The sequence below is a fragment of the Jatropha curcas genome, chromosome 3, assembly GCF_041381405.1.
Source record: "Jatropha curcas cultivar XTBG-Jc1 chromosome 3, XTBG_Jcur_1.0, whole genome shotgun sequence".
NCBI classification, from domain to species: Eukaryota; Viridiplantae; Streptophyta; class Magnoliopsida; order Malpighiales; family Euphorbiaceae; genus Jatropha; species Jatropha curcas.
This window is the reverse complement of record NC_143153.1, coordinates 5,470,766-5,582,676: the sequence shown is the minus strand read 5'-3', so window position 1 is coordinate 5,582,676 and position 111,911 is coordinate 5,470,766. Positions and strand designations below refer to the sequence as shown.

At 31.7% G+C, this 111,911-nt stretch overlaps 6 protein-coding genes, 1 long non-coding RNA gene and 1 pseudogene across 15 annotated transcripts; 2 read left to right on the top strand and 6 right to left on the bottom strand.

Moving 5' to 3' along the window:
* Nucleotides 1–8,491: 8,491 nt before the first annotated feature.
* LOC105641559 (thiohydroximate-O-sulfate sulfur/sulfate-lyase (nitrile-forming) NSP5) lies at nucleotides 8,492–10,079 on the bottom strand. The gene is made up of 2 exons (XM_012226142.4): nucleotides 9,862–10,079; nucleotides 8,492–9,679 (listed from the first exon to the last, which is right to left on the bottom strand). The coding sequence occupies exons 1-2, from the start codon at nucleotides 9,889–9,891 to the stop codon at nucleotides 8,732–8,734; spliced, it is 978 nt and encodes a 325-aa protein (XP_012081532.3). The 5' UTR covers nucleotides 9,892–10,079; the 3' UTR covers nucleotides 8,492–8,731.
* A 4,713-nt stretch (nucleotides 10,080–14,792) lies between these two features.
* LOC119370252 (nudix hydrolase 7-like) lies at nucleotides 14,793–24,039 on the bottom strand. Of its 2 annotated transcripts, XM_089719664.1 has the most exons (10): nucleotides 20,741–20,849; nucleotides 20,266–20,503; nucleotides 19,828–20,035; nucleotides 19,418–19,483; nucleotides 16,634–16,771; nucleotides 16,355–16,432; nucleotides 16,218–16,268; nucleotides 16,024–16,058; nucleotides 15,729–15,837; nucleotides 14,793–15,225 (listed from the first exon to the last, which is right to left on the bottom strand). In XM_089719664.1, exons 3-10 carry the CDS (start codon nucleotides 19,993–19,995, stop codon nucleotides 15,037–15,039), a joined length of 834 nt encoding a protein of 277 aa, XP_089575790.1. In that variant the 5' UTR covers nucleotides 19,996–20,035; nucleotides 20,266–20,503; nucleotides 20,741–20,849; the 3' UTR covers nucleotides 14,793–15,036. The 2 variants fall into 2 exon arrangements, with proteins under 2 accessions (XP_089575790.1, XP_089575791.1); XM_089719665.1 differs by lacking the exons at nucleotides 20,266–20,503; nucleotides 20,741–20,849 and adding an exon at nucleotides 23,970–24,039.
* Nucleotides 24,040–27,038: 2,999 nt separating this feature from the next.
* Nucleotides 27,039–27,989, top strand: LOC105641560 (heavy metal-associated isoprenylated plant protein 47). The gene is made up of 3 exons (XM_012226143.4): nucleotides 27,039–27,226; nucleotides 27,333–27,411; nucleotides 27,612–27,989. The coding sequence occupies exons 1-3, from the start codon at nucleotides 27,164–27,166 to the stop codon at nucleotides 27,791–27,793; spliced, it is 324 nt and encodes a 107-aa protein (XP_012081533.3). The 5' UTR covers nucleotides 27,039–27,163; the 3' UTR covers nucleotides 27,794–27,989.
* A 7,172-nt stretch (nucleotides 27,990–35,161) lies between these two features.
* LOC105641562 (uncharacterized) lies at nucleotides 35,162–38,263 on the bottom strand. 7 transcript variants are annotated; one of them, XR_016320186.1, is made up of 5 exons: nucleotides 37,872–38,249; nucleotides 37,746–37,784; nucleotides 37,497–37,584; nucleotides 37,128–37,257; nucleotides 35,162–35,471 (listed from the first exon to the last, which is right to left on the bottom strand). XR_016320186.1 is itself a non-coding variant. In XM_089719667.1 (5 exons), the coding sequence occupies exons 2-5, from the start codon at nucleotides 37,950–37,952 to the stop codon at nucleotides 36,600–36,602; spliced, it is 339 nt and encodes a 112-aa protein (XP_089575793.1). In that variant the 5' UTR covers nucleotide 37,953; nucleotides 38,061–38,263; the 3' UTR covers nucleotides 35,480–36,599. The 7 variants fall into 7 exon arrangements, 2 of the variants coding, with proteins under 2 accessions (XP_089575794.1, XP_089575793.1); XR_016320183.1 differs by lacking the exon at nucleotides 37,497–37,584 and having other exon boundaries at nucleotides 35,172–35,471; nucleotides 37,128–37,219; nucleotides 37,872–37,953; nucleotides 38,061–38,216; XR_016320184.1 differs by lacking the exon at nucleotides 37,497–37,584 and having other exon boundaries at nucleotides 35,172–35,471; nucleotides 37,128–37,219; nucleotides 37,872–37,927; nucleotides 38,061–38,213.
* A 1,392-nt stretch (nucleotides 38,264–39,655) lies between these two features.
* LOC149497397 (thiohydroximate-O-sulfate sulfur/sulfate-lyase (nitrile-forming) NSP5 pseudogene) lies at nucleotides 39,656–49,936 on the bottom strand (annotated as a pseudogene).
* Nucleotides 49,937–60,566: 10,630 nt separating this feature from the next.
* On the bottom strand, nucleotides 60,567–69,729 carry LOC105641564 (nudix hydrolase 2). Its single transcript, XM_089719711.1, has 9 exons — nucleotides 69,703–69,729; nucleotides 65,534–65,741; nucleotides 65,114–65,179; nucleotides 62,372–62,509; nucleotides 62,096–62,173; nucleotides 61,959–62,009; nucleotides 61,765–61,799; nucleotides 61,469–61,577; nucleotides 60,567–60,961 (listed from the first exon to the last, which is right to left on the bottom strand). Exons 2-9 carry the CDS (start codon nucleotides 65,699–65,701, stop codon nucleotides 60,773–60,775), a joined length of 834 nt encoding a protein of 277 aa, XP_089575837.1. The 5' UTR covers nucleotides 65,702–65,741; nucleotides 69,703–69,729; the 3' UTR covers nucleotides 60,567–60,772.
* Nucleotides 69,730–88,248: 18,519 nt separating this feature from the next.
* Nucleotides 88,249–96,896, bottom strand: LOC149497396 (nudix hydrolase 2-like). 2 transcript variants are annotated; one of them, XM_089718954.1, is made up of 9 exons: nucleotides 96,839–96,896; nucleotides 92,638–92,821; nucleotides 92,234–92,299; nucleotides 90,050–90,187; nucleotides 89,782–89,859; nucleotides 89,645–89,695; nucleotides 89,451–89,485; nucleotides 89,156–89,264; nucleotides 88,249–88,652 (listed from the first exon to the last, which is right to left on the bottom strand). In XM_089718954.1, the coding sequence occupies exons 2-9, from the start codon at nucleotides 92,779–92,781 to the stop codon at nucleotides 88,464–88,466; spliced, it is 810 nt and encodes a 269-aa protein (XP_089575080.1). In that variant the 5' UTR covers nucleotides 92,782–92,821; nucleotides 96,839–96,896; the 3' UTR covers nucleotides 88,249–88,463. The 2 variants fall into 2 exon arrangements, with proteins under 2 accessions (XP_089575080.1, XP_089575081.1); XM_089718955.1 differs by lacking the exon at nucleotides 92,234–92,299 and having other exon boundaries at nucleotides 96,839–96,895.
* Nucleotides 96,897–106,315: 9,419 nt separating this feature from the next.
* On the top strand, nucleotides 106,316–108,175 carry LOC149497395 (uncharacterized). Its single transcript, XR_016319919.1, has 3 exons — nucleotides 106,316–106,377; nucleotides 107,126–107,208; nucleotides 108,027–108,175. It is a non-coding gene; the product is annotated as an uncharacterized LOC149497395 (long non-coding RNA).
* The last annotated feature ends 3,736 nt before the right edge of the window (nucleotides 108,176–111,911 follow it).

Below are 111,911 nucleotides of genomic sequence, written 5' to 3'. Positions count from 1 at the left end.
TGTTTGCATTAGTTTTGGGGTCAGAACAGGATTTAGTGCGATTTCAACTACTATAATTTTCCTTTCTTTTCCTAAAAGAAAAACACTTGACAAATGACAAAAGAACTTCTAAGTTTAACATAACATAACTCAAATTTTTTCAAGACACAAATTTGAATTATTTCACATTATTATAATAATAAAGAAATTAAAATAATAAAGAATGATAAAATATATAAAAATAGAAATATTATGAATGAAAAATAGAAATTCATGTATAGAAAGACGAAGATTTAATCGATCTAAAAAAATAACTGTCAGTTTTTAAGATTTTTTTTATTTCACATTAAGTGTCATTTTTTAAAATTCAATAAAGAATTTATTATATCTTTATTTTTTTTACCTTATTGAATCCCATTATGATTGTAGAGTATAGTGTTAAAAAATTAAGAAAAAGATAATGAGATAATTTGAAATGTAAAAGTTGTAGAATCAAGATAAATTAATTATTTTTTTAATTTGTATAAAAAGTTAAAAATTGACGGTTTGGATGGAACGGAAAATAATTAATATCTAAATGTACTTTTAATGAATTTTTACGAGTCGCACATCAAAACATAGCCTAATAGTAAATACATATATGATCTGACAGCAGATTCAAGTTCAAATTCTATTTTCCAGTACTAAAAAAAAAAAATTACTAGCCCATCCATTCCTACTTATAGGAGAAATCTGCTTGTCAACTTTTGTTTAATTGTTTAGTCATTAGTCACCTTGACTTTATAATTTAAGCCCACATAAATTATTAAAAATTTCATGTAATTTTTTTATTATTTTTCTTTTAGATAAATCATGCAACGTGGATATAACCTAATATGATGATGTCATGCGTTGATTAGGTCATCGCGATGGAAATTGCTTATCTAGACCGAGCCCATGACTCCATTTATGAACCAAGCAAATAAAATTAAAAATTCTTTAAAACATGGTTCGACTTTATCTTTTTTTTTAAGTATATGATTAGAAATATCTTTGTTTTAATAAAAATCTTTAATTTTATTAATTTGGTTCATAAGTGGAGCTATGAACTCGATCTAGGTAAAATTTTTTCCATGCAGATAAGCTACTCCTTACCAAGCTCAAGGGTTCAATTTTTTATTTATTGATAAAATTTTGAGTAAATTTGCTTTACCTATTATAATTAACAATTTTATTTTTTATATATAATTAAATGCCACACAAATCTTAATTATGTTTAACCTAAAAATAAAATTAACCAAAAATGTGGAAAAAAAATAATACAATGTCCCCCCTCCCAAAAAAAAAAGACCCAAAAATATTATTATATTATCTTATTGTATTAATTATTCTTTTGAGTTGAACATAAAAAGTCATACTCGAAAATCTATTAAATTCCAAATGCATTTTTCGTTTCCAAATAAATGAGTACTTGCTAAAATCCTTGATTTTTATGTATAACATCATATAGATGGTCAATAATTATTTTTCAGTTTAATGTCTTAAAACTAGGGCTATGCACGATTTTTGGAAAAAGAAAAGATTAATTAGACCAAACTGAGTCTGAAAAAGAACTATCACTACGAAAAAAAAAAAAAAGAACTTTAGCGACCGACCACGAAGGAAACTAAACGTGAAACTTGTGTACGTTTACCGACAAAATCAGCAACTATTAGCGACAGATATAGCGATGGACTTGACATCCGTTTCTCATTTTCGCGCAAAAAATTGACGCCAACCAGAGCTACAGATCAGCGATCCCCGTTGCGATGAAATAGCGATCGATGTGGATTTCGTCGCTATATTTGGTGCTACATATTTTGCAGGAATTAATAGCGACTATTGGTTGACAACTACGATGATCAAAATTTCAACTACGACTATTGGTCTCGCTGCCATCGAGCAGCACCGCAGGTATGTAAGTTAATTTTTGTTTTTTTTTTTTTTTTTTTTCATACTCAGTAGCGCAGCAACTGTCTTCAATTTCCTTTTTGCATTTTTATTCTTTTTTAAAATTGTCTATTTGCATTTTCTTTTATGTCGATTTTGTTTGTAGTTTTAGTTAGTTGTTTGTAGTTTTACGTCGATGGTTTGGTTTATTTGGGTTTTTTTGTCTGTTTTTGGTTTGTTTTCTGTTACGGGTTTATATTATTTTTGTGGTCGTGTTTCTTTTTTATAGTTAGAAATTCTGACTTTGAATTTGATTGTGTATTTTTTGGATAATATTTCATTGTTTGTTATCTTTTAGATATTAGGTTGTAAATTTGAGTTCTTTTTTCAGTTTTAATATAAAAATGTTGATGGGAATTTCTATTTTTGTTAAACTCCAGTTTGTTAATTTGAGTTTGATAATAAAATGGTTTGTTAATGAAGCTGTTAATAAAATGGTTTGTTAATGTATTTCTCAATGAAAATAGTTTTTGGATGTCTAGTTAATTTGTTAATATGTTTGTTAATAAAAATGGTTTCTAGGATACTTAGTTTGTTAATTAGTTTACTTTGTTAATTAGGTTAGTTTGTTAATTAGGTTACCATGTTAATTAGTTTAAGTTTTTTAATTAGGTTATTTTGTTAATTAATTTACTTTGTTAATTAGGTTAGTTTTTTTAATTAGGTTAGTTTGTTATTTACATTACCTTTATAATTGGTTTTTGAATTTTGGTTAATTAATATTCTACTTAATTTGCTAAAAAGATTCATTTAAAATTTGCAGATTTAAGTATCTCAGCACATTTGTGAAATCTCGCAAATCCGGTGCTCATTTTCTTTCTCTTTCTTCTTTATGTAGTAGGTTTTAATTAGGAAAATAATAAAAAATAAATTAGAGAAAGCATAAACTTAATAATTATAATCTAAAGAATAAAACTTAATTAGGAAATTGATAAAAAAAATTTATCATAAGCTATATTTTTATTATAATCTAAGTAGTATATTACTTATAGCTTTTTAATTAGAAAAGTATAAAACTTAGCATAATCATAACAAACATAGGAATTAAAAGCATAAACTTAAAGATTCATATGAATTAAAAGCATAAAACTTAAGGATTCATATGAATTAAAAGCATAAACTTAAAGAAAGTAAGAAGTAAAAGCATAAAACTTAAAAGCATAAATTAAAATTATAAAACTTAAAAATCCATATGAATTAAAAGCATAAAACTTAAACATTCATATGAATTGAAAGCCTAGTTAGCATTTATTATTATTATTATTATGCATTTGATTGCAATTTATTAGATTTTATGGATTTATCGACGACTTGTGTTGATTGGAAGCATAGTAGTAGCCATTGATGTGTGTTACTTTATAGAAATGTTTCATTTTATTTATGTATGGACTGTGATGATTGACGGTCTAGTAGTGGACATTGATGTGGCTGTTGCTTTATAGAAATGTTTCATTTTATTTGTGTATGGACTGTGATGATTGGAGACCTAGAGGTGGCCATTGATGTGGATGTTGCTTTGTAGAAATGTTTCATTTTATTTGTGTATGGAATGTGATGATTGGAGGCCTAGTAGTGGCCATTGATGTGGATATTGATTTATACAAGTGTATTTTTTTTTATGTGTTTGGAAATTTTGATTTATTAGTTTTTAAGGGAAATGCTGCCGGATTTTTTCCTTAAAAATATCATAATGATCCATAATCAAACTAATTAACATAATTACAAATACCTTAGTTGCACATTTGATGTCTTTCTCAATCCGGATGGAAGAGAAGACATTAAATTGTCCAAGTTGGACAGTTTAGAAATGGCTTTACTTGGACATGTTTAAGAAAGCTTGGGAGTCGGTGGAGCGTTACTCGAGCTTCCTATACAAGATGTGGAGTACAGGAAAGAAGCAGAGATGTGTTTTAGACAAGGTTTGGGCTAGTTGGCAACAGGCTTGGTCCGATCCGGAGCATGTGTGGAAATGAGAGATTATGTCTTGTAATAGGCTCAGTGAGATGGGTGGTGAGGGAGCTGGTCTGTCTCGACACACCGACAGCTCCATTTCAACGGCTGAGATTACTGAGAAATTGGTAAGGAAAATCTACTTAGAGAATTTTATGTAGCTTCATTTTTTAAGTTTGATTATTAAATGTATTTGAAAATGTTTCACATTTTATGAAATGTATTGCAGGCTAAGAAGTTGAACCGTCAGCCTACCCCCATGGAGGTCTTCACATTTACACATACGAAGAACCATGATGGTTTCACATTCATTGATAGGCGTGCCAAGCTTTTTAGAGTAAGCACAATTGAGTATTTTTTTTCTGTTTTCCCATCTAATTTTGAATATTTTTGCATTATTCTAATCCTGTTGTATTCTATTTGTACGGATAACTATACTACTAGAAAAGAGCGAGCTATTGCATCTCAGGCTCAGACTGGTAAGCACCCTACGATCGATCAATTGCAGCTTTATCTCAAGGCTGCAAGAGGTGTGAAGAAGAGAAAATGGTACAGGATTGGTTCACAGTTGGATATTTTATATCCACACGCATGGGGCTTTAGCGAGTAGAGCCACACCAGCTGAGCTGGAGGCACGTACCTAGGAGATTCAGGATTTACGGGCTCAGCTTCAGGCGCAATAGTAGCAAATATCACAGTTTATATTGCAGCAGCAGCTAATGGATATGTATGCTCGAGACCAACCTACTGTGATGCTAGCTTCCTCTGCACCAACAGATCACTCTGATCCCTTGGCTTCTTCGGCTCTACCTGCTTCTCAGAGTCCCATTTACAGATCTTGCATATTAGAACCCCCCTTAGACTTCTTTTTTATTATCATGTTTACTTTGTATATATTACAGTATAATTTGTACATTTTTATTCGCACATTAATAATAATTTTTTTTGATAATTTAGTTTTTTTTTTTCATTGTTGCGATTATTTATGTGAATTACTTGAATCAACATATATTGCCATTTTTTATAGGTGAAAATTTTTTGTGGTCAAAAAATCTTATTTTTTATTCCAGAAAAAAATAGGAACTGCTGAGCAACAAAATAGCGACGTATAACAATATTTTGAAAATTAATTGAGACAAATATAGTGACCGATTGGCGACAGCCTTAGTGACAGATTTGAAACTGCTTAGCGACAGAACGTGAAAGATTTAAAACAATATACAGCGATAGATTAGCTACCGATTTAGCGACCAAAGTAATTAGCTATCGAATAGCGACTACTTTATCTTTATTGGGAGTAAGTGATTCAGCAATCGCTTTGGCAATTTTAGCGACCGATTTTGCAATCGCTAATTAGCGACAGACTTCATATTCGATCGCTAAGAAATTAGCAACAAGAAATTGTGCGATCGATTACGGTGATCACTATATCTATTTTAGTGACAGAAAAAAAAAATTTAATGACTGATTTATCCATCGTTAAATAACATTTTTTTTAGTGTATCCTATAAGAATTAAAATCGAAATGATACAGAAAAGATCTGTGTTGGTTTTCAACCAAACATCTATGTGTTGGTTTGATTACATTTCTGATGTAAGAAAAAGACCTTTCTATGATTGACTCAAGTCAACGTTTTTTTTTTTTTTTTTTGTTATATTATTTTTCTACTGACCCTTTAAGGTCAAGGTCAGTCCACAAAGGGGTTGTTGCACTGTCCTACCAATATCGTCCATCCAAAAGCAAACAATAAGTGGAGGAAACTTTATCCTTAAGCATAATTTTCGGTAAAAAAAAAAAGTATTATCAAAGCTTTTTTCACGGGTCGTGGCTCAGTTGATAATACAGGCTGAACATATGAAAAGAGCTATCGGATTCGATCCCTACTAAATACACTTACATGGATACCGATGGTTTACAAAAAAAAAAAAATTCTCTTAGCTTTAGAATTTTTAGAAGAACCTTAGAAAGTTTTTATAAAATAATTTCTTGGCATGACAAAAAGATATTCCCTCGTCCTATTTTATTACTTGTTATTTCTTTTTTGGACGTCTCAAAATGTTTACAAGGTTTCTAAATTTAGATATGTAAATAATTATTTTTTCTATAATAATCTTTATGATTGTTCATTAAATGAAAAACTTTTATTAATATCTAAATGAGTGAAGGGTATAAAATGATAAAATAATTTTTATTAATTAAATTCTTAATATGTGTGTTTTGTCAATCATGCAAATAAAATAGGATAGAGAGATTATTATCATTATTATTATTATTATTATTATTATTATTATTATTATTATTATTGGTATGAGTAGGATAAATTTCCCGTGACGACGATTGCGCGCGCACGTATGCAAGGACTTGAGGATCAATAAAAAGAAATCAAGTTGCTTTTATTTTTTATTTTTTTGTGTATCATTCATAGTAGGTCAGCAGCTAAACCAGAAATTGCTTAAAAACACACCAAGACATAATCTAATAATAAGTATATATACTATCTAGCAATAGATTATATTCGAATCCCCTCCTCCCATACTCACAAAAAAATTGCTTAAAAAATAGAAACATTGAAAATTATTATTTTGTTGTTTTAAGCCATAAATTTGATCTTTTTAATCATTTAGTTCCGAGTTAGGGCGATAATTATAATAAAAAAAACATTTTAAAGTAAATTTTCAGAGGGCAAATTAAGTCTTGCTCCTGTTATTAATATGAGAAAAGTTCTTAAAACCAGGCCAAGAATAGTTATTAGAATCCAAAGTCTGCAGATTAAGTAAAAGATTCTTTGCTGCAAAGTTAAATAGTTGTGGATATGCTTGAAATAGATTCCAAGGGAAAATTTCTGCAAAAATTCATAGATATATATCCCGATGTTCTTCCATTTATTCTTGAGCAAAAGTCATCTATATTCCCTTTACTAATTTCCTATTCCAACACAACTAAAACTTGATCATCAAACTACATCTTCCTTTATTTGGTTTCTTACGAAGTAATTTTTTCCAGAGAGGAGAAAAAGGATTCTGCAACCAAAGGCACATGCATCGTCATCTGTCACTCAGGCAGAAAAGCTCTCTAGTTACTTGTAAGTTACCAGGAAGATGTGGGCATGTGGCTTCACAACCTGCACTACTTATTTCTATATTTACTTATTTATCGATCTGTTGGCTGATCTCTTCCATTTTTTAAAATATAAAAACAATATAATAGCAGTTAGTTTTTAGTTTTTACCCGTAACTATTTATATAACGGTTTAAATTAGAAATATTTAGTAAAATAACTATTTAATTAGTTGTTTAATTTAAAATATTAGTCGTTCAATTAACAAAATTCAAAGGAAAAAACAATGAATTTGATTGTACAGAAAAAATTAATTAATAGTTATTCGCTAAAAGTTAAAGGTTACAGTATTTAACGTTTTATAAAAATTCTCTGCCTGTAAAAATTTTTATAAAAGTGATATTACCAACGCTACAGTTAATTAAGTTAGAGTTTTGAATCGGTGAAAACCTTAAAACTAAGTAAAAACAAATAAGCTATTGTTTTCTTGAAATCCGAATAATGAGCGAAATGGATGAGTAGCTTATAATGGGGTTCTTGTTGGGGATGAAAATAATTTTTATCAGGCTGGGCTCCAAACAAGTTGGGTCTTATTGGCCCATCAAAGGTGGGCTTTGAAGCCTGAAACACAAGCCTATTTGATCTTCTTGGTCACATACCTTATTTTGGCACTTGAGCCTAATTTGCCACTATGGGTAGAAGTAGAAGGCTTTTTTGGGGAGCCCATGTTATAGAAATGTATTGGATCAAAGAATCAGTCACCACAAGCAACTGAAGAAATGAGCACTTTCTGTAAACCCCATATTATATATTTATTTAATCCTTCAATATTACATTAATTTTCATATTTTAATTCTTTAATAGGTAATTAATTAAACAATTTATTCATCTGGAATTCAAATGTTAATTTCTCTCTACATACAGTTTAAACCATGCTACAATTTGTATATTATACGTGCTATTGTATTTCCACAAACAACCTTTAACATTTAGACTTTCCATAAAATAATTATATATAGTTTACCTAATTAATGTAAAATTATGGTTAATTGCAACTGAATATACACAATCAAGATAAAGAAATTTTATAAACTGAACCAAATCACAAATTTTCAAAACCATGGTTTTGAATCGATTTGGATAGTTTTGTGACAGTTTATGAACACTCCTAAGGTGAAGTGACAGCATCAAGGCACTCAAATGCTAAGAACTTTCCCTGTGTGCTGACGAACTATATTATGATGGTCCTATTGGGATGCAGGAGATATCAATGGTTTACCTTAATCTTTTCCATCTTCCCTGAACTTATTATTAGTGTACATTAGTATACCTAATTTAATTTGTAACACAAAACACATTAAACATCTATTTATATAATAATAATAATAATAATAATAATAATAACAACAATAAGCTTAAAGGAAAAATATAATATTTGGTCAGAGAGAAAATGATTTGAATATTTTTACTATTTCTTTCCTTTTCTTCCAATGTCATTATCTGGGTCCATATCTACATACGTATCCACAACGGAAATTGATACTTTTTTACATTTTAATACATAAAGTTACCAAAATTTACATTCTCTACTAAATTTTTACATTTTCCCCCACTAAATTATTAACTTTATAAATCACCACCATTGACCAAATACAAGGTTAATCTTATCAATCAACTCTCATAATTTATTAACTCACCCTCCCTATCACAAATTCACAATCACACACTAATATTTTACTCTTAACAAAGCTCACACGCAAAGCAATCACCATTGTATCAATCTAAGCAAGGACTTAAAAAGAAAATGTCATCAAGCCGATCATTACTTGGAGAATTACCACCATACACCAACAGCCCATTTTCCCCATTCAACCGGCCCGACGAAAAAGCACACCACCCTCGCGGCCCAGGATGATTTTTCGAGCCCCGCCCATCATCCACCTTCTTCCACTCTAAAATCTCCGTGTCCAAAGCCCATGCTTCGCTAGTAAACTTTCCGGCACCCATGTGGCCCAAGTCACTCGGGTCCACTTCTCCACCGTAGATCACTATGTACTTTCCAATCCCAACCGTTGAAAATACACTTCGAGCCGATGGTTTTTCACCGCGTATCTGTACTTGCTCCCACTTTCCAAGGGTCGGGTCAAAGCTATGCACATCGTCCGTTTCCATACCCGCGAACCCATATACGACCCATATTTTCCCTCCGGCTACGGCCAGCCCAGGCCCGCCTCGGCCCTTACAATTTTCTCCTGGTGTTGGATACTTGATCCATTTTTGTTCGACCACATTATAGGCCCATAAATCATTAAGCCGGCCGGCGACACCACAGCCGCCGAAAATGTACACGTGCCGATCATCGGAGGTGGTTGAATGGTAACTCCGGTGAGGAGGCCCGGTATCGCCACTAGATAGTAGCGTCCACTTATTAGTATCAGTGTCAAAAGAGTAAAGCTCATTAAGCTCCTTGTGTTCACTGTCTCTGCCACCAAACACATTAATAGTTTTCCCAACTGCGGCCATTGTGACACCGACCCGCGGCGGCGGTATGTCTCCGGTGACTTGAAGGGTAGACCATGTTTGGTTGTCGAGATCAAAGACGTGAAGGTCGTTGTCGACAGGGACACGTGGCGCAAACTCGCCACCAAAAGCGTAGGCCTTGTGTCCTACTAAGGTAATGGCGTGTGAGCTTCTGGCTCCAGGACCAGTCCCTTTCTGATCAAGCTGATACAAGCAGATAACAAAAATTACTGAATTCAAATTTCTCGGAAATGAATTTCAGTCAAATCAAGAAAAGGAGATTTTGGATTCAATAAAAATAACAGGAATTGAATTCCTAATATAAACCATTTCCATGAAATTGATTGATCAAGAAGAAGAGAGAGAGAGAGAGAGAGAGAAGTTACCTCGATCCAATTGCCTCGAATGACGGCCATGGAAAAGATTTGTACCGAGTCTCGGAATTGGAATGCCTTTGCGTTTCGAAGAACAGATTATGATCATATAGAGAAGATGTTATCTTCCTATTTCCAACTGAAGCATATCGTACAACGGTTAGCTAATATAATTAAATTTTATTCGAATATTAAATTACAGGATTTTTCTTCAGTGATGGGCTGATGGCATGCAATGTGCCATGCTGACATGACAATCCTAATATGTCTATTTAATAGTTAATTAATTAAAAAATTAGTTCACCTTCTCTCTCACCAAAAAAAAAAAAAAAAAAGAAGTCCACCATCTGCAAACTCTGCAGGCTTCATTTTATATTATATATATAAATTATTTATTTTATTATTATATTTAATTATTTGTTTATTTTTAAGTTATTTCTTTTATTAAAATAAATTGTTCATCGTTAGAAATATATTTTCTCACTTAAAATAAAAATTAGTTTCCTTTAAAACGTTTTAGTTTTCTCCTTAACCATAAAAATATCTTTTGTTAATTGATTTTTCCAAATATTTCAAATATTACTAAACAATATTTTTCAATAAACTATTTTATGAAAATAAAAGAAGCCTTAAAATAATTTAAATAAAATACAACGTTAATAATAAAGTGGTGGTAACATTATCGCTAAAACAAAAAAATATTATTACCAGATCAAGATTTTTTACTTATATCAAAATTGATAAAATTTTCCCCTTTTCACTTGAATCAAATATATTTTTTAATTTTTTTTTTCAATTTCCATCAATATTTTGTTGCGTTCAAATCAAATTGGTACCTGATTGCAAGGTTTTCAATAATTTAAATATTTAATTATAATATTTTTTTCTATTCAAACAGTAAAATAGAAAAAAATTTAAAAATTGCGAAATTAAATGTATAATTAATCTTGGAGTATATTATTAAGGTAGAGTATCAATAATGAATCCTTAGAGATGCCGCTTTAAATAGTCATTAATAGTATAACACAATTTCCCTACCATATTTACACTTCATAAATCAGCCTTGTTATTTATTTTTTTTCTCTTTAATTAGTATTAAGAAAAAAAATACATCGGAAATCATATATTAACTACGTTCGGCAACATCTTTTCTGGTAGATTTTAATATAATTTTTTAATATTTTTTCTCTAGTATTAAGTTAAAACATTATCTCTATTACTTATCGTGTTTGATAGTGTACCGTTGATACATATTTATAATTTGAGAGAGCATATTACAAAACATTACTCCCTTTTAATTTTTGATGGAATTCTGGTTAAGTAGTTAACAACTACTAAAACAACTAACTTTTAGTTATACAAAAGCAAATTCGTTGGCACCTCTTTCATTTAATAATAATATTATTGTTAAATCATTTTCGAGAAGTGAGATGAGATGATAGAAATTTTTTCTCCCTTAACTAAAGGTCTCGAATTCGAGCCTTGAATATGAATTCTTTTTAAACACTCAGGAGGGACCTTCTTTGTGGGTCTGTCCATTGTGAATCCGAATTTAATTGGGCCAATGGGCTCAGACACCGAAGGATTAAAACTAATAATATTATTGTTATATCAAAATATATTAGTCCCATAAAATAACCCTCTTTTATTTTAAATCAAATATACTTTCTTTTTTTTTTTTTCTCTATTTGTATGAATACTTTGTTGCTTGTGAATTAATGTAACACCTAATTGCAACACTTTTAGTAGTTTTGAGATTTATTTATAACTTTTTGTGTTTTAGATATCAAATAAAAAAGTTTAAAAGCTCTCACACACACCACATATGTAATTAACCTTAAAATACACCATTAAAGTATAGCTTAAAATAATGAATCATTAATAATGTAACGCAACTATTCCCTAACCGCCATTAGACTTCATGAATCTAACTCATTATTTTTGTTTTATTATCTTTGGCATTGGCAAGAAAATAATACACTAGTATCATCGCAGTGTGTGTGTATATATATATATATATATATCGGTCAATCAAGTGTTATCTGATTAGTTTTCTTTTAATGTCGGAGTGAGAAGTTCAAATTCGATTCTCTAGACAAAAATTTTCATCAATTTAATAAATTAAGAGAGGACCATGTCTTATTATATAGCTCGTAATATTGTTAATCTTCTAATGAATTAAAGAGAGAGGAAAAAACCACACAAAAACAATGAACCAAACCAAACTGATGAAATTGAGGAAAAATTTGTCTAGATTCGTTCTATGTCTCCACCTATGAATCAAACCAATGAAATTAACCCTTTGTTTGGATGAAGGGCGAGAGGGATCGTTAAAATAAGTAAGGTATAGTAAAATATAGTACGGGAAAGTATGACAAATGTCTTTTTTGTGTTTGTGGAGAAGGTATGATAAATGAAGGTCTAATAACATTGTTTTGTTTGGTTTAATGGTGGAGAAATGTACTGTTAAATATAAATATTACGAAAATACCCTTGTCATGGAAGATTTATAAATATAATTATGAATAATTTTGAAAATTAAAATTTTTAACCATGTTTACACCCTAATTCAGGTTGTTGAAGATTGGAGTGTTTAGATGGATTTTCAATCCCTCAAATAACTTTCAAAAAATCATACTCTCACTCAAACTCTTTTCCCAAATGATTAGATAATACATTTTACTCTCCAAACCTATTAAATAACCTCTATAATCTGTAAGAATTTTTTAAAGAGTGTCAGCGATTTTATTTTATTTTATTTTTTTATTTTTGTGTATATTAATGGTAAGATATCAATTTTAACTTTTAGACAAGGCATAAGACAGGATAAGATATCAATTAGTAGATTAATGGTAAGCAAGGTGCACATCACAATGAATTATTCCATATTTAATGATTATTTTAATTTGCTTGACGTATGGAATGATTATTTTCATGGCTAATGAATGAATAAATTAAATAAAAGAGTGCTCTTACCACCAGTTGAAACCGGTGCTACTAATTTGTGTTCTTAAGAATATAAAACTTGCATTTGGTGGATTTTCCTCTTGTCGTTTCCTTAATTTTTTTGTTCTTGGAGTATTGAAGTAAATCCTTCTAAAATTCAACTGAAATATAATCCACTTTCTATTAAAATTATTATTTTAGACGTATAAATTTAATAAAACTGTTTTTTCTTAATGAAATATTAATTTATAAAATATTAAATTAGTTGTTCCTAAATTGAATTTTCCAAGACATTGAAATGAAAATTTTTATTTAAAAGAAATATAAAGAGCACAACTTGTGAATTTTAACTGTTTTTTAATTTAGCATGGTAATGGATAACTCACGATTTTCTAAGATTTCCCTTCATATCTTAGTTGAAATAGGTTAATTATCATTTAAGGTAACTTGTATCCTATTAAAACAAATAACTCATTAATTAATGTAAAGAGAGTTAAAGGAGTGATTTTTTTAGTTTGAATAAAATGTTCTTCTAGAAGATTTTGAATAACATTTTTTAATAGGAAACAATTTTTAAAATATCAAGGTATTTCAATAAATAAATAAAAATTTATTAGAAAATCATCTAAAAAGACTGTGTAAATTTCGTTATTTTAATAATATTTAACTGTGAATTGTTTAACAGGCATTTTATTAAATATTTAAAAAAATAATATTTCATTATTCCTTCTCTTAAAATCTAAACACTACTGTAAATGTTACAGTAGTATAGAGATTAACATGGAGAGTAGGCTAACGTTCCTTATGTATTTTATGGAAATAGAGGAAACTTAGGAAAGGACAAAGGAAAATAAGGTTTTCTATCATTGCTAATTGCAAGGAAGGAAGGGGCCACCTCATCTTGCTCCCCACAAGAGAGAACCTTTGTCGTTACCTTAGATAATTATCCTTTGAAAGTTGAAACTTCCTCGCGAAGTAGAAGATGAAGTTATCAAATGTGGACGACCTTAGCTAAAACCTTAACGACGTTTTTAATCATCCATCCTTCTCAACTCAACTCAAGCGCTTTTGCTTTGAGTGCTTAAGTGGCCAATCTCCGATTCCTACAAGGGAAGGAATAGGATGGCTGGTTTACTCATTTTATGTCTTTAATTTAAATAACACAAAGAAATTTTATTTACGAGATTTTTTATTAAGCAAGCGAAATTTATTAAAAGAAATTATTTGTAATTAATGTTACTTAGATTTATTTAGTTTTTTATAAATAAGGAAAATAAAAATATTAGTTTACTCTCTCAAGTGTCTGTGCTTATATTCCTGTTTAAACATAACTAGCAAAAAAAATATAGAATATAGTTACAAATTTAAATAACATATGTCAATCAATCCAAAATCCTTTCGTAATTTAATTATCAAATTGAAGCATTATCAAATTGAAGCATTACACAAAGTATTCAGCCCATGTCCGTTTTGACAACCCACAAATCTGACTAATTATCGTTTACTTTTGGAGGCAAAAGGATTGGCTCAGAAAAATTTGCTTGTAGTTGTATCGGATCTCACAATTACATGGTCTTAGATTTTAGAAACCACAAGGTAAAGTGTAAAATTGGAATAAATTATAGTTTGAGTTAATAATTTTAAGTTAGACGTAACTTTAATTATTTTGAGGGTGTAATAAAGATTTCATCAAACTTAGTGTGGTTATAATTAAAATACACTTTTGTATCTTGAAAAAGAACAATTGCTAATTTAGGAAATCTTCCCTTTTAAATCAGAAATTTCTATAAATTGAAATTAATTATCAAGCATAGATAGAGGAAGAGTGCTTAATTCCAAATTCAAGCGTAGATACAGGAACAGTTGCTATCTTTTTCCAATTGTTTATTAAAATATCAAATTTGAATTGCTTTACTTTATTACTTAATTTAGTTCATTTTATTTATTTATTTTAAGAATTTTATCCATCCATTTAAATAACATATAGTTGCTTAAAGTTCGGTACTCAAAACGACCCTCGAGGGAACAATAATATTTTATTGATTCCTGACATAATACAATTGCGGATTTTACACAATAATTTTTCTTTAACATGATCACTATTAACTATCAGCAACTACTAGCTAACTTTTAACATTTTAGTTATTTATGGATAGCAGGGAGATTTATTAGGGATTTAAGATATCTAGAGAATATATTTTAGTTATTATCAGTAAGTGATAGGATTCTACTGTAAAGGTCTTACAGTTTGCTGAAATCGCTCCCGTTGAAGTACAAATAGACCTTTTTACCAGAAGCTGTGACCATAGGCATTGCAGAAAACCCAACATAGTCCCTTTCTAACTTAGTTCTGCATATTTCAGCTACATACTTGAAGAGCTGGTGTTCTTGATTGTATGGTTGGTCCACATAGTCCTTAATTGGCATCCACTGAGGAAGAGAATATAAGAAAATTATCTTCTAACAAGATTAAAAGTTACAACTTCTCCATTGGTATTGCAAATAAAGTAGATTAAGATTCCAAACTTTCTTGGTTTGGATTGAGGCTTTAATCTTAAATTAAAAGGCATATTATTTCAAAGTTACAAGCAAGCAAATAGGATTTGGTTTCAAAGGGCATCTTTATATAATATTTTTCATGGGTGAAGGTAGGAGTGTCAATAAGCCAAGCCAACTCACGAGCAGTTTGAGCATTAAGCCTCGAGCCGAGCTTGAACTGAAATTTTTTTGAGTTAAACTCGAGCCTCAAGTCGAGTTCGAGTTTAAAATTTTCAGGCTCGTTGAGTTTCGAGCCAAACTTAAGCTGAACTAAATTCTATCGAGCCGAGCTTCGGGTTTGACAGGTTCAAGCTCGCTCGGCTCATTTACACTCATAGGTGAAGGAACTAATGAAATAATATATGATTAGTAGATTATTTATTAAGAAATGGTACCTGGGCTGCTGCAACCTCTGACTCTTGCTTCTGGATCGCAAAGGATATTGGTCGTAACAAGCAAACGAAAAATAAATCTGATTTGCTAAAGAATGATTGGTGACTTTGCCTGTGATCAATAAGCAATAAAAATGAGATCAAAGACAGATCAAAACTTAAGAAGCACCATAACAAGCTGCAATGGATTCTTGAATTAATAGACTTTCTTATGATGAAATTGCAACAAGACTTCTAAAATTTCTTTTATTGCATGAAAATTCACGAGGAAGAAGTTCATAGAGCATAAATAGCAAACCTGAATGCTAAAATTTCCACAAATTCAGCATCAATCTGGTAAGAAAACAAAAGATTGAAGATTTTAGGTTTATAATTGCCACAATAGTTTAATGCAAAACACTAAAAATATTATCGAAGTTAAAATGGATCAACTCTAGGGCATAACACTCATATTTGTCTTGTTTTAAGTCTACAAGAAATTATATTTCTTACTCCAGTTTCTTCTTTAACCTCCCGAACTGCAGCTTTACAGATATCCTCTCCCTGAAGAAGGAAAATTTCTGTTTATTGATGTAAAATATCATATAAAAAGATAAAAAAACAGAGTCAAACTGCACTCGTATTCTCACCTCATTGACAACCCCAGTTGGTAGCTTCCATAAACCTGTATCTTTAAATGCACCACCCTTCTCCTGAACTACAAGCACCTATAAAATGAAACAATTTGGCTTCAAAGTTAGAAGTTGTAGCTAATGGGCTGTAATAGCAAACACATAATATAGAGATTTAAATAAAATAAAAAAAAAAACCAATCCTAGTTCCGAAAATAGGAGATATTTCATTGCACCAAAAGCCATCTTCAACCAGCACTCAAAGCCAAAAGTTAAGTGACAAGAACCAGTAAATACCTCTCTGTTATCATTTACTACAAAAGCTCCAATACCCACTCGATGTGTAGCATTTACTGGAAGAGTATCGGCGGTATTAGGTAGCCATCGCACCAACATCAAGTAATCTGGTTCAGCATGATGATACCTAAATCCTTCCTGCAGAGTAAACAGAACATGATTGTAGGAAGATAGATACGCCAATAAAATATTTTCTATTACTTTTTTTTTTTACGTTCCCCTCCCAGCCTTTGATGGTCATTTTTAACTTTCCCTCAATTTCTATTTGTGTAACAGTAAAGGGGGCTAGCTATCATACGGCAAAAACTACATCGGAATGTTAACATGAACCATGAAAGAGTAATAAAAAATCAATTTTTATAGCCACATCATCATTTGACTCAGGTAAATTATTTTCTCTCTCCTCTTTATCTCTAATTTTCTACCCATTTGAGAAACCTCAATCACACATCCCTCCCTGCCACCACCATTAATCCAATACTCCATTGCCAATAGATAAACCCATCAGACTTCTCCTCCTTTCAATCTTCTAATCAGTACACATCTAATCTAAATAATTTCATCAAATATGTTAACTACAAATTAAAAAGAAAAATTAGGAGTCACAAATAATTAGAATGTCCCACTGTAGATTGAGAAGAACTCAAAATCTATTTCCAAATTTACATTCCTGGATGCAATGACTTGCAACTTCTTTATTTCTTTCTGACTGTGACAATGCCTCAAGCCCTTTATAACTTCGCCTCAAAAACTAACACCCACCAATTATTACCAAATAACCCCACACCCAAAATAGGAATAAGCAAAACTAAAAGTTTCATTATTTTGCGAGGTGAATCCTTTGAATTATTTTCCTTTGAAATATTTTCCACAATTTATTTTCCGTTGTTTGGTTGCTCAGCAAAATAAATCAACGGAAAATATTTTTATTTGGTTGTTCAGTAAATAAATCAATGGAAAATATTTTTATTGGTCAAAAGGAAAATTAAATCATTTTTAAGAAAAATAACTTTGTAGAATATGTTCCAACATTGACAAATTATTAATTATCAGTAACAACTACTACCAGTCACCATTTACCGCTAGCCACCAACGTCACCACCGACAACTTTCATAATTTACCTTTTCTTTTGCATTCTTCTTATATATAAAATAAAATTTGTAAAAATACAATATTTATATTATTATTAATATTTTTATAGTCTTATAGGTTAAAAATTTTAACATTTTTAACTAATTTTCAAATCCCAACAAAACAAACATTTTTCTTGAAAAATATCTAAGAAAATATTTTCGAAACGTAAGTTATTTCCGGAAACATAAGGAGCCTAAATCAAGGAAAAACACGCATTTAGCAGTACCTCTAATCACTCTTCTCAATCACTCCCGGAGACTTCTGATTCAAAGGATTCAAAAATTTAAATAATGAAAACAATAAGTCCAAAATTAATTGCATAAAATCTGATTGGAAATCTATAATTAGTGCGACTCCTATTTCGGGGTTGAGATTTCACCGGGGTTGAGCAATGATGTGGAGGTGGTTTCAAGTCCTAGGCGATCTTCGAAGCTTTCTTTGCTTGGAAACACTAATTTTATAATTATCAAGAAGAGTGCCCGTGAAGAGTCGAAGCAACATTTGGAAATTCTTTGAGGAAATCTTTGAGGTTTTCTTTGAATGATGATTTGCCTTTCTTATTTTGATGTTTGAGAATTCTTTTGCAGTGTTTTGTAGGGTTGAGTCAATATGATGGAGAAAGAATGCAGATAGGAAGGAACTTTGATTTTGGAGTCGTATGTACAAACAGTTTGCAGAGATAAAGAGAGAGAGACGGAAGAGTGGCGGGTTGGATAGGACTGTGGTATGGGTTAGGAAACATAGAGATGGAGAGCCGAGGCAACAAGGAAAAAGCGAGAGAGAGAGAGATTGAAAGAATGTATAGGAGAGAGAATTCTGCTACGCTTTATTTTTATTTTTTTCACGCACCCTAGTCGCCACGTCACTTGCATTTCACCGGGATAAGGTGCGGGTAGTTTTGTGTTATAAAAATGTAAGTTTAGACGCTTTAAGTGACAGATTTAAGATGAAATACCATAAACTGATACCCTCGTAAATTGAGAGATACTGAGTGAAAGATAGTCGTGCATAATATCAACAAAATTCTATTCAGTCGAAGTGTAATATATATGTCATTAAAATTTTGGATTTCACACCTAAGTCTAATCATTCATTAAATCAATTCAAGACTTTTAAATTCTAAATCCAGTCACTCATTAAATCAATTCAAGACTTTTAAATTCTAAATCGAGTCACTCAAAAAGTTCTGAGTTTCACATATAAGTCTAGTCATTCATTAAATCATTGGTTCAAAACCTTTTAGATTATTTATTTAAAGAGTTCGGACTTTATATGTAAGTCTGGCTAAACTAGTAGTTCAGGACCTTTTAGATTTTAATCCGAGACCTTATGTCTATAAAGTTTTGTGTTCCATGCTAGGTTTCAAACTTTTCCTTTTCTACTTTTTTTTTTTTTGTCAATTTGAAATTAACATTAGATTGAAACTGCCGTTCAAAACCTTTAAGGTTGATTATAAGTTGAACTAATATCTTCTGTTTTTGTCTAGTTTAAAATCGTAATTTTCGAACATATTCAGATTCAAATGTTTCTGAAATTGATTATCATCCAAATTAGAACCGTGAAAGGGTCTTTCTAAACTTGAAATATTAAATTTTAAGAGGGAACTTATACGTTTGACCTTCCAAGATATGCTAATATAATGTACATACCTGAACTACTGGATAGACGAGATTAGCAAGTTGGATTGACAGTTTTATCCAAACACCTCTCTTCCCCTAATAAAAACACAACAAAATAATAATGATTTAATGAGTACATGACAAACTATTACTCTATCTATCCATAAATATAAATCGTTTAGGAATTTTTTTTTTACTAAAATAAGAAAGGAATTAATTCCTTACATTATAACAAAAAAGTTCATTAATTTAATTAAATTACTCTTTACCTTCCATCATTAATAAGTTAATATGTTTAATACATATAAGGGTAAAATTAGAAAAAAATTCATTCATACTTCTTAATGTTCTCAACTTATATTTGTGGGGGCAAAAAAAAAAAAAAGTCTAAAATGACTTATATTTATGGACGAATCACAAACAGTGTCGATAATAATTACCTGTTGCTTCCATTGTGAAAGGGAGGCTCTAAGTAAAGGAACAAAAATGTCGGCGTCCATATGCTGCTTCATTTCTACAACAACTCCATCATATAAATCATCAACTGCATCAAGCAATCCAACCTGCTCAATTTCACTGTCAGGAACCATCTGATCCTTCAAAGGCATTCTACTTGTGATGGCTAGCACGTTAATATAATAATGCAACCTGGAGGAACGAGCGAAAAAAAGAAGATTCCTTTATTTTTTTTCTTTAAAGCATTTTCTGTAAGTAGAAAGCATCTTATCCTTATCTAAAAGGAAATTTCCGAGAACTTTGTCCCGAACTCCAAATTTGGAAAAGAGAATCTAATACATTGTAGGATAGTCTTGATTTTTCCTTGAGACATTTTATCAAATACATAAAGGGCAAGACTCAAGCTATACATATATACTTACCTTCCTTTTTAAATATCAGAAAAAAGAAAATGGTGCAGCTCCAGGAATAGGATTGTTGGATAGTGGTGAACTTGCATAAGAATATGAAAGAGTTTGTTGGTTCTCAATATGTGATTCTTTATTTAATAGAGAGATAATCTCTCTGCATATACATCTGAATTGTCCTTCGGATTAATAAAGAAGAGTTTGGTTTTGACAGTTTCAGTTGATATAATCAGCATATGTCTGTAAAATCAACCTAAATAAAAACAAAATGAAAAATCTGTCAACTTTGGAAGTACAAAATTGAATTGATCAATTCAATTCTTTGCAATACGGCGATGAAATCAATGACTCAAACACTGCTTTTTAGAATAAACAATTGATGAAAACTGCTAAGAGGGTGAAGATTAATTTGTTCAAATGGTTGGTAAACAAACATGTTTCTCTTGATTAATTTAGCACATAGAACGTGTGGTTGGCGGGAAAGAATTACCTCTAGAACGAGATTAGTTCATATATTTATCTCAAACCAATGGATAGGATATATTTTCTCCATTCAAAAAAGTTATCATCTCCTCTTTGCTCACGCAGTTGAATTGTTGAAGAAAATATAATAAATATGACGGCAACTTATATTTATACATTACTCCCAAATTAATTAATTAACCAAAAGTAGAATAAACATTTTTTTATTGAAAAATTATTTTTATTTAAATATTAAAATATCAATTAAGAAAATCAATCGATATATTTCTCTCAAGTCAGTCCTTTTACCTCCGAGGGCGAGTAGAAATTAGTCAAGTTTGTGAGCCGTTAAAACTGATATGTGTCTAGATACCTCGTGCAAGTATAAAAAAAAAAAATCAATATATGTATAGATTAATTAGTTCTAGAGGTTTGACCTTATTCATAAATTTAAGACTTTTATTTTAAAAATTGATTTAACGCATCTTATCATTTAATTTTTTGAACTATTTCTAGACTTAATTTAATACACTCAGTTTGATATAATTGAATTTAAAATGTAAAATTCATTTATATATAAGTTTTTCATGTTGGCAATAAATTTAAAATTGAAAATTCATTTACTTTTATTTTCTAAAATACCTTTAAAAGGCTAAAAAGATAAATAGTTGTCCTAAAAATTTGAATTATTTATCCATTTATTCCAAACATGGGTAAATGTTGAATTCGGTGAAAAAAAAAAATCGATTATAACCTATTTAATGTTATTTATCTTCGAAATCTTAAGCCTTTTATCTTATCCTTTTTTTTTTTGACTAAATAGAAAGTTGAACAAAAGACTAAATGGTTGACAAAAACAAATTGTAAAGACCTATTAATTTGAATTTAAAGTTAGGTGTTCTAATTAATTGTAAATTATGTTAAATTTCAAAGATTAATAGCAGTTAACACTAATTAAGTTTGATTTGAAGAATTCAAATAAGATATTTTCAGTTTGATGTTAATCTTTTCTTTAATTCAAAAAAATAACATGAAATCTACAGATGTATCAAAATTTATCCTCCACTGATTAAAATCTCTATATCCACATTCCCTTCTCTTGAATCTAGGTTTGACATTTTCCTGATTCAAAAATGTTATATTGCAAAACAAAATTTTGCATGTGAGATTGAATGTTCTAGTTTTGTCAATTGAAAAATAAAAATCTTTTGTTTAATTATGAGAAATTCAAGTAAGATATGGGTTTTTGTAAAATATTTATATATCATTTTATATTGTGAAAAATCCCTTCAATATATGAATTTAATTTTCATAAAAAACGAGAAAGATTGTGTAAATACCTGAAATCAAAGGTAAAATATAAAGAATTGCAAAAGTTCTTGAAAAATGAAATTCATATTAAAAAAAATAAAATGATGCTATATGAAGACTAACACAATCCAAAATGATATATACAAACTAGATTTCGACATTTGTTAGACATGTGTCTTTACTTTGTTCATCAACATCAATAAAATTCGCTGTGACTACGGCAGCACGTGGGTCGGATTGATTGATTTAAAGTACCTGACCTATATATGCAGATCAATGATTTTTTTTTGACCCAACTCAATTCATTAAATACGTGAACCCGCATATTATAAACGAATTGGATTGGGTTGAGTACGGATTCAGTATAAACCCGTGGATCAAATAAATGATAATAATAAAATTATTTTTTAATAAAATACAACTCTTTAAAAGGATTAATAAAAAAAATTAAATATACTTAAAATCTTAAGTATACAATAATTCTCACAAACTATAAATATATTTTAATGACAATATTAAAATTAAATTTCTTAACATGTTCATTATTATTATCATCATAATCATAATCATAATCAACAAGAAAAATTAAATTTCTTAATAAAAAAAACAATTAGTAAATTAAAAATACTCGTTAAAATAATTATATAATATGTTTAATTTAAACTACAATATACTCCAAGAACAAACGTGATCTCTACTAAATATGTAAATAATTTAGTATTTATATTCAAAATTGCAAATCAAATCAAATCAACTAAATAATTCATAATTTATTTATGGATTGGATCGGGTCTGCGGGTTCATCTAATGAACATGTGATCCATCCTAACTCAACCCATGAATTGTAAAGATAACCCGCCCAACCCAATCCATTGTATCTTCAATTCCGCCGGGTTGAGTTGGGCGGCTCGGATTGGATCGGTATAAGGGGTCATGTGCAGCCTTAACTGAGACCGACAAGAAGTTTCAACTTATTAATTATAGGTAATTTTTTTCACGTCATTATTGACTATTTTGGCGAATACATGATACTATTATTTCGGAAAAATCAGAAAAGAGCTTAAACCATCACCAAAAATTAAAAATTAAAAATATTAATATTCAAAATATAAATTACTCTTGCTGTTTACTTACAATTACAAACTTGAGTTTTTGATTGGCTTACATCAATTTGATTTTGTACTTTTGGCGATTATTTTTATGGTTTTCAAACTTTATGGGAATCTATCATAACCCTACACTTTCACATTTCAGTAATAACCACGTCTCTTACCAAAATGAAACATGAAAGTGCATAGTCATAATTGAACATCCATAAAGTTATTTTATTTTGCTGAGAGATGTAGTTATTACTGAGATGTGAAAGTATAAGATTATAATTAAATTTTCGTAAAATGCAAGGTCACATGGAGAATCAGCCAAATTTTAGGATTATTAACTTCTTGCGAGAAGTGCTACAATTATCAAATAACATTCTACTAGGATGGCCAAAATTCGATGTTCGAAACTAGAACTGCCACTTGGAACTAGTTGCAACTAGAATCGAAACCGTGCGAAAACGGAATCGAGAGTTCGGTTTGGTTCTGATTCTAAATTTTTTATTTTAAAATTATATGAACAGCCTGGAACCAGGGATTCCACATTTTTTTATTTATGTTATGATTCCACATTTTTTGAAACCGGAACTATGGCGAACCTACATTCCACAACCTAAAACATCCTGAAAAGGGTTTCTTCTTAAGAAAAAAAATGACAGGGTTCAGATATTTTCGAGAAAAAATAACATATGCACAAAAAGAAAAAAAAAGCAAATAATTCATTAATGTCGGAACATAACTGAAATGTTTAATGATGATACTGCAAAATGCATGTTTAGTTAAAATATAGTATTAATAGCAGAAAAGAACTCACAAAATATAAGTAAGAGAAGTATTTTGCATGCATACCTTTTAGCCTTTAGTCTTTTGAAACTCCAAACGAAAGAAAGACAGCCTTTTAACTCGATGAATATACGAAGTGGATCTGCCCTGTACGCACATATATGTATTCATATATATACACACATACGATCTTTCCTCGCATCATCGCATGTGTATTGCAGAACATGCGAGGACCCGGACAATACACGTTTCTACTATTCAAGTACTCCACTTTTCTTCGTTATTTCACATTGATTCAACTAAAACAATATTAGTCGTACTTGAACGCTTTACAAAAAGTAGGCAATTTACAAAATATTAGCAATAAATAGGGGTGGCCACGGTTCCGGAACCGCCAGTTTTGGTTCCGGAACCAACAGTTCTGATTTCAAAAAATTTAGAACCGGAACCGAACCGAAAAATTAATAGTTCCGATTATGGTTTGGAACCGAACGATTCCGGTTCTGGTTTCGATTCCTCAACAGTTCTAAAATCGACAGTTCATATCGGTTTAGGACGGTTCCGACCGGTTTCAGATCGGTTTAGGACGGTTCCGACCGGTTTCAGATGAAACTAGAACCGTCGGTTCCGACTGGAGCTGGAACCGCCAGTTCACGATTCCAAAACTAGTGGAACCGTAACCGAGCCGGTTTGGACCGGTTCCCTCCGATTCCGATTCCCACCGGTTCGGAACCGACAGTTCTGGTTCCGAAATCCGGATTTTGGCCACCCCTAGCAATAAACGAATTTTACAAAATGTTTGGAATAAACGATTACACCGGGTTATTTGGAATAAACGAATTTTACAAAATGTTATTGAAATAAAAATGTAAATAAAAATTAAAAGTTTAAGTTTTACAAAATTCAATTATATTTTTAAATATAACTAAATCAAATTCTAATAAAATATATAAATTTTTTAAAAAATTTTCATAAAATTAAACAAGTAAATATTTAATGAATTGTCCATTCTCTTAGACTATTAAAATTATTATATTAAAAATACATTAGAAAATAAAAGTAAATAAATTTTCAATTTAATCACAGGGTAAGGTGTTTGATGCATGTAAAATGAAAATTTCCTCAAATGTTAAGTGGCTGAAACATTTATTTTTTAATTGAAACATTTATTTACTAATCAAAAAACTATTTCTGTAAATTATTGTGTTCGGTAACTTGATATACAGAGTAACTTGATATACATAATAGCTTTTAGAGGTTCATGAAGTATTTTCTAAAACAGTATCCCATAAACGTTTAGCGTTTCACTTTTTTAACTAAATTTTTTTTACAACCTTATCCTTATCCTTAATTAATATAAAATCCTTATGTTATCACATTACATGTTTTATTATCTTTATATTTGACTTATTTATATTTGACAATAAAAAAAAACCGTTATTTTTATGCTTGTATTTAAACTCAAACAAATATTAAAAATTAAAAATGTTGATCACCTCAAATATTAAAAATTTTCCATTTTATTTATAAAATATTGAGCTTTTCAATTTTTGCTCCCTTAAATTTTGAAAATTTAGGTATAGTGAAATTATTTTTTTATAATGAATTTAATTGAAAATTCTAGATGAATATTTCAATGGCCTTTCTTGTCATTATAAATTTATTACCAATCAAATAGCTGTTTTTATTGAACATTTTCACTTTTAACCACTATTTAAACAGCTAACATCTAATAATTAATGGCTACTAAAATAATTAACAACTATTAAAATAGCTAATAACAGCTACTAGAATAGCTAATATTGCTGAACAGGCCCAAAAACTGTGTATTATTAAAAGTAGAAATTAGAAATAAAAATTTGAGAGCACAAGGTAAAGTAAAAATAAAATAGATCGAATACAATAAATTTAATAGTTTTAAGAAAATTGAAAAATATTTATATTATTAAAAATATACGTAATTTTAAATATCATATTTTATTTAACAATCATTTATTTTTCTTAATAAACTAAAGCGTTTATATACCTAATAATTTCCTAAAATATTACCTTAAACTCAACAACTCAAATAGCTTCTAAACAATTATTTATAGATTTTTTTAAAAAACTATTAATTTAATATAGTTTTACATATTATACTATCAATTCTATCATTTTTTAAACGAATATAATTTTTTCACTTTTTTTACTATATTTTCAACTTTTTAAGAAAAAAAATTTGGCGCACGGCAATTCTTGTTGTTTTCTGAAGATAGGTCACGTGATTAACATAATCACGTGTTGCTCAAGCGGGAAGGTTTTTAGGTGCAAGACCCATCAACAGTTGAATTGTCAATAAAGATTAAATTATTAACCTTTTTTTGGGAGTTTTTCTGTGGCGTAAATGACAGAACAGAGAGTGACATAAATTTTTTAAATTTATTTACTATTGTACTTATAATAAATTGAGCTTACTTTTTATTATATCTCATTTACATAGTTTGTATTTAATTAATTTTAAATTTCTAATTCAGCAATTCTACATGACATTGACATCCAACCAATAAAAAATAACATTTCTAATTTTTATATATTAAATATGAAAGCTTTTGTTCTCGGTACCGGGAGATATATATTATAAATTTTCTTACTTTGTAATTTATTTATTTTTATCTAAATGGTATTTGGCACTTATTGTAATTATGTAATTAATTAATTTTTATCTTTAGCAATTTATACTATTATAAACTTTGATAGTCGCAGCGGTAGAAATAGCAATAGCAGTAGAAAAAATAATTGTAGGTAGTAGAAGTAGAGTAGTAATAGTAACAGTAGATGTCTTATTCTTTGCATTAATAAGAAAACCAATTATAACAGACCTCGTTAATTTTTAAATTTCAATATTAATGCATAATTTGTCCTTATTTCTTAACTATTTTTTTGGCCAAAACTAAAATTTTTACTAAGATCTTAAGAATGTTAATTCAACTAAGCAAGCCCAGTAGCCGAATTTTATTACGCGTATATTTTAGAAACAGAAAGAAATTCCCTCATGCCTTCCTAAAAAAAAAAAAAAAAAAAAAGAAAAGAAAAAGGGAAAAAACAAAAAAGGTAATGGCCTCATGCCTATAAAATAGCATGACAAACCGTAACACCAGCACCCAACCATCCAGTCCACAGCAGAATAAAGTCGCTAACTAATCCTTCTCCACCACCACCACCGCCGTTAACCCACAAAACTTGAAGCTTTTAATTAGTTTGGTGTAAACGCTTAGAAAAAGATGGTGATCAAGGCTACAACCTTTACAACCATTACAACCATTACAACCATTACAAGCATGCCGGTTAGTATATATTTACACAAACATCGATCATTCGGAAACTTTGTTTTAATTATATTTATATACTGTGCAATATAAAAATCGCTTAATTTTCTGTCAACCGGTGCAGAAAAAGATGGTGATCAAGGTTTCCATGAATTGCGATGAGTCTCGCAAAAAGGCTCTGCAAATCGCGGTTGGCGTTCATGGTAAGTTACAAATTACACAGCGTGCTGCTTTTTTGTGTTTCTGGAAACTTGTTAGAGATATGAATTGGTTTGAATGGTTCTTGTTCTTGATATATCCTCACAGAAATTTTATCTAAACGCTTAGAATTGATTGGTTCTTGTTCTTGGTTTCAATTACTTCTATATGTTTAAAAACTTTTGCTGATTATTGCATCGAGCAGGGGTGCAATCGGTGGCTTTAGGAGAAAAGGATAAAAACCAGCTAGAAGTGATCGGAAGTGGAGTAGACCCAGCGAAACTTATAAGTTCGCTAAGGAAGAAGTCAGCAAAATGCCCCAACTTTCTCACCTGTGTATTACCAAACTGTAAGATGGTGCACGCAGAGCTAGTAAGCGTGATGTAGGAGAGCCAAAAAAAGATGTTAAAATAAATTATTATTATTATTTCTATAAAATTAATTAGAGGTATGTTCAAATAAATAAATAAATGTATATATACATGTATGCGTGTGCATAGTAAATAAGCATTATAATTAAAAAGAAATTGTTATTATTATTATAACTTTTTCTAGAGGAATGTTAGATTATAATTATTGATGAATATAATATTAGGTTAATGTGAAAGCATTACAAAATTCATCGTCTCGTTAAAGTGAAAGCATTACAAAATTCATTTTCCTTTCTTTGATTAAGACATCCACTTGCATGCTCTTTGAACTTATGATTGTTTTTAAAATGCTCATTATAATTAGAATTTGCGAATAAAAGCGGTTAATTTGGACAATTCTACTTAGTGAATATGTATTAAAAATTTAGCAACAAAATTTTGTTGAACATAAATGTAAATTAAGTTATTTCCTTATTTAATAGATCATGCAACAACTATCAATCTATAATATATATATAAAAGTACGAATGAAGGGAGAACTTTAACATAATCACGTGATTAACATAATCACGTGTTGCTCAAGCGGGAAGGTTTTTAGGTGCAAGACCCATCAACAGTTGAATTGTCAATAAAGATTAAATTTGGCGCACGGCAATTCTTGTTGTTTTCTGAAGATAGGTCACGTGATTAACATAATCACGTGTTGCTCAAGCGGGAAGGTTTTTAGGTGCAAGACCCCTCGATAGTTGAATTGTCAATAAAGATTAAATTATTAACCTTTTTTTGGGAGTTTTTCTCTGGCGTAAATGACAGAACAGAGAGTTGGGGTCGAAGAGTGATATAAATTTTTTAAATTTATTTACTTTTTATTGAGAATCTTGCCTGTGAGCAAATTAATCAAATTTAATTATATATTTAATATTATACTTATAATGAGTTGAGCTTATTTTTTATTATATGCATTTACATAGTTTGTATTTAATCAATGTCAACCCACACGCTTCAACACCTTTTTTTTTTAACTTATATACTTATATTAGTTTTAATTAATTTTAAATATAAAATATTTTTATGTAATATAAATATGAAAATTACAAACTTTATGAAAGATGTAATTATAATTCTTGGATAAATAAATTTATGTTGGATAAATAAATTTGTACAATTTATAAAATCCATACATTTTTTTATATAATGAAAATTATTTACCTATTCCTCATGTATAGAACAATTCATATACCAAATCAATGAATGATTTTCATTTTAAAGATTTTTTAGTATTAGAACTTTTTTTATCTTTTTCTTCCCAAATGCAATCAAAATATTGGTAAAAAAAAAGCAAGCAAAAGAAGTTAAGAAAGACTTCATGCTTGAGCATAATTTTAAAGTAAAAAATATATTATGAAATATAATGAAAAATTATTATTAACAGTATAGATATGGGCAAATTCACTTTCTAATTTGTTGGTATCGAAATTACACTAATTAAACCTATATTTGCACTAGGAAAAAAAACAACTTTTAGCATATGCATGTTTTATCAATTTAAATACTAGGAAATTTCTTGTCTGTTGAGGAACACCTTATATGAGTTACGAGGTCATGGAAATTTGTTGTATAGTATAATACAAAATGCCCCATTAAGCACAACACCAAATCCCTAACTTACCCAAAAGCAATACTTTCCTTTTGGCACTATTTTTTTTTAAATTAATTTTTTATCTGTTGAAAGCATGGGGCGTCAATTTTGCCCTTGACCTTATGTGCTAATATGTCAACTTTGAGGGGCTTAGAGCACCTCAAAAAGGTACTAAAAGCTAAGGGCTGCCCACTACATTTAGAGCGTGATATTAGGGATATACTCTCCACTTTAGAAGAAGCCAAGAAAGCTCATTGTTGCAGAAAGAATTGCAGGTTTCATAAAGGAAGTCATAAATAAGACATGATCCTATAAATTATATTTGGAATTTGAATCTATCCAACACCGACTTTTACACTGAAATTTCTTGGAATACCCATGTTAAATTAAGTTTCTTCAGATAATAAATACCTTGTATTGATTGCATACAAAGTCTTCTTTTTTTTTTCTTTCTGAAATCATTTTTAAAATTAGCAAATCACAATCACTTAAAAGATTTTTTTTTATTGAAGGTGATTTACAGCTGAGATATTAGCCAAGAAATTAGAAAGCTACGATAAGTCTTGTACAAAACTAGCATAGGTAGCTAGATTTCTATTCTGCCTTCACTTTTGCTTTAAAATAACCTATTTTTATCTGATGAAGTTTAATTAACACCTGCAACCAGACATGTCTCAGTCAATGATAATTAAGTTGTGCAGAACTGACCACATTTTGAATTGGAAAAACCCTAATAGCTATAAAACTTACATAGCTTAGTCAATAACACAGCTTCTGCCCTGAAAAAAGAAAAAAAAACATTCTTGAGGAAAACATGTGCATGATTGTCAATGGAGAAGCTGACACTAAAACAAAAATTTCAAACACACAATCCCTTTTGAAAGATTCTAAAAAACCCATTTGAAATCTCGTCCAGACAAGTTCATTTATGTTACGTGTCAAAGACAACTTACCAAATATTCTTTCACTTTGGATTTTAGAAAGCAATAATCTTTTTTTACCTCTTTTTTCATTATATGCATTGGAAGCGTGGTAACAAGCCCAAACGAACAGGTCTAAACGGCAAAAATCATTATATTATATTTTTATAATATAATATAGAGCATAATTTCTTGCCGTAGAAAATTATTATTATTATTATTATTATTAGTGACTGGAAATTATTGAAATAAATAAAATTAACCCATTTTGTGCAATCAAGAATGCAACAACCTAAGAATGAAGAAAAGAAACAAAAAATTTTTATTTATTTTTTTAATGCTTATTAAACATTTTAGATTAATAGGAAATTATTATATAGTTTCCCTATTATAAAGTAATACAATTTATTTTAAATATTTTTGTAAATTACATATTTAATCAAAGACGAGGACTTAACCATTGTCCTTTACACTGAAACCCTTTTTCTTTTTGGTCACTAATATTTGTATATATACATGCACGACATACACAACATGATCCAGTTGACTATTGTTGAGGTCAATGCGTCTCCTTCATGCTTTCTTCTTCTTCCTTTCCGGCTTTCACCTTTCTACACGTTTTCCTATTTTCATACTAATTAGATAAGATTGTAACTTTTTAATCTCAATTTCTCGTTTCTTTCATTGTACCTTAACTTCAATAAAAATCTATCACAAATTTTTAGTGGCTATCTATTTATCGAATATTTCCTTTGTTCAGTTTAATTTGTCAACTTTTGACTTTCACAGCAACTAAGAAAATAACTAAATCATTTCATATTTTTAAAAATTAAAGATTTCAAATTTTTAATTTTTGGCATCTTTTGGTTCAAAATGGTCTATTTTCTATATTTCTCGGAAAGATATGTCCACTTACAAGGAAATTATTTTCTAAGAAGTATAATTTGAATATATTTAGTATACAAGTCAACTTCATGGGAAGCAAATTACTTTCAGATTACAAAAGACAATATTGTTCATAATACAAATTTATATGTGTTTAGATAATAGGACAAAATGGTAAATTAACTAAGGAATAAGTGCAACATCCCTAGTCATCTCTAAAGAAATTGCTTCCCTTATGTAAGGAAAGTAGGATAGAGTACTTCGAAAAATAGAATTGAAAATACAAACTAACATAAGTATTTTATGCACTTTCCTGAAAGTCACAATTCTCTAATTTACTTATCCCCAATCAAACATCACCTTTAGTTTGGAGTAACAATTGATCTTGTACTATTTTATTTATTTCAATTTAACTGATATGTGTTTTTCTTATAATAAATATATTTTTTTCTTAATTTTTTATTATTGTTTTGTCTCCATATTATTTGGAGCTTTTTTATCTCTTCTTTTGTACATGGGTTTGATATTAAATAAAGGTATGATATTTGATTTTATTGAGTTGAAGAATTTGGATATTAAATTGAAATATATGGATCTTCTATTAATGGAATATAGTAGTGCATCTTATTCATCCATTGACACACAGTGAATAGAACTCATTTGCGTACATCATCTATAGTAAGTACTTCGAAAACCAATTTTAGGTATAAAAGCTCTAGAGAAGATAAATATTATCTAAATAAATAAAGGGCTAGTTGTCATTTGGAAGATTCGTAGCTTTTATCATGATCATCTTCAAGTAAAGAGATTTAATATTATACATTTCTGTTAGTTTATTACTGAAAAGAATTTAAACATTGTTTTCTTTTATTAAAAGATGAACGAAATGGCAGCTCTATATTATTAATGAATTATTAATTATATTTCTGAAAAAAAATTATCTTTTGTAAGTGGAGAGGAATTTATTTTTAAATCAGAAGGAGGGTCTAAAGCTCATTAACCAACACAGCAATGTTGCCAAGCCACACCCGTTCTATCAGCATGAAGCAAGTCACGAACACCAGTAGGAGGAGAATTAAACAACACTACCTCATGCGGACCATGAATAGCATCCTTTGCTCACAAATCGGCTACCGAGTTAGCTTCCCTATAAAATTATAATCATCTTCACCTCCCAATCACGAAGAAGAAGAGAACTGCAAGCTGTAAACAAATTATGATTCCGGTAGCCACCTGCCTATCGAGACTGAAGCATATCGACAACCACCTGAGAGTTGCATTGTAAATGAATATGCCGCCATCCTCTATCCCATGCTATCAGCAGAGCATGGTAAACACCCCATTGTTCAGCATCCACAGCAAAGCATACCAATCAAGAGCTCGAGAAAACCCCAACTGCCATAGACCATTCCATGAACGAAAGGAACCTGCACAAGCAACTATGCCAGGCTGACCGCAAGCACTCCCATCAATATTAATTGTAATCCATCCAACAGGAGCTGGCACCCAAGAGACAAGACATGTCTGAATCGGCTGAGTGCTACCACTAATTCTTTTGTCATTGTCCCAAGCTTTCCGCACCTCCTGAACTTTAAGAAAAATAAAATCACAAGTGACCTATAAGTGACCTCAGCAACAGGAGAAGAAGGATAAAAAATCCTCTTTTTTCGCTCCTTCCAGATCCACCAAATACACAATGCAAAGGTAACACTCCAAAGGGCCCCCTATAGAACAAATCTCCGTAGAACTGAGATTATTAAGAATCCATTGAGGCACTATGTTAGAGGCAAAATCATCACACAAATCATCAACAAGGAACCAGTTCCAAACTCTGCGAGCCCTACTACAATCACGAAGAGTATACAGCCCCTGTTTCACTAGCGCCATTGCAACTAGAACAAGAGTCAACAGAAGTAAACCCCCTTCTACACCAGTGAAGAGGAATTTATTACTTCATGGAATAGGCCAATAAGATATTTGGCTCTATCCGGCTGGTTTCATGTTTCTCACTTGGTGGTCATTTCTAATATTTCAGTTGAAATCTCATTCACACTTGACATTCCATCAATAAACTATTTGGTCATACTTTGCTAAGTGGACTACGTCTAAAAATCAAAGAGCATTAAATAATTTGTTATATCCATTCTTAAATACTTGTCACATTTGAAATTTCACATCTCTTAAAAAATTCATTAAATTTATCTAAATTACAGACAATAAATTATTCAGTAAATTAACTACATTGTTCTTAATTTAATATATCCAAACACTGAATTTTGAGGAATTGAAGCAATAATTCTTGCTCGTATATAAAGTGCTAAATGAAAGGAAAAATTTATTACTCTTTGAAATCATAAATGTGATAAATATTTTAGAACATGACAAGTATTTAAGAATAGAGGTAGTACTAAATAATATCGATATTACATATAAGTGGACTATGACATTACAAATCTCTTTTATGTATGTTGAAGTTTTTCAGGTTTTTTACCTAGCTTTTCCCATGGTGTAAGTAGGGAGCTTTATAGTTCAGGTATAATTTTTTGAATAAACTAATTTTTTCTAGATTAAAAAATAATAAAATAAATTAATTTACCAATAAAAAAAAAAACTACCAAGTGTTAATATAAAATATGTAAGTCATGTGTAGATTGCAGAAGATCAACATTATTAAGATTATACTTATTTAGACCGAATTCATGGCCTCATCAATGGACCGAACCAATGAAAATAAAATTTTTTTTTTTAAATTATTCTTACTTCATCCTCTTTTTTCTATTATATATGGTTAAAAATACTATCATTTTAATAAAAATTAATATTTTTATTGGTTTGATTCATAGATAGGACCAGAAACCATGCTTAGACAAGTCAATCATTATTAACGGGAGAAAAGTTCTTAGAAAGAGGCAAAGAATAGTTTTTAGAATCCAAGGCTGGAGATTAAGCAAAGATTCTCTGCTGCAAAGTTAAATAGTTCAAGATATGCTTGAAAGAAATTTGAGGGGAAAACTTCTGCATAATCCATAGATATATTCAAAGTTCTTTAACAAAAGTCATCTATTCCCTTCGCTAATCTCCTATTCCTATAGAATGCTCTACTAAATAAAAGTTATTTTCTAATTAGAAATTTAACATATAATCTGTAATGTAAATCTGATGAAACTATAAAAATCATCAGCATCGGAAATGAAATACATAGCCGGAAATATTGACTTAGCCGGAAATATTGACTGGACCGGAGTTTGAGTTGATAGATGGAACTTGTGTGTTTTTCTATCTCTAGAACGGCATTTAGGTTTTTATTTTGTTTTTTTTTTCTGATTTATTCAAATTAAAGCATTAATAACTAATATATTACTACCTCCGTTCTATAATAGTTGTCAAATTTGAGAAAATAGTTTATTCTAAAATACTTGTCATTTTGTGGTTTGAAGGTGTAATAAATACTTTTTTACCATGTTTATCATTTCTATAAAACCAATAATTATTATTTTAATTTAATGGTTTTCTTAGAGAATTAGTAATTAAGGATAATATAGCTAATTTACTCAATAATTTGTTACAACTTAAATAAAATTTAATGGTTTTCTTAAAAGACGTGAAATTCCAAATGTGACAAGTATTATAGAACAGAAGTAGTATACTTTTATTAATTTGGTTTGTATTCAGAAACATAGATATTTAATACTAACGACTGTCGAGGTTGAACAGTGAGGAGAATTATTGAATAAAAAAAATAACTATTTCCTCCTTCCCATTTTATTTGTATGATTTGACAAAACACAGATATTAAGAATTTAGTTTCATAAAAATTATTTTGGCCTTTTTCATTCTTAACTTATTAAGATATTCTTAACTTATTAAGATATTAATAAAAGTCATTTATTTAATAAACAATTATAAAGATTATTATGAGAAAAAGTAATTTTTTAAATATATAAATTTATAAATCTTATAAATATTTTGATATATTCAAAAAAAGAATAACAAGCAAGTAAAATTGTACGGAATCAACTATCAGTTCTAGCATACTTTCAACAACTCAACCAAGCACTCAAAATAGCAAGTTATAGGATTCTACTTTAAAGGTTATAGAGTCTGCTGAAATCCCTGCTGTTGAAGTACGAATAGATCTGTTCTCCAGAAGCTGTTGCCATAGGCATTGCAGAAAACCTAACATAGTCCCTCTCTGACTTAGTTCTGCATATTTCAGCAACATACTTGAAGAGCTGCTTAATTGGCATCCACTGAGAAAAAGAAAATAAAAAACAAAAAAAATTACCATCATCTTTCTAACAAAAACCATTAATATTGCACATAAAGTAAAGATTACTAACTTTCTTGGTTTCTTTTTTAGGATTTAATCTTAAATTGAAAGGAATATTATTTCAAAGTTAAAGCCATCAAGGTGGATTTGATTTCTGAAGGCATTGTATAAACAATTTCTTTCATGGCTAAAGGAAAAAATGAAATATTATATGATTATTTAAGAAACGAAAATAAAGTATTTCTAATTATTTGAAATGATAAAGGAGGGGAATAAACAATCAACTTTATCTTTAACCCTTCAAGATGTAAACTTGATTTTTAAGTCCTAGAACAGTTTATTGATGTTAGCATATCCACTTTAAAGGCTTTCCTTTCTTAAGATGTTTAAAACCACGTATTATGCGTCCCATCCCGTACTACTACTCCTTCCGTCCCAAAAAAATAGTTCATTTCCTATTTTCATACAGATTAAGAAAATAACAATTATAATGATTAAAGGACAATTTTATTCATATGACTTTCTTATTATGCTCATCTTAATAACACCTGAGCAATTATTATATTAAAATAATAAGTAAGAATTAATGATGATTATTGAAAATAAGATAAATTTAATAAGGGTATAGTAGACAATTTAAGGATTAACTATAATGCAAAAAAGGAAAGTGGGCTATATTTTGGAACAAATCAAAAAGGAAAGATGAACTATCTTTTTGGGATAGAAGGAGTATTTGATTTAGAGGCTTAACATATTCTTTTTATGTTTAGCAAAGTGGTCTCCAAGGTGTCAATAACATATTGGTGAAAGTGTTGTTTTCTGACTATAAGAATAAAAGACTTGTTATGGAACCATTTCAAGACTATAAGATCAATAGACTTTGTTTAATATACATTTATATCTATATAAAGAAATACAACAAAATGCATAAGCTAACACTCAACTCTCTAGTCTTAAAAAGATAAAATGAGTTATTTTAAAACAACCTGAACAAATAATTACTTTCTGTGAAGTCCCATCCACACATTACCAGAGCTAATTAATTAAAATTCTCAAATACCTAAACCATCAAGAACTAAATATTTTTGAATTACAAAGTTTTCCTAATTCATAAAAATAGTATAATGCGTTCTAAGAAAAGCAAAAGGATCTCATTTCTTATTATGAAGAACAAGAGGAAGATCAGAGGAAGTATGCCTGCATTTAGCACATCCAACAATTGCCATTAGCTTTTTAATCAAATATGAAAACTCTGAAGTGAGAATAGAGGAGTAGGACAATGAAGAAAATAGGAATTATAAGTTTTCTGATTCTAAACATTTAAAGGAATTATAAGTTTTCTGATTCTAAACATTTAAGGATGATCTTATTTTCAATGCTCCTACAGCTATTCTACTAACCATACACATAGTATTTATAAGAACAACATAAAATAATCAAAAAAATACCAACATAATACAAACTTGGAAGTGAAAATTCAGAACAACAATATCAAACAGTCCTTTATTAACAATAACATAATAATAACATCTAAAATACCAACCAATATATTATCAATTATCCTGAAAATAATATTTCACCTATAACTATAAGACCACACAGAATAAACAATAATAGGACCAGGAAGCAGCCATACCAGATGCAAAACCAAGCGAGCAAAATGGTACAATTCGAAAACATGTCCTCCTTGGGCGCTGAAGGAATAAAGAAGATGTTGATTGCGAGTTACTGCCAGAAAGACGACAAAGCTTAATGTTTCTAAACTTCTGCATTTCAAACCAATGGATGTAAAAATGCTTGCACAAAACTTGTTTGGCTAAAACTTGAAGTAATTCTTTCAATTTATAGAGGAAAACTTTTCCTCCCATAGTCCCCAATGCAAATTCCTTGCCATTGGGGCTCAAGAAGTCAACACTTTGAATAGTTCGTTGACATCTTGACTTGGTTCTATTTTCCTAACAAAATGACAGAGTTTAAATTGGGACACCAAGAAAATACACAGAACCTTCTTATCAAGCGTTCTTGTTGAAAAATAATACTGAACCAAAAGGATTGTCAATTAGCCATGAGATTGTTTTCCACTAGTGCACAAGCTGCTAATATAATCATACTCACTCATCAGTAAACTAAATCATCCGAACTAACCGAAAAATATGAACCAATCACAACCAAAAGAGCAATTAAATTCCTCTGAAATTGGTTATAAGGAAACAGATCAAAGAAAAAAATGAAACGAATACAGAATTTTGCTTACCTGGTTGAAAATTAGCGTTTCTCTGGTTGGTGTAAACCGCTGCAAGCAAGAGAGATAAAGCGAGGGTTGAGAAATTAAGAAGAAAGAATAAAAAATAAACAGGGCGAAAACAGACAGATAACGTACAGCTCTGCAGAAGAGGCAAGAGGCAACATTGATAGAGAGAGAAGATCCAGCTATAGCTATAGTTAAAAAAATGTCAATCATTCTGCACATAAAATATTAAGATAAATATAACAAAATATAACAAAATCAAACGGAAACGGAAGCAGGAGGAGCTCCATGATTGATATCTGAATCAGATAGAAGCCACACTTAAGCGTGCCACGTGGGAGTGAGGCTATCTGGAAGATTCCGTCCGTCAAGCTGAGTCTAAAATAAAATCTCCCCCGCCGGCCGGTGATACAAGCAGCTTTTTTGGTTGGAATGGGAGTAATTTTTTTTTAATGCATGTGAAAAATAATTCTGAAAAATATTTAGAAAAAAATAACTAAATTTATCAAAATTTTCTATTTTTAAGGGCGTTTAGTTCAGCTGCACTTAATAGCTGTCTTCCAAACAACTGCACTTAGTATTTTAATATTTTTTATGGTTATTTTATTTTTAAGTTTTAATTATTTAAAAATAATATTTTTATTAAATATTATTTTAAAAATTTAAAATTTTTATATATATAATACATTTGAATAAAAAAAAAATACTAATATGATCACATTAAAGATAAAAAATATAAATATTATACATTATAATATATAAAAAAAAATAATGATTGTTATTAAAATTTTACTAAATATCAATATTTATCAAATAACCGTTGTTAACTATCCGTTGATATAAATAGCTAAACGATGTTTAGTTTTTAGTTTTTTTTTTTAGTTTTTTTTTTTAATCTAGATTCATTTGGTTTTTAGTTTATTCATTTCTTGATAGTTAATTCTCGTAGTGTTTGGTAAACTTAAAACATCTCTAAAGTAACCATGGATTGTTATAATTCATTTGCCACGTCTAAAAAATTAGAAGTTAAAAACAAAAATCTTTTTTAATATTGTTGTGTACTTAACATATAAGTCTGATGTATTAAAAAGAAAAAGAGACATTTTCTGTCACGCTCTTTATTTTCAGAAAGTCTATTAGATAGCGTGACTCAATTTTTATTTTTTTTTCCTATTTATTGATTTTTTCTTCGTGCATTAGGGAGCCATTTCTAAAATCTAACATTTACAAATACACATTCTGAAACTCTACCATCCACAACTTCTATTTATTAAGACACGTCACTCGCAATTTATGGTTAATTAATATTTTACTAAATATTATTTAGAAAGATTAATTAATATTTTTAATTTATATAATACATTAAAATAAAAAATAATATATAACTTTAAAAATAAAAAATACAAACATTATATCACATAACATAAAAAAAATTATATCCTTAACATTCATTTAACATTTTAATAACATAAAAAAAATTATGTCCTTGACGTTCATTTAATATTTTAACATATTTTAACATCAACCATAAATACCAACTACAACCACTATCGGCTATCAACCTGTATATTTAGCTATATCAAAAACGATCACTATAAACCAACCAAACAGCCATAGGTGTAATTTTCAAATTTAAATATTATAATTTTAATGGGATAAAAATTCAGAAAGTAGAAAAATGATTTGAATATTTTTATTATTTCTTTCCTTTTCTTCCAATGTCATTATCTGGGTCCACATCTACACACGTGTCCACAACGGAAATTGATACTTTTTTACATTTTAATACATAAAGTTACCAAAATTTACATTCTCTACTAAATTTTTACATTTTCCCCCACTAAATTATTAACTTTATATATCACCACCATTGACCAAATACAAGGTTAATCTTATCAATCAACTCTCATTATGTATTAACTCACCCTCCCTCTCACAAATTCACAATCACGCTCTAAAATCTCCGTGTCCAAAGCCCATGCTTCGCTAGTAAACTTTCCGGCACCCATGTGGCCCAAGTCACTCAGGTCCACTTCTCCACCGTAGATCACTATGTACTTTCCAATCCCAACCGTTGAAAATACACTTTGAGCCGTTGGTTTTTCACCGCGTATCTGTACTTGCTCCCACTTTCCAAGGGTCGGGTCGGGTCAAAGCTATGCACATCGTTCGTTTCCATACCCGCGAACCCATATACGACCCATATTTTCCCTCCGGCTACGGCCAGCCCAGGCTTGCCTCGGCCCATACAACTTTCTCCTGGTGTTGGATACTTGATCCATTTTTGTTCGACCACATCATAGGCCCATAAATCATTAAGCCGGCCGGCGACACCACAGCCGCCGAAAATGTACACGTGCCGATCATCGGAGGTGGTTGAATGGTAACTCCGGTGAGGAGGCCCGGTATGTGACATCCTACCGAGTCGAGTCTTAGCACTGAGTCGAGTCTTTTCATAGAGTCAAGTTGAGTCGGGCCGAACCAAACCCGGTTGGGGTAGAATGGGATTATAAGTGGACTTACTTGATTGAGAGAAAAAGATCAAAGCATATGGGTGAGGATTTATTTGCATTAAAAGATCAAGCTTGGGTATTAAGTTATAGCCTTTTGCCAATTGAGGTACTATTTAGTAAGTTTCACATCATTTTTCTTGATATTTTGATGGCCTTCCCGTAATAACCATTTCACTTTCCCATTTTCATCCTTATCTTCATCTTCTTCATCTCCTTCTTTTCTCCATTCATTTTCATGGTAGTTAAGCCTTAACTTCAACTTCTCTTCTCTCCAAGTAAGTAAACCTTCTTGAAGTTCATAATTGAATCATTTGGTGCTATTTTTAGAATATTCATAAGAATTCTTATTTATAGGTGAAGTGAGTTCAAAGGTAATAGAAAAAGGAAGTTAAAGAAGAGCTCAAGCTTTTTGGAGTAAAGGTTTGATATCTCTTTTCATTTACCATTTTTTTTTTTTGCATGAGAATTTGTGTGGTGTGTTGCTAATGAGACAATATTGCTTCATGTTGAGTGGGAGGACTGGTAATGGTGAGAAAACAGGGGAGAAACAGGGGAGGAAGTGAATAAATGAAGTAAATAGTGAGTTTATGCTGAAACAGGTTTTGTTGGAAATTTTACTAGTAACTTCATCTTGATTTTGACCCCATTTAATGATGGAATTAGGAAGTGTTATAGAAGAGTTATTTGTTCCTTTATGTGTTAGCTTTACATGGGTTTTTGAATCATCCAAATCGGAGTTGTATATTGAGAGATATGACCAAAAGAGTACAGACTGTGCAGGCTGGAAAACGCGACGCGCGCTCGCGAATTGCATGATGAGCTCGCGACTTGTGCCTAAAACTCACTGACTCTCATTTTGCACATTACGCGCTCGCGACTTTCATTTGCGCGCTCGCGACTTATGTTTCATGCACTTTTGGACTTCATTTTCTATGCAATTGGATTCCTTTGCTCAACTTGTATGCTTCCAATCATTTTACAACAAAAATACAACATTAGAACATGTATCAAAACAACATGCAAGCATGCAAATGATATGAAATCAAATAAACATTATGATTTATGAAGTTATGAACTATGGATATGATGTTGTGTTATATTATTGACATACCAACATTATGCTCCATTGAGGTTAGGTAGAAACCATGTAGATAAGGCTATGTCGCGACATAGGATAGCAGATCTGCACCCCATACAGTTTGATACTCCGGCTACAGGCCGTTGAGTGGATATAATTATATATGGGCCATAGCAGCCGAGCATACAGTATTCATTCAGTTTCATACAGTTTTTCTTATCACTTCGGTTTCACTATAACCTTATGGAGCCATACAGATATCTTGACATAACATTTCATGAATCATACAGTATTATAAACAGTACGAAAGATAATCAAGGTATAAGGAAAGGATCATGCTATTTGTGCTTATATGTTTAATTATTCATATGCATTTACATGCTTATTTCTATCTATGTATGTGCTTAATTGTTTTTTTATATGTTGAGATATCCACTGAGCTTTATTTGCTCAGCGAGTTACCTGTTTAACTCGCAGGTTTTGAGAGTGGACCGTAGAGAGTCAGTTTACAACTGCTGCAGTTCATCTGTAGAAGACTCAGTCTTCAGGGTAGCTACTTATTTGGATGTGTATTTTTTTTGTCTACCCTTTTTATGGCATGTACAGGGCACACAGTTGGGCCCATTTCATTTTGACACTAGTATCATGTCTTGTAAATATAAGTACATTATTATTGTAAACAACATCAGCATGATATTATATTCAATATACATTATGAGTTCAGCATGACAAGACATAAAGTCAACCAGTTTGTAGCGTCTCGGTTCGGTTCATTCGGATTTACGGGTGAACCGGGAAGGGATGTTACAAATTTTGGTATTAGAGCCCTAGGTTTAGTTTCCCCGGGCTTGCATACATAAGTCAGTATAGTGTACATGCCATGACTACCCTGATGAACTAAGCAGTTGTTGTTCTTTTAGGAGGATGTCACAGGAAGGTGAGAGCGAGTCACACGCCTCCAGAGCAGTGGAGGGTGAGGCTCCAGTAGCACCAGGTCAAGCCAGAGCAGTGGAGGGTGAGGCTCCAATAGCACCAGGTCAAGAGGTGTTGTTAAAGCAACTTGTAGATACTTTTAGACAGATTGCAGGGGTGATACCTCAAGCACCAATAGTAGTAGAAAGAGAAAGAAAGCCCCCACTAGAGAAGCTTCGAAAATATGGGGCGAAAGAATTCAGTGCTAACAAGGATGATAGTCCAGAAATAGCTGAGTATTGGTTAGATGGGACATCGAGAGTTCTGGAACAATTACAATGTACACCAGAGGACAAGTTGGTTTGTGCCACATCATTGCTCATAGATGAGGCATATACATGGTGGACTACTGTTCAGCAGAGCAGCGTATATGGCAATTCTTCTTGGATGAATTCAAGAAAAAGTTCATCACAGAGGCTTACCTTGATGCTAGAAGGAAAGAATTCTTATACCTGAGGCAGAACAGAATGTCAGTTGTCGAATATGAAAGAGAATTCACCAGGCTCAGCATGTATGGTAAGGGGATAGTGATTACAGAGGCCGAAAGGTGTAAAAAGTTTCAGGAAGGCCTGAACGATGAGATTCAAATGGGAGTGGTAGCTTCCAGATTCAGAGAGTTCTCAGCTTTGGTAGAGGCAGCTCAGGAGATAGAGCGAATTCAGGCCAGTCAGCGTACCAGACGCCAGCGGTCTCAGCAGAGGAGAGACCAAACTCAGAGTGCACCCAGTCCCTATCAGTCAGAAAGCAAGAGATTCAGAGGTGCTAGTAGTTCAGCTAGTTCTAGACCTTCCTTTAGTCGAGGCGCGGCTAGGGTTGCTAACGCACCAGCGGTATCAGTTGTGGCTAGTTCTGCTGGTGGTAGTCGAGGTTCAGGTAGAGGAACTGGTAGAGGCATCAGTAGAGGTACGGAGTCAGCCGGTTATACTTTTCCACCTTGTGAGCATTGTGGCAGACGGCATGGTGGAGATTGTTGGTTGGTGACTGGTAAATGTTGGATATGCGGAGCATCAGACCATCAGAAGAAGGATTGTCCGAAGAGGGCAAAAGTTCCTATACAGGTCATAGCAGGCAGAGGGAGAGGTGAGAGCTCCGGAGGGCAGAGACAGCAATCAGAGACTATGGACAGACCCGATACTAGAGTTCCAGCCAGGGTCTATGCTATGCGAGCTAGGGAAGATGAGGAAGCTCCAAATGTAATAGTTGGTGAGATTTCTTTATGTGATCATACAGTTTATGCTTTAATTGATCCTGGCTCATCTCATTCATACATTAGCGTACCTAAACCTTGGGTTAAAGGGTTAGAAGTTGCATATGTGAGTCAGGGTATGGTAGTTACTAATCCATTGGGCAATGTAGTAAAAACTCATACAGTGGTCGAAGGATGTCCAATTGTTATTCATGGAAAAGAGTTTCCAGGAGATCTGATGGAGTTGCCATTTAGAGAATTTGATGTTATTCTGGGTATGGATTGGCTATCCAGACATCAGGCTATAGTTGGTTGTGCAAAGAAAAGGGTGACACTATATACAACAGCAGGGGAAGAGATAATAGTAGTCGGGAAGCGGCGAGATTTTCTGGGTAATGTGATATCAGCCATGGCAGCAAAGAGATTAATTCAGAAGGGTTGTGACGCATACTTAGTATGTGCATTACAAACAGAGAAAGAAAAGTCAAAAGTGCAAGACATACCAACAGTGTGTGATTATCCAGACGTATTTCCAAAAGAGTTACCAGGGTTACCACCAAGGAGGGAAGTGGAGTTTACCATAGATGTCTATCCTGAGCAGCACTAGTATCAATTGCACCTTACAGAATGGCACCAGCAGAGCTAAAAGAGTTAAAGATTCAGCTACAGGAGTTATTGGATAAAGGCTTTATCAGACCCAGTGTATCACCTTGGGGAGCACCGGTGTTATTTGTAAAGAAGAAAGATGGATCATTCAGATTGTGCATTGACTACAGACAACTGAACAAACTGACAATCAAGAATAAGTATCCATTGCCTCGAATCGATGATTTGTTTGATCAGCTAAAAGGTGCAGGTATGTTTTCTAAGATCGACTTTAGGTCGGGATACCATCAGTTGCTGATAAAGGAAGAAGATATCGCTAAGACTGCATTCAGGACCCGATATGGTCACTATGAATTTTTAGTCATGCCATTCGGTCTCATAAATGCACCAGCGGTTTTCATGGATCTCATGAACCGCGTGTTTCATTCATATCTGGATCAGTTTGTCGTGGTGTTTATAGATGACATTTTGGTCTACTCCAAAGATAAGGTCGAACATGATAAACATTTGCGGATTGTACTTCAGACACTGAGGGATAAACAGCTGTATGCCAAGCTCAGTAAGTGTGAGTTTTGGCTGGAAGAAGTTTCTTTCTTAGGACATGTGGTGTCATCGGAGGGTATCAGAGTGGATCCTCATAAGATTGAAGCTATTGTTGATTGGAGACCACCCAGAAATGTCACAGAAGTTCGAAGTTTTCTGGGTTTAGCCGGCTATTACAGAAGGTTCGTAAAGGGATTCTCCATCATTGCATCACCTTTAACAAGATTATTGAAGAAAGCGGTTGTATTTCAATGGGATGATAGATGTCAGCAGAGTTTTGACACTTTGAAGAAAAAGTTGACTGAAGCACCAGTGTTGACCCAACCAGTGTCAGGTAAAGACTTTGAGATTTACAGTGATGCCTCTCATATTGGGTTAGGATGTGTACTCATGCAAGACAGAAAAGTGGTAGCTTATGTCTCCAGACAATTGAAGCCACATGAATTGAATTATCCAACCCATGATTTAGAACTGGCAGCCATTGTTTTCGCATTCAAAGTATGGCGGCATTATCTGTACGGTGAAAAGTGTTACATTTACACAGATCATCAGAGTTTAAAGTACTTACCGACACAAAAGGACTTGAATGCAAGACAACGGAAATGGATGCAGCTTTTGGCTAATTATGATTATGTCATTAATTACCATCCGGGCAAAGCTAATGTGGCAGCTGATGCCCTTAGCCACAAATCATTGTTTGCTTTGAGAGCAATGAGAATTAGCATGGAGTTGCAACACCAGGTAGTTATTCTAGCACAGATGCAAGTACAGCCATCTTGGGTTCAGGAAGTTGCAGAAGCACAAAAAAAAGATGCACAAACAGCACTATGGGTGAAACAAGTACAGGAAGATCATGGTGGGAAATTCAGATTGGATAACAATGGAGTTTTACTCTATGAAGACAGAGTTGTTGTACCACAGACAGGGGAGCTTAGACAAAAGATTCTGCATGAAGCTCATAACAGTCCATACACAATGCATCCAGGTAGTACCAAGATGTATCAGGATTTGAAGAAAGGTTATTGGTGGTCGGGCATGAAGAAAGATATCGGAAATGTTGTAACAAGATGTTTAACATGTCAACAAGTAAAAGCAGAACATCAACTGCCAGCTGGGTTACTTCATCCAATAACAGTGCCAACATGGAAGTGGGATCAGATCACGATGGATTTTGTTACTGGATTACCTCAGACGCAGCGGAAGCATGATGCAGTATGGGTGATCGTGGACAGATTAACTAAGTCCGCACACTTTCTACCAGTTCGGATGGACTATTCTCTGGACAAGTTAGTAGACATTTATGTTAGCGAAATAGTTCGACTACATGGAGTTCCATCATCCATTATATCAGATCGTGATCCAAGGTTTACATCGAAGTTTTGGGGTAAACTGCAGGAAGCATTAGGAACGAAATTGCATTTCAGCACTGCATTTCATCCTCAAACAGATGGCCAATCAGAGAGAGTTATTCAAATTCTAGAAGACATGCTGAGATCATGTGTCATAGAATTTGAAGGCAGTTGGGACAAATATGTACCTCTCATAGAGTTTGCCTACAACAACAGCTACCAATCAAGCATCAAGGTGGCACCATATGAAGCATTGTATGGTAGACCATGTAGGACACCTGTGTGTTGGACAGAACTGAGTGAGAAGAAGATTTTGGGTCCAGATTTGGTTAGAGAAACAGAAGAGAAAGTGGAAATCATCAGAAAACGGCTGAAAGAAGCAAGTGATCGACAGAAGTCTTATGCTGATTTAAAGAGAAAGGATATTGAGTACTCGGTTGGTGATAAAGTATTTCTGAAAGTTTCACCATGGAAAAAGATGCTAAGGTTTGGACGAAAGGGTAAGCTTAGCCCTAGGTTCATTGGTCCATACGAGATTGTTGAACGTGTAGGACCATTAGCCTATCGCTTAGCGTTACCTTCAACCTTAGATCGGATTCATAATGTCTTTCACGTATCAATGTTAAGGAGATACAGATCAGACCCATCGCATGTGTTATCAGCAGAAGAGATTGAAATTCAGCCGGATCTCACGTATGAAGAAGAACCAGTTCAGATCTTAGCCAGAGAAATTAAAGAATTACGGAACAAGAAAATAGCATTGGTAAAAGTTCTTTGGCGAAATCATAAGACAGAAGAAGCAACTTGGGAATCTGAAGACACCATGCGACAATAGTATCCACAATTGTTCACAACAGGTAAACTTCGGGACGAAGTTTTTATTTAGGAGGGGAGAATTGTGACATCCTACCGAGTCGAGTCTTAGCACTGAGTCGAGTCTTTTCATAGAGTCGAGTTGAGTGGGGCCGAACCAAACCCGGTTGGGGTAGAATGGGATTATAAGTGGACTTACTTGATTGAGAGAAAAAGATCAAAGCATATGGGTGAGGATTTATTTGCATTAAAAGATCAAGCTTGGGTATTAAGTTATAGCCTTTTGCCAATTGAGGTACTATTTAGTAAGTTTCACATCATTTTTCTTGATATTTTGATGGCCTACCCATAATAACCATTTCACTTTCCCATTTTCATCCTTATCTTCATCTTCTTCATCTCCTTCTTTTCTCCATTCATTTTCATGGTAGTTAAGCCTTAACTTCAACTTCTCTTCTCTCCAAGTAAGTAAACCTTCTTGAAGTTCATAATTGAATCATTTGGTGCTATTTTTAGAATATTCATAAGAATTCTTATTTATAGGTGAAGTGAGTTCAAAGGTAATAGAAAAAGGAAGTTAAAGAAGAGCTCAAGCTTTTTGGAGTAAAGGTTTGATATCTCTTTTCATTTACCATTTTTTTTTTTTGCATGAGAATTTGTGTGGTGTGTTGCTAATGAGACAATATTGCTTCATGTTGAGTGGGAGGACTGGTAATGGTGAGAAAACAGGGGAGAAACAGGGGAGGAAGTGAATAAATGAAGTAAATAGTGAGTTTCTGCTGAAACAGGTTTTGCTGGAAATTTTACCAGTAACTTCATCTTGATTTTGACCCCATTTAATGATGGAATTAGGAAGTGTTATAGAAGAGTTATTTGTTCCTTTATGTGTTATCTTTACATGGGTTTTTGAATCATCCAAATCGGAGTTGTATATTGAGAGATATGACCAAAAGAGTACAGACTGTGCAGGCTGGAAAACGCGACGCGCGCGCGCGAATTGCATGATGAGCTCGCGACTTGTGCCTAAAACTCACTGACTCTCATTTTGCACATTACGCGCTCGCGACTTTCATTTGCGCGCTCGCGACTTATGTTTTCATGCACTTTTGGACTTCATTTTCTATGCAATTGGATTCCTTTGCTCAACTTGTATGCTTCCAATCATTTTACAACAAAAATACAACATTAGAACATGTATCAAAACAGCATGCAAGCATGCAAATGATATGAAATCAAATAAACATTATGATTTATGAAGTTATGAACTATGGATATGATGTTGTGTTATATTATTGACATACCAACATTATGCTCCATTGAGGTTAGGTAGAAACCATGTAGATAAGGCTATGTCGCGACATAGGATAGCAGATCTGCACCCCATACAGTTTGATACTCCGGCTACAGGCCGTTGAGTGGATATAATTATATATGGGCCATAGCAGCCGAGCATACAGTATTCATCCAGTTTCATACAGTTTTTCTTATCACTTCGGTTTCACTATAACCTTATGGAGCCATACAGATATCTTGACATAACATTTCATGAATCATACAGTATTATAAACAGTACGAAAGATAATCAAGGTATAAGGAAAGGATCATGCTATATGTGCTTATATGTTTAATTATTCATATGCATTTACATGCTTATTTCTATCTATGTATGTGCTTAATTGTTTTTTTATATGTTGAGATATCCACTGAGCTTTATTTGCTCAGCGAGTTACCTGTTTAACTCGCAGGTTTTGAGAGTGGACCGTAGAGAGTCAGTTTACAACTGCTGCAGTTCATCTGTAGAAGACTCAGTCTTCAGGGTAGCTACTCATTTGGATGTGTATTTTTTTTGTCTACCCTTTTTATGGCATGTACAGGGCACACAGTTGGGCCCATTTCATTTTGACACTAGTATCATGTCTTGTAAATATAAGTACATTATTATTGTAAACAACATCAGCATGATATTATATTCAATATACATTATGAGTTCAGCATGACAAGACATAAAGTCAACCAGTTTGTAGCGTCTCGGTTCGGTTCATTCGGGTTTACGGGTGAACCGGGAAGGGATGTTACACGGCATCGCCACTAGATAGTAGCGTCCACTTACTAGTATCAGTGTCAAAAGAGTAAAGCTCATTAAGCTCCTTATGTTCATTGTCTCTGCCACCAAATACATAAATAGTTTTCCTAACTGCGGCCATTATGACGCCGACCCGCAGCGGCGGTATGTCTCCGGTGATTTGAAGGGTAGACCATGTTTGGTTTTGAGATCAAAGACGTGAAGGTCGTTGTCGACAGGGACACGTGGCGTAAACTCTTCACCAAAAGCGTAGGCCTTGTGTCCTACTAAGGTTATGGTGTGTAAGCTTCTGGCTCCAGGACTAGTCCCTTTCTGATCAAGCTGATACAAGCAGATAACAAAAAATTACTGAATTCATATTTCTTGGAAATGAATTTCAGTCAAATCAAGAAAAGGAGATTTTGGATTCAATAAAAATTGTTGGATTTAATTTTCTATTGTGGGCTTAATATGTAAAATTAAATATGTACAGCAGTCTAATTGTAAAGTCAATTTCAAATGTGTTCTTGATTGTGAATAATTGACTATTGAGGTATCAACTAATTATAGATATTAAGTGTAGAGACCATTATATAATTCCTATTTCGTTAAAGGACCGAAATAGGAATTGTACTAACGCTACAGGTATATAAAGGTCGTGGTCCCCAGAGGAGTTGAATACGATTCAGTTTTACGTTCCTTTCGTATTGCTTCCGCTAAATCGATTCTTCAATTCTCTGGAAGGCTGCAAACCTAATTTTATACATCAAGATCGACGAACAATAATGTCAGGTACGCAACCTTTTCTTATTCAATCTATCTTGTTGAATCTAGTGGTTTGCACGATCTAGGTTATTATTGAATTATTTGAGATTAATTTATAACAAGTGGTATCAGAGCCTTGTGCATAATTGCTAAATTTTAGATTGATTTTCGTATGTTTTTTTTTTATTATTTGTTTATCCTACTGTTTATGGATTGAGGGTTTTGTTTAATAATAAAAAAAAAAATTTTTTTGTTCTCACTGTTCTTCGGATTCCCCAAGAACAGATAAGAGGTTTTGAACTAACGCCATTGACGATTAGTTGTTCGTTTGGTATTTTGTTTTTTTTTTTTTCTTTGCTGGCTGGATCTTGTTTCAAAAAAAAAAAAGAAAACAAAAAAAAACCTCCATTGTTGGCGGCGGAAAGGGGCTGGAACCTGTTATTTTCCGTCCCTTATCGTTTTTGTTTTTAAGGTTAGGGATGGAAAATAACAGTTAGGTCCCTGAAAAATTTCGTATTAGGTCCTTAATTTTTTTATAACTTCAGATTAGACCCTTAAGTTTCTGTAACTTCAGATTAGGCTCCTAATTTTTCTGTAACTTCAGATTAGGCCCCTAAGTTTCTGTAATTTCAGATTAGGCCCTTAATTTTCTGTAACTTCATATTAGGTCCCTAATTTTCTGTTTTTTTTCGTATAGACCCATGGACATATATTTAATTAAATTAGACCCCCGAACTTTATTTATTCAAATTTATTTAGTCCAATTTTATAACTTAGTCTCTAATTTAGTGACTTAAAGACTAGATTATATATATATATATATTTTTTTTTTTTTTGGGCTAAATAATTTTAGATTATTGAATATTTAGACAATCAATTCATTTAATTGCAATTGTTTTGTTTTAATTACAATTAAATGATTTGATTTGTCGACTTGAGATTAAATTTTGGAGTGATTAAGTCCCTATTGTGTTTGATATTTGTTAAAACAAATTGATTTGATCAATAAGTCACCAAAGTGACCTCTATTGCTTGAATTGATTTATTTTAGAATATTAGACAGGTGTATTAGAATTCGTTGCGGATAGTTAATCGGCCCAAAGGAAGGTTACTATCTGGCTGAGTTTTGAATACATGTTTGGTAATAAGTATATGATAATTGTTTGATCATTTTCCATGACAATAATATATCGGCCCAAAGGAAGATTTATTATTTGTCAGGACTATGTTATCAATATTTGATTGCTGCGTTGAGATACTTATTACAAGTTAATGTTTTACATCCAAAGATGAGAATATTAATGTTGTGTCTATATCTTATTTCCAATTTTTGATCTCTACTTATGTGAATTGTTTCATTTGTGGATTGTGAGCTTATACTTGTCTATTTGTTTATTTTCTCTGATGTCAGCTAACATGTCATTTAATTCTGATTGTGTCCCTAAACTTGAGGGATCAAATTTTGAGTCTTGGAAATCAGACATTATGATCTTTCTGGGTTGTATGGATTTGGATCTTGCATTCAGGATGGACGAACCTGCTCCTCTTACTGATACGAGCACTGATGTTCAAAGGGTTCAGTATGAGAAGTGGGAGCGTTCTAATCGCTTAGGTCTGATGATCATGCAGAAAGGAGTCCCAGAACATGTTCGAGACTCTGTCTCAGCTGAAAAGAACAATGCTCAAAACTATCTTGCCGAGCTGGAGAGGGCTTATGTCAAGAATGACAAAGCCGAAGTGGGAACACTTTTAGGAAAATTAACCTCCATGAAGTTTGCTGGCAATGGTGGTGTTCGGGAGCATATTCGTAGCATGTCTCAGATTGCAAAGAGACTGAAGGCACTGGGTATGGCTTTACCAGATGACCTTTTAGTCCATTTGGTTATGAATTCTCTTCCTTCTCAGTATGGACAAATTAGGACTGCCTATAATTGTCAGCCGAATAAATGGACTCTTAACGAGCTCATTTCTCATTGTGTTGATGAGGAGGAAAAGATGAATTCTAACAAAAGAGAGAGTGCTCATTTTGTTTCTTCAACTGGGAAGGGCAAGAGCAAGAAAAGAAAGAGGCCTTCTGCAAAGACTGTTGAAAAGGCTATTAAGAAACCTGCTGTTGCTACTGCTGTAGATCCAGTACAAAAGAAGCCTTATGTGCCAAAATGCTTCTTTTGTGGAAAGACGGATCACTTGAGAAAGGACTGTCCTAAATTTGCTATTTAGCTTGCAAAGAAGGGTAAGTGCCTTGTTTTAGTCTGTTGTGAAGTTAATTTAACTTCAGCTCCTAAAAACACTTATTGGGTGGATTTTGGTGCTACCGCTCATATAAGTGTTTCATTGCAGGGCTGCCTCAACTACAGAAAGCCAACTGACGGTGAAAGATACGTCTATGTGGGAAATGGCGATCCGGTTGAAGTAGAGGCAATTGGACATTTTAGATTATGTTTAAGTACTGGTTATTTTTTGGATCTTATAGTTACTTTTGTTATTCCCTCTTTTAAAAGGAATTTGATTTCTGTTTCCCTTTTGGACAAATCTGGTTTTCATTGTTCTTTTGGAGAAAGTGTATTCACTTTATCTATGAATTCAAAAGTTTTGGGTACTGGTTGCTTGAATGAATGTGATAATCTATATATGTTAGACATTGATACTAGTTATCATGAATCCCTGCATGTTACTACAAGAGGTACCAAAAGAAAGTTGAATATTGATAACTCAGCAGTACTTTGGCATAGACGTTTGGGTCATGTATCCAAATCAAGAATTGAGCGTCTTGTTTCTGATGGTATCTTAGATACACTTGATTACACAGGTTTGGATTCTTGTATTGAGTGTATTAAAGGAAAACAGACTAAACAAAAGAGATTAGGTGCCATTTGGTCATCCAATGTTTTAGAACTGATTCATACAAATATTTGCGGTCCATTCCATATTGCAGCTAGAAATGGCCAAAGATATTTTATATCATTCATTGATGACTATTCTCGTTATGGTTACTTATATCTCATTCATAAAAAATCTGAGTCTTTGGACGTGTTTAAATCTTATAAAGCCGAAGTTGAAAATCAACTAGGAAAGAAGATTAAATCTGTTCGATTTGACCGTGGTGGTGAATATTATGGTAAATATGACAGTTCAGGCGAACAACGTCCAGGACCTTTTGCGCTCTTCCTACAGGAATGCCTGGTACACCCAGCATGAATGGTGTATCTGAGAGACGTAATAGGACTCTTATGGATATGGTAAGGAGTATGATTAGTTATTCTACTTTACCAGAGTCTCTGTGGGGTGGAGCGTTAAAGACAGTAGCTTATCTTCTCAATAGGATTCCATCTAAAGTAGTTGCTAAAACACCTTATGAACTTTGGACTGGACGTAAGCCTAGTCTAAAGCATCTTCATGTTTGGGGATGTCCAGCTGAATCAAGGCCTTACAAGCCGAATGAAACAAAACTGGACTCCAAAACTATCAGCAGCTACTTTGTTGGATATTCTGAGCGGTCTAGGGGTTACAAGTTTTATAATCCTACCTCCAGAATTTTTTTTGAAACGAGAATTGCAACATTTTTTGAGGATGTTGATTTTGGAGGGAGAAATAAAGAAAGAAACATTGTCTTTGAAGAGGAATCAAGTAAGGATGATTCGGTTCTCATTCCTTTTATTGTTTCTGATAGCGTATAGACTTCAGTTGCTCCTATCGCTATTCAAGATCCAATTCAAGACAATGCTATTCTTCCTCAAGAACAAATTCAATAACCTCAAGAATTAGAGCCTGTTCAAATGCCTTTGAGGAGATCTACTAGGGAAAGAAGAAGTGCTATTCCAGATGATTATATAGTGTTTCTTCAGGAACATGAGGATACTGTAGACATGATAGATAATGATCCAGTTAGTTTCTATCATGCCATGCAGAGTTCTGACTCTCATAAGTGGATTGAGGCAATGAACGAAGAGTATAAGTCTATGCAAGACAATCAAGTTTGGGATCTTGTTCAATTACCTGAAGGAAAGAAACCCATTGGTTGCAAATGGATATTTAAAACCAAAAGGGATTCTCAAGGTAATGTGGAAAGATATAAAGCACGTCTTGTAGCAAAAGGCTTTACTCAAAAGGAAGGGATTGACTATAAAGAAACCTTCTCTCCAGTTTCTTCGAAGGATTCTTTTAGGACAATCATGGCCTTAGTTGCAAATCTTGATCTTGAGCTTCATCAAATGGATGTTAAGACTGCGTTTCTCAATGGCGACATTGATGAAACAATATATATGGTGCAACCAGAAAATTTTGTAATTGGAGATCCAAAACATCTGGTATGCAAATTAAAGAAATCCATTTATGGACTCAAGCAAGCTTCTCGTCAATGGTACTTTAAGTTCAACCAAGTAATTGTCTCGTTTGGCTTTGAGGCAAATGCTGTTGAAAATTGTGTGTACCATAAGTTCAGTGGGAGTAGGTTCATCTTTTTGGTCTTATATGTGGATGACATACTTCTTGCTACTAATTGGAAAGTCTTGCTGCATGAAACCAAAGTTTTTCTTTCAAAGCATTTTGAGATGAAAGATTTAGGTGAAGCTTCTTTTGTTTTAGGGATTCAGATACATCGAGACCGTTCTCGAGGTATTCTTGGATTATCACAAAAGAGCTATATTGATAAAGTGCTCAAGAGATTTAGTATGCAGAATTCTAGACCATTGGATACCCCTATTGCAAAAGGTGATAAATTTAGTAATCAACAATGTCCAAAGAGTGAACTTGAAATTCAGGAAATGCAAAAGGTTCCTTATGCGTCAGCTGTAGGAAGTCTTATGTATGTTCAAGTTTGTACTCGTCCAGACATTTCTTTTATAGTTGGCATGTTAGGTAGATATCTCAGCAATCCAGGAATGGATCATTGGAAAGCAGCCAAAAGAGTTATGAGATATCTTTAGAGGACTAAGGGACATATGCTCACATATAGGAGATCAGATCAACTTGAGATCATTGGGTATACTGATTCTGATTTCGCTGGATGCCAAGACAGTAGAAAATCTACATCTGGCTATGTTTTTCTATTGGCTGGTGGTGCTATTTCTTGGAAGAGTGTGAAACAAACTCTAGTAGCAACCTCCACCATGGAAGCTGAATTTGTAGCATCTTATGAGGCATCCAATCAAGCTATTTGGCTGAGAAACCTTGTCACTGGGCTGCGTGTAGTAGGTGGAATAGAAAGACCACTGAAGTTGTATTGTGACAGCAGGTCAGCCGTTTTATTCTCCAACAACAACAAGAGCTCTTCTCGATCAAAACACATTGAGATTAAGTTCTTGGCTGTGAAGGAGAGGGTACAGAGTGGACAGATATCCTTAGAGCATATTGGAACAAACTCTATGATTGTGGATCCGCTTACAAAGGCAGTGATATCGAAATTTTTCCATGACGCTCATATGGGTATCGTTTTGTTTGAGACTGTCTAGTTTTAGTGGGAGTTTGCTCTTTATGTATGCATTATGTTTTTGAATGCTCTATTTTGTCTTGGATATGTTTTATTATGAAATTTTATTAAGTACTCATTTTGGTTGATGGTTACACTCTGTATTATTATTGTTGTTTTGCTTGATCTCACTTTTGTTGGTGACCAGTTGGAAACAGACATGATGATCACATTGCATATAGTTTTCATGCTACACTTCTATAATGAATCTATGTCATTTAGGGATATCGGTAATGTAGTTGATGATGAACTTAGTCATGAGATCTATGGCGAATGTTTCTTCAGCTCTTTATCAATATAACGAATGGACGAGATTTTTTTTGGATACCTTGTATGACTGCGGTTGTTGAGCTCATTTTGGTGTATGTATTTTTTTAGCATATGTTCGCCCAAGTGGGAGATTGTTAGATTTAATTTTCTATTGTGGGCTTAATATGTAAAATTAAATATGTACAGCAGTCTAATTGTAAAGTCAATTTCAAACGTGGTCTTGATTGTGAATAATTGACTATTGAGGTATCAACTAATTATAGATATTAAGTGTAGAGACCATTATATAATTCCTATTTCGTTAAAGGACCGAAATAGGAATTGTACTAACGCTACAGGCATATAAAGGTCGTGGTCCCCAGATGAGTTGAATACGATTCGGTTTTACGTTCCTTTCGTATTGCTTCCGCTAAATCGATTCTTCAATTCTCTGGAAGGCTGCAAACCTAATTTTATACATCAAGATCGACGAACAACGATGTCAGGTACGCAACCTTTTCTTATTCAATCTATCTTGTTGAATCTAGTGGTTTGCACGATCTAGGTTATTATTGAATTATTTGAGATTAATTTATAACAAAAATAACAGGAATTGAATTCCTAATATAAACCATTTTCATGAAATTGATTGATCAAGAAGAAGAGAGAGAGAGAGAGAGAGAGAGAGAGAGAGAGAGAGAGAAGGTCCACCATCTGCAAACTCTGCAGGCTTCATTTTATATTATATATATATATATAAATTATTTCTTTTATTATTATATTTAGTTATTTGTTTATTTTTAAGTTATTTCTTTTATTAAAATAAATTGTTCATCGTTAGAAATATATTTTCTCACTTAAAATAAAAATTAGTTTCGTTTAAAACGTTTTAGTTTTCTCCTTAACCATAAAAATATCTTTTGTTAATTGATTTTTCCAAATATTTCAAATACTACTAAACAATATTTTTCAATAAATTATTTTATAAAAATAAAAGAAGCCTTAAAATAATTTATATAAAATACAACGTTAATAATAAAGTGGTGGTAACATTATTTTACTTATATCAAAATTGATTAAATTTCCCCTTTTCACTTGAATCAAATATTTTTTTTTAATTTTTTTTTTCTATTTGCATCAATATTTTGTTGCATTCAAATCAAATTGGTACTTGATTGCAAGGTTTTCAAAAATTTAAATATTTAATTATAATATTTTTTTTTTCTATTCAAACAGTAAAATAGAAAAAAAATTAAAAAATTGCGACATGAAATGTATAATTAATCTTGGAGTATATATTAAGGTAGAGTATAAATAATGAATCCTTAGACGTACCGCTTTAAATAGTCATTAATAATATAACACAATTTCCCTACCATATTTACACTTCATAAATCAGCCTTGTTATTTATTTATTTTTTCTGTATTAACTAGAGGTCTCGAATTCAAGCCTTGAATATGAATTCCGTTTAAACCCGCAGGAGAGACCTTCTTTGTGAGTCTATCCATTGTGAATCCGAATTTAATTGGGCCAGTGGGCTCAGACACCGAATGATTAAAACTAATAATATTATTGTTAGATGAAAATATATTAGTCCCATAAAATATATTTCATTTTAAATCAAATATACTTTCTTATTTTTTTTTTCTCTATTTGTATGAGTACTTTGTTGCTTGTGAATTAATGTGACACCTAATTGCAACATTTTTAATAGTTTTGAGATTTATTTATAAACTTTTTGTGTTTTAGATATCAAATAAAAAAGTTTAAAAGCTCACACACACACCACATATATAATTAACCTTAAAATACACCATTAAAATATAGCTTAAAATAATGAATCATTAATAACGCAACGCAACTATTCCCTACCGCCATTAGACTTCATAAATCAAACTCATTATTTTTGTTTTATTATCTTTGGCATTAGCAAGAAAATAATATATATATATATATATATATATATATATATATATATCGGTCAATCAAGTGTTATCTAATTAGTTTTCTTTTAATGTTGGAGTGAGAAGTTCAAATTCCATTCTCTAGACTAAAATTTTCATCAATTTAAGAAATTAAGAGAGGACCATGTCTTATTGTGTAGCTTGTAATATTGTTAATCTTCTAATGAATTAAAGAGAGAGGAAAATCATAGTGTTATTTTTATAGTGTTTTCAATATAGTTTTATTAGGAGTTTTTAGTATTTTTAATTACTTTATTTAGTTTTTATTTAATTTTATTATGTTTTTATTTAAAAGCTTCCTTGAAACATAACTCACTTGATCTTGAGAAATTTTGTAGGGTTCTTGCACAAGAAAAGGATAAAAATGAAGCAAAGTATTCAAGCACGCCCAGCCCGTGCTTCCTAGCACGCCCGTGCCAAACATAAGGAGCCTAAATTAAGTTAAGATTGTCAACTTATTCCCACCATTTTCATGAGATCACTTTGGATACTTTCTTCACAAGCAAATCAATCCTTAAGCTATGCACATGGGAAAGTCGTGATTGAGAGAAAATTAAGGCTTGATTGAGGATTTTAATTCCTAACAAAGTTGGACTTTATTCCCTAAACTATGTGGAATTTTCCTTCCAAGGAGTCTATATAAAGGGAAGAAGATCTCATATCCAAGATGATCCCATCCCACACATTACACTACACTCCACTCTACATCTATTCTTTCTCTCATTTTATAGCTTGTATATAGTCTCTCTTTTAGAAGTTAGGTACTCAAGAGTTGTGCAAAGTTTCAAGGAAGCCATCTAAGCAATCTATCACTAGTTCTTATTTCTAAACTCTTAATCTTGTTTATTTCTTTCATTATCCTTATTGATTATGGAATATTTATCAAGTATTATTGGATTTTATTTAAGTACTATGTGTAACTAAATTCTTATACTAGGGGTTTGATGTAGCTAAATCTCTTTCCCAATTTATGCAATTAGATTTATTTTTCCTTATTCAAGTTATGATTTATTAATAAACTTAATGCTTCTAGGCAGAATTTTCCCCTAGATTGATTTATTTCAATTATCACTATCGGAAGAAGGATCTTTGATAAAAAAAGGTTAATAAAACACATGAGAATAATAACTTGATGCGGAAGCCATATGGTTTGACTCATGGGGGTTTTTATAATTTATCAACTTTAAATTGTAAATTCATAAACAACTACATAACTTAATGATTTAATTCATATTTGATTGCGCTATTGGAAGATAAGTAATTAAATGGAATTCAAATAGCTAGCAATACATCGGAAGAGCTTGTTAGTGAATTCAGAGTTGTTTCCCCTACTTGAATAATTAAATTGATCAATAAACTAATGAAATAAATTGGATAGGATTAAGTGAAATCAAAACCCCTAGTAGTTTTACTTTCTTAATTTCTTTCAATCAATTTTTATTTACTTGACCCTTATTTATTTTACACTTATACAACAATTCTCTCAATCATCGTTTAAATAATAACAAGATAACATAATTTTGGTATTTGGATTACAATCCTCGTGGGAACGATATCTCACTCATCATGTATTACTTGTAGCGATTCGTACACTTGCGAAATAAGCTGTCAGAAAAAAACACACAAAATCAATGAACCAAACCAAACTAATGAAATTAAGGAAAAAATTTGTCTAGATTCGTTTCATGTCTCCACCTATAGATCAAACCAATGACATTAACACTTTGTTTGGATGAAGGGAGGGAGGGATCATTAAAGTAAGTAAGGTATAGTAAAGTATAGTACGTGAAAGTATGGTAAATGTCTTTTTTGTATTTATGGGAAAGGTATGATAAATAAAGGTTTAATAATATTGTTGTGTTTGGTTTAATGGTAGAGAAATGTATTGTTAAATATAAATATTACGAAAATACCATTGTCATGGAAGATTTTAAATATAATTATGGATAATTTTGTAAATTAAAATTTTTAACTATGTTTACACCCTAATTCAGAGTGTCGAAGATTGGAGTGTTTAGAAAGATTTTCAACCCCTCAAATAACTTCCATAATCTACCTTACTTTACTCTCCAAACATATTAAATAACTTCCATAATCTGTAAGAATTTTTTAAAAAGTGTTAGCCATTTTATCTTTTTTTTTTTTTGTGTATGGTCAAAAATACCTTTGGACAAGGCATTAGACAGGATAAGATATCAATTAGTAGATTAATGGTAAGCAAGGTGCACATCACAATGAATTATTCCATATTTAATGATTATTATTTTAATTTGCTTGACGTCTGGAATGATTATTTTCATGGCCAATGAATGAATAAATTAATAAAAGAGTGCTCTTATCACCAGTTGAAACCGGTGCTACTAATTTGTGTTCTTAAGAATATAAAACTTGCATTTGGTGGATTTTCCTCTTGTCGTTTCCTTAATTTTTTTGTTCTTGGAGTATTGAAGTAAATCCTTCTAAAATTCAACTGAAATATAATCCACTTTCTATTAAAATTATTATTTTAGATGTATAAATTTATTAAAACTGTTTTCTCTTAATGAAATATTAATTTATAAAATATTAAATTAGTTGTTCCTAAATTGAATTTTCCAAGACATTGAAATGAAAATTTTTATTTAAAAGAAATATAAAGAGCACAACTTGTGAATTTTAATAACAAACATGGATATTAAAATAAATAAATGAGTTATTAAAATTCACAATTGAATTAAAATAAATGAGTTATTAAAATAAAATTTCTTTTTTTTATTTAATTAAAAGTTCTTGATATTTATTCATCTATTATTGAGTTTATTGCTTGTAGTTGTATCGAATCTCACAATTGCATGATCTTAGATTTTAGAAACCAAAAAGTTTAAAATTGGAATAAATTATAGTTTGAGTTAATAATTTTAAGTTAGACGTAACTTGAATTATTTTGAGGGTGTAATAAAGATTTCATCAAACTGAGTGTGGTTATAATTAAAATACACTTTTGTATCTTGAAAAAGAACAATTGCTAATTTAGGAAATCTTCCCTTTAAAATCAGAAATTTCTATAAATTGAAATTAATTATCAAGCATAGATAGAGGAAGAGTGCTTAATTGCAAATTCAAGCGTAGATACAGGAACAGTTGCTATCTTTTTCCAATTGTTTATTAAAATATCAAATTTGAATTGCTTTACTTTATTACTTAATTTAGTTCATTTTATTTATTTATTTTAAGAATTTTATCCATCCATTTAGATAATATATAATTGCTTAAAGTTCGGTACTCAAAACGACCCTCGAGGGAACAATAATATTTTATTGATTCCTGACATAATACAATTGCGGATTTTACACAATAATTTTTCTTTAACATGATCACTATTAACTATCAGCAACTACTAGCTAACTTTTAACATTTTAGTTATTTATGGATAGCAGGGAGATTTTAGTTATTATCAGTAAGTGACAGGATTCTACTGTAAAGGTCTTACAGTTTGCTGAAATCCCTGCCGTTGAAGTACAAATAGACCTTTTTACCAGAAGCTGTGACCATAGGCGTTGCAGAAAACCCAACATAGTCCCTTTCTAACTTAGTTCTGCATATTTCAGCAACATACTTGAAGAGCTGGTGTTCTTGATTATATGGTTGATCCACATAGTCCTTAATTGGCATCCACTGAGGAAGAGAATATAAGAAAATTATCTTCTAACAAGATTAAAAGTTACAACTTCCTCATTGGTATTTCAAATAAAGAAAATTAAGATTCCGAACTTTCTTGGTTTGGATTGAGGCTTTAATCTTAAATTAAAAGCCATATTATTTCAAAGTTACAAGCAAGCAAATAGGATTTGGTTTCAAAGGGCATGTATATATAATATTTTTCATGGGTTAAGGTAGGAGTGTAAATAAGCCAAGCCAACTTACGAGCTGTTTGAGCATTGAGCCTCGGGCCGAGCTTGAACTGAAATTTTAAACTCAAGCCTCAAGTCGAGCCTCAAGTTGAGCTCAAGTTTAAAATTTTCAGGCTCGTTGAGTTTCGAGCCAAGTTTAAGCTGAACTAAATTCTATCGAGCCAAGCTTCGTATTTGACAGGTTCAAGCTCGCTCGGCTCATTTACACTCATAGGTGAAGGAACTAATGAAATAATATATGATTAGTAGATTATTTATTAAGAAATGGTACCTGGGCTGCTGCAACCTCTGAATCTTGCTTCTGGATCGCAAAGGATATTGGTCGTAACAAGCAAACGAAAAATAAATCTGATTTGCTAAAGAATGATTGGTGACTTTGCCTGTGATCAATAAGCAATAAAAATGAGATCAAAGACAGATCAAAACTTTAAGAAGCACCATAACATGCTGCAATGGATTCTTGAATTAATAGACTTTCTTATGATGAAATTGCAACAAGACTTCTAAGATTTCTTTTATTGCATGAAATTTCACGAGGAAGGAGTTCATAGAGCATAAATAGCAAACCTGAATGCTAAAATTTCCACAAATTCAGCATCAATCTGGTAAGAAAACAAAAGATTGAAGATTTTAGGTTTATAATTGCCACAATAGTTTAATGCAAAACACTAAAAATATTATCGAAGTTAAAATGGATCAACTCTAGGGCATAACACTCATATTTGTCTTGTTTTAAGTCTACAAGAAAGAATATTTCTTACTCCAGTTTCTTCTTTAACCTCCCGAACTGCAGCTTTACAGATATCCTCTCCCTGAAGAAGGAAAATTTCTGTTTATTAATGTAAAATATCATCTGAAAAGATAAAAAAACAGAGTCAAACTGCACTCGTATTCTCACCTCATTGACAACCCCAATTGGTAGCTTCCATAAACCTGTACCTTTAAATGCACCACCCTTCTCCTGAACCACAAGCACCTATAAAATGAAACAACTTGACTTCAAAGTTAGAAGTTGTAGCTAATGGGCTGTAATATCAAACACATAATATAGGGATTTTAAAAAAAAAAAAAATCCAATCCTAGTTCCGAAAATAGGAGATATTTCATTGCACCAAAAGCCTATCTTCAACCAGCACTCAAAGCCAAAATTTAAGTGACAAGAACCAGTAAATACCTCTCTATTATCATTTACTACAAAAGCTCCAATACCCACTCGATGTGTAGCATTTACAGGAAGAGTATCGGCGGTATTAGGTAGCCATCGCACCAACATCAAGTAATCTGGTTCAGCATGATGATACCTAAATCCTTCCTGCAGAATAAACAGAACATGATTGTAAGAAGATTGATACGCCAATAAAATATTTTCTAATAGTTATTTCTTTTACGTTCCCCTCCCAGCCTTTGATGGTCATTTTTAACTTTCCCTCAATTTCTATTTGTGTAACAGTAAGGGGGGCCTAACTATAATACGGCAAAAACTACATCGGAATGTTGACATGAACCATCCAAGAGTAATAAAATCAATTTTTAAAGCCACATCATCATTTGACTCAGGTAAATTATTTTCTCTCTCCTCTTTATCTCTAATTTTCTACCCATTTGAGAAAACCTCAATCACACATCCCTCCCTGCCACCACCATTAATCCAATACTCCATTGCCAATAGATAAACCCATCAGACTTCTCCTCCTTTCAATCTTCTAATCAGTACACATCTAATCTAACAAATAATTTCATCAAATATGTTAACTACAAATTAAAAAGAAAAATTAGGAGTCACAAATAATTAGAATATCCCACTGTAGATTGATAAGGACTCAAAATCTATTTCCAAATTTAAATCTCCCCTCAATGACTCGCAACTTCTTTATTTCTTTGACAGTGACAATGCCTCAAATCCTTATAACTTTGCCTCAAAAACTAACACCCACCAATTATTACCAAATAACCCCACACCCAAAATAGGAATAAGCAAAACTAAAACTTTCATTATTTTGCGAGGTGAATCCTTTGAAATATTTTCCTTTGAAATATTTTCCACAATTTATTTTCCGTTGTTTGGTTGTTCAGCAAAATAACTTAACGGAAAATATCTTTATTTGATTGTTCAGCAAAATAAATCAATGAAAAATATTTTTATTGTTCAAAGGAAAATTAAAAAAAATTAAATCATTTTTAAGGAAAATAACTCTGTAGAATATTTTCCGACATTGACAATTCATTAATTATCATTAGCAACTACTACTAGTCACCATTCACCACTAGCCACCAACATCACCACTCTGCCACCGACAATTTTCATAATTTACCTTTTCTTTTGCATTCTTCTTATATATAAGAATAAAATTTGTAAAAATATGATATTTATATTATTATTAATATTTTTATAGTCTTATAAGTTAAAAATTTTAACAATTTTAACTAATTTTCAAATCCCAACCAAACAAACATTTTTCTCGGACAAAATATTTTCGAAACCTATGTTATTTCCCGAAACAAACAGAGCCTAAATCAAGCAAAAACATGCATTTAGCAGTACCTCTAATCACTCTTCTCAATCACTCCCAGAGATTTCTCATTCAAAAGACTCAAAAATTTGAATAATGAAAACAATAAGTCCAAAATTAATTGCATAAAATCTGATTGGAAATCTATAATTAGTGCGACTCCTATTTCGGGGTTGAGATTTCACCGAGGTTGAGCAATGATGTGGAGGTGGTTTCAAGTCTTAGGCGATCTTCGAAGCTTTCTTTGCTTGGAAACACTAATTTTATAATTATCAAGAAGAGTGCCCGTGAAGAGTCGAAGCAACATTTGGAAATTCTTTGAGGAAATCTTTGAGGTTTTCTTTGAATGATGATTTGCCTTTCTTATTTTGATGTTTGAGAATTCTTTTGCAGTGTTTTGTAGGGTTGAGTCAATATGATGGAGAAAGAATGCAGATAGGAAGGAACTTTGATTTTGGAGTCGTATGTACAAACAGTTTGCAGAGATAAAGAGAGAGAGACGGAAGAGTGGCGGGTTGGATAGGACTGTGATATGGGTTAGGAAACATAGAGATGGAGAGAGAGGGAGCCGAGGTAACAAGGAAAAAGCAAGAGAGAGAGAGACTGAAAGAATGTATAGGAGAGAGAATTCTGCTACGCTTTATTTTTATTTTTTCACGCACCCTAGTCGCCACGTCACTTGCATTTCACCGGGATAAGGTGCGGGTAGTTTTGTGTTATAAAAATGTAAGTTTAGACGTTTTAAGTGACAGATTTAAGATGAAATACCATAAAGTGATACCCTCGTCAATTGAGAGATCCTGAGTAAAAAACAGTCGTGCATAATGTCAACAAAATTATATTCAGTCCAAGTGTAATATATATGTCGTTAAAATTTTGGATTTCACACCTAAGTCTAATCATTCATTAAATCAATTCAAGACTTTCAAATTCTAAATCCAGTCACTCAAAAAGTTTTGAGTTTCACATATAAGTCTAATCATTCATTAAATCATTGGTTCAAAACCTTTTAGATTATTTATTTAAAGAGTTTGGACTTTATATATAAGTTTGGCTAAACCAATAGTTCAGGACTTTTTAGATTTTAATCCGAGACCTTATGTCTATAAAGTTTTGTGTTCCATGCTAGGTTTCAAACTTTTCCTTTTCTACTTTTTTTTTTTTCAATTTGAAATTAACATTGGATTGAAACTGCCGTCAAAACCTTTAAGGTTGATTATAAGTTGAACTAATATCTTCTGTTTTTGTCTAGTTTAAAATCGTAATTTTCGAACATATTTAGATTCGAATGTTTCTGAAATTGATTATCACCCAAATTAGAACCATAAATAGGTCTTTCTAAACTTGAAATATTAAATTTTAAGAGGGAACTTATACGTTTGACCTTCCAAGATATACGTACATACCTGAACTACTGGATAGATGAGATTAGCAAGTTGGATTGACAGTTTTATCCAAACACCTCTCTTCCCCTAATAAAAACACAACAAAATAATAATGATTTAATGAGTACATGACAAACTATTACTCTATCTATCCATAAATATAAATCGTTTAAGATTTTTTTTTACTAAATTAAGAAAGGAATTAATTCCTTACATTATAACAAAAAAGTTCATTAATTTAATTAAATTACTCTTTACCTTCCATCATTAATAAGTTAATATGCTTAATACATATAATGGTAAAATTAGAAAAAAATTCATTCATACTTCTTAATGTTCTCAACTTATATTTGTGGGGGCAAAAAAAAAAAAAAAAAAGTCTAAAATGTCGATAATAATTATATTTATGGACGAATCACAAACAGTGTCGATAATAATTACCTGTTGCTTCCATTGTGAAAGGGAAGCTCTAAGTAAAGGAACAAAAATGTCGGCGTCCATATGCTGCTTCATTTCTACAACAACTCCATCATATAAATCATCAACTGCATCAAGCAATCCAACCTGCTCAATTTCACTGTCAGGAACCATCTGATCCTTCGAAGGCATTCTACTTGTGATGGCTAGCACGTTGATATAATACTGCAACCTGGAGGAACGAGCCAAAAAAAAGAAGATTCCTTTATTTTTTTTCTTTAAAGCATTTTCTGTAAGTAGAAAGCATCTTATTCTTATCTCAAAGGAAATTTCCGAGCACAACCAGCCAACATTACAACTGGTCCTGCCATTTGGAATTTCTGCTTCTAGAAAAAAACTAAGAACTTTGTCTGAAACTCCAAATTTGGAAAAGAGAATCTAATACATTGTAGGATAGTCTTGGTTTTTCCTTGGGACATTTTATCAAATAAATAAAGGGCAAGACTCAAACTATACATATATACTTACCTTCCTTTTCAAAAATCAGAAAAAAGAAAATGGTGCAGCTCCAGGAATAGGATTGTTGGAAAGTGGTGAACTTGCATAAGAATACCAAAGATTTTGTTGGTTCTCAATATGTGATTCTTTATTTAATAGAGAGATAATCTCTATGCATGTACAAATGAATTTTCCTTCGGATTAATAAAGAAGAGTTTGGTTTTGACAGTTTCAGTTAATATAATCAGCATATGACTGCAAAATGAACCTAAATAAAAACAAAATGAAAAGTCCATCAACTTTGGAAGTACAGAATTGAATTGACCAATTCAAATCTTTGCAATGCGGCGTTGAAGTCAATGACTCAACCGCTGCTCTTCAGAATAAACAATTGATGAAAACTGCTAATAAGAGGGTGAAGATTAATCTGTTCAAATGGTTGGTAAACAAATTAACATGTTTCTCTTGATTAATTTAGCACATAGAATGTGTGGTTGGCGGGAAAGTTATCATCTCCTCTTTGCTCACGCAGTTGAATTGTTGAAGAAAATATAATAAATGTGACGGTAGCTTATATTTATACATTTTTCCAAATTAATTAATTAACAAGTAGAATAAACATTTTTTTATTTAAAAGTTATTTTTATTTAAATGTTAAAATTTCAATTAAGATAGTCAATCGATATATTTCTCTCAAGTCAATCTCATTATGAGAGCGAGCAGAAATTAGTTAATTTTGTGATTCATTAAAACGGATACGGATCTAGCTACTTCGTGTAAGTATAAAAAAAATCAATATATGTATAGATTAATTAGTTCTAGACATTTGACCTTATTAAGACTTTTATTTTAAAAATTGATTTACCACATCTTATCATTTAATTTTTTGAACTATTTCTAGACTTAATTTAATACACTCAGATTGATATAATTGAATTTAAAATGTAAAATTCATTTATATATAAATTTTTCATGTTGGCAATAAATTTAAAATTGAAAATTCATTTACTTTTATTTTCTAAAATACCTTTAAAAGGCTAAAAAGATAAATAGTTGTGACGTAAAAATTTGAATTATTTATCCATTTATTCCAAATATGAGTAAATGTTGAATTTGGTGAAAAAAAAAATTAATCGATTATAATCTATTTAATGTTATTTATCTTTGAAATCTTAAGCCTTTTATCTTATCCTTTATTTTTTACTAAATAGAAAGTTGAACAAAAAACTAAATAGTTGACAAAAACAAATTGTAAAGACCTATTAATTTGAATTTAAAGTTAGGTGTTCTAATTAATTATAAATTATGTTAAATTTCAAAGATTAATAGCATTTAACCCTATATATCAGTCAAAATTCAACATTAAACTACAAATTTATAATAGAATAACACTAATTAAGTTTGATTTGAAGAATTTCAAATAAAATATTTTCAGTTTGATGTCAATCTTTTCTTTAATTCAAAAAAATAACATAAAATCTACAGATGTATCAAAATTAATCCTCCACTAATTAAAATCTCTATATCCACATTCCCTTCTCTTGAATCTAGGTTTGACATTTTCCTGATTCAAAAATGTTATATTGCAAAACAAAATTTTGTATGTGAGATTGAATGTTCTAGTTTTGTCAATTGAAAAATAAAAAACTTTTGTTTAATTATGAGAAATTCAAGTAAGATATGGGTTTTTGTAAATTATTTATATATCATTTTATATTGTGAAAATACCCTTCAATATATGAATTTAATTTTCATAAAAAACGAGAAAGATTATGTAAATACCTGAAATCAAAGGTAAAATATAAAGAAATGCAAAAGTTCTTGAAAAATGAAAGTCATATTAAAAAAACAAAATGATGCTATATGAAGACTAACACAATCCAAAATGATATATACAAACTAGATTTCGACATTTGTTAGACATGTGTCTTTACTTTGTTCATCAACATTAATAAAATTCATTGTGATTAAGGCAGCACGTGGGTCGGGTTGATTGATTTAAAGTACCTGATCTATATGTGTGGATCAATAATTTTTTTTACCCAATCCAATTCATTAAATGCGTGAATCTGCAGATTATAAACGAATTGGATTGGGTTGGGTATGGATTCAGTATAAACCCGTGGGTCAATAAATGATAATAATAAAATTATTTTTAAATAAAATACAACTCTTTAAAAGGATTAATAAAAAAATTAAATATACTTAAAATCTTAAGTATACAATAATTTTCATAAACTACAAATATATTTCAATGACAATATTAAAATTAAATTTCTTAACATGTTCATTATTATTATCATCATAATCATAATCATAATCAACAGGAAATATTAAATTTCCTAATAAAAAAGACGATTAATAAATTAAAAATACTCATTAACATAATTATATAATATGTTTAATTTAAACTATAGTATACTCCAAAAGCAAACTGTGATCTCTACTAAATATGTAAATAATTTAGTATTTATATTTAAAATTACAAATCAAATCAAATTAACTAAATAATTCATAATTTATTTAAGGATTGGGTCGGGTATGTGGGTTCATCTAATGAACTTGTGATCCATCCTAACTCAACCCATGAATTTGTAAATATGACCCGCCCAACCCAATCCATTATATCTTCAATTCCGCCGAGTTGAGTTGGATCGCTTGAATTCGATAACGGGTCATGTGCAGCCTTAACCGAGACGGACAAGAAGTTTCAAGTTATTAATTATAGGTAATTTTTTTCACGTCATTATTGACTATTTTGGCGAATACATGGTACTATTATTTCGGAAAAATCAGAAAAGAGCTTAAACCATCACCAAAAATTAAAAATTAAAAATATTAATATTCAAAATATAAATTACTCTTGCTTTTAACTTACAATTACAAACTTTAGTTTTTGATTGAATAACATCAATTTGATGTTATTCTTTTGGCAATTATTCTTGTGGTTTTCAAACTTTATGAGAACATATCATAACCCTACACTTTCACATTTCAGTAACAATCACGTCTCTTACCAAAATGAAACATGAAAGTGCATAGTCATAATTGAACATCCATAAAGTTATTTTATTTTGGCGAGAGATATAGTTATTATTAAAATGTGAAAGTGTAAAATTATAATTAAATTTTCATAAAATGCAAGGTCACCTGAAGAATCATCCAAATTTTAGGGTTATTAACTTCTTGCGAGAAGTGCTACAATTATCAAATAACACTCTACTAGGATGGCCAAAATTCGATGTTCGAAACTAGAACTGCCACTTTGGAACTGGTTGCAACTAGAATCGAAACCGTGCGGAAATGGAATTGAGAATTGGGTTTGATTCTGATTCTAAATTTTTTTATTTTAAAATTATATGAACAGCCTGAAACCATGGATTCCGCATTTTTTCATTTATGTTATAATTCCAAATATTTTGAAACCGGAACTGTGGCGAACCTACATTCCACAACCTAAAACATCCTGAAAAGGGTTTCTTCTTAAGAAAAAAAATGACACGGTTGAGATATTTTCGAGAAAAAATAACATATGCACAAAAAGAAAAAAAAAAAAGCAAATAATTCATTAATGTCGGAAGATAACTGAAATGTTTAATGATGATACTGCAAAATGCATGTTTAGTTAAAATATAGTATTAATAGCAGAAAAGAACTCACAAAATATAAGTAAGAGAAGTATTTTGCATGCATACCTTTTAGCCTTTAGTCTTTTGAAACTCCAAACGAAAGAAAGACAGCCTTTTAACTCGATGAATATACGAAGTGGATCTGCCTTGTACGCACATATTTGTATTCATATATACACACACATACGATCTTTCCTCGCATCATCGCATGTGTATTTTAGAACATGCGAGGATCCAGACAATACACGTTTCTACTATTCAAGTACTCCACTTTTCTTCGTTATTTCCACAGTGGTGCTTGCATGACTCCACATAGATTCAACTAATATACACGTTAGTCGTACTTGAACGCTTTACAAAAGGTAGGCATTTTACAAAATATTGGTAATAAAAATATTATTTTGTAGACCACCAACCTTTTTTTAAAAAAAAAAAAAATCATTTTTCATAAAATATTAGCAACTGGAGCTATTACTTTGTGATCATATAACTTTACAAAAACAGGCTTTTACTACCGTAGAGAAGTGAGTAAATTCTGTACCCATACAAATTTTTAATCTATTGACACATGTCTAATAAACTTGTTATAATAGATTAACAAATTACAAATTTAATGTTTGAATAATATTATTTTTCAAATTTTCAATTTATGAACTAGTTTTTATTCTTGTTGTTTGCAATCTTTTTTAGTTCCTTCCAGATTTGATTATCTTAATTTAATATCAAAAATATTTTTATATTATTTTTATAATATCCAAAAATATGAAAATTTATAATTAATTTTTTCTAAATACATGAACTAGAATTAAAATCTAATTAATACTGATTGAAACCCAAATTCTCTTAACAAAAAAATTTTGAATATCGTAAAATAATATACAAATAATTTTTTAAATTGTTCGGAACTTAAAATATTAAAATCTATAAATAATATATTAGTACAAATTTATCGATTTAAGTTATAGAATTTATGTAATTAATTTTGATATAAAATTAAGAATTCAAGTTATACTTTGAAGGTAATTGATTATATATAATATTTACCAACTTTTTTATCACTAAAATTTTTCTTTTATTATTACCGAAAAAATTTAACATATCTAAGCATTCAAACCCGCGCTATCATGTCTCTTCAATATACTCAATTTAGCTTGAAATGCTAAGTGAAAAAATTCGGTAAACTATACATTAAATTGAAGTCTTTTCTTTTACAAAATGAATAACAAAATTTTATAAAAGTTATAAAATTTATAATTTTTTTATACTGCTTTGAAACTATAAGTTGATAGATAATCACAAAAATTAAATTATGAGTATCAAAATAATTTTAAAATGTTGTTTAGATAATTAAGCTTTCTAGAAGAAAATATTTTATTTTAGAGGAAAATTGAATAAATTTTTTATTTTAATTGTTTATTAAAAGGATAATTAATATCTTTATTATTATTGAATGATTTATATGTGTTTAATAATAAATAAAATAATAACTAAGAAGATATATGAATAATAAATGATGACCTGTTTTATAGGTAGCAAGTTATTAAATATTTTTTAAATCTAACAATTCACAATAAATTTATTTAAATCTAATGGAAATAGAAATGGATGTTTCTCCATAGATACAGAATTTTAACTTTCTGTACTATAGTATTATCCCAAAAACAATTCACTTTTAGGAAGTATTACAAAAATATTGCTAATTGGGATATTATTTTGTGAATATTACAAAATATTAGTTGAAAATATTATAAAATATTACAAAATATTAGAAAGAATATTGCTTTGTAAACTATCAACTTTTACTAAAAAAAAAGGTCTATATTTTAGAGAATAGTTGAAAATATTATAAAATATTAGCAATTAGAGTTATTATTTTATATAATACCGTAATTAAAAAAACAGTTATATTTTATAAATTATGAGAAAATATTCTAAAATATAGGCAATTAAAGCTATTAATATGGTGCTGCTTGATTCTATTTTCCCATATTTATGATATTAATTTAAACTATTGATTTGAGTTAAATCAATAACTTTCTTAAAAAAATAATAACTTTTTATAAATTATTAAACAATATTACAAAAGCATTATCAATAATTGCTATTATTTGCCAATCAGGTGTGGTTAGATTAATTTTTCTACAGATGTAGGGAGTATGTCGTCACGTTACTTTAAAAAATCCTTTTTTTTTTAAATCATATTCAGTTTTTAACTTCCAATTAATTCATATTCCGTTTAAATGATCCACCTTTTAAGTAATTCTGTGGCTGTAATTTACTAGTTTATAATTATCCTATGAATTGACCGATTTTGACTGTAATTTATTCTTTTTCTTGATTACACCTGGTTATTTGGGATAAACGAATTCTACAAAATGTCATAGAAATAAAAATGTAAATAAAAATTAAAAGTTTAAACTTTACAAAATTCAATTATATTTTTAAATATAATTCAATCACAAAATTCACTTTTAACCACTATTTAAACGGTTAACATCTAATAACTAATAACTACTAAAATAACTAATAACTATTAAAATAGCTAACAACTACTAGAACAGCTAGTATTGCTGAACAGGCACAAAAACTGTGTATTATTAAAAGTAGACAGTAGAAATAAAAATTTGAGAGCACAATGTAAAGTAAAAATAAAATAAATCGAATACAATAAATTTAATAATTTTAAAAAAATGGAAAATATTTATATTATTAAAAATATACGTAATTTTAAATATCATATTTTATTTAACAATCATTTATTTTTCTTAATAAACTAAAGCGTTTATATAACTAATAATTTCCTAAAATATTACCTTAAAACTCAACAACTCAAATAGCTTCTAAACAATTATTTATAGATTTTTTTAAAAAAACTATTAATTTAATATAGTTTTACATATTATACTATCAATTCTATCATTTTTTAAACGAATATAATTTTTTCACTTTTTTTACTATATTTTCAACTTTTTAAGAAAAAAAATTTGGCGCACCGGCGATTGTTGTTGTTTTCTGAAGATAGGTCACGTGATTAACATAATCACGTGTTGCTCAAGCGGTAAGGTTTTTAGGTGCAAGACCCATCAACAGTTGAATTGTCAATAAAGATTAAATTATTAACCTTTTTTTGGGAAATTTTCTGTGGCGTAAATGACAGAACAGAGAGTGACATAAATTTTTTAAATTTATTTACTATTGTACTTATAATAAATTGAGCTTACTTTTTATTATATCTCATTTACATAGTTTGTATTTAATTAATTTTAAATATAAAATATTTTTATGTAATATAAATATGAAAATTACAAACTTTATGAAAGATGAAGTATAATAAAATAATAATAATGTTGAGAAGCGGAAAACCTGATAACTGTTTTAACTGGTAATTTGGAATTGTTCCCATGTCAGTTTTTTCCAATTTCTTTGTTTAAAAAACTTTATAAATTAATTTCTTGCCGTAGAAAATTATTATTATTATTATTATTATTATTATTACTATTATTATGAGTGACTGAAAATTATTGAAATAAATAAATTAACCCATTTTTGTGCAATCACGAATGCAACAACCTAAGAATGAAGAAAAGAAACAAAAAATTTTTATTTATTTTTTTAATGCTTATTAAACATTTTAGATTAATAGGAAATTATTATATAGCTTCCCTCTTATAAAGTAATACAATTTATTTTAAATATTTTTGTAAATTACATATTTAATCAAAGACAAGGACTTAACCATGGTCCTTTACACTGAAACCCTAAACAACTTGTATCTTTTCTTTTTGGTCAGTAACATTTGTATATATACATGCACGACATACACAACATGATGCAGTAGTTGAGGTCAAGGCGTCTCCTTTCATGCTTTCTTCTTCTTCCTTTCCGGCTTTCACCTTTCTACACGTTTTCCTATTTTCATACTAAAAACATATATAGGTAAGATTGTAACTTTTTAACGTACTGTGGTTCAATAAAAATCTATCACAAATTTTTAGTGGCTATCTATTTATCGAATATTTCCTTGGTTCAGTTTAATTTGTCGACTTTTGACTTTCACAGCAATTAAGAAAATAACTAAATCATTTCAAATTTTTTAAAAAATAATGATTTCTAATTTCTAATTTTTGGCATCCTTTGGTCCAAAATGGTCTATTTTCTATATTTCTCGGAAAGATATGTCCACTTACAAGGAAATTATTTTCTAAGAAGTATAATTTGAATATGTTTAATATGCAAGTCAACTTCATCGGAAGCAAATTACTTTCAAATTACAAAAGACAATATTGTTCATAATATAAATTTACATGTGTTTAGATAATAGGACAAAATGGTAAATTAACTAGAGAAATGCAACTTCCCTAGTCATCTCTAAAGAAGTTGCTTCCCTTATGTAAGGAAAGTAGGATAGACTACTTCGAGGAAATAGAATTGAAAATGCAAATTAAAATAAGTATTTTATGCACTTTCCCGTAACTCACAATTCCCTAGTTTCCTTATCTCCAATCAAACATCACTTTTAGTTTGGAACAGAAACTGATCTTGTACTATTTTATTTATTTCGATTTAACTAGATGTGTTTTTCTTATAATAAATATATTTTTTTTCTTAATTTTTTATTATTGTTTTGTCTCCATATTATTTGAGATTTAATATTATACATTTCTGCTAGTTTATTATTGAAAAGAATTTAAACATTTTTTTTCTTTTATTAAAAGATGAACGAAATGGCAGCTCTATATGAGAGTAATTATCTATATATAATACTTTGATATTATTAATGAATTATTAATTATATTTCTGAAAAAAAAATTATCTTTTGTAAGTGGAGAGGAATTTATTTTGAAATCAGAAGGAGGGTCTAAAGCTCATTAACCAACACAGCAATGTTGCCAAGCCACACCCGTTCTATCAGCATGAAGCAAGTCACGAACACCAGTAGGAGGAGAATTAAACAACACTACCTCATGCGGACCATGAATAGCATCCTTTGCTAACAAATCGGCAACCGAGTTAGCTTCCCTATAAAATTATAATGATCTTCACCTCCCAATCACGAAGAAGAAGAGAACTGCAAGCTGTAAACAAATTATGATTGCGGTAACCACCTGCCTATCGAGACTGAAGCATATCGACAACCACCTGAGAGTTGCATTGTAAATGAATATGCCGCCATACTCTATCCCATGCTATCAGCAGAGCATGGTAAACAACCCATTGGTAAAGCATACCAATCAAGAGCTAGAGAAAACCCCAACTGCCATAGACCATTCCATGAACGAAAGGAACCTGCACAAGCAACTATGCCAGGCTGACCGCAAGCACTCCCATCAGTATTAATTGTAATCCATCCAACAGGTGCTGGCACCCAAGAGACAAGACATGTCTGAATCGGCTGAGTGCTACCACTAATTCTTTTGTCATTGTCCCAAGCTTTCCGCACCTCCTGAACTTTAAGACAAATAAAATCACAAGTGATCTATAAGAGACCTCAGCAACAGGAGAATAAGGATAAAAAATCCTCTTATTTCGCTCCTTCCAGATCCACCAGATACACGGTGCAAAGTTAACACTCCAAAGGCCCCCTATAGAACAAATCTCCGTAGAACTGAGATTATTAAGAATCCATTGAGGCACTATGTTAGAGGCAAAATCATCACACAAATCATCAACAAGGAACCAGTTCCAAACTCTGCGAGCCCTACTACAATCACGAAGAGTATACAGCACTGTTTCACTAGCGCCATTGCAACTAGAACAAGAGTCAACAGAAGTAAACCCCCTTCTACACCAGTGGAGAGGAATTTATTACTTCATGGAATAGGCCAATAAGATATTTGGCTCTATCCGGCTGGTTTCATGTTTCTCACTTGGTGGTCATTTCTAATATTTCAGTTGAAATCTCATTCACACTTGACATTCCAACAATAAACTATTTGGACATACTTTTCTAAGTGGACTACGTCTAAAAATCAAAGAGCATTAAATAATTTGCTATATCCATTCTTAAATACTTGTTAAAATTTCATATCTCTTAAAAAAATCATTAAATTTGTCTAAATTACAGACAATAAATTATTCAGTAAATTAACTACATTATTCTTAATTTAATATATCCAAACACTGATTTTTGAGGAATTGAAGCAACAATTCTTGCTCATATATAAAGTGCTACATGAAAGGAAAAATTTATTACCAGGAGAAAAGTTCTTAGAAAGAGGCAAAGAATAGTTTTCAAAATCCAAGGCTGGAGGTTAAGCAAAGATTCTCTGCTGCAAAGTTAAATAGTTCAAGATATGCTTGAAAGAAATTTGAGGGGAAAACTTCTGCATAACCCATAGATATATTCCAGAGTTCTTTAACAAAAGTCATCTATTATCTTCGCTAATCTTCTGTTCCTATAGAATGCTCTACTAAATAAAAGTTATTTTCTAATTAGAAATTTAACATATAATCTGTAATGTAAATCTGATGGAACTATAAAAATCATCGGCATCGAAAATGAAATACGTAGCCGGAAATATTGACTGAACCGGAGTTTGAGTTGATAGATGTAACTTGTGTGTTTTTCTATCTCTAGAACGGCATTTAGGTTTTTATTTTGTTTTTTTTTTTCTGATTTATTGAAATTAAAGCATTAATAACTAACATGTTACTACCTCGGTTCTATAGTCAAATTTGAGAAAATAGTTTGTTTTAAAATACTTGTCATATTTGTGGTTTGAAGGTATAATAAATACTTTTTTACCATGTTTACCCTTTCTATATGACCAATAATCATTACTTCAATTTAATGGATTTTTTAGAAAATTAGTAATTAACGGTAATATAGCTAATTTACTCAATAATTTATTATAACTTAAACAAATTTAATGGTTTTCTTATAAGACGTGAAATTCCAAATGTGACAAGTACTATGAAACAGAACTAGTATATTTTTATTAATTTGGTCTTTATTCAGAGACATAAACAGAGTCTAAAAAAATTTTTTTTTTCATTAATTTGAATTAAAATTAAAATAAAAATTAAAAGTAGCTATTTAATACTAATAACCGTCAAGGTTGAACATTCTTATTCTATCCTTTAAGTGAGGAGAATTATTGAATAAAAAAAAATAACTACTTTCTCCGTCCCATTTTGTTTACACTGTTTGACAAAACATAAATATTAAGAATTTAGTCAATAAAAATTATTTTACCCTTTTTCATCCTTAACTCATTAAGATATTAATAAAATTATTTATTTAATGAACAATTATAAAGATTATTATGAGAAAAAATAATTGTTTAAATGTATAAATTTATAAATCTTGTAAATATTTTGGGACATTCAAAAAAAAAGAATAATAAACAAATAAAATTAGATGGATGAAGTATTTAATATGATTTTTTTTTATTTTATTTCATATTGAAAAATCAACTACACTACATATTATGTCGACAACTCTTTTCCTCTCTACTGCCTTGTTAATGGCTTCTCCAGTGGCCTAATTGAGCTATAGTGGTCAGTAAGCTTCACATACAAGTTGGTTTATCTTCAAAGGTTGGTTCATATTGCCCTGAATGTGTTCGATGAAATTCCGCAATAAGATTGTATCTGAACCACAAGCTCTCTCTGCTAAGCATCTGTAGATCAGATCCACAGTCAGTTCGACAAGCCTCTAAAGCGCCGCCGGTCGCAGCTTCGCCACCTCCGGTTGTCTCTCCGGCGAACATCACCTCTGTCTCCGGAAAAAAAAATAATAAAATAAAATAAAATTTCTGGCAGTGTTGTGTGTGTGTATGCGCGCTTGATTTCTGGCAGTGCGTTATTATCACTAAGGCAGATGATTTGGTTTCATCACTGAAAGCACACTCCAGCAACAATATTTTTGTTTGGTGGCCCATCTTCTTCCAATCATGGCCCCCCTTTCAAGCTCACCACCGGAGGCGACCCCACAGGGGGTGGCTGGCCGGAGTTTTGCATCTGCACTCACTGGCCAATCTTTCAGTCCGAAAACAATTGAGGATCTTAGATCTTTTGCTTCCATCGACAAAAATAAGAGGTTATCATCTAAAACTCCTAGCAAGTTTAAGGGTTTTCCTGCTGTAAATTTCACTGAAGATGATATTCAGAAACTATCTCTCCCATATCGATATGCTTTGATTGGAGCTTTTATGTTTGGAAGACCTTCTATGCAGGCTTTGAAGAAAGCTTTTGATTTGATTGGTTTTAAAGGAGATTTTACTTTGGGTTTAATTGATTCGAATCATATTTTGATTAACTTTGTTTTTGAGGAGGATTTTCTCCGTTGTTGGCTTCGTCAGACTTGGTTTTTTAATGGATTCTCTATGAGAGTCTCCAAATGGTCTGCCTCTTTTCGACCAGATGTCGATAGTTCTATTGCCCCAATCTGGGTTTCTCTTCCAGGGCTCCCCATTCATTTTTTTGACAAAGAGGCTTTATATTCTATTGTTGAATTAATTGGCAGACCTTTGAAGGTAGATGACAAAGAGGCTTTATATTCTATTGTTGAATTAATTGGCAGACCTTTGAAGGTAGATGCCTCCACTGCTTCATTAGTTCGGCCTTCGATTGCAAGGGTATGTGTTGAGTTAGATATCTCTGCTGATTTGCCTCAACGTATTTGGATTGGGAATGGAAATTCCGGTTTTTTCCAAGCTATCGAATATGAGAATCTTCCTAAGTTTTGTCTATCATGTATGAAATTGGGTCATGACAGTTCCACCTGTAGGATGGCTTCTACCAGTAATGTGCCAAATCAATTTATTAAGCCTGTTAAGAATGTTATTGAACCATCTCAAGCTCAAGTTTGGGTCCCCAAGAAACAGCCTCCTTCGACAGAGTTTCAAAATCAGAATTCCATTGATGCTATATGAAACAACCCGAATTTTTATTTTCAAAGATTTTTCATTTAAATTTAATAAACTGACAGCGTGGAAAATGTATGTAATTATTTACATGCAAATTAATAATTTGTACAGCGATAAACCGAATCGAAAATCAATGGATAATTGACAAATCAAATAAAAACCAAGATTTGGGCTGAATCGAACCAGAGTTGAATCGAATCAGCCCAAACCACTTCTAGAACTCTCCCCTCTCCCCTTATTTCCAGCGCTCACCTCACTCCCTCATTTTTTTTTGCACCCCCTGACCACCAACGCAGCACCGCCACCTCTTCTTCTTCTTCTTTTTTTTTTCTTTCTGTTCTTTTCTTTCTTTTTCTTTCCTTTTCTTTCCTGCGCTTGCGACTCCACTGCTGGCAGAAGCAGATTGCGCCCCCACCAGCTCGATCGTACTCCGTCGCACGCCACAGCCGTTTTCCTCCGCTCGATTGCTGCTCCTTGCAAACCCAGCCACAGCTCCGCCACTGTTCCTCCGTGTGCTCAGCCTTGTTGCAGCTCCAGCGCGCTGCCGACCTCCAGGAGCAGATCTGTCGAGCCTGCAGTTGCGCCACCAGCTGCTCCGCCACCAGATCGCACAGCGCCACCACTGCAGCTCAACTCCTGCGTCGATCTCAGGCTGTCCAGTCGCTTCCAGCACGCGTAGCTCCGATCCGGCACGAGTAAATCCCTGATTTAGCAAGAAAAATTATATTTGGGGTATAAATCAATTTCTGCTAATCTCAGAATTTATTTTTAGTAATTTTGGGTTAACTAATTTAAATTAAAATTTTGATATTGAATTATTGATTAATGAGAGTTAATTTCAGTATTAAATAAATTATTAGAAAATTTTGATTTAAGGAATTAAAGAAAAATTTATAAATTTATGTTAATACGGAAAATGTGGAGGATGAGATTTGTTGATTGAATTGATTGCCCGATGGATGGGCGCTGCGTGGTTTGGAATTTAATTGATATAATGTTGATGTTTTAATAGGTGGATAATCCAATTTTTAAGGGAGATGCGGCCGAAAAGTCGGTAGAAAATAAATTACTTATAGAGATTAAATTATTCATAGAAATTAAAAATATAGAATAAGATTATGAGAGTGATAAATAAACAAATAAAGAAATAAACAAGAGGAACAAATTTATATATAGTTCGGTAAATTAAATACCGACTCAAGTTATTAACGTTATGAATATTATATGATAAATCGTATTATCATTATTAATATTATTATTATGAATCATATTAATATTTTGATTAATATTATTATAAAATATTAATTACCGAATAATTAGACGTTTTACTTAATGAATAAATTAGAAGAAATAAATCAAATAAAAATGCACTATAGATATATGGTATAGTTTGATAAGTTAGTGAACCGACGGGTAACGAAAACAAATAAATGAATGTAAACTGCATTTCCCAAATTAGAATTCTTATGTAGAATTTTCTTATTATATAGATACTTATAAAGTTTCGGACTGTGAAGACAAAGGCTGGAAGCGCACAATAAGAAAGGCAGTCCTTTTAAGGACAACAAAAACTGTGAGTAGTGTTAGATAACTAGTATCATCCGCCTGCATTCATGCATTCACGGCTAAATGATCGTGCGTTATTTTGTTGAATTATCATACTGTGATGCACTATTCGTTGATATTAAAAATTGTTTGATTATTTGTGTTGTGATTATGCTGTGCTTTGTTTGTGTGGAATTGGGATGAAGTGGGTCACCATGGGTTTGTGAGACCGTTACCGTTATATGGATCCTGATTATGATTACCGTTACCATTATATGGATCCTGATTACCGTTAGCCGGGTAAATGGGAGATCGGCGCCCCCGTGTGCATCTACTGTTACCGTTACCGTTAACCACAGGATGGCCGCTTGTTGTTGCGCACTTGAAAATCTAGATTTGATTGCAGCCCGCAGGGTGGCCTCCTGTTGTGAGCGCTTGATGATCTAGATTGGATGGAGACCACCGGTTGCCTCCTGTTGGTATGGAAAAGAAAAGAGAGAATGGAAAACAATGAGAGGGCTGGTCAAGTGAGGATTAGACCGGTCGGCCAGTATGGGGGATCGGCTCCCTGGTGCACACGTGAGAGGATGAGCCATGTGGGAGGACGACTCATCGGGGGTTCGGTGACTCCACTGACTAATTTCCACGTGATGTGATTATATGAAGATGATAATAATTGTGATTGCTGTTGTATTGTCATTTGTGTGACCAATTGCATGTTCATAAAATTAATCGGTGACCAGGTAAAAATATTTTTAGCATCTGTGTGATTGTGTGGGGTGAGAGGGTTATCTAACCCTACTCATTGAGTTTGGCGCTCACCCCTGCCTACCTATTTTTTTTCAGGTAATAGTGGAAAGAAGAGTCCTATGGAATTGAAACAATAATTATCAAGAGCTGTTAGTGAATGAAATAATGAAGTAAATGTAAAGGTAGAGTTCCGCAATTGTATTCCAGTTGGGTTGTAAATGAATAATAAAAGTCCATATTAAATATATGAACTGTCTTAGTGATACATAATTGAAATAAATTATTGGGCCTGCATCCACAGTTATGAATAGGAAATGAAGTTTGCGTAATATAGGCTTACTACGGGCTTCGGGGGCCTTAAGCCCACCCAGGTCCTAGTGCCGGTCCGGTCCATGGAAATGGGTCGTGACACTATAGTTGTGTCCTCAGCAGACCCTCCTCCTCCTAAAATTAGTTCAGATGATCAAAAGGTGTCCACTACGTCTGCCCCCTCTTCGTCGCAGAACAATTCTGCTATTCAAATTTTGCCAACAGACAGTGTCTTGTTGGACAGTGCTCCTTTAGTTTCGACTCATGGTGCTGAAAAGGTATCTTGCCCGTCTGATGTTGACATTGGTGAAGTTAATAATAAATGTTCTTCTTTGGGATATTTGTCAGAAGGGGATCGCAGTGATTCAGAACTTACTGCTAACGTTGATGATCTCAAAAAACCTGGTTCAATGATTGCTGAAAAACTTTCCGCTGGTAATGTCAATGGTAATTTTGAGTCATCATCTGGTTTGGGATTTATTAAGGTGATGAAGAAACAATGCAACCGTAAAGTCAAAACAGCTATTGAGCTTCTCAAGCCTACACGGCGTCAAAAGCAAACTCAAGCTTCCTCTGATTGCATCCGACCCAATGAATATACTGAGCTGGAATCTTAGAGGTCTTCCATCTTCTTCTAATCGCTTGATTCGGCTTTGCCGCACTCATCACATTTTTCTGCTTTTTGTGATTGAACCCATGGTCGATGCAGGTAAAAATTATTTTTATGCCTCTAAACTTGGATTTGACAATGTTTATTCGAGTGGAAATAACAAGATATGGATACTATGGAAAGATAGTTTTCTGCAACTTTCTAATTTTGTGGATGATATTCAAATATTGAGCTGTTCTGCTTTTATTCATTCCCTTGCGATCACCATTAATCTATCTGCTGTGTATGGGTATCACTCACGTGCTCAAAGGAGCACTCTTTGGTCTCGTCTTCTTAGATTGAGTCGTGATACTGTTGGTCCATGGATAGTTGGGGGCGACTTCAACGCAATTAAAACTTTGGCAGATTATAGAGGTAACTCAACTCCTAATTTACTTAGCATGCAAGACTTTGTTGATACTTCTAATGATTGTGGCCTTATTGATGTTCCATTTCATGGTTCCAAATTTACCTTTAATGGTGTTCGTAGTAATGGTAGAGTGTGGGAGAGGCTAGATCGGTTTTTGGTGAATACTGCTTTTTTATACTGTTTTGAAGATCTGAGTGTCAGGCATTTGAGTAGAGCTACTTCGGATCATTCTCCTCTTCTGCTTATATGTAATAAGGCTGATTTCAATTTTCCAAAGGCTTTTAAATTCCAACATATGTGGCTTTCTCATCCTACTTTCCTTCCTATGGTTCGTACCACCTAGAATTTGAATTTCTATGGGGGAGGCATGCGTGGACTTTGTCTTAAGTTATTTGCTTTGAAAAAGGCAATTAGAGAATGGAACAAAAATACTTTTGGCAATATTTTTGATGCAGTTCAAGAAGCTGAAAAGGAAGTGGAATTAGCTGAAGCTACTTTTGATACAACCCCTTCATCGCACAACAGGAAAGTCTGGCAGGAGAAACAGTGTGACTTGATTAGAAAGCTTAAGATTGAGGAGACCTTCTGGAAGCAAAAAGCTCATATTAAATGGCTCGCTGATGGTGATTCAAATACAAAATTTTTCTATAATTATGTGAAGATGGCTAGGAGAATTCATTGTATTTCCTCTATCAAGACTGAGGAAGGAACATGGATTTCTAATCAAGCTGATTTGGGTGCGAAAGCTATCACTTTTTTTTCTTCTCTCTTCAAGTGCAGTGATACTCAGCAGATTTATCAACCTCTTCTGGACTACTTACCATCCTTGGTTACTGAGGAGAATAACAAAAACCTTGAAAGATCACCAACTGATGATGAGATAAAACATGCTATTTGGCAGCTTAATCCGAATAGTGCTCCTGGACCCGATGGTTTTGATGGAAGATTCTACAGAGAGTGTTGGGAGATAATACAGTGGGATGTGTGTAGTGCAGTGAAGGAGTTTTTCTTGGGTTTGCCCATTCCGAAAGCCTTTGGTAGTGCTCAGATTATTCTTATTCCGAAAGTGGAAAATCCTTCTTCCTTCAATCAGTATAGACCTATATGCCTTACAAATTTTATCAGCAAAGTATGTACCCGCATTTTGGCAAATCGAATCTCTCCTTTGCTAGACTCTTTGATTTCTAGAGAGCAAGCATGTTTCATGAGGGGTCGCTCAATTCATGCTCAGATAATGCTTGCTAATGAGATGGTTCATGAAATTGATAGAGCATCGAGGGGACACAATCTAGCCATCAAGTTAGATATGGCTAAAGCATTTGACAGGGTGGATTGGAAGTTTTTAGAAGCAGTTCTGGTAAGATTTGGCTTCTCCGCTCATATGATCAATATTATTATGAGCAATCTTGCTTCTACCCGGCTTTCTGTGTTGATTAATGGAGTTCCTTACGGATTCTTTCAACCGACTAGAGGAGTTAAACAGGGAGATCCATTGTCACCATATATGTTCATTTTAGCTTCTGAAAGCTTTACTCGGGGTCCCAATCATTTAATGGCTGCGGGAACAATTTCACCTTATAAACTGGCGAGACATTGCACTATAGTTTCTCATCTTTCTTTTGCAGATGACTTGTTGATTTTTCTTAAAGGGGATGCCAGAAGCATTTCAAATCTCAAGAAATTTTTGATTTCATATCAGGCAGCTTCTGGGCAATTGATCAATTTCGACAAAAGCTCTTTCTATTGTTCTAAGAATGTCTCTCAGGATAAGGTTTCTCGTATTCAAGATGCTTTGAGCATTAAAAGGAGACCCTTCCCTTTTACATATCTTGGTGCACCAATCTATCAAGGTATTAATAGAGCTCAGTATTGCAGTGGGCTTTTGCAGAAAGTCGAATCAAAGCTTACAGGTTGGATAAAAAAGATCCTCTCTCCGGGTGGCCGTTTATTATTGCTCAAGCATGTTCTAAATTCCATTCCTTTGCACATAATGGGGGCCATGGCGTTGCCCAAAAAAATATTGAACTTATTGGATCGCAAAATGGCTACTTTTTTCTGGGGTAGTGATGTGGATCATTCGAAATATCACTGGGTCAATTATCATGATATGTGTTTCCCAACTAAGGAAGGAGGACTGGGGTTAAGATCTCTTCATTCTTTACAGAAAGCCTATTCGCTCAAAATCTGGTGGACTTATATGCAGAGGAATTCTTTGTGGGCTATCTATATGCTCCAAAAATATCATAGGCAGGGAGATATGCACTATCAACTTATCGACTCTTGCACTTGGAAACGGATTTGTCAAGTTCACTCTCTTGCTTGCTCACTTGTTGATTTTGCAGATAATAATATGGTGTTGCGAGGAGAAAGGACTGGCCAATTTACTCTTGCTTCAGCCTACAATTGTGTTAGAGAGAGCAAAGCTTCTTGCCTTTCAAGCAGTGCTATTTGGGACTCATCTTTCCCGCTTAAGCTTTCCATTTTTACATGGAAACTCCTCAGGGGAGCTTTACCTTTGCCGCGACGTCTCCAATTGTTTGGGATTTATGGTCCATCCCGGTGCCCATTTTGTTTCAAGTCAGAGACCACTGCTGACCACCTTTTTTATTTCTGCCCCATCATTGCTAAACTTTGGAATTACTTCGGCTCTTTTTTCCTAGATAATCTTGAGCTACAAAATTCTCTACGGCAAGCATTGATTTTTTGGTGGCTTTGTGACAGACCCGATTCGGCTATGGGTAAGCTTAGGCGCTTGGTACCACAGGTAATTGTATGGACTGTGTGGAAAATGTATTGTAAGTATACTTGGGGTAATGAAGCTTGCTTTCCAGACCTCCTTTTACAAGATATCAGTAGGTTGCTATTAAATTGGAGAATTGTCAATTCTGATAAGAAATTTGCAGCAACCTGGCCGGCAAAATATGATTACCACTTCATTTCGGCTTCTTTTGGCAAACAAAAATTAAAACCAATGATTATTACTTGGATTCGGCCTAGGCAAGATTGCTATAAACTGAATATTGATGCATCTTTCAACAAATTTTCAGCATCCGGGGGTGCTATCCTCCGAAACAGCCATGGTAATTTTGTTGCTGCCGCTTGTTTCCCGATTGATGCCAGGACAGCTTATGATGCCGAGCTTAAAGCTTTGATTTAGGGGCTTTCTTGGAGTATTGATAAAGGTTTTTATCCCATCCAGGTGGAAATGGATTGTCTGGAACTAGTTACACATGTTAATTGGACACAGTGGATTAGAGCAGGTCCTTCGGTTTTGCAGCGTGTTGCTGATTTGTTGCATCTTCACTCTTCTTCCATTCATCACATATGTCGTGAAGGAAATCAAGCTGCACATCTTTTGGCCACTCATCATAGACTTCACTATACTTCTCTTTCTTTTACCTCTTTTAATTCTTTGCCTCCTTTGATTAAAGGAATTGTACTTTTAGAGGCTATAGAAACTCAATATTTGAGATATAAATAAAATAAAAAATATCTTTTGCATAAAAAAAAAAAATCAACTACACTACATCTTCCTCGATTGGTTTCTTAGAAAGTAATTATATGCACACAGAAAAAGGATTCTTTAAATCAATAAAGGCACATGCTCTGCATTGTCATTTGTCACTTAGGCAGAAAAGCTTTATAATTACTTTAAATGAAAAGCTCTATAATTACTTGTGGGTGCACTCTCTTTCCAAATTTTTATTTCAATATTTACTTATTTATCTCACTTCGATTTGTTAGCTTTTCTTTCTGTTACTATTTTCAATGTAAAAACAAATATTGATTCGATAAAACGCAATGCAATTTAATCCTCAAAAACATAATAAAGTAACTTTTTACTGTACTTTTTGGCCAATCTGCAATCAGAATGAAAAGTAAATGGAAAAGTTATACTATTCAAAAAGAAAAGATAGAAAGAAAAGTAGAAATTAAAAGATGATATGATACGCACAAAGTAGAAAAGTTATATATATAATCAATTCAATAAAAAAATGGTGGTTCAACCATTTTGAACATGTTTCCTAAAATTGAAAGGCAAATTTATACATTGATTACCAATAATATGAAAACTCCAGATCACTTCAGGAAATTCATAGACATATACTTTGAGTAGTTGCATGTATGAATGATCTAAAAATTACGCATAACATATGTGATTCAACACATTATTGCAAAAGTTTTCTATTAGGTATTGAAATATCCCGGCTAATAATTTATCATTTCAACTATGGTAGCAAACAATAAATTTTCTTTTACCATCTCTTATGATCGCTATCAACTATCAGTTCTAGCATACTGTCAACAACTCAACCAAGCACTCAAAATAGCAAGTTATAAGATTCTACTTTAAAGGTTATAGAGTCTGCTGAAAATCCCTGTTGTTGAAGTACAAATAGATCTCTTTACCAGAAGCTGTTGCCATAGGCATTGCAGAAAACCCAACATAGTCCCTCTCTGACTTAGTTCTACATATTTCAGCAACATACTTGAAGAGCTGGTGTTTTTGATTATAGGGTTGATCCACATACTCCTTAATTGGCATCCACTGAGAAAAAGAAAATAAGAAACAAAAAAAATTACCATCATCTTTCTAACAAAAACCATCAATATTGCACATAAAGTAAAGATTCCTAACTTTCTTGGTTTCTTTTTTAGTATTTAATCTTAAATTGAAAGGAATATTATTTCAAAGTTAAAGCAACCAAGTTCGATTTGATTTCTGAAGGCAATGTATAAACAATTTCTTTCATGGCTAAAGGATCAAATGAAATATTACATGATTATTTATTAAAAAATGGTACCTGGGCTGCAGCAATTTCTGAATCTTGCTTCTGGATTGCAAAGGATTGTGGTCGTAACAGGCAAACGAAAAATAAATCTGATTTGCTACAGAATGATTGGTTACTTTGCCTGTCATTAATAGCAATAACTCATTTTGCCTTATTTTACTCTCCAAACATATTAAATAACCTCCATAATTTTTTTTTTTTTATGGTCAGAAATATCTTTGAACAAGCATCACTGACGATAAGATATCAATTAATAGATTAATGGCAAGCAAGGTGCACATCACAATGAATTATTCCATATTTAATGATTATTTTAATTTGATTGACGTCTGGATATTATTTTCATGGCTAATGAATGAATAAATTAATTAAAGAGTGCTCTTATCACCGCTTGAAACCGGTGCTACTAATTCGTGTTCTTAAGAATATAAAACTTGCATTTGGTGGATTTTCCTCTTGTCGTTTCCTTAATTTTTTTGTTCTTGGTGTATTGAATTAAATCCTTCTAAAATTCAACTGAAATATAATCCACTTTCTATTAAAATTATTATTTTAGATGTATAAATTGATTAAAACTGTTTTTTCTTAATGAAGTATTAATTTATAAAATATTAAATTAGTTGTTCCTAAATTGAATTTTCCAAGACATTGAAATGAAAATTTTTATTTCAAAGAAATATAAAGAGCACAACTTGTGAATTTTAATAACAAACATGGATATGTAAAATAAATAAATAAGTTATTAAAATTCACAATTGAATTAAAATAAATGAGTTATTAAAATAAATTTTCTTTTTTTAATTTTAATTAAAAGTTCTTGATATTTTTCATCTATTATTGAGTTCATTGCTTGTAGTTGTCTCGGATCTCACAATTACATGATCTTAGATTTTAGAAACCAAAAGCCAAAGTTTAAAATTGGAATAAATTATAGTTTGAGTTAATAATTTTAAGTTAGACGTAACTTGAATTATTTTGAGGGTGTAATAAAGATTTCATCAAACTTAGAGTGGTTTTAATTAAAATACACTTTTGTATCTTGAGAAAGAACAATTGCTAATTTAGGAAATCTTCCCTTTTAAATCAGAAATTTCTAAAAATTGAAATTAATTATCAAGCATAGATAGAGGAAGAGTGCTTAATTCCAAATTCAAGCGTAGATAGAGGAACAGTTGCTATCTTTTTCCAATTGTTTATTAAAATATCAAATTTGAATTGCTTTACTTTATTACTTAATTTAGTTCATTTTATTTATTTATTTTAAGAATTTTATCCATCCATTTAGATAACATATAGTTACTTAAAGTTCGGCACTCAAAACGATCCTCGAGGGAACAATAATATTTTATTGATTCTTGACATAATACACTTGCAGATTTTACACAATAATTTTTCTTTAACATGATCACTACTAACTATCAGCAACTACTAGCTAACTTTTAACATTTTAGTTATTTATGGAGATTTATTATGGATTTAAGATATTTAGAGAATATATTTTAGTTATTATCAGTAAGTGACAGGATTCTACTGTAAAGGTCTTACAGTTTGCTGAAATCCCTGCCGTTGAAGTACAAATAGACCTTTTTACCAGAAGCTGTGACCATAGGCATTGCAGAAAACCCAACATAGTCCCTTTCTAACTTAGTTCTGCATATTTCAGCAACATACTTGAAGAGCTGGTGTTCTTGATTGTATGGTTGATCCACATAGTCCTTAATTGGCATCCACTGAGGAAGAGAATATAAGAAAATTATCTTCTAACAAGATTAAAAGTTACAACTTCTCCATTGGTATTGCAAATAAAGTAAATTAAGATTCCAAACTTTCTTGGTTTGGATTGAGGATTTAATCTTAAATTAAAAGGCATATTATTTAAAAGTTACAAGCAAGCAAATAGGATTTGGTTTCAAAGGGCATGTATATATAATATTTTTCATGGTTGAAGGTAGGAGTGTCAATAAGCCAAGCCAACTCACAAGCTGTTTGAGCATTAAGTCTCGAGCCGAGCTTGAACTGAAATTTTTTCGAGTTAAACTCGAGCCTCAAGTCGAGCTCGAGTTTAAAATTTTCAGGCTCGTTGAGTTTCGAGCCAAGTTTAAGCTGAACTAAATTCTATCGAGCCGAGCTTCGGGTTTGACAGGTTCAAGCTCGCTCGGCTCATTTACACTCATAGGTGAAGGAACTAATGAAATAATATATGATTAGTAGATTATTTATTAAGAAATGGTACCTGGGCTGCTGCAACCTCTGACTCTTGCTTCTGGATCGCAAAGGATATTGGTCGTAACAAGCAAACGAAAAATAAATCTGATTTGCTAAAGAATGATTGGTGACTTTGCCTGTGATCAATAAGCAATAAAAATGAGATCAAAGACAGATCAAAACTTAAGAAGCACCATAACATGCTGCAATGGATTCTTGAATTAATAGACTTTCTTTTGATGAAATTGCAACAAGACTTCTAAAATTTCTTTTATTGCATGAAAATTCACGAGGAAGAAGTTCATAGAGCATAAATAGCAAACCTGAATGCTAAAATTTCCACAAATTCAGCGTCAATCTGGTAAGAAAACAAAAGATCGAAGATTTTAGGTTTATAATTGCCACAATAGTTTAATGCAAAACACTAAAAATATTATCGAAGTTAAAATGGATCAACTCTAGGGCATAACACTCATATTTGTCTTGTTTTAAGTCTACAAGAAATTATATTTCTTACTCCAGTTTCTTCTTTAACCTCCCGAACTGCAGCTTTACAGATATCCTCTCCCTGAAGAAGGAAAATTTCTGTTTATTGATGTAAAATATCATATAAAAAGATAATAAAACAGAGTCAAACTGCACTCGTATTCTCACCTCATTGACAACCCCAGTTGGTAGCTTCCATAAACCTGTATCTTTAAATGCACCACCCTTCTCCTGAACTACAAGCACCTATAAAATGAAACAATTTGACTTCAAACTTAGAAGTTGTAGCTAATGGGCTGTAATATCAAACACATAATATAGAGATTTAATAAAATCCAATCCTAGTTCCGAAAATAGGAGATATTTCATTGCACCAAAAGCCTATCTTCAACCAGCACTCAAAGCCAAAAGTTAAGTGACAAGAACCAGTAAATACCTCGCTATTATCATTTACTACAAAAGCTCCAATACCCACTCGATGTGTAGCATTTACTGGAAGAGTATCGGCGGTATTAGGTAGCCATCGCACCAACATCAAGTAATCTGATTCAGCATGATGATACCTAAATCCTTCCTGCAGAATAAACAGAACAGATTGTAAGAAGATTGATACGCCAATAAAATATTTTCTAATAGTTATTTCTTTTACGTTCCCCTCCCAGCCTTTGATGGTCATTTTTAACTTTCCCTCAATTTCTATTTGTGTAACAGTAAAGGGGGCCTAACTATAATTCGGCAAAAACTACATCGGAATGTTGACATGAACCATCCAAGAGTAATAAAATCAATTTTTAAGCCACATCATCATTTGACTCAGGTAAATTATTTTCTCTCTCCTCTTTATCTCTAATTTTCTACCCATTTGAGAAACCTCAATCACACATCCCTCCCTGCCACCACCATTAATCCAATACTCCATTGCCAATAGATAAACCCATCAGACTTCTCCTCCTTTCAATCTTCTAATCAGTACACATCTAATCTAAATAATTTCATCAAATATGTTAACTACAAATTAAAAAGAAAAATTAGGAGTCACAAATAATTAGAATATCCCACTGTAGATTGAGAAGAACTCAAAATCTATTTCCAAATTTACATCCCTGGATGCAATGACTTGCAACTTCTTTATTTCTTTCTGACTGTGACAATGCCTCAAACCCTTATAACTTTGCCTCAAAAACTAACACCCACCAATTATTACCAAATAACCCCACACCCAAAATAGGAATAAGCAAAACTAAAACTTTCATTATTTTGCGAGGTGAATCCTTTAAAATATTTTCCACAAACAAACATTTTTTTTGAAAAATATTTTAAAAAATATTTTCGAAACCTAAGTTATTTCCAGAAACGAACAGAGCCTAAATCAAGCAAAAACATGCATTTAGCAGTACCTCTAATCACTCTTCTCAATCACTCCCAGAGATTTCTCATTCAAAAGACTCAAAAATTTGAATAATGAAAACAATAAGTCCAAAATTAATTGTATAAAATCTGATTGGAAATCTATAATTAGTGCGACTCCTATTTCGGGGTTTGAGATTTCACCGAGGTTGAGCAATGATGTGGACGTGGTTTCAAGTCTTAGGCGATCTTCGAAGCTTTCTTTGCTTGGAAACACTAATTTTATAATTATCAAGAAGAGTGCCCGTGAAGAGTCGAAGCAACATTTGGAAATTCTTTGAGGAAATCTTTGAAGTTTTCTTTGAATGATGATTTGCCTTTCTTATTTTGATGTTTGAGAATTCTTTTGCAGTGTTTTGTAGGGTTGAGTCAATATGATGGAGAAAGAATGCAGAGATAAAGAGAGAGAGACAGAAGAGCGGCGGGTTGGATAGGACGGTGGTGTGGGTTAGGAAACATAGAGATGGAGAGAGAGGGAGCCGAGGTAACAAGGAAAAAGCGAGAAAGAGAGATTGAAAGAATGTCCAGGAGAGAGAATTATGGTACGCTTTATTTTTATTTTTTCACGCACCCTAGTCGCCACGTCACTTGCATTTCACCGGGATAAGGTTCGGGTAGTTTTGTTTTATAAAAATGAAAGTTTAGACGTTTTAAGTGACAGATTTAAGATGAAATACCATGAAGTGATACTCTCGTAAATTGAGAGATACCGAGTGAAAGATAGTCGTGCATAATGTCAACAAAATTATATTCGGTTGAAATGTAATATTTATGTCATTAAAATTTTAGTTTCACGTATAAGTCTAGTCATTCATTAAATCATTAGTTTAAAACCTTCCAGATTATTTATTTAAAGAGTTTGGACTTCATATGTAAGTTTAGCTAAACCAGTAGTTCAAGACCTTTTAGATTTTAATCCGAATCCTTATGTATCTAAAGTTTTATTGTTCCATACTAGGTTTCAAACTTTTCTTTTTCTACTGTTTTTTTTCCAATTTGAAATTAACATTGGATTGAAACTACCGGTCAAAATATTTAAAGTAAATTATAAGTTGAACTAATATCTTCTATTTTTGTCTAGTTTAAAATCGTAATTTTCGAACATATTCAGATTTGAATGTTTCTGAAATTGATTTCTAAACTTGAAATATTAAGTTTTAAGAGAGAACTTATATGTTTGACCTTCCAAAATATACTAATGTAATGTACATACCTGAACTACTGGATAAACGAGATTAACAAGTTGGATTGGCAATTTTATCCAAACACCTCTCTTCCCCTAATAAAAACACAACAAAATAATAATGATTTAATGAGTACATGACAAACTATTACTCTATCTATCCATAAATATAAATCGTTTAAGATTTTTTTTTACAAAATTAAAAAAGGAATTAATTCCTTACATTATAACAAAAAAGTTCATTAATTTAATTAAATTACTCTTTACCTTCCATTATTAATAAATTAATATGTTTAATACATATAAGGGTAAAATTAGAAAAAAAAATTCATTCATACTTCTTAATGTTCTCAACTTATATTTGTGGGAAAAAAAAAAAGTCTAAAATGACTTATATTTATGGAGGAATCACAAACAGTGTCGATAATAATTACCTGTTGCTTCCATTGTGAAAGGGAGGCTCTAAGTAAAGGAACAAAAATGTCGGCGTCCATATGCTGCTTCATTTCTACAACAACTCCATCATATAAATCATCAACTGCATCAAGCATTCCAACCATCTGATCCTTCAAAGGCATTCTACTTGTGATGGCTAGCACGTCGATATAATACTGCAACCTGGAGGAACGAGCCAAAAATAGAAGATTCATTTACTTTTTTCTTTAAAGCATTTTCTGTAAGTAGAAAGCATCTTATTCTTATCTCAAAGGAAATTTCCGAGCACAACCAGCCAACATTACAACTGGTCCTGCCATTTGGCATTTCTGCTTCTAGAAAAAAACTAACAACTTTGTCTGAAACTCCAAATTTGGAAAAGAGAATCTAATACATTGTAGGATAGTCTTGGTTTTTCCTTGAGACATTTTATCAAATACATAAGGGCAAGACTCAAACTATGCATATATACTTACCTTCCTTTTCAAATATCAGAAAAAAGAAATGGTGCAGCTCCAGGAATAGGATTGTTGGAAAGTGGTGAACTTGCATAAGAATATGAAAGAGTTTGTTGGTTCTCAATATGTGATTCTTTATTTAATAGAAAGATAATCTCTCTGCATATACATATGAATTGTCGTTCGGATTAATAAAGAAGAGTTTGGTTTTGACAGTTTCAGTTGTGTCTGTAAAATCCGTCAACTTTGGATGGAAGTACAGAATTGAATTGATCAATTCAATTCTTTGCAATACGGCGATGAAATCAATGACTCAAGCGCTGCTTTTTAGAATAAACAATTGATGAAAACTGCTAAGAGGGTGAAGATTAATCTGTTCAAATCTTTGGTAAACAAATATGTTTCTGTTGATTAATTTAGCACATAGAATGTGTGGTTGGCGGGAAAGAATTACCTCTAAAACGAGATTAGTTCATATCTTATCTCAAACCAATGGATAGTATAAAAAACTATTTTCTCCATTCAAAAAAGTTATCATCTCCTCTTTGCTCACGCAGTTGAATTGTTGAAGAAAATATAATAAATGTGACGGTAACTTATATTTATACATTACTCCCAGATTAATTAATTAACCAAAAGTAGAATAAACATTTTTTATTGAAAAATTATTTTTATTTAAATGTTATAATTGAAAATTAAGAGAATCAATCGATATATTTCTCTCAAGTCAGTCCATTTGCCTCTGAGGGCGAGTAAAAATTAATCAAGTTTGTGAGCCATTAAAACTGATATGTGTCTAGATATTTGTGCAAGTATTAAAAAAAAAAATCAATATAAGTATAGGTTAATTAGTTCTAGAGGTTTGATCTTATTCAGAAATTTAAGACTTTTATTTTAAAAATTGATTTAACGCATCTCATCATTTAATTTTTTGAACTATTTCTAGACTTAATTTAATACACTTAATTTGATATAATTGAATTTAAAATATGAAATTCATTTATATACGAAATTTTCATGTTGGCAATAAATTTAAATTTGAAAATTCATTTACTTTTATTTTTAAAATACATTTTAAAAGGCTAAAAAGATAGATAGTTGTGTCATAAAAATTTGAATTATTTATCTATTTATTCCAAACATGGGTAAATGTTGAATTTGGTGAAAAAAAAAATCGATTATAATCTATTTAATGTTATTTATCTTCGAAATCTTAAGCCTTTTATCATATCCTTTATTTTTGACTAAATAGAAAGTTGAGCAAAAGACTAAATAGTTGACAAAAACAAATTGTAAAGACCTATTAATTTGAATTTAATGTTAGGTGTTCTAATTAATTATAAATTATGTTAAATTTGAAAGATTAATAGCATTTAACCCTATATATCAGTCAAAATTCAACATTAGACTACAAATTTATAATAGAATAGCACTAATTAAGTTTGATTTGAAGAATTTCAAATAAAATATTTTCAGTTTGATGTTAATCTTTTCTTTAATTCAAAAAAATAACATAAAATCTACAGATGTATCAAAATTAATCCTCCACTAATTACAATCTCTATATCCACATTCCCTTCTCTTGAATCTAGGTTTGACATTTTCCTGATTCAAAAATGTTATATTGCAAAACAAAATTTTGTATGTGAGATTGAATGTTCTAGTTTTGTCAATTGAAAAATAAAAATCTTTTGTTTAATTATGAGAAATTCAAGTAAGATATGGGTTTTTGTAAAATATTTATATATCATTTTATATTGTGAAAATACCCTTCAATATATGAATTTAATTTTCATAAAAAACGAGAAAGATTATGTAAATACCTGAAATCAAAGGTAAAATATAAAGAATTGCAAAAGTTCTTGAAAAATGAAATTCATATTAAAAAAAATAAAACGATGCTATATGAAGACTAACACAATCCAAAATGATATATACAAACTAGATTTCGACATTTGTTAGACATGTGTCTTTACTTTGTTCATCAACATTAATAAAATTCATTGTGATTAAGGCAGCACGTGGGTCGGGTTGATTGATTTAAAGTACCTGATCTATATGTGTGGATCAATAATTTTTTTTACCCAATCCAATTCATTAAATGCGTGAATCCGCAGATTATAAACGAATTGGATTGAATTGGGTACGAATTTAGTATAAATCCGTGGGTCAAATAAATGATAATAACAAAATTATTTTTAAATAAAATACAACTCTTTAAAAGAATTAATAAAAAAATTAAATATACTTAAAATCTTAAGTTTAATATAATTTTCACAAACTACAAATATATTTCAATGACAATATTAAAATTAAATTTCTTAACATGTTCATTATTATTATCATCATAATCATAATCATAATCAACAAGAAAAATTAAATTTCCTAATGAAAAAGACGATTAGTAAATCAAAAATACTCATTAACATAATTACATAATATGTTTAATTTAAACTACAATATACTCCAAGAACAAACGTGATCTCTACTAAATATGTAAATAATTTAGTATTTATATTCAAAATTGCAAATCAAATTAAATCAACTAAATAATTCATAATTTATTTATGAGTTGGGTCGGGTCTGCAGGTTCATTTAATGAATATGTGATCCATCCTAACTCAACCCATGAATTGTAAAGATGGCCCACCCAACCCAATCCATTATATATTCAATTTCGCCAGGTTGAGTTGGGTGGCTCGGATTGGATCGGTATAAAGGGGTCATGTGCAGCCTTAACCGAGACGGACAAGAAGTTTCAAGTTATTAATTATAGGTAATTTTTTTCACGTCATTATTGACTATTTTGGCGAATACATGGTACTATTATTTCGGAAAAATCAGAAAAGAGCTTAAACCATCACCAAAAATTAAAAATTAAAAATATTAATATTCAAAATATAAATTACTCTTGCTTTTAACTTACAATTACAAACTTTAGTTTTTGATTGAATAACATCAATTTGATGTTATTCTTTTGGCAATTATTCTTGTGGTTTTCAAACTTTATGAGAACATATCATAACCCTACACTTTCACATTTCAGTAACAATCACGTCTCTTACCAAAATGAAACATGAAAGTGCATAGTCATAATTGAACATCCATAAAGTTATTTTATTTTGGTGAGAGATATAGTTATTATTAAAATGTGAAAGTGTAAAATTATAATTAAATTTTCATAAAATGCAAGGTCACCTGAAGAATCATCCAAATTTTAGGGTTATTAACTTCTTGCGAGAAGTGCTACAATTATCAAATAACACTCTACTAGGATGGCCAAAATTCGATGTTCGAAACTAGAACTGCCACTTTGGAACTGGTTGCAACTAGAATCGAAACCGTGCGGAAATGGAATTGAGAATTGGGTTTGATTCTGATTCTAAATTTTTTTATTTTAAAATTATATGAACAGCCTGAAACCATGGATTCCGCATTTTTTCATTTATGTTATAATTCCAAATATTTTGAAACCGGAACTGTGGCGAACCTACATTCCACAACCTAAAACATCCTGAAAAGGGTTTCTTCTTAAGAAAAAAAATGACACGGTTGAGATATTTTCGAGAAAAAATAACATATGCACAAAAAGAAAAAAAAAAAGCAAATAATTCATTAATGTCGGAAGATAACTGAAATGTTTAATGATGATACTGCAAAATGCATGTTTAGTTAAAATATAGTATTAATAGCAGAAAAGAACTCACAAAATATAAGTAAGAGAAGTATTTTGCATGCATACCTTTTAGCCTTTAGTCTTTTGAAACTCCAAACGAAAGAAAGACAGCCTTTTAACTCGATGAATATACGAAGTGGATCTGCCTTGTACGCACATATTTGTATTCATATATACACACACATACGATCTTTCCTCGCATCATCGCATGTGTATTTTAGAACATGCGAGGATCCAGACAATACACGTTTCTACTATTCAAGTACTCCACTTTTCTTCGTTATTTCCACAGTGGTGCTTGCATGACTCCACATAGATTCAACTAATATACACGTTAGTCGTACTTGAACGCTTTACAAAAGGTAGGCATTTTACAAAATATTGGTAATAAAAATATTATTTTGTAGACCACCAACCTTTTTTTAAAAAAAAAAAAAATCATTTTTCATAAAATATTAGCAACTGGAGCTATTACTTTGTGATCATATAACTTTACAAAAACAGGCTTTTACTACCGTAGAGAAGTGAGTAAATTCTGTACCCATACAAATTTTTAATCTATTGACACATGTCTAATAAACTTGTTATAATAGATTAACAAATTACAAATTTAATGTTTGAATAATATTATTTTTCAAATTTTCAATTTATGAACTAGTTTTTATTCTTGTTGTTTGCAATCTTTTTTAGTTCCTTCCAGATTTGATTATCTTAATTTAATATCAAAAATATTTTTATATTATTTTTATAATATCCAAAAATATGAAAATTTATAATTAATTTTTTCTAAATACATGAACTAGAATTAAAATCTAATTAATACTGATTGAAACCCAAATTCTCTTAACAAAAAAATTTTGAATATCGTAAAATAATATACAAATAATTTTTTAAATTGTTCGGAACTTAAAATATTAAAATCTATAAATAATATATTAGTACAAATTTATCGATTTAAGTTATAGAATTTATGTAATTAATTTTGATATAAAATTAAGAATTCAAGTTATACTTTGAAGGTAATTGATTATATATAATATTTACCAACTTTTTTATCACTAAAATTTTTCTTTTATTATTACCGAAAAAATTTAACATATCTAAGCATTCAAACCCGCGCTATCATGTCTCTTCAATATACTCAATTTAGCTTGAAATGCTAAGTGAAAAAATTCGGTAAACTATACATTAAATTGAAGTCTTTTCTTTTACAAAATGAATAACAAAATTTTATAAAAGTTATAAAATTTATAATTTTTTTATACTGCTTTGAAACTATAAGTTGATAGATAATCACAAAAATTAAATTATGAGTATCAAAATAATTTTAAAATGTTGTTTAGATAATTAAGCTTTCTAGAAGAAAATATTTTATTTTAGAGGAAAATTGAATAAATTTTTTATTTTAATTGTTTATTAAAAGGATAATTAATATCTTTATTATTATTGAATGATTTATATGTGTTTAATAATAAATAAAATAATAACTAAGAAGATATATGAATAATAAATGATGACCTGTTTTATAGGTAGCAAGTTATTAAATATTTTTAAATCTAACAATTCACAATAAATTTATTTAAATCTAATGGAAATAGAAATGGATGTTTCTCCATAGATACAGAATTTTAACTTTCTGTACTATAGTATTATCCCAAAAACAATTCACTTTTAGGAAGTATTACAAAAATATTGCTAATTGGGATATTATTTTGTGAATATTACAAAATATTAGTTGAAAATATTATAAAATATTACAAAATATTAGAAAGAATATTGCTTTGTAAACTATCAACTTTTACTAAAAAAAAAGGTCTATATTTTAGAGAATAGTTGAAAATATTATAAAATATTAGCAATTAGAGTTATTATTTTATATAATACCGTAATTAAAAAAACAGTTATATTTTATAAATTATGAGAAAATATTCTAAAATATAGGCAATTAAAGCTATTAATATGGTGCTGCTTGATTCTATTTTCCCATATTTATGATATTAATTTAAACTATTGATTTGAGTTAAATCAATAACTTTCTTAAAAAAATAATAACTTTTTATAAATTATTAAACAATATTACAAAAGCATTATCAATAATTGCTATTATTTGCCAATCAGGTGTGGTTAGATTAATTTTTCTACAGATGTAGGGAGTATGTCGTCACGTTACTTTAAAAAATCCTTTTTTTTTTTTAAATCATATTCAGTTTTTAACTTCCAATTAATTCATATTCCGTTTAAATGATCCACCTTTTAAGTAATTCTGTGGCTGTAATTTACTAGTTTATAATTATCCTATGAATTGACCGATTTTGACTGTAATTTATTCTTTTTCTTGATTACACCTGGTTATTTGGGATAAACGAATTCTACAAAATGTCATAGAAATAAAAATGTAAATAAAAATTAAAAGTTTAAACTTTACAAAATTCAATTATATTTTTAAATATAATTCAATCACAAAATTCACTTTAACCACTATTTAAACGGTTAACATCTAATAACTAATAACTACTAAAATAACTAATAACTATTAAAATAGCTAACAACTACTAGAACAGCTAGTATTGCTGAACAGGCACAAAAACTGTGTATTATTAAAAGTAGACAGTAGAAATAAAAATTTGAGAGCACAATGTAAAGTAAAAATAAAATAAATCGAATACAATAAATTTAATAATTTTAAAAAAATGGAAAATATTTATATTATTAAAAATATACGTAATTTTAAATATCATATTTTATTTAACAATCATTTATTTTTCTTAATAAACTAAAGCGTTTATATAACTAATAATTTCCTAAAATATTACCTTAAAACTCAACAACTCAAATAGCTTCTAAACAATTATTTATAGATTTTTTTAAAAAAACTATTAATTTAATATAGTTTTACATATTATACTATCAATTCTATCATTTTTTAAACGAATATAATTTTTTCACTTTTTTTACTATATTTTCAACTTTTTAAGAAAAAAAATTTGGCGCACCGGCGATTGTTGTTGTTTTCTGAAGATAGGTCACGTGATTAACATAATCACGTGTTGCTCAAGCGGTAAGGTTTTTAGGTGCAAGACCCATCAACAGTTGAATTGTCAATAAAGATTAAATTATTAACCTTTTTTTGGGAAATTTTCTGTGGCGTAAATGACAGAACAGAGAGTGACATAAATTTTTTAAATTTATTTACTATTGTACTTATAATAAATTGAGCTTACTTTTATTATATCTCATTTACATAGTTTGTATTTAATTAATTTTAAATATAAAATATTTTTATGTAATATAAATATGAAAATTACAAACTTTATGAAAGATGAAGTATAATAAAATAATAATAATGTTGAGAAGCGGAAAACCTGATAACTGTTTTAACTGGTAATTTGGAATTGTTCCCATGTCAGTTTTTTCCAATTTCTTTGTTTAAAAAACTTTATAAATTAATTTCTTGCCGTAGAAAATTATTATTATTATTATTATTATTATTATTACTATTATTATGAGTGACTGAAAATTATTGAAATAAATAAATTAACCCATTTTTGTGCAATCACGAATGCAACAACCTAAGAATGAAGAAAAGAAACAAAAAATTTTTATTTATTTTTTTAATGCTTATTAAACATTTTAGATTAATAGGAAATTATTATATAGCTTCCCTCTTATAAAGTAATACAATTTATTTTAAATATTTTTGTAAATTACATATTTAATCAAAGACAAGGACTTAACCATGGTCCTTTACACTGAAACCCTAAACAACTTGTATCTTTTCTTTTTGGTCAGTAACATTTGTATATATACATGCACGACATACACAACATGATGCAGTAGTTGAGGTCAAGGCGTCTCCTTTCATGCTTTCTTCTTCTTCCTTTCCGGCTTTCACCTTTCTACACGTTTTCCTATTTTCATACTAAAAACATATATAGGTAAGATTGTAACTTTTTAACGTACTGTGGTTCAATAAAAATCTATCACAAATTTTTAGTGGCTATCTATTTATCGAATATTTCCTTGGTTCAGTTTAATTTGTCGACTTTTGACTTTCACAGCAATTAAGAAAATAACTAAATCATTTCAAATTTTTTAAAAAATAATGATTTCTAATTTCTAATTTTTGGCATCCTTTGGTCCAAAATGGTCTATTTTCTATATTTCTCGGAAAGATATGTCCACTTACAAGGAAATTATTTTCTAAGAAGTATAATTTGAATATGTTTAATATGCAAGTCAACTTCATCGGAAGCAAATTACTTTCAAATTACAAAAGACAATATTGTTCATAATATAAATTTACATGTGTTTAGATAATAGGACAAAATGGTAAATTAACTAGAGAAATGCAACTTCCCTAGTCATCTCTAAAGAAGTTGCTTCCCTTATGTAAGGAAAGTAGGATAGACTACTTCAAGGAAATAGAATTGAAAATGCAAATTAAAATAAGTATTTTATGCACTTTCCCGTAACTCACAATTCCCTAGTTTCCTTATCTCCAATCAAACATCACTTTTAGTTTGGAACAGAAACTGATCTTGTACTATTTTATTTATTTCGATTTAACTAGATGTGTTTTTCTTATAATAAATATATTTTTTTTCTTAATTTTTTATTATTGTTTTGTCTCCATATTATTTGAGATTTAATATTATACATTTCTGCTAGTTTATTATTGAAAAGAATTTAAACATTTTTTTTCTTTTATTAAAAGATGAACGAAATGGCAGCTCTATATGAGAGTAATTATCTATATATAATACTTTGATATTATTAATGAATTATTAATTATATTTCTGAAAAAAAAAATTATCTTTTGTAAGTGGAGAGGAATTTATTTTGAAATCAGAAGGAGGGTCTAAAGCTCATTAACCAACACAGCAATGTTGCCAAGCCACACCCGTTCTATCAGCATGAAGCAAGTCACGAACACCAGTAGGAGGAGAATTAAACAACACTACCTCATGCGGACCATGAATAGCATCCTTTGCTAACAAATCGGCAACCGAGTTAGCTTCCCTATAAAATTATAATGATCTTCACCTCCCAATCACGAAGAAGAAGAGAACTGCAAGCTGTAAACAAATTATGATTGCGGTAACCACCTGCCTATCGAGACTGAAGCATATCGACAACCACCTGAGAGTTGCATTGTAAATGAATATGCCGCCATACTCTATCCCATGCTATCAGCAGAGCATGGTAAACAACCCATTGGTAAAGCATACCAATCAAGAGCTAGAGAAAACCCCAACTGCCATAGACCATTCCATGAACGAAAGGAACCTGCACAAGCAACTATGCCAGGCTGACCGCAAGCACTCCCATCAGTATTAATTGTAATCCATCCAACAGGTGCTGGCACCCAGAGACAAGACATGTCTGAATCGGCTGAGTGCTACCACTAATTCTTTTGTCATTGTCCCAAGCTTTCCGCACCTCCTGAACTTTAAGACAAATAAAATCACAAGTGATCTATAAGAGACCTCAGCAACAGGAGAATAAGGATAAAAAATCCTCTTATTTCGCTCCTTCCAGATCCACCAGATACACGGTGCAAAGTTAACACTCCAAAGGCCCCCTATAGAACAAATCTCCGTAGAACTGAGATTATTAAGAATCCATTGAGGCACTATGTTAGAGGCAAAATCATCACACAAATCATCAACAAGGAACCAGTTCCAAACTCTGCGAGCCCTACTACAATCACGAAGAGTATACAGCACTGTTTCACTAGCGCCATTGCAACTAGAACAAGAGTCAACAGAAGTAAACCCCCTTCTACACCAGTGGAGAGGAATTTATTACTTCATGGAATAGGCCAATAAGATATTTGGCTCTATCCGGCTGGTTTCATGTTTCTCACTTGGTGGTCATTTCTAATATTTCAGTTGAAATCTCATTCACACTTGACATTCCACAATAAACTATTTGGACATACTTTTCTAAGTGGACTACGTCCTAAAAATCAAAGAGCATTAAATAATTGCTATATCCATTCTTAAATACTTGTTAAAATTTCATATCTCTTAAAAAAAATCATTAAATTTGTCTAAATTACAGACAATAAATTATTCAGTAAATTAACTACATTATTCTTAATTTAATATATCCAAACACTGATTTTTGAGGAATTGAAGCAACAATTCTTGCTCATATATAAAGTGCTACATGAAAGGAAAATTTATTACCAGGAGAAAAGTTCTTAGAAAGAGGCAAAGAATAGTTTTCAAAATCCAAGGCTGGAGGTTAAGCAAAGATTCTCTGCTGCAAAGTTAAATAGTTCAAGATATGCTTGAAAGAAATTTGAGGGGAAAACTTCTGCATAACCCATAGATATATTCCAGAGTTCTTTAACAAAAGTCATCTATTATCTTCGCTAATCTTCTGTTCCTATAGAATGCTCTACTAAATAAAAGTTATTTTCTAATTAGAAATTTAACATATAATCTGTAATGTAAATCTGATGGAACTATAAAAATCATCGGCATCGAAAATGAAATACGTAGCCGGAAATATTGACTGAACCGGAGTTTGAGTTGATAGATGTAACTTGTGTGTTTTTCTATCTCTAGAACGGCATTTAGGTTTTTATTTGTTTTTTTTTTTCTGATTTATTGAAATTAAAGCATTAATAACTAACATGTTACTACCCTCGGTTCTATAGTCAAATTTGAGAAAATAGTTTGTTTTAAAATACTTGTCATATTTGTGGTTTGAAGGTATAATAAATACTTTTTTACCATGTTTACCCTTTCTATATGACCAATAATCATTACTTCAATTTAATGGATTTTTTAGAAAATTAGTAATTAACGGTAATATAGCTAATTTACTCAATAATTTATTATAACTTAAACAAATTTAATGGTTTTCTTATAAGACGTGAAATTCCAAATGTGACAAGTACTATGAAACAGAACTAGTATATTTTTATTAATTTGGTCTTATTCAGAGACATAAACAGAGTCTAAAAAAATTTTTTTTTTCATTAATTTGAATTAAAAATTAAAATAAAAATTAAAAGTAGCTATTTAATACTAATAACCGTCAAGGTTGAACATTCTTATTCTATCCTTTAAGTGAGGAGAATTATTGAATAAAAAAAATAACTACTTTCTCCGTCCCATTTTGTTTACACTGTTTGACAAAACATAAATATTAAGAATTTAGTCAATAAAAATTATTTTACCCTTTTTCAATCCTTAACTCATTAAGATATTAATAAAATTATTTATTTAATGAACAATTATAAAGATTATTATGAGAAAAAATAATTGTTTAAATGTATAAATTTATAAATCTTGTAAATATTTTGGGACATTCAAAAAAAAAGAATAATAAACAAATAAAATTAGATGGATGAAGTATTTAATATGATTTTTTTTATTTTATTTCATATTGAAAAATCAACTACACTACATATTATGTCGACAACTCTTTTCCTCTCTACTGCCTTGTTAATGGCTTCTCCAGTGGCCTAATTGAGCTATAGTGGTCAGTAAGCTTCACATACAAGTTGGTTTATCTTCAAAGGTTGGTTCATATTGCCCTGAATGTGTTCGATGAAATTCCGCAATAAGATTGTATCTGAACCACAAGCTCTCTCTGCTAAGCATCTGTAGATCAGATCCACAGTCAGTTCGACAAGCCTCTAAAGCGCCGCCGGTCGCAGCTTCGGCCACCTCCGGTTGTCTCTCCGGCGAACATCACCTCTGTCTCCGGAAAAAAAAATAATAAAATAAAATAAAATTTCTGGCAGTGTTGTGTGTGTGTATGCGCGCTTGATTTCTGGCAGTGCGTTATTATCACTAAGGCAGATGATTTGGTTTCATCACTGAAAGCACACTCCAGCAACAATATTTTTGTTTGGTGGCCCATCTTCTTCCAATCATGGCCCCCCTTTCAAGCTCACCACCGGAGGCGACCCCACAGGGGGTGGCTGGCCGGAGTTTTGCATCTGCACTCACTGGCCAATCTTTCAGTCCGAAAACAATTGAGGATCTTAGATCTTTTGCTTCCATCGACAAAAAATAAGAGGTTATCATCTAAAACTCCTAGCAAGTTTAAGGGTTTCCTGCTGTAAATTTCACTGAAGATGATATTCAGAAACTATCTCTCCCATATCGATATGCTTTGATTGGAGCTTTTATGTTTGGAAGACCTTCTATGCAGGCTTTGAAGAAAGCTTTTGATTTGATTGGTTTTAAAGGAGATTTTACTTTGGGTTTAATTGATTCGAATCATATTTTGATTAACTTTGTTTTTGAGGAGGATTTTCTCCGTGTTGGCTTCGTCAGACTTGGTTTTTAATGGATTCTCTATGAGAGTCTCCAAATGGTCTGCCTCTTTTTCGACCAGATGTCGATAGTTCTATTGCCCCAATCTGGGTTTCTCTTCCAGGGCTCCCCATTCATTTTTTGACAAAGAGGCTTTATATTCTATTGTTGAATTAATTGGCAGACCTTTGAAGGTAGATGACAAAGAGGCTTTATATTCTATTGTTGAATTAATTGGCAGACCTTTGAAGGTAGATGCCTCCACTGCTTCATTAGTTCGGCCTTCGATTGCAAGGGTATGTGTTGAGTTAGATATCTCTGCTGATTTGCCTCAACGTATTGGGATTGGGAATGGAAAATTCCGGTTTTTTTCCAAGCTATCGAATATGAGAATCTTCCTAAGTTTTGTCTATCATGTATGAAATTGGGTCATGACAGTTCCACCTGTAGGATGGCTTCTACCAGTAATGTGCCAAATCATTTATTAAGCCTGTTAAGAATTTATTGAAACCATCTCAATCTCAAGTTTGGGTCCCCAAGAACAGCCTCCTCAGACAGAGTTTCAAAAAATCAGAATTCCATTGTGCTATATGAACAACCCGAATTTTTATTTTCAAAGATTTTTCATTTAAATTGTAATAAACTGACAGCGTGGAAAATGTATGTAATTATTATCATGCAAATTAATAATTTGTACAGCGATAACCGAATCGAAAAAATCAATGGATATTGACAAATCAAAATAAAAACCAAGATTTGGGCTGAATCGAAACCAGAGTTGAATCGAATCAGCCAAACCACTTCTAGAACGCTCCCTCATCGCCCTTATTTCCAGCGCTCAACCTCACTCCCTCATTTTTTTTTGCCACCCCCTTGTACCACCACGCAGCAAAGCACGCCACCTCTTCTTCTTCCTTCTTTTTTTTTTTCTTTCTGTTCTTTCTTTCTTTTTCTTCCTTTTCTTCCTGCATTGCGACTCCACTGCTGGCAGAAGCAGATTGCGCCCCCACCAGCTCGATCGTACTCCGTCGCACGCCACAGCCGTTTCCTCCGCTCGATTGCTGCTCCTTGCAAAACCCAGCCACAGCTCCGCCACTGTTCCTCCGGGTGCTCAGCCTTGTTGCAGCTCCAGCGCGCTTGCCGACCTCCAGGAGCAGATCTGTCGAGCCTGCAGTTGCGCCACCGCACTGCTCCGCCACCAGATCGCACAGCGCCACCACTGCAGCTCAACTCCTGCGTCGATCTCAGGCTGTCCAGTCGCTTCCACGCGTAGCTCCGATCCGGCACGAGTAAATCCCTGATTTAGCAAGAAAAATTATATTTGGGGTATAAATCAATTTCTGCTAATCTCAGAATTTATTTTAGTAATTTTGGGTTAACTAATTTAAATTAAAATTTTGATATTGAATTATTTTTAATGAAAGTTCAGTTAATTCAGTATTAATAAATTATTCGCCCCTTTTGCTTTCACGGCCTTCCGCCCTTTCTCCCTTTCTGTTCCTCCGGCCCCTGTGGCGAGGGCGTTTGTTTTTGTTGCCTGCCGCGCTGGCTGGGCGCTGCGTGGTTTGGAATTTTTGATATAATGTTTGATGTTTTTAGGTGGATAAATCCAATTTTTAAGGGAGATGCGCCGAAAGTCGGTAGAAAATAAATTACTTAGAGATTAAATTATTCATAGAAATTAAAAATATAGAATAAGATTATGAGAGTGATAAATAAACAAATAAAGAAATAAACAAGAGGAACAAATTTATATATAGTTCGGTAAATTAAATACCGACTCAAGTTATTAACGTTATGAATATTATATGATAAATCGTATTATCATTATTAATATTATTATTATGAATCATATTAATATTTTGATTAATATTATTATAAAATATTAATTACCGAATAATTAGACGTTTTACTTAATGAATAAATTAGAAGAAATAAATCAAATAAAAATGCACTATAGATATATGGTATAGTTTGATAAGTTAGTGAACCGACGGGTAACGAAAACAAATAAATGAATGTAAACTGCATTTCCCAAATTAGAATTCTTATGTAGAATTTTCTTATTATATAGATACTTATAAAGTTTCGGACTGTGAAGACAAAGGCTGGAAGCGCACAATAAGAAAGGCAGTCCTTTTAAGGACAACAAAAACTGTGAGTAGTGTTAGATAACTAGTATCATCCGCCTGCATTCATGCATTCACGGCTAAATGATCGTGCGTTATTTTGTTGAATTATCATACTGTGATGCACTATTCGTTGATATTAAAAATTGTTTGATTATTTGTGTTGTGATTATGCTGTGCTTTGTTTGTGTGGAATTGGGATGAAGTGGGTCACCATGGGTTTGTGAGACCGTTACCGTTATATGGATCCTGATTATGATTACCGTTACCATTATATGGATCCTGATTACCGTTAGCCGGGTAAATGGGAGATCGGCGCCCCCGTGTGCATCTACTGTTACCGTTACCGTTAACCACAGGATGGCCGCTTGTTGTTGCGCACTTGAAAATCTAGATTTGATTGCAGCCCGCAGGGTGGCCTCCTGTTGTGAGCGCTTGATGATCTAGATTGGATGGAGACCACCGGTTGCCTCCTGTTGGTATGGAAAAGAAAAGAGAGAATGGAAAACAATGAGAGGGCTGGTCAAGTGAGGATTAGACCGGTCGGCCAGTATGGGGGATCGGCTCCCTGGTGCACACGTGAGAGGATGAGCCATGTGGGAGGACGACTCATCGGGGGTTCGGTGACTCCACTGACTAATTTCCACGTGATGTGATTATATGAAGATGATAATAATTGTGATTGCTGTTGTATTGTCATTTGTGTGACCAATTGCATGTTCATAAAATTAATCGGTGACCAGGTAAAAATATTTTTAGCATCTGTGTGATTGTGTGGGGTGAGAGGGTTATCTAACCCTACTCATTGAGTTTGGCGCTCACCCCTGCCTACCTATTTTTTTTCAGGTAATAGTGGAAAGAAGAGTCCTATGGAATTGAAACAATAATTATCAAGAGCTGTTAGTGAATGAAATAATGAAGTAAATGTAAAGGTAGAGTTCCGCAATTGTATTCCAGTTGGGTTGTAAATGAATAATAAAAGTCCATATTAAATATATGAACTGTCTTAGTGATACATAATTGAAATAAATTATTGGGCCTGCATCCACAGTTATGAATAGGAAATGAAGTTTGCGTAATATAGGCTTACTACGGGCTTCGGGGGCCTTAAGCCCACCCAGGTCCTAGTGCCGGTCCGGTCCATGGAAATGGGTCGTGACACTATAGTTGTGTCCTCAGCAGACCCTCCTCCTCCTAAAATTAGTTCAGATGATCAAAAGGTGTCCACTACGTCTGCCCCCTCTTCGTCGCAGAACAATTCTGCTATTCAAATTTTGCCAACAGACAGTGTCTTGTTGGACAGTGCTCCTTTAGTTTCGACTCATGGTGCTGAAAAGGTATCTTGCCCGTCTGATGTTGACATTGGTGAAGTTAATAATAAATGTTCTTCTTTGGGATATTTGTCAGAAGGGGATCGCAGTGATTCAGAACTTACTGCTAACGTTGATGATCTCAAAAAACTGGTTCAATGATTGCTGAAAAACTTTCCGCTGGTAATGTCAATGGTAATTTTGAGTCATCATCTGGTTTGGGATTTATTAAGGTGATGAAGAACAACAACCGTAAAGTCAAAACAGCTATTGAGCTTCTCAAGCCTACACGGCGTCAAAAGCAAACTCAAGCTTCCTCTGATTGCATCCGACCCAATGAATATACTGAGCTGGAATCTTAGAGGTCTTCCATCTTCTTCTAATCGCTTGATTCGGCTTTGCCGCACTCATCACATTTTTCTGCTTTTTTGTGATTGAACCCATGGTCGATGCAGGTAAAAATTATTTTTATGCCTCTAAACTTGGATTTGACAATGTTTATTCGAGTGGAAAAACAAGATATGGATACTATGGAAAGATAGTTTTCTGCAACTTTCTAATTTTGTGGATGATATTCAAATATTGAGCTGTTCTGCTTTTATTCATTCCCTTGCGATCACCATTAATCTATCTGCTGTGTATGGGTATCACTCACGTGCTCAAAGGAGCACTCTTTGGTCTCGTCTTCTTAGATTGAGCCGTGATACTGTTGGTCCATGGATAGTTGGGGGCGACTTCAAACGCAATTAAAACGTTGGCAGATTAGAAGGTAACTCAACTCCTAATTTACTTAGCATGCAAGACTTTGTTGATACTTCTAATGATTGTGGCCTTATTGATGTTCCATTCATGGTTCCAAATTTACCTTTAATGGTGTTCGTAGTAATGGTAGAGTGTGGGAGAGGCTAGATCGGTTTTTGGTGAATACTGCTTTTTTATACTGTTTTGAAGATCTGAGTGTCAGGCATTTGAGTAGAGCTACTTCGGATCATTCTCCTCTTCTGCTTATATGTAATAAGGCTGATTTCAATTTTCCAAAGGCTTTTAAATTCCAACATATGTGGCTTTCTCATCCTACTTTCCTTCCTATGGTTCGTACCACCTAGAATTTGAATTTCTATGGGGGAGGCATGCGTGGACTTTGTCTTAAGTTATTTGCTTTGAAAAAGGCAATTAGAGAATGGAACAAAAATACTTTTGGCAATATTTTTGATGCAGTTCAAGAAGCTGAAAAGGAAGTGGAATTAGCTGAAGCTACTTTGATACAACCCCTTCATCGCACAACAGGAAAGTCTGGCAGGAGAAACAGTGTGACTTGATTAGAAAGCTTAAGATTGAGGAGACCTTCTGGAAGCAAAAAGCTCATATTAAATGGCTCGCTGATGGTGATTCAAATACAAAATTTTTCTATAATTATGTGAAGATGGCTAGGAGAATTCATTGTATTTCCCTCTATCAAGACTGAGGAAGGAACATGGATTTCTAATCAAGCTGATTTGGGTGCGAAAGCTATCACTTTTTTTCTTCTCTCTTCAAGTGCAGTGATACTCAGCAGATTTATCAACCTCTTCTGGACTACTTACCATCCTTGGTTACTGAGGAGAATAACAAAAACCTTGAAAGATCACCAACTGATGATGAGATAAAACATGCTATTTGGCAGCTTAAATCCGAATAGTGCTCCTGGACCCGATGGTTTTGATGGAAGATTCTACAGAGAGTGTTGGGAGATATACAGTGGGATGTGTGTAGTGCAGTGAAGGAGTTTTTCTTGGGTTTGCCCATTCCGAAAGCCTTGGTAGTGCTCAGATTATTCTTATTCCGAAAGTGGAAAATCCTTCTTCCTTCAATCAGTATAGACCTATATGCCTTACAAATTTTATCAGCAAAGTATGTACCCCGCATTTGGCAAATCGAATCTCTCCTTTGCTAGACTCTTTGATTTCTAGAGAGCAAGCATGTTTCATGAGGGGTCGCTCATTCATGCTCAGATAATGCTTGCTAATGAGATGGTTCATGAAATTGATAGAGCATCGAGGGGACACAATCTAGCCATCAAGTTAGATATGGCTAAAAGCATTTGACAGGGTGATTGGAAGTTTTTAGAAGCAGTTCTGGTAAGATTTGGCTTCTCTCGCTCATATGATCAATATTATTATGAGCAATCTTGCTTCTACCCGGCTTTCTGTGTTGATTAATGGAGTTCCTTACGGATTCTTTCAACCGCTAGAGGAGTTAAACAGGGAGATCCATTGTCACCATATATGTTCATTTTAGCTTCTGAAAGCTTTACTCGGGGTCCCAATCATTTAATGGCTGCGGGAACAATTTCACCTTATAAAACTGGCGAGACATTGCACGATAGTTTCTCATCTTTCTTTTGGCCAGATGACTTGTTGAATTTTCTTAAAGGGGGATGCCAGAAGCATTTCAAATCTCAAGAAATTTTGATTTCATATCAGGCAGCTTCTGGGCCAATTGATCAATTTCGACAAAAGCTCTTTCTATTGTTCTAAGAATGTCTCTCAGGATAAGGTTTCTCGTATTCAAGATGCTTTGAGCATTAAAAGGAGACCCTTCCCTTTTACATATCTTGGTGCACCAATCTATCAAGGTATTAATAGAGCTCATATTGCAGTGGGCTTTTGCAGAAAGTCGAATCAAAGCTTACAGGTTGGATAAAAAAGATCCTCTCTCCGGGTGGCCGTTTATTATTGCTCAAGCATGTTCTAAAATTCCATTCCTTTGCACATAATGGGGGCCATGGCGTTGCCCAAAAAATATTGAACTTATTGGATCGTCAAAATGGCCTACTTTTTTCTGGGGTAGTGATGTGGATCATTCGAAATATCACTGGGTCAATTATCATGAATATGTGTTTCCCAACTAAGGAAGGAGGACTGGGGTTAAGATCTCTTCATTCTTTACAGAAAGCCTATTCGCAGTCAAAATCTGGTGGACTTATATGCAGAGGAATTCTTTGTGGGCTATCTATATGCTCCAAAAATATCATAGGCAGGGAGATATGCACTATCAACTTATCGACTCTTGCACTTGGAAACGGATTTGTCAAGTTCACTCTCTTGCTTGCTCACTTGTTGATTTTGCAGATAATAATATGGTGTTGCGAGGAGAAAGGACTGGCCAATTTACTCTTGCTTCAGCCTACAATTGTGTTAGAGAGAGCAAAGCTTCTTGCCTTTCAAGCAGTGCTATTTGGGACTCATCTTTCCCGCTTAAGCTTTCCATTTTTACATGGAAACTCCTCAGGGAGCTTTACCTTTGCCGCGACGTCTCCAATTGTTTGGGATTTATGGTCCATCCCGGTGCCCATTTTGTTTCAAGTCAGAGACCACTGCTGACCACCTTTTTATTTCTGCCCCATCATTGCTAAACTTTGGAATTACTTCGGCTCTTTTTT

Bases quoted from the DNA above. Each gene is read 5' to 3' on its own strand.
- LOC105641562 (XM_089719667.1), bottom strand. From the start codon at position 37,952: ATGATTGACATTTTTTTAACTATAGCTATAGCTGGATCTTCTCTCTCT. The intron at 37,785-37,871 runs GTACGTTATCTG...TCTTGCTTGCAG, and splicing joins CTTGCCTCTTCTGCAGAGCT to CGGTTTACACCAACCAGAGA. The intron at 36,689-37,127 runs GTATGGCTGCTT...TGCTAAATGCAG, and splicing joins CTCGCTTGGTTTTGCATCTG to GCATACTTCCTCTGATCTTC.
- LOC119370252 (XM_089719665.1), bottom strand. From the start codon at position 19,995: ATGCCTTTGAAGGATCAGATGGTTCCTGACAGTGAAATTGAGCAGGTT. The intron at 19,484-19,827 runs GTAATTATTATC...TGTTTTTATTAG, and splicing joins TTTCACAATGGAAGCAACAG to GGGAAGAGAGGTGTTTGGAT. The intron at 16,433-16,633 runs GTATTTACTGGT...TTCATTTTATAG, and splicing joins TAGTAAATGATAACAGAGAG to GTGCTTGTAGTTCAGGAGAA.
- LOC149497396 (XM_089718954.1), bottom strand. From the start codon at position 92,781: ATGCCTTTGAAGGATCAGATGGTTGGAATGCTTGATGCAGTTGATGAT. The intron at 90,188-92,233 runs GTATGTACATTA...TTTATTCTGCAG, and splicing joins TCGTTTATCCAGTAGTTCAG to GAAGGATTTAGGTATCATCA. The intron at 89,696-89,781 runs GTGAGAATACGA...TTCCTTCTTCAG, and splicing joins CAACTGGGGTTGTCAATGAG to GGAGAGGATATCTGTAAAGC.
- LOC105641559 (XM_012226142.4), bottom strand. From the start codon at position 9,891: ATGGCCGTCATTCGAGGCAATTGGATCGAG. The intron at 9,680-9,861 runs GTAACTTCTCTC...TGCTTGTATCAG, and splicing joins TTCGAGGCAATTGGATCGAG to CTTGATCAGAAAGGGACTGG.
- LOC105641560 (XM_012226143.4), top strand. From the start codon at position 27,164: ATGGTGATCAAGGCTACAACCTTTACAACCATTACAACCATTACAACC. The intron at 27,227-27,332 runs GTTAGTATATAT...CAACCGGTGCAG, and splicing joins CAACCATTACAAGCATGCCG to AAAAAGATGGTGATCAAGGT. The intron at 27,412-27,611 runs GTAAGTTACAAA...TGCATCGAGCAG, and splicing joins AATCGCGGTTGGCGTTCATG to GGGTGCAATCGGTGGCTTTA.
- LOC105641564 (XM_089719711.1), bottom strand. From the start codon at position 65,701: ATGCCTTCGAAGGATCAGATGGTTCCTGACAGTGAAATTGAGCAGGTT. The intron at 62,510-65,113 runs GTATGTACGTAT...TTTATTCTGCAG, and splicing joins TCATCTATCCAGTAGTTCAG to GAAGGATTTAGGTATCATCA. The intron at 60,962-61,468 runs GTACCATTTCTT...TCTCTTCCTCAG, and splicing joins CAGAGGTTGCAGCAGCCCAG to TGGATGCCAATTAAGGACTA.